The sequence below is a fragment of the Theobroma cacao genome, chromosome 3 (assembly GCF_000208745.1).
Source record: "Theobroma cacao cultivar B97-61/B2 chromosome 3, Criollo_cocoa_genome_V2, whole genome shotgun sequence".
Taxonomy (NCBI): domain Eukaryota; kingdom Viridiplantae; phylum Streptophyta; class Magnoliopsida; order Malvales; family Malvaceae; genus Theobroma; species Theobroma cacao.
The window spans coordinates 1,722,395-1,865,084 of record NC_030852.1 but is presented as its reverse complement, the minus strand read 5'-3'; the positions used below and the strand labels follow the sequence as shown (position 1 = coordinate 1,865,084).

The 142,690-nt window shown below is 32.3% G+C and overlaps 13 protein-coding genes, 1 long non-coding RNA gene and 1 other non-coding gene across 22 annotated transcripts in view; 10 read left to right on the top strand and 5 right to left on the bottom strand.

Annotated features, from left to right (window-relative positions):
* The window catches only part of LOC18604072 (carbon catabolite repressor protein 4 homolog 3), a 5,532-nt gene extending 226 nt beyond the window's left edge, over positions 1–5,306 (top strand). Inside the window, exons 1-13 of the mRNA XM_007036399.2 lie at positions 1–146; positions 381–544; positions 629–694; positions 791–843; positions 934–1,015; positions 1,856–1,942; positions 2,620–2,712; positions 2,811–2,843; positions 2,975–3,087; positions 3,800–3,911; positions 4,032–4,117; positions 4,214–4,298; positions 4,729–5,306. The exon at positions 1–146 is cut by the window's left edge and continues 226 nt beyond it. Coding sequence (XP_007036461.2) covers positions 1–146; positions 381–544; positions 629–694; positions 791–843; positions 934–1,015; positions 1,856–1,942; positions 2,620–2,712; positions 2,811–2,843; positions 2,975–3,087; positions 3,800–3,911; positions 4,032–4,117; positions 4,214–4,298; positions 4,729–4,866 — 1,258 coding nt within the window. The 3' untranslated portion in view covers positions 4,867–5,306. The remainder of the gene's footprint in view (positions 147–380; positions 545–628; positions 695–790; positions 844–933; positions 1,016–1,855; positions 1,943–2,619; positions 2,713–2,810; positions 2,844–2,974; positions 3,088–3,799; positions 3,912–4,031; positions 4,118–4,213; positions 4,299–4,728) is intronic.
* On the top strand, positions 11,539–18,131 carry LOC18604068 (lipase 1). Its single transcript, XM_007036393.2, has 9 exons — positions 11,539–11,829; positions 12,838–13,011; positions 13,891–14,287; positions 14,396–14,679; positions 14,776–14,844; positions 14,926–14,982; positions 16,315–16,367; positions 16,455–16,530; positions 16,860–18,131. The coding sequence occupies exons 1-9, from the start codon at positions 11,789–11,791 to the stop codon at positions 17,794–17,796; spliced, it is 2,088 nt and encodes a 695-aa protein (XP_007036455.2). The 5' UTR covers positions 11,539–11,788; the 3' UTR covers positions 17,797–18,131.
* Positions 19,186–21,291, top strand: LOC18604067. Of its 2 annotated transcripts, XR_001927200.1 has the most exons (4): positions 19,186–19,443; positions 19,541–19,635; positions 20,373–20,457; positions 20,918–21,291. XR_001927200.1 is itself a non-coding variant. In XM_018117970.1 (3 exons), exons 1-2 carry the CDS (start codon positions 19,336–19,338, stop codon positions 19,622–19,624), a joined length of 192 nt encoding a protein of 63 aa, XP_017973459.1. In that variant the 5' UTR covers positions 19,186–19,335; the 3' UTR covers positions 19,625–19,635; positions 20,918–21,291. The 2 variants fall into 2 exon arrangements, 1 of the variants encoding a protein (XP_017973459.1); XM_018117970.1 differs by lacking the exon at positions 20,373–20,457.
* Positions 22,045–29,273, top strand: LOC18604066. Its single transcript, XM_018118534.1, has 12 exons — positions 22,045–22,361; positions 22,496–22,593; positions 22,843–22,929; positions 23,043–23,208; positions 23,562–24,089; positions 25,604–25,746; positions 25,831–26,028; positions 26,135–26,225; positions 26,314–26,512; positions 27,973–28,092; positions 28,176–28,272; positions 28,983–29,273. The coding sequence occupies exons 1-12, from the start codon at positions 22,155–22,157 to the stop codon at positions 28,996–28,998; spliced, it is 1,950 nt and encodes a 649-aa protein (XP_017974023.1). The 5' UTR covers positions 22,045–22,154; the 3' UTR covers positions 28,999–29,273.
* On the top strand, positions 31,082–32,628 carry LOC18604064. Its single transcript, XM_007036385.2, has 4 exons — positions 31,082–31,145; positions 31,231–31,393; positions 31,500–31,593; positions 32,385–32,628. The coding sequence occupies exons 1-4, from the start codon at positions 31,086–31,088 to the stop codon at positions 32,626–32,628; spliced, it is 561 nt and encodes a 186-aa protein (XP_007036447.2). The 5' UTR covers positions 31,082–31,085.
* LOC18604062 (uncharacterized protein At5g43822) lies at positions 44,460–47,705 on the bottom strand. 3 transcript variants are annotated; one of them, XM_018116921.1, is made up of 6 exons: positions 47,396–47,705; positions 47,179–47,297; positions 46,773–46,952; positions 46,483–46,539; positions 45,891–45,955; positions 44,460–44,931 (listed from the first exon to the last, which is right to left on the bottom strand). In XM_018116921.1, the coding sequence occupies exons 1-6, from the start codon at positions 47,525–47,527 to the stop codon at positions 44,888–44,890; spliced, it is 597 nt and encodes a 198-aa protein (XP_017972410.1). In that variant the 5' UTR covers positions 47,528–47,705; the 3' UTR covers positions 44,460–44,887. The 3 variants fall into 3 exon arrangements, with proteins under 3 accessions (XP_017972410.1, XP_007036444.2, XP_007036445.2); XM_007036382.2 differs by having other exon boundaries at positions 44,461–44,866; XM_007036383.2 differs by lacking the exon at positions 45,891–45,955 and having other exon boundaries at positions 44,461–44,931.
* LOC18604061 (histone deacetylase 15) lies at positions 48,710–58,557 on the top strand. Of its 2 annotated transcripts, none has more exons than XM_007036377.2 (18): positions 48,710–48,783; positions 49,744–50,014; positions 50,131–50,310; positions 50,443–50,557; positions 52,009–52,085; positions 52,526–52,601; positions 52,749–52,813; positions 52,939–52,994; positions 53,729–53,852; positions 53,971–54,096; positions 54,191–54,241; positions 54,586–54,654; positions 55,800–55,908; positions 56,811–56,890; positions 57,283–57,365; positions 57,455–57,500; positions 57,878–58,049; positions 58,254–58,557. In XM_007036377.2, exons 2-18 carry the CDS (start codon positions 49,808–49,810, stop codon positions 58,358–58,360), a joined length of 1,743 nt encoding a protein of 580 aa, XP_007036439.1. In that variant the 5' UTR covers positions 48,710–48,783; positions 49,744–49,807; the 3' UTR covers positions 58,361–58,557. The 2 variants fall into 2 exon arrangements, with proteins under 2 accessions (XP_007036439.1, XP_017973644.1); XM_018118155.1 differs by having other exon boundaries at positions 50,443–50,584.
* Positions 58,919–60,369, bottom strand: LOC18604060 (transcription factor DIVARICATA). The gene is made up of 2 exons (XM_007036376.2): positions 59,741–60,369; positions 58,919–59,561 (listed from the first exon to the last, which is right to left on the bottom strand). The coding sequence occupies exons 1-2, from the start codon at positions 60,163–60,165 to the stop codon at positions 59,096–59,098; spliced, it is 891 nt and encodes a 296-aa protein (XP_007036438.2). The 5' UTR covers positions 60,166–60,369; the 3' UTR covers positions 58,919–59,095.
* On the bottom strand, positions 62,737–68,962 carry LOC18604058 (protein DENND6A). Of its 2 annotated transcripts, XR_001927255.1 has the most exons (5): positions 68,681–68,904; positions 66,670–68,427; positions 66,374–66,566; positions 63,300–63,680; positions 62,737–63,204 (listed from the first exon to the last, which is right to left on the bottom strand). XR_001927255.1 is itself a non-coding variant. In XM_018118312.1 (4 exons), exons 2-4 carry the CDS (start codon positions 68,274–68,276, stop codon positions 63,453–63,455), a joined length of 2,028 nt encoding a protein of 675 aa, XP_017973801.1. In that variant the 5' UTR covers positions 68,277–68,427; positions 68,681–68,962; the 3' UTR covers positions 63,222–63,452. The 2 variants fall into 2 exon arrangements, 1 of the variants encoding a protein (XP_017973801.1); XM_018118312.1 differs by lacking the exon at positions 62,737–63,204 and having other exon boundaries at positions 63,222–63,680; positions 68,681–68,962.
* On the top strand, positions 70,599–70,671 carry TRNAK-UUU. Its single transcript has one exon. It is a non-coding gene; the product is annotated as a tRNA-Lys (tRNA).
* On the top strand, positions 76,724–86,161 carry LOC108661070. Its single transcript, XR_001926880.1, has 3 exons — positions 76,724–77,894; positions 83,120–83,180; positions 84,948–86,161. It is a non-coding gene; the product is annotated as an uncharacterized LOC108661070 (long non-coding RNA).
* LOC18604056 (leucoanthocyanidin reductase) lies at positions 88,405–92,992 on the top strand. Its single transcript, XM_018118284.1, has 5 exons — positions 88,405–88,874; positions 89,092–89,232; positions 89,516–89,753; positions 92,093–92,296; positions 92,465–92,992. Exons 1-5 carry the CDS (start codon positions 88,656–88,658, stop codon positions 92,740–92,742), a joined length of 1,080 nt encoding a protein of 359 aa, XP_017973773.1. The 5' UTR covers positions 88,405–88,655; the 3' UTR covers positions 92,743–92,992.
* Positions 95,363–106,404, bottom strand: LOC18604055. Of its 2 annotated transcripts, XM_018118120.1 has the most exons (15): positions 106,015–106,404; positions 104,169–104,725; positions 103,571–103,661; positions 103,327–103,411; positions 103,032–103,116; positions 101,376–101,445; positions 100,702–100,771; positions 99,171–99,216; positions 98,777–99,026; positions 98,495–98,700; positions 98,322–98,396; positions 96,808–96,877; positions 96,505–96,585; positions 95,881–95,960; positions 95,363–95,760 (listed from the first exon to the last, which is right to left on the bottom strand). In XM_018118120.1, the coding sequence occupies exons 3-15, from the start codon at positions 103,637–103,639 to the stop codon at positions 95,682–95,684; spliced, it is 1,266 nt and encodes a 421-aa protein (XP_017973609.1). In that variant the 5' UTR covers positions 103,640–103,661; positions 104,169–104,725; positions 106,015–106,404; the 3' UTR covers positions 95,363–95,681. The 2 variants fall into 2 exon arrangements, with proteins under 2 accessions (XP_017973609.1, XP_007036429.2); XM_007036367.2 differs by lacking the exon at positions 104,169–104,725 and having other exon boundaries at positions 106,015–106,403.
* Positions 112,070–120,075, bottom strand: LOC18604054 (DNA mismatch repair protein MSH2). Its single transcript, XM_018118396.1, has 13 exons — positions 119,858–120,075; positions 119,692–119,741; positions 119,435–119,467; positions 117,684–118,757; positions 116,827–117,381; positions 116,643–116,753; positions 116,459–116,548; positions 116,300–116,371; positions 116,043–116,153; positions 115,314–115,440; positions 114,069–114,271; positions 113,533–113,685; positions 112,070–112,635 (listed from the first exon to the last, which is right to left on the bottom strand). The coding sequence occupies exons 1-13, from the start codon at positions 119,904–119,906 to the stop codon at positions 112,435–112,437; spliced, it is 2,829 nt and encodes a 942-aa protein (XP_017973885.1). The 5' UTR covers positions 119,907–120,075; the 3' UTR covers positions 112,070–112,434.
* LOC18604053 (transcription factor DICHOTOMA) lies at positions 126,836–128,862 on the top strand. Of its 2 annotated transcripts, XM_007036363.2 has the most exons (3): positions 126,836–126,969; positions 127,191–128,423; positions 128,573–128,862. In XM_007036363.2, the coding sequence occupies exons 2-3, from the start codon at positions 127,344–127,346 to the stop codon at positions 128,636–128,638; spliced, it is 1,146 nt and encodes a 381-aa protein (XP_007036425.2). In that variant the 5' UTR covers positions 126,836–126,969; positions 127,191–127,343; the 3' UTR covers positions 128,639–128,862. The 2 variants fall into 2 exon arrangements, with proteins under 2 accessions (XP_007036425.2, XP_017972376.1); XM_018116887.1 differs by having other exon boundaries at positions 126,842–128,423.

Below are 142,690 nucleotides of genomic sequence, written 5' to 3'. Positions count from 1 at the left end.
AAATTCTTCTTCTTCGTCGTCGTCAACTGGATCCTACAGCCGTCGATGGTACAATCCAAGCCGTCGACAACCACCGTCGTCATATGATACTTCCTCCGAGATCCTTCGCCATTGGGTCGAAGTTCAACAACCTCTAGTTTCCCAAGGTAAGCAATTCATCATTTCAGGTGAACCTGACAAAATCAACATAGCAACTTCAAACGCAACAATTTAATATTTTTCATGGAATTTCTCTCAGGTTCAATTGACTTTAGTTCCCCTTGATCATTCAAGATGATTGATTAATTAGTCAATAATTTGATTAGAAATTTTGATATTTTTAGTAAATGAACGCATGATTTGGGTCTAGTTAGCTTAAACGCTTCATCTGTTTTTGCCAGATAGATTTACTGTGGCATCATATAACATATTGGGCGACAGAAATGCTTCAAAACACAAAGATTTGTACATAAATGTCCCTTCAGATTACTTACGATGGGGCTATCGGAAAAGGGTCTTATGTGAAGAATTAATGGGATGGAACCCAGATATAATCTGTATGCAAGTAAGCTTGTTTTTCCTTTTATTGAGTATTTCTTATAATTTAGTGCAACTTTGAACTTAAAGGGTGCTAGTGTAATTGCTTCAGGAGGTGGACAAGTATTTTGATCTAAGGAACACAATGAAGAAAGCAGGATATGTTGGTTCTTATAAGGTTAATCTTCAGTTCCAGGTTTATTTTGTCTATGCATTTCATGATACGGTACATATCCAGAAAACTAAGAAATATGACACGAAATTGTAATGGCAGCGGCGCACTGGAGGTAATGTTGATGGGTGTGCTACATTCTGGAAACCTGACAAGTGAGGAAGCTATAGTATCTTTGATTTATTTTTTCTGAAAAGTTGACTTGTGGGTTTCTTATTTAAGATATCTTACTTTCCTTTGGTCAGGTTCCGATTGTTGGAGAGAGAAAGCATCGAATTTAAGGGATTTGGTCTTCGTGATAATGTTGCTCAACTTTCTGTTTTTGAGGTACCAATGAATTACAATATCTACTGATGTCTTTCTGTAACATTGTAGTAAGTGTTCTTGCAATGTTAATCTGTCGATTTGAAAGCTTTCTTTTCAATTCCTACAATCTCATAGATGTTTCAAACAAATTTGATCCAGTTCTCAAGGAAGATGCCAACAAAGATATTTTGAAAACTTCCTCAAAACATTTGCACAAATCTTGATCCTTCTGCCAGCAAAGATATTCTGAATTGAGCATTTAAATTTCAAGTTAATTCTACAATGATCAAAACTCATTGAGCATTTTTGTTCTCCTTCAAGTTCATTTCTTGTTTTGAGCAGAGGGTCACTATATGATTAATAATTCACCATAGGATAAACATACTCCTTCTTTCCTAGTTTTCTTGAGCTTGGTTGACTTACACAGACTTGAAGAAAATCATATTAAAAGCATTTGATTCTCAATGTTCTACTGCAGTACCCTTAATGAATATCGTTATTGTTTAGTCTTTTGGATTTTAGCTGTAATTTGTATGACAAGGGGATATAAAGAGAAATTAACAATAAATGTTTATTTATTGAGGTATACATATCACACCATGAAAAATTATTGAAAATTATGTTTTCATCACAAAGATTCTGCTTGAACTTTATACCCTAGGGGTTCTGTTGCTTGGATATTACTAATTTGGCTAACTCAGTATTCAGCTGAAAATGTAGACTGTTATTTCTATTTCTACAAATAATGTGCATCTGATTGAAGTTAACTACCCTTCCTCTTTCTTGACATGTTCATTATGCATTATGCTGTTTCTTAGAAGACTTGTCCATTCTATATGTGACTCCACTACATCCAGGCAGATATGCAGAGTTGAATCGAGAAGACTAGTGATTGGTAACATTCATGTGCTTTATAACCCAAGCCGAGGAGAGGTGAAGCTAGGTCAAGTAAGTCGCTTCACAATTTACATTATTTATGTGAAATAAATATATTACTAACCATCTTGTGAACCACAATCAGGTATAGTAACTCAAATATTCTTCTTGGAGTGTACTCCTGTAGTATCTTAGGAAGCATGCCATTTGCAAACAATACACAGCAGACAATAAAAATCTAAAATTATACATACATACATACATTTGTATAATGTATACCTATACAAAACAAAATAAACATGCTTATTCAAGAAGCTAGCATTTTTAGTGCATTGTATTTCCTTCATAGATAGGGCATGCTTTGTTTTTGGTCCTTTGCTTTTTCTTTTTTTTTTGGACATACCTCTTTACAATATAGTTTATTCCACATTTGTTCCCTCGTTTTGGGAGATTTCTAGGTATATGACATTTTTTCATTAATTTGTAGTTTAATCTTGTAGATGCCTAGTATAGAAAGCTTGATTCCCCTGCCTCATTTAACTTATTTAATTAATTATTTCCTTTGGGTTTTATGGGTATGTGTTGGGGGGTGGGAATAGAAACTGGGCAGAAGGGAACTTAGACTGTAGTTTACAGATTTTTTTCTTTTTTGGTTTTCACCATTGTTTTTGTTTAATTAAAATTCTAATGGCTTCAGTTTTCTTTGGTAATTTTGCTCTTGTTTTTAATTTGATCATCTTGTTTTCTAGATTCGTTTTCTCTCCACAAGGGCACAGATGCTCTCCAATAGATGGGGAAATGTCCCGGTTGTGCTTGGGGGTGATTTTAATAGCACTCCTCAGGTGTGGCATCTAAACTTTATTTCATTTATATATGGTATTTATATCATTGTCCAATTATTCTTCTCGGTAAATGCCAATTATTTCCATGTTGTGGGCAGAGTGCAATATACAAGTTCTTGTCCACATCAGAGGTAAGATTCTGTTGAACTTTTCATCTATGAATATTATTCTTCCAGTTCCATGGAATTCCCTTCTTCACAGCACGACATTGATGAATTTAATCATATATTAAACATATGATATGTTCTTTTTTTTTTTGCAGCTAGATATCAAGTTGTATAACAGAGAAGAGTTGTCTGGTCAGAGAAGTTGCCATCCCTCTCAAGTTTTGGGTGTTAATAGGGAATCAAGAAGTCCGTTTACTATCTTGGATGGGTACTTTCCCCTTTCTACACTCTTACCTTTTTCTTTCAAATTGTGTATGTTGGGGTATGTGTACATGAGAGAGATGATATCAGGCACATATTATTTTCCCATCAAATTCTTCTCTCATACTCCCATCACCTAGTTGTGGTGTAAGAAAATTTTTTATTGTAAACTTCAACTATATATATGCATATTACATCTCTTAAAGAAAAATTGGACTAAACCCAACAGTTTCTTATCAGAAGATGGACTCTCATTGCTTAGAGTTCTCTGATGATCATATCTCTAAATTAAATTTACTTTCACTAATGAGGTGTTCATTGCTCATCTATATACTTGATGTGTATAAAAGGACAAAAAAAATAATAAATTTATTAACCAACTAAGAAAAATTTTATAAGATTGTCATCTTATGTTTAATTAGTTTCATGTTCATCAGATTCTGGTATTCCTGCACTTAATTATTAGAATCTTTTTCTCTCCCCTTTAGATATGGGTTCTATGCCATTGCAATTTTGTGTTACTATCCTGTAATAGGTTAAATATCTAGTTATTATTATGCCATTGTATGAGCTCATGACCAATTAAGGCCTTTAGTGTGTCGCTATCATTCACACAAACACATCCCCATGTTTTCAGGTGTTTTTCTTAGAATTCTTCTTCTCAAACATATTTCTTATTCTAATTGTCATTTAATAGAATTCAGTACCTTTCATTTCAGATTTTTGAATGATTGCTGGACAGATGAGGAGGTTAGAGTTGCAACTGGAAGTGCTGACAGCCATTTAGTTGTGCATCCATTGAAGCTTAGTAGCTCCTATGCTACAGTAAAGGTATACATGCATGCATTTAGATATGTATATATATGCACACATAATTAGACCTATCTGTATCAGCGTCTTTCTGCTCTGGTTATTTGGGAATTTGTGACAGTTGTTTTATTATTTTCTCAGGGTTCTACAAATACAAGGGACTTCAGTGGTGAACCTTTAGCCACTTCCTATCACTCTAAGTTTCTTGGAACTGTTGACTATTTATGGTACGAGGCTTTCTGAAAATCTGTACCTGCAATCACAATGGGGGCTTGGATTGTAAAGATAAAGACAGAAATTTAAGATTTCTTGACTTGGTACAGGTACTCAGAGGGTATTCTACCTACTAGAGTTTTGGATACTCTTCCAATTGACATTCTCAGAAGGACTGGTGGCCTTCCAAGCAAGGTAAGAACAATTGAAAAACTAATCAAATCTTCATCCAAGTCTCCCCAAACCTCGCAATGCGGAAGTCTCATGTGCTGGACTGCCCTTTTCTTAACAGTTTTTGCTTTTAAAGTGTTTACTTCTATATATTTAACTGTAGCTTTGTTGTCCTTGGAGATTTGTTGATTAATGCCCTCTCACGAGACATTTTCTAGACTATTACATTTATGTTAAAAAAAAGAAGCAACTTCTGTTAAAATCTTATAAAAATGGGAATTTTAATGATTTGAATTTAGAGCTTCATATTCTGAATTCCTATTTTGTCTTACTAGATATTGCAAATGTCTTGGTCCATTAGAATAGTTTCTTTTATCTGATGAAGTGTCATTTTTTATGCATAATGTTCTTTGTATTAGTTTCCTGTCTGACCCTGGTTTCTATCATCGTACAGAAACTGGGAAGTGATCATTTGGCCTTGGTTACTGAGTTTGCCTTCTCTAAAAGTGCCAAAGATACTATCCTGACTATGTCTGCAGTCTCTGATGGAGCCATCTCAGCATACAGGGAAGATGTTGGTGTTCCAACATGATATATCTGCAATCTGGTATGATGGCTTTGAGTGGTCGACCTTAAATACATCTGTGAAGAAATGTTGTACATGAAGCTTCCTTTTGAAATGCATAAGAAAAGCCGATTTCCTGCTTGAAACTAGTAGATTATAAGAGTAGTTTCTGTAGCCTAGCAAGTAGCAAGAAAGAGGGTGACAAATTTTTTGGATTGTACCCATCCCCAGGTTCACGTGCTCTCCTTTTCTCCTCACATTTTGTCTTTACAGAACAACTGGATAATAATGTAAAGTTCATTTTTCTGGGTCAGGATTGATGATATGGGGTTTGCCTGGTATCATTTTTTTGTATGTTTTTGCTTATGGAAAAACTTGGCAGTTTAAGCTTATTTGAGATTCCCATATACCACTGGAGAAGCTTCTGTATCGATCTCAATAGTTACATCAAACTTTTGCTTCTGATATTTCATGTGTGAATGCTAAGGTGCTAGGCTCTACTTTGACAACCATTTCAACAGAAATCCCCTCGTCTACATGATAAACTTATTCATCATCTTCCAAATTGGTGACAACCCTGCTAAAGTTCCTTGTCCTCGGATATGCACCTCCATTACTGAATATGGCAACAAAAGATGGGTAGTCTAGGTCAGTTTTCTCTTGGCTACGATTCTATCGGCATTGTTTTAGAACAGTTCTCATCTGGGTATAATTGTAGCCAAGACCACAAAGGAAGTCAATATAGTCTTGCAAATTCAAGTCATGTACGAGTCACAGTGTCTGTAGCCTTATTTGGATTAACGTGACCTGAGACCCACCATGTAGAGGTGTAGCACCAAGTCCGGTAGATTGATCCATGATATTGGTTCCATTATTGTCGATTCTATATGCTGTGGTCACCTTCATCATCAAAGCAGATCGAATGGCTGCTGGACGGATCCACTCGGGATGGACAGCTTTCAGCAATGCTGCCACTCCAGCAGCATGAGGTGCTGCCATTGACGTGCCCAAGTAGAGTGCCTAATCTGTTGACAAACTCATAGTTTCCTATTTCAATATATAAATGGCATTGGTGGAACTGCAGCCAGTACATCAAACCCTGTGGCAAGAACATCTGGTTTCAGAACAGCAAGGTTGATAAGGTCTGGTCTGATAAAAAAGCATTTGTGGTGCTCACTTTGTGTTCAAGAATCTCAGTTTTCAGTTCTGCTTTACTTACTGTTGCGTACTCTCTTACCAGAGCTCCTGAAGAAGTTAATTGAACCATGATGGGAGCAGAGTTTTCAGCTGGTTCTGAAAACGCTGAATTTGCCATGAGTATACAAGCAAAAGCTACCTATCCGGTCAAGTTCAGCCATTTGTTCATATGGTTCAATCACTCTGGTGTTGTCAAAGCTGACTACCTTCCCTGCAATCTCCTTCTCTCTTCAATGTTTCTAACTTACGTATTCTTTTGTTTTCATCCATCTATGCTATAGTACAAAGGTGCATCTGTAATGAAAACGCTGATAGGAAACACTGATACTCCCTCAAAGGTTTGCCCATTTCCTCGAGTCAATGTTGCAGTGAAACGGCGATCAAGCGTGCCAGTCCGTACTGTTGTGATCCATGGTCTTGCTCCGTGGTGTGTCGATTTGCTCAAGCCATCATTCCCAGCAGAAACAGACCACGAACACCCCTCGTTTAATCGCTGAAAGAGAAGCAAAGGCTATGGCATCATTGAAATAATAATATTAATGCCATCTGCACCCGCTTGGTCTATTCCACCAGGCACACCGCTATCTACTACCCGAATTACTAGCCAGCCTGCCTGATAAGTCGGGTTAATCTGAAATCTTGTGGTGTGACATCTCCATCGCGCCTCTTGCTTAGTGACTTGTGTCACTCAGTCTGAACTTAAAAGCTCAATTTCGTGAATTAAGTAAGTTTATAAATCATATGTCCATATTTCCAACACAAAGACATACTTAATAAGTATTAGATAATCAATTTTAGGAGTGAGCAAAACCAATTCAAATCAATTACTCACTCAAATTAAAAGCCTGTTTGACCTGATCTTTTTTTAACTTAAAAGCTATTATGAAGCTCTTATGAAAAATAATAGTTTTTAAAATTAAGTTAAAGTTGTTTGGTAAATTTTTTTTAATAAATTCTTTTTATAAGTTATAATTTTGGTTAAAATTATCGCAAATAGTATTTTTTTTTTGAGAGGATAATATTGTAATTATTTTAACAGATGAGGATATTTTTTAAACAAAAATAAAAATTCTCTTGCATTTTTAAAAGAGGAGAAGAAAAAGCTCCTCATATGAGCTTTTCTTGAAACTCTTTTTTTCAAAATTTTATTCTTTAAAAAAAAGTTACTTTTTTTTAAGAGCTTTTCAAAATTTTATGTTTAGCCTGACTTTTACTTTTAAGAGGTAGATAAGCTGAAAAAAAGTCAAGCCAAACAAGCACTAAATGTGATTTGGATAAAACGGTTCGATCTAATTGATTTGTTGAATCAATTAATTCAAAATGTTTGGTTTAATTGGTTTTCAGTTTTAAAATTTTTGGATCAATCCACCCAAAAAACTAAACTAATTTTTTATATAATTATATATATTAATATATATAATTTTTTTATATATTAAGAAGAATTGATAGTAAACTTAATTAATAATATATTTAAAATATATTAGAGTATTATACATACATATACAAATCATAATCATAGTAATTTAATATTAGTTATATATATTTATTTATTTATAAATCTGTATTTATATGAAATTACAAGTTATATATTTTAAATTATATAAGTTATATGTTAATATTATAATATATGATAGTAAATATCTTACATATTAATATGTTATAATTATTACACTTTAGTAATGTTTCGTAATATAAAATGTTGTGAATATATATATAATTGTATAAATATATTATATATACATATAATTAATTTATACATAAATATTACTATAATTTATAATAAACTTTATTTATAAGATTATACTTAATAACTTTATTAGTTATCACCTTTGATTTATAACATATTATTTATACAAACTTTGATATAAAATATTATAACATATAAATTATGTGATTAATTTCATATATAAATACATATGCATAATAAAGTCATATATTATGTATACATATATTTAATTTATAATTAAGCATTACTATAACTTATAATAGACTTTATTTATATGATTATATAAAACATTTTAACATATAATTTGTATCATTAATTATATATATATATAATGAAGTAATATATTATATATATTTAATTTATACATAAGCATTACTATAACTTATAATAAGCTTTATTCATATGATTGCACTTAATAAGTTTATTAGCTATCATCTTAGATTTTATAATACATTGTTTATAATTAATTATTATTTATATAAACTTTGATATAAAACATTGTAACATATAAGTTATATAATTAATTTCATATATATATAATTATAGATGAAGTTTATAAGTTTTAATATTATAATATATAAAAAATAAAATAAAATTTTGATCAATTGGTTCAAAATTGGACCAACCAAACTAATTTTATGTTTGGTCAGTTTGATCTTTTTTTATATTTGGTAGGTTTTTTAAAAATGATTGGTCCATTTGATCTTTAAATATGGTGAACCAAACCACCCAATCCACCTATTTGCTCACCCCTAACCAATCTCATATCTTATTAATGTGAAATTCATGATATTTTATCTTATCTTGTCATAATAAATGAGTTCTAAAACTTAACCATTTGACATAAAAAGAGTTGTCATTAATTTTTTTTGTTTAGGTATGATTGGCCACCTAATTGAATTTATTTTTCTAATGAGGTTTTAGGTTTGACTTAAGTTCATTAAAAAAATAGATTTCGATCTACGAAATTAATTAAGTTTAGAAGTACAATTATGTATAAGGAAGGGATTAGCACTCTCACGATGCTCGTTCGAAATGGTACCTAATTAATTATGTGTTTTCTTTTTAGCCTTAATAAATTAATTTATTTCCTTCAATTATTTCTCCAAGTCATTTTTATAAATAAAATATCTTTTAATATTGAAAATTCTTTCCAAATTCTCCAACCTTTTTGGTAAAATTTAAAAAGATTTTCTCATCTAAAAATTTAAAAAAGATTACCTCTTATAACGTTCTCAAAATTTCATCATCGAAGGACTTTCATTTATTTTATATTAAATATTTATTATAAAATTATATTTATAAAATCTAAAATATTTATTTATTTATATTCTTATTAATTATTTGTAAATAAACATTTTTAGTAAAAATATATGGAATTACCCCCCAACCCTTATAGTAAGGTCCCATAATTATTTTTACCTTGAAAATTTTAAGAAAAAGCCTTTTACAACTTTCTTTAAAAATTCCATTTAAAAGATTATTTTTAAATAATTATAAGTCTTTATTATTTTTATAATTTTATTCTACCAATAATGGTGATAAAAATTTCATTTTAACCAAATTATGGTCTAAAACAAAATTTTATTTTATTTATTTTTATTAATACCAAAAAAATGAACATAAATAAAGTAAGATGAAAGCTTCAGCCATACCTAGTAGATGGAACAAAAATTAAATAGAATTGGGCCTTGTCCAATGCAATCCACAATCAAGTAATTTAAAAACTCAAATATAACGAACTTGGATAATAAACTAACCAACCTAACAACCTAAGCAAGCCTAAATAAGTTAGCCCACAGCCAAGACCAACGCCTAAATATTTGAGTTTCCTTCCTCCCTCTCGGTTTTTTTTTCACCAAGTCATCATCGGCGGCCGCACTCTCGACCTCTGGCCGCCGTTTCTCAATGCCGGAATCTCATCGAAATTCACCCCCAAAACCCTTTCAAGCCAATCTATCATTTAATCGGACTCGTTTCTCTAAAACTTCTCTGAAATTCCTAGATCTAAATATAAAAAAATTCAAAACCGAAAAAAAATCAAAGAACACTTTTTTTGCTCACTTTTCTTTTGTATTTTTTTTTCTCTTTTTTTCTGTCTGTTTGTTGCTGTGTTTTATTGGGATTTTTATAAGTGTTTTCTTGGAATCTTGATTTAATTGTGAATATTTGATTTTATTTTTTTTCGTGAAAGGATTTTTTAATATAAAATCTGTCGATATGTGAGAGGATTTTAAGGATTCCATTGGTTTTTTTCCTTTTTTAATTAATTTTTTTTCTTTTAATTTTCTTGGCCTTTTTTTGTTGTTTTTTTGTCAAATTTTTTAATTTTGATTTGCTTTTCTTTTTTTTATTTTGGTTGATCTTTATTTATGTGTTTTTACCTTACTTTTATTATTTGTGGGCTCACCAACTCAATACCATTTCTTTATTGAATTTTGATCCATTTAGTTTATGAACTCATTTAAATTATAAAACCATCATTCTTAAGGCACAAAAATCAATCAAAATAAAATTAAAAAATATACTAAAAATAAAATAAATTAAGTCCCGAACAAATATAGTGTCTACATATCTAATTGTGCAACGTTTCATTACATTAATTTTTTTATTTATAAAAAAGATAGACTCTTACCCTAATGTAGATCTATTTTGATTTTTGTATCTTTTATGAATTTTATATTAATAAAACTTAAAGTTTATTATGATATTTTAAATTTTAAAAATAAAAATAAAAATTAAATAAATCTATAAATCACAAATACATATTTTTAATTTAAAAATATATCTAATAAATAATAAAAAATTTATATTTATATGTTTAAATTTTATTTATTTTTTAGTGACGTGAGATTAATTAAAGTTACACGTAACAAGTATGATGAAAATTTTTATTCGTTGTTTATTCTTGTTTTATAATTTTATGTACATTAGTCGACGGAGTTGACGTGTACACTTTTTTATAATAAACACATTTTGTGGCTCTTCCACGTCGAGACACCGCATTTTTTTCGTGTCCAAAGGCATGCCATCCTAAAACTGGTCCCCTGCCATGGTTGTCCCCGTGCAGCACCAAAAGTAATTAGTGGGACCAAACATTATCCATTATCCAATAAAAAATCCCCTATCGCATCTCGGGCTGCCCACCTTAAATTCATCAACGGTCCCGATTCACTTCACCCACATCGTTGGCATCGGACGCACATGCACCGACCTTGTAAAATCCGCGTTTTGATCATATAAACTCGGTTTTATGGAAATTATTACAGAATTTTCTATGTTACTTAATTATAACACAAAATCATAATTAATGTTATAAAAATATTAATAAATTATAATTTTTTTATTAATTCAAATAAATTTTTTTTATTTTTAATCAAACAGATTTATAATTAAATGTTATTAATAAAAACATTACATGATCAAGTATTATTTTTTACTTTAATGTCAATATTACATGTCAAAAAAAGACAAAGTAACGGATCAACTAATGTCAATTAATAAAAATTTATTTAATTTAAAATAAAGATATATAAAAAATTTATTAAAAGTAATAAAAAAGATTTTTTTTAAAATTTTAAAAGTGTCAATATTTTATTAATTTTTTAAAATAAAATTTTATAATCATAATTAACTCGTGTCAAATTGTTTGTAATCATTCTCGCGAAACTGAGTTGGTGCGATCACACCCCACCAAACCAGCGACGCTAATTCGACCACCCAATCATATTTCTCCACGTGGAATCTTCCCTCCAACAATTTAAAAAATTGGAAAACAACTGAATAAAAAAACATGGCGTAATTGATATAACCGGCTTCCTTTGTACGGCAAGAATCGCCGTTGCAAAAACACTCCCCGATTTGTCGGATTCCTTTCCCCCTTTTAGATTTCCCTCAATCTCTCTCAGTTTCGCCGCTGTTTCAGAATTCTTCGCATTCTATTTTGATTTTCTTGTGGCTTTTTTTTTTATCGTTGCGGAAATCGAGAGATCGAAATTTACGTAAATTTGGAAAAACTAAAAATCGATGCAGCGACTCGTTGACAACGCCCTCGCTGTTACCAAAGAGTGAGTCATCTCTCTCTCTTTCTCTCTACGTATATTTATACGTATTCGTGTATGCATGTGTCGGATTGGTTTCCTGCATCAGCTTGTTGTTTTTACAATCATTTCTCTTTGCCTATGGATTTTTGGATTTTGAGGAGATTCGGGGAATTTTTGAGGGATTGTTCTTAAGATATTACTGGCTTTGTTTTTGGGAAAAGTTGGTGGGAGCTGTTTATTGGCTGAATCAAGTTAAAAAAAAAGGGAAGAAATAATTTATTTAGAATTTTTTTGGTATTATTTATATGAGAATTTTATCAAATTGAACCATTCAAGATTTTCCTTTCTTGGGGTTTTCCGTGCTGAATTTTTTACAGGGAAAAAATTTAAAAAAATTACCTTTTTTTTGGCCTGGTTGCCTCTAATTACCATATTGTGAAATGATTTATTTTTGTTTTAGAAGACAAAAAGAATTTGCTGAAATTGTTTAATTTCTTAATTTGTTTTAGAAGACAAAGAAACAGAACTCAGTTTAGAACTCTGAATGATTGACCATAGGAGAGGTTTCTTACTATTAAGAATATTTCATATTTTGTTAAGGAATTAGGGAAAGTTTGTCAAAAAATAGAGCTTTTTGGACATTAATCAATGGCGGAAAGTTAGCAGTCATTTTTATTTATTTATATAATCATTGCATTCGAGGCTTCCTTTTTGCAGCTTGGTTTCACTTAACATTTTGAACTGTATTAGGAGCAATTTTGTTCTGTTCTTCCCAATTTCAAATTGATTATTGCGTCTAAATATAATTAAATGACTTTAGCTTTCGTTAGAGTGTTATTGCATGCATTGTACAGCTACCTTTGAAAGTTGTGGTAATTTATCTGCTTTGCTTGTGCTGAATTCTTCATTCCCTTAAACTGCACTCAGATTTTTTTCCCCCTTTGGTAAGAGCTAGTAAGCAGTAATTAGTTTCCTAACTTTTGTCATAAGCTTACCAAACAAATAACCAATTTGCTTTTGCTTTTAGTGCAGGTCAGTGAAGACTTTCACGTATGAGTCTTTGAACAATATTGCAAGGCTGATAAATGGAGTGTCAGCACTTTTATTGACCATTCTTCCGGGAAAGGCAAATATTCTCGAAGGTGTTCAGGGATGGGAGCTTAGGCCAACATTTCGTGGACCTCGCTTTCCTCGCTGGATGGGAAAGTATGTTTTTTAATTTAGATGTGAGGAAAAATAAGTCTTTAAGAATCATGGACTAGGATTTTGTTTTGTATTTTCCACTTGTATGCTTAACAAATCTTTTGCAAGAGTGATTTGAATTATTAATGTTAACATTGAAGTTCATAGTTTGCTTCCTAGGTTTGACCTTGTCTTGCTTTCCCTCAATTACGGAGTGGACGACTAAAAGATTAAGCAGGAGAGATAAACCAGAGTTCTGATCATTTTTCTTGTCAAGATGTCCTGATGGAGAAGTTTAATGATGCTTGTTGACACTAGTGTGTTTTTGTATCATAGGTCCAATATACTTCCATAGAGCCTCTTCTAATTGGCTTCTTAAATGCCAAATAGGACCTTTTCTGGATATTAATTTTTAATCATTTTTTAAGAATATGATTATATTAAATGTTCTTGCTTATCAAAATTGCCTGCAACACATTTGATTGTATTGGCTGGTCATGAAGACAGATTTGTTACATAACTATGGAAGCTAAGTAGGAAGTGGTGTCAGCAGAAATTGCTTAGATTCCTTCTCTCTCACTTGAGATGCTCATCTGAAGAACGATGGGAGGGGAATTTTTGCCCTGCTTTCTTTCTTGAGTGGCCACTAAATAGTTTTCATTCACGTTTTTTTGTCTTTCTAAGTAATTTGTTGCTACTTTACAGTCCTATGTTCTCTTATGGACTGAATCTGGAATTGCTCCTTGCTTTTCTCAGTCCCACCTGTGGCCATACCCAAAAAAAAAAAAAAAACAAAAGAAGATGGATTTTCTTGAAATTATCATTCTTTAACAGCTTCTTTACTGTATTAAGTACTTGTAATACAATTAGTTGTTGACATTCCACTTTTCTTGTTGACTATAGTGGTGTTTCCTCATTCAACCAGTTCATCCATGAGCTTTCTGTGGATTCGGATACTTCAAGTATAGACTATTCTTCCGGAGAAGATGATCTTGATGGAGTATACCCTGCATCACCGTCATCTTATGGGTCAAGAATCTCCAGAACCAGCACTCGTATCAAGAATGATTGGCATTGGACAGACTGGATGGCATTCATATTTTCATGGATTTTATTACCTGCTAGGTTTCTGCTGGGGATACCATTTCTTCTTTTCCGTTTGTTAAATATATGGGGACCGAGGGCTTCTTCAGATCCAGGAAGCCCCCGTCCTAGGCATTTTCATTCCTTCAGGAAAGTGCACACCCCCAAGGACCATGTTGTCCACCGCACCACTGACAAGAGACGTGGAGTCATTGAGGTTTCTACAAGGACTTGCATCTGACTGCTTCTTGAAGTTTTCTGTTTTCATTGCCTTATTATTTTCCATTATTTTATTCCTTACTCAAAGTGATGCTATGTCAATCAGGATCTTCATCTAGCAATTGAGATTTTCATAGAAGCTATATTTGATATGTTTCACAAAGCTGCGCACTGTGTTCTCTCCCCATTTGAAGCTTTCAGCATATTTGTAAAATGGTTGTCATGTCCCAGTGTTGGTGTTAAAGATTTCAAAGATAATGTTATTAATGCTTCTGTTCCCACGGCTACTCTTGGTGATAATGATCCAGCTCCTAGAGAAAGGAATCTTACTCTTCACCATTCTCTTAACACTGATGCTCGGACATGTAAGGATGTCATAACAGAGCTTGGGTAAGTGCATTGCTATTCTCAAATTTTTCTTGCCCTTTTTACCCCTGAAAGTCTGCATATCTTCTGTTGGTTTCTTACCCCCTCTTCCTGTTTTAGGTACCCATATGAAGCTATTCATGTTATCACTGCTGATGGATATGTTCTTCTTTTAGAAAGAATACCAAGGTATAATTGTTAGTTTTCTTTTCAGATTGTAACTTTTTCTTGAATGTTATGGTTCTTGATACCTCTAGTCTGATATTGCAGACGTGATGCACGGAAGGCTGTCTATCTACAACATGGTATTTTGGATTCATCTATGGGGTGAGTAACAATCTGCAGTCTGCCTACCGTGCTGCTGTGATTTCTTTTATGGTTGCTCACGTTGTTGGTTACGTATTACATTGAGCTGCATGCCTGACCTTTTGTAAGGCAATTTTTGTATGGGTTTTGATATTTCAGTTATCATATGCCTATAACTTGTATTATATTGATAATGATATTTTTCCAACGAGCAAACTTCCAACAGTAGTTAATTAACAACTCTGAACTATAATGCTTAGTGTCAGTTAGCGTAATTAGACTGCTTTAGTGTGTGCTTTTGATGCAAACATTATCTTTATTTTGAAAATCTGGTTTTTGCACACATTATTATATTTAAAATTGTATGAACATGTTTGTTTTGGTTGTTTAATTAAATGGCCAACACATTGTTTAACAATATCAAGCCTTAGCGCCTAGTAAATGTGATTGGCTATGTGAACTTTTGCTTCATTCTCCTCTATCAAGAATGATATGAGTAGAGGACAAATTATTAATTCTGAAGATTTTTGGATAAGCTTATAGTGTGGCAGGCATAGTGAGCTCAATGAGCATAAAATTACCTTTTCCTTGAGGAAGACAAAATGCCACTCGATGATGCTGGTGAAAAACTTGCTTGAATCTGTAGGATAGTTGAAGCATGGCGAAGAGAATGACCATGATTCTCGTTGCAAAGTAAATTGCAATATGACTTACAGGCTTACAGCCATTGCTCATGCCTTAAGTTTGAAAATGAGGAAGATGCTCCATGAATTATGACTTTTGCTTTTCACATGTGAAATTTAAAAGGATAATGCAAGCATCAGTTCACAATAAGAAATATTATATTATTTTGTTAGAGATTAATTATATGCTATTGTTTCTTACATTTACTTTTTGGTCTAATGGTTTCTTTTTAGATAAAGATGTCCATAATTATTATACTATTTATGCATTGAAGGAATCATTTCAGTCAGCATACTGTGGATACCATCTAATAGATATTACCTATTGAGCTTTGGGGCATGTGATTTTGTCATCTTAGACTTAAATGAGATAGGAAGAAGATCCATGTACCTGTCTTAACTATTTTTAAATTAAAAAAATATAGATTTTGGGTTGGTGTTTGTCTGGAAGTATCACATCTATCAAAGACTTAAATATATGCATGTGACGCCTATGAACATGGATCCCTCTCCTTATGTTGTGTTAAGCACTCTTCTTCTTCTTGTTCTTCTTCTTGTATTATAGAAACCATATTATTTATTATTCCAACTAATTACCATATATTCCCTTTTCCCTTTTACTGAAACAGTTGACCTTGTTGTGTTCTTATGAGTTGATTCCTTTGTGCAGTTGGGTTTCTAATGGCATTGTTGGTTCTCCAGCTTTTGCAGCCTTTGATCAAGGTTTGTCTTATACTTTAGAGTATTTACATCATTCATAGCACATCATTGTGAAATTGCAGTGTAATGATGGTATTGCTTTAATTGCAGGCTATGATGTTTACCTGGGGAACTTTCGTGGTTTAGTCTCTAGAGAGCATGTGGACAAAAATATCTCGTCACGACAGTAAGTAAATATATGATTTCTCTGTCAATATCTTTGATTCATTGTTTCTCAAACACTGAATTTGGAAATTGAAGAATGAAGCATTTCAACATGATTTCTCCTCTTTTCTGCGTTTAATGTGGTCACTGGGTAGGAGCAGATATATTCTTTTAACAATTTTTTATCTATCTTTTACTGGTCACACTTGCCAACCACAAAAACTTGGAAGTCCTTTGCAAGAGACTAGAATCACTTCATCTTGTTGGTTTTCAAAATCTTTCTAGTTTGAAACACCACCCTTTCCCCTTCTTCAAGGAAAAAAAAAACTTAAAAGCACCATTTTGATTCAGATATTGGCGATACTCCATAAATGAGCATGGGACAGAGGATATTCCGGCTATGATAGAGAAGATTCATGAAGTCAAAACTGCTGAATTGAAAATTAGCCAACCTGATGAAGAAACAAATGATGAGCAGCCTTACAAACTTTGTGCAATCTCTCATAGCATGGGGGGAGCTGGTATGCTGATGTATGTTATAACACGCCGGATCGAAGAGAAGCCTCACAGGCTCTCAAGATTAGTTTTACTTTCACCTGCAGGCTTCCATGATGATTCTACTTTTGTGTTTACAATGATGGAGTATCTATTTCTTTTTTTGGCTCCTATTCTGCCACTTCTTGTGCCTGCCTTTTATATACCAACCAGATTCTTTCGTATGCTGTTGAACAAGTTGGCTAGGGACTTCCATAACTACCCTGCTGTTGGAGGACTGGTTCAAACCCTAATGAGTTATTTTGTCGGAGGAGATAGCTCAAATTGGATTGGGGTGTTGGGGTTACCTCATTATAACATGAATGACATGCCGGGGGTCTCATTTCGTGTGGCGCACCACCTTGCACAGATAAAACATACAGGAAAATTTAGAATGTACGATTATGGGAGTACATCAGCCAATATGGAGGTGTATGGATCTCCAGAGCCATTAGACTTGGGTGAGTATTATGGTCTTATTGATATTCCCGTTGATTTGGTGGCTGGTCGGAAGGACCAGGTAATCCGACCAAGAATGGTTAGAAAGCACTACAAGCTGATGAAGGGTTCTGGTGTAGATGTATCATACAGTGAATTTGAGTATGCTCACTTAGACTTCACATTTTCCCACCATGAAGAACTCTTAGCATATGTGATGTCACGCCTGCTGCTTGTGGAGCCTGCTCCAAAGCGCCAGTCTGGTCAGAAGGCTTTGAGGTTGAAAAGAAAGGACTGGCGAACTCTTAATTGCTGATGGGTACGAAACCATGCACTTCCATGTTTTCTTCTTTTGGATTTGGCATGTGTTGCTGTATTGATAGGTGCATGCTTGTTGTTGTATGTGAGTGAATAGATCAGTAATATTGTTTACATCATTGTAATTAATGATAGAGCCATTGTATACATGTCTTAGTAAGCTTCCCTTGCAAATTTTCTGAGGCAAGTCTATTGAAAATGAACTCAGAGAAAGTGGTGCTTAGTAGGAATCAATACGTTTGGCAAATAATGTTTGTTTGTAACATTTTACAGTAGATGATATCTTCAGGAAAAAGAATTTCCATAATCTTATACTACTTTTTCAGTTTTCTAGTCCTGTCAATTGTTCGATAATTTCCGGAATGCTATAGAAACTGGTTCTCTGCCATGCAATAGAGAAAGGTCTTGTATAAGATCCCTGGCTTGGCTCAAATGGTAACTGGCTCTTGATTTCAACGAAGGATGAAGATGACTTGAAGGTATCCCATTTCTTGATATGGAATGCTTTTATCTATGAGATATATATTGGTCATACAACATTTTATATTGTCTCCCTACATTCTTGTGAACCTGATCCTTGTTAGCTGAAATCATAAATGTCCACTTTCCCAAGCATGTATCCTATGTCAACTTGTTTGACTCTTTCCTTCTTAAAAAAAAAAAAGAAAGCCTCCTTAGCTATGGATAATTTTAATTCAGGGTAAATTACACTTGACTTTTGATACGTAGATTTATTAGTTTTGGAAATAAGTATTTCGTTTTAAAAGAATATTTTCATTAGACATATAAATTTTATTATTAGTTAATCGTTAATATTTTTGTTAATTTGATAATGCGAGAATATTTTTAAGATAATTTTACGTTTTATTAATTTTAAAAATTATGATTATATAAATTATAATTTTTTATTCTAATTTTAAAAAAAAAATGTATCGGCCACTAGCATTGACTAGTGCTTCTCATGCGAACTTAGGGAGACCGGTGTAAGGAAGCATAGTTGGTCTATCTAAGAGAAAGGATAAAAGTGGAAAATGGAAGAAAAACATTTAGATAAATTAATAAATTAAGGTATAATTATGACAAAAAATTAAGAGAATTAATGTATTTTACTGTTTAATTTATGTGGTATATCTTCATACTTGTATCACATGAACAGAAAATATTAATTGATATTAAATTTTGACAACTTATTACGGTTTAAGGATTTGTGTAGCTAAATTAAAAGAATAAAAACTATTTGGAAACAAATTAAAAGTTGAGAAATTTTGTGAATACAAAATTAATTATATTATTGGGACTTACTTGCATAAATTTGCATAGTTTAATCACTTTTTGGTTATTTAAGCCAAAAAGTTCTGAATTGTTACGATGGTTTTATGAGCTCAAGCGGTTGCGTAAAGCTAAAATCCACCAAAACGGTGTCGTTAGTGCATCGGAGAAAATCCAAAACCTTTTAAAACAAACGGGGTGCTGCTGCTGCTGCTGCATCCGGTTCCTCGATCGTAAAAACTGGAAAATTAAGAAGAGTGAGAGGAAAATGGCGATGAATTCGGTGAAATGGGGATATGTCCGTATCATCACCGGCACCATTCTCGGCGGCGTCCTCGGCTTCTACGTTATGCACCGCGTCGAAGTCAGCTACAAGGTCTATTTCTTTTTCGTTTGTTATTTTATTTATTTATTTGATTATAAAGGTAGTAAACTTTTGATATTTTTTTGTACTTTAAGTTCATTTTGAACAGGAAAAAATGAAGGAGAGATTGAGGCAATATGAAACTGAATTGAAGAAGAAAGAGAAGTTAAATGAGCTTGAAGATTCCATCTAGCTCTTTATACAGTTGAGCAAAACCTACTTCTTTCAATCTATTTTTCCTTTTTTATTTTTGAATAAAAAGTATATTTTTAGAACATAAGCAGGAGATACTTGGAGTCATGATCTTTGATTGATGGTAAAGTGACTGATTTTTTTTTAATTTAGTGTTGAATTAAATTGAAAATGGATTCTAATAGTATAAAATGATGCAACATTCCCACCATTTATCAGCTTTTTCATGGTTTCTTTTTTGTGTAATAATTTATCGGACTTTTTTTTTTAAATTGTTTATCAAATTTCTTGATTTTATGATAATTATTAAGTTGAGCTGAGATGAAAGAGCCAAAATGTTTTATTTAAGTTGTAGTAATAATAGTGTTCACAGTGCAAGCTTCATAATTGATTTCACAGAGCAAAAAAATGAATTAGGTAAGGATGATTAGGGATTAAGGTGTCCTGCTAAATCACGGGTGGTAGAAGATTTTTGTTAGTTGTGAGAATGTAATTGATAAGGAACAAAGTATAAAAATTAGATTAAGATTTGTTAAGGATGATTAGGGTTTAAGAAGAAATTTTCTCTACCCTTTTTGAGCATGCAAAATTGGTGGAAAAAGGTGAGAGAATTTGGGCATTATTCTGCTTGAACAGGACCGAAGAGGGAAAGAAAAGGATAAAAAGGAAACTGCATTTAGATTTCAGGGGAATAGAGAAGGATGAACATTTTTATTGTCACAAATTTGAAGTTCTGACCTTTTGTATAGTGAAGCAACAGGTGAGCAGTAATGCATGGAATTGGGTTAAGGCATTGGACATGAGCTGTTCTGGCGATAAGCAAACAAGAATTAGGCACGATTTTGCTGTTTACTCTTTTCCTTGGTCTGGCTTATTTTGAAACATATTCCCGTATTACGATGCAAAATCATGCTAGAAAGTTTGCTAATGTATAACACTGTGGGGGAAAGGAAATGATTGAAGATTCATTGACATTCTTGACCAATAGTTTTGACATCTGCATTCTTTTTAGCTTAGTTAAAACTTTCAGTACTATTTATTTTTTTCTTAAAGCTATGCTAATTATATTCTAGCAGGCATTTAGGACCATACCTGCTTTGACATGCTTTTACCTTGTGAATCGGACAGCTGCCAATTTTGCTTGCATATCTATATGTTCCAAATTGATTAAAAATGTGGTTGAACAATTGATTTATGTTGTAGAGCAAGTTACTTGTGTTGTGTTTCTTCTCCTTTTGTTCTTCAGTAGGCAGTTAGATTCATTAACTTTCTTGTCAATGTGGCTTGTTTGCAGGGACATGTCCATTGGTGGTTAATCCAGACAAAACTAATTTGTCGGAATGCTCTATCAATCTACCGTGCGAATTTTAACATGAAGATGAAAACTAGCATAACACTTTGATCTATTAAAGATGGTGGGATTGCAGAACTGATTTTCTTACATAAATGCTATGAAGTAGGGCTTTCTTTTTTGAATCAGAAAAGACGGGGTTTTAGGGTTTAGCGTTTAGAGTTTAGGATTAACTCAGTTGTTCATTTTGAATTTGAATACCTCTGCCAATCCCCTGCTGCTTGTGTCTTACTTCAATGATCATGCTCAACTGGATGTGGTTTGACATCTCAGCTCATCCTTATGGTTTGATATATCATCGGTATACGGATTTTATACATCTTGTAATCTTATTAAAAATATTTATTTTCAAAAACTTTTATATATTTACAAAATGATACTCTTTCAGTAAATGATAATTATATAAATATTATATATTTATCGATGTATCAATACAAACCTAATCAACAAATTATTTATGACATAATATTTAAAAAATTCTTGAATTGTTTTTAAAAATTTAAATAAATTTTGATTTTATTATCGTTTTCAATTAAGTTATAAATTTTGAATTCATATAATATTTAAATGATTAACAATTGATTAATAGTGGTTAGTAAAATAAGTAATTTATTAATTTATATTATATTATGTTGTCGTGATATGATGATATATTGTAATGAATGATAAAATATCATATTTATGTGGTATAATAATATAATCATTTAATATTTTTTGTTTCTCCTGTTAATGTTATGTTATTATTACATCAATATTATGTTTTGTGTAAATACAATTAATTATTAATTATCTAAATTTATTTGGTTTTAAATTAAAATATATGAATTTGATTAAATATAATAAAAAATAAATATTTATTTAAATTATAATAAATAAATTACATAAGTATTATATTTTATAAATTAAAAAAACAAGACAAGCAAAAAATTTGGCCTTTCCGAAAACAGGCCCGCTCGGCCTGTTCCCTCCACTTTTTTCTCCCTCTTCCCGCCAGAGCCGAAAGAATGATTACATTTCCATTTTCTTTTTCTCTAATCACTAAAAACCAAAAAAATATTGTAATTAAAACAAAAAGAATCAATTAAAAATAATTAAAAGAATCTCAACAATCTACAGTATTTTGATTTGTACTGCTTAAGGATCAAAGGCGATCTCTAATTTGGGTTGAAAAGTTTAAGCAATGGCTGTATCTCCTTCTTCATCCAAGAAGAAGAAGAAGCAGCAGAGCAGCAACAGCAAACCCAGAACCAAGACAGCTCGGACCACTGACTCAGGGTCCTCAACGCACCCACAACACAGTCCAAAGCGTCGCCGCAACAAATCTCCTGGAGTTCGACTCGTCCATGGCCGAATCTACGATTCTGAGAATGGCAAGACTTGTCACCAGGTACTTCTTTTTTTTAGCTTCAATGGGTTTCTCAATTTTCTTTTGGATTCGAAGTTTGTTGCTTTTCTTGGGAAAATTATGTGTATTCTTGTTTGAGGTTTGTTGTTGAAAATGTTGGAGCAAAATGATGGCAGTGTAGACAAAAAACAATGGATTTTGCAGCATCATGCAAGAGGAAGATTGAAGCCAAGCAATGTACCATCCATTTTTGTCACAAATGCCTCTTGAACAGGTCTTTTCTTCCCTTTCCCATTCTTCTTTTGTTTTTACTTTTTTTAACATTCCAAGACTTGCTGGATTTTAGTCTACATGAAAACCCATTGTCAAGATTCAAACCCAAAACCTTGAAAACTAGAATTTAAGTTCTAATCATCAGGGTGTTCCTTTAAGGACTTTTCATTCTATGGTTTCATTTTTCATTATCTTTTCCTTATCTTTGAAATCTGATTTGCTGATTCGTTTTTTTTCAAGTGACAATCAGATATGGAGAGAGGGCTGAGGAGGTGGCATTGTTAAATGATTGGACTTGTCCAAGATGTAGAGGAATTTGCAACTGTAGTTTCTGCATGTAAGTCTTTTGTTTCGGCAAATTGATGAATACCCAATTGAAAATGTTTTTGTTGTTTCAGCTGTATCATTGTTTTGTTTCTTGATCAAAATGGGGAATACTGAATCATGTAGGAAGAAGCGAGGTCACCAGCCTACTGGCAATCTTGTACATGCGGCAAAGGCAAATGGGTTTGCCTCGGTGTCAGATATGTTGCATCTTAAGAACTCTGAAAGTTCAGGTTCTCAAGAGACTACTGATGCTGCTGTCTCTTCCAAAAAGCGAAAAGCTGGAGATAAGGTTTGATTGGGAGTTTTCATCTATTTTATCGGTTCGAAGGCCTGCCATTAAAATCCTCGGGTATGCTTAGAGACTATTTGTTTTCTGAGAGAATGATCAACAATGAGGAATGTGAATTCTGTTGCAATCCTTGTTATATTTTTACAAGATAAGACAGTTGAACTTATTCTGGTGGTTCATAATGTCTGGCTGGGTGGAAGGTCCTGTTTTGTTGAGTCTTAAATGATGATAATAAGATAGAAAAAGTTTTACCTTTTTTGTTTACCTACATTTCCATGACAACTCCATAGAAATGGGTTGCTTTACTGGTTACAAACTTTATAAACTGAATGTTTATTGAACTTTTCTAACAGGAATCTGGAGTAAAAAAACCTTCCAAGAGCCAAAAGGGAAGCAGTTTTAAAGGGCCAAATGGTTCGACACAAGCCAATGATGAAAGGACTGCAACCAGAAATACCAAGTTGACAAGGTCAAGGAACAAGAATAGTAGTAAGGAAATTTCATCCGAAGGCAATTATGGTGATTTCTCAACCCAAAAGATTAATCCTAAAAAATATCAAATCTCCCAAGATTCGTACAAAGGAGAAGTGATTTGCAAAGGGAATGATGCTATCCAGCTAATTGACATGATGCTTCATAAAAAGTGTGACCATGGAGAAGATGAAGTGCTAAACAATGCAGATCCTGTAGCAAAGAACAAGCAAACTAGTAAGTCTCCAAATCGTAAGAAGAAAAATGTAAAAGTCAAAAGCAAAACTTCTGATGCTGAAATCCTACTGCCTCAAGGCATATCATTAAACTCTATAGCTGCTATTGACTTACCTGTTGAGGATATTGGCCATGCCTTGCAATTTCTAGAATTTTGCGAAGCTTTTGGAAAGGTAAACTTATTATCTGTTTGATGTAGTATAAATCCTAACAGAGTAAAAAATGATCTTTTTTAGTTCTATATGCTCACTTGATTATTTGTTTGAGTTATCGCTGGAATTCAGAAATTGACCCTTTTCTTATTTTTGCACAAAGTTGTTAAATCGAGAAACGCATCGTGTATTTGAAATTTTATTTTCTAGTATCGAGTCTTATCGCAAGATATGATAGAAAATTTTAAAATTAATTATAAATAATATTTATACATATAAAATGAAGAAAAATTGAAAAATATTATATTTTTTAACAGAATTGAAGATTATAGGACGTAAATTAAAAAGATTATTTTTTTTAAATTAAAAAGATTATTGTTTTAATTTAAACTTTCAACATTTTCCTTAATAATATAGATTTTTAAACAAAATATACATTTTTTCATATTAATTTATTAATTAAAAATTAAAAAACATTTATCATGTTAAAATTAAAAGGGAATTCGATTTTATTAGTATTTTTTTGGTTTAAAATCTAAAGATTGAAACTCATAAAATATAAATTTTCATGCTTCAACTCAAAAAAAATAAAAAATTAAAATTTTTAATAATTAATTAGAATTAAGCTTATAAAAAGTGTATCAATTGTATTGATACACCTCTGTATCATAAGATACATATCGTGTATCGTACAATACACTTTCAACACTTGATCAAATGCGATGTAGTTATAGACACGTAACGTTTTCTATTAGTATCATATGATATGTATTGCGTATTGATCAAATGCTATACAGTTATAGACATGTAACGTTTTCTATTAGTATCGTATGATATGTATCGCGTATTGTATGATAATGATAATTACGGTTCTGCATACTCACAATTTATTTAAATGCACCCAAGTGTTTTCTTGTGTGCTTGAGTTAACTTTTCTAAACCTTATAAAGAACTCAAATGCTTCTTACAAGGTGCTGTTTGATAACTTCGGAAATTTTCAATGATTTATTTTCTTCAGTGCGTTTGTTTAATGCATTTAGTTGAGATTGTTTTTGAATTTTTTTATCAGCGTTGAGTGCATTACCTCTATATATTAATTAAAAAGTCTTCAAAGTTATATATACCATGTCTATAAAACAATGTCTCTTTTGTAAAAATCTACTCAAAATCTATTTAGTATTTAGTTTTTGACTGCATATTAAACAATTAAACAATTTTAGTTTATTAAACGATACCTATAATGTCTTAAAAATTCTGTGCAGTTAATTTTTAGTTTATCAAACAATACCTAAAATGTCTTACATATTTTGTTCTGTTAATTTTTATTCTATTTTTGACTAAATTATGGAAAAAAAATAACAATGAGGCAATTGTTCATTGTTATTGATTTCTAACTATTAAAGTATGTAAAAGACCTAATGCACATGTGTGCTATGTCTTTTGTTTCATCTATGCAAACCAGAGATCTTACTTGTAGATAAAATTTATGTCGGCTTATTTCTGAGGGTTTTATTTATTTATTGGTTGATGTTTAGGTACTCAATATGAGGAAAGGACAGTCTCAACTGTTGCTTAGAGAGTTAGTTACTGGAAAAAGTAAACGTAGACATTCCCATTCTTCAATTGTGCAGTTTCATATCCAACTGCTTTCCGTGATGCTAAAGGATTCAGTAAAAGAGTATGCATGTTTAACTAGATTCTTCTAAAAGTACAGTTCCTTCTTTCAGCTGGTATTGATCATCTGAACTTAATCTTTGTGCAGGTATCCTTTGCTAAATCAGAATTTAAGTGAAAATTCATGGTTGCAAGTTCTTAGAGAATACGTCAGTGATTCTCGATATTCCTTAAAGCAGCAACTGTTGGATTGTTTAGATTTGTGTGGTGATGGATATGAGCGATTAGATTCCTCTAAAAAACTTAGACTCTTAAACTTTCTCTGTGATGAAGCTCTTGGCACCACGTAAGTGACAAAGTGCTGCAATTAATTCTGCTCATGTTCATGTTTCTCTTTCTTATCAGATTCTTATGGAAATGTATGAATAAAATATCATACTTCTTCCCTTCAGAGATTTTAGGAGCTGGATTGACGAAGAATACTCAAAATTTGTTGAAAAGGAAAAGAAAGCTAAAGAAGAACTTCTTGCTCGAAGAGAGAAGGTAATATCATCAATTTGGCAACTGCCATCCAACAAAGGTTAGTGTAAATGTTATGTCTCAGCTAATTTGATCATAATTCTTTGCATAGGAGAGAAATCTGGAAAAAGAGATGAAGCGGAAGCTGCAGGATGAGATAGCCAAAGCTATTCTCATGAAAAATGGTGCTCCTCTGACAATTTCGGAGAATGAGGACCTTGTTTCAAAAATAAAGTTAGAAGTGGCTCAAACTCTTGAAGTAGCCCATACTCTTGCAAGTGCATTGGAAATGTCGGAAATGGTGCTTGAGGGTATGTTCTGTGTACTTGTTGCAATTTTCATAAGCACTCTAGACTTTTGTATTTGCTTGTCAAAACAGTTTTCCTTGAAGACATGAAAAGAACTAATTATCCAGAAAGAGCAGACTCATTTCCTCTCTGTCCAGTCTCAGCCTGTAAGAATTCTACAGCATAGTAGGCAGAAGCTTGTTGTGTTCTTAATGCTTAAGGATCAGAGAAATTTCCAAAGGAAATTCTTGCATTCCAGTCTTTCCCAAAACATGCAACATCAAAACGAACAGTGGTCAACAGCATCCTTTTGGATTTGAGGGCTGGATGACTGAAATGCCCATTCAAAAAAGAGAAATCCAGGAAACCTAGCCACTCTAAACCTGGGCCACATAACATGATAACACCCATTGTATTGTAGATGAAGAGATAACATGCTTGGGATCTCCATATAGTAAACAGCATAACTGACTATTCAAAAGTGTACGCTCTACAACTTACTAATCTAGCATATCAGCATAGTCCTAGAAAAGGTAAATATTAAAAATAAAAGCCCATGTTGGTGACATATGGAACTGCTTGGCAAAGGTTGCAGGAGCAAGCAAGATCCCATTGATCATGGACGGACTGATTGTACATCAAAGAATATTTTCTCACTTGTAGATTACTAGAAGTGGCTTTCATGTTTGGAAGAGGCCCATAAATTACACTCCACTGGTGAATTTAAAACTGAGCCATATAAGGCATACTCTAGTCATTTGGGCACCATGACTTTCATATGTATGTTAGATTATTTCTTTTGAAATATACCATATTTTTTTGCACCTTCTTTACCATAAATATGGTTTCTTGATAGCAGTTCTAGGGTTGCTATTCTCTATTTGAATATTATGAGGATGCTTAGCCGTTTGCAGTACCCTATGCTCATAAAAATTGCTATGGATCATGATGCCTTTGAAACCAATAGAAGCCTGAAAGAGTGTCTATTTATCCTCTTTAAAATAATAGTTCAGTTTTTTGCTTAAGCATGTAAAGAATCCCTTCATTTCCTACTATAATGTTGCAAAGTTCTATGCTTTACAGGTGTTTGTCAAGCCATACTTGTCTTAGCATGCGTTTAGTCTGTGCTCACTTGCTCTCAACTCAAATGTCCCAATTGACATTAACTTGAACTTCTCACTAATGCTATTTTCAATTCTTTGGGATCTCAGAAAGGAAACTTCTAAGATAAATGTGTGGAATGAGAATATTAGTTTGGCCTATTGATGATACTGTTCTCACACTACCTTTGGAGAAATTTGGTTAAAGGGGCAAATCGTATTTCAACACCATTAAAATTGATCATAACACCAATAATTATCTTTACCATACAATTTCAGCATTACCTCCATGCTTCTTGTTACATTGCCTTTAATAGTTGCACAAATGAATCCCAATGGACTTAATTCAGCTGATGTATTTTACTTTGCAATTAATGCTGAAAGATGACTGGCGATCAGATGCTGTTAGATCTGAGCCAATATTTTGGGATGGCCGTGGTCATAAATTTCAAAAGTTCTGGAGATTGAGAGGCTACTCTGGTGAAACAGATATTCTGCTTCAAGGTTTGTCTTTTAATTATCCAAAATTTGAGTTTCTTCAGCTTATCAACCGAACTGCCATTTCATTTGTTTCCCTAATTGTGCAGATATTGAGGGGAGAGATTTAGTTACAGCTAAAGAAAAATGGTACACCTACAGCACTGAACAGAAAGCTATAGTTGATAAATATATTTCATCTTTCAGGTATCAAAAAGGAAGATTTTATTTTCCCCCCTCTTTTGGCAAATTTGTCTTTTAGACTTGATCATGGAAAGTTGGCGGATTAAGTGGTAGTTGGAACTGGCAGTTAGTAGGCTATATATGGAGTGTGCAGAAGATCATTTATAACTAAATAAATCAGCAGCCAGATTGATTTCCATTTATCCTTATTTTATTTTTTTGCCTCTAGCTGCTGCAGTTATAGGGAGACAAAACATGTATTTAGCTTATGATAAAACTGCTGTGCATATTTCATGGGGAGAATCGCATCTTATGCCATTGTTAGGATATGTTATGGTAACTAGAACGGACTAGAACCCCAGCCCTGCAGGAAGTCCACCCCCTAAGGCTGGGTGGGCTAACCACCTGTCCAAGCCCCAGGTTCAGTGTTAACAGTTTTCTAGCTGATGGTAAATAGTGTTATTTAGATTTCACTTGAAAGTTAAGTTGGCAGAGAGGGAGATTTGAACCAAGTATCTCCTTAACTAAGCAGCTATAAATGGGGATATTTTATATCTTGGTTAGTAACAATTTTCCTATTCTCCTTGATGTTCTTTCATCAACCCATGTTCTTGGACATGAAGCTATTCTTGATTGGTTAAGAAGATGCTTCTCTTTGTTGATTGCTGCATAAGGGATTTCAATTTTCAAGCATTCTGTCAAACTATAATCTACTCTTTGTTCTTTGTTTGCAGGATGCAAAGGAAATGAGCAAGCAATATGCCTCGTATAATTTCAAGACATATTATAGTTAGTGCATAGTATCAATCTATAACTCCAAACTCTTTAGGAGGGCAAATCTTTTTGTACACCAATGTTGAGGAGGTAATTATGCCTTCTTTCTTTTTCTTTTTTATTTTGTGGGCAAGCTTTAGGCTCTTGTCCACTTACATGGTGTCCTCTGATGACCATGTCTGTATGAAACTTATTTCTTCAGTGTATGCCACTCAAAATACTTAAAATAGATTGTTATGGTCTCCCAATTATTTTCCTTGTTTGGATGTCCAAGGAAATTGATTAGTTACCGACTGAGCTGTAGCTACTCGCTAGGCAGTCCTCTGGAGGGCTTGAAACACCTCTTATCTGCAAATGGATAAGAGAAGGAAAGGGATAAATGCATACATAACAGTCTCTAGGTGACCACAAACGAAGGAAAATCTTAAAATGGAGGTATGGGTATGCTGATGACTTACCCAAAATTGCTTGTAAACAAAGAATGCAGGTAAAAAGGGGAAGCAATGAGATTGAATAGATGGTCCGGACCATGAATTTGACCCACAAAGGAAATGGGATGGTAATGGCTATGGAAAATATGCTGTGGCGGCAAAGACGATGCCGATTCGCTCAAGAACTTTTCCAACCAGAAGTGAAGAGAAGGCAAGTAGGATGGCAATGGAAAACAAGTAAAATGCAGGAAGAATGGAGCCGATGCCAAACAAAAGCCAACCATTAATATTTTTATTAACCGATCATTGGCTCGAATAATCAAGCGATTGAGCAGTGCTCCGATGACCTGACACCTTAAACGGGTTATTATCCGGCCTGATTTTGATAAATTATACCAATATTTCTATTCTTTATAAAAATCGATTTTTCATATAATTATGAATCGATTTTATTATATATTGAATTATATCGAATTGAATTTTCAAAATTTTGATATTTTTATGAAAGCTTGTATTATAAGTCGATTGTGGTTGATTTTTTTTAAAAATATGAATATGTTCTATTTTTGTTTTAAATATATATATATATAATTCAAGGTCTCGTTTGGTAATGTTGGTGTTTGTTTTTTTTTTTTTTGTTTTTATTTGCAGCATTATGAAAACACTAACAAAAAATGTGTTTGATAATCTTGTTTTTATTTTTTCTTTTTTTAAAATGTTTTTGAAATTGATGGAAAAAATTTCAAAACAAAAAAAAATGTTGAATCACTTAGCACTCCTTTTTTTCTCTTTTTTAATGACCACATTTTAAATCTTTTTTTATTTTTTTTATCTCATTCGTTTGTTTTTCCACTTCAAGTGAGTTTCTTCATATTTGATCCATTTCAGACGAATTTTTATTTTATTTTATTTTATTTTTTGAATTTGATTTATTGTTTTTGGAGACTCTGGGCATTTGGATAGAACAATACTTTTTTTTTTCTTGTTATTTTTTCCGTGAGTTATGATAACTATGTTCACATTATTGAGTTATAATAGTTATGTTCACATTTGCTAGGTTTAAGTATTTAAGACAAAAGCGAAATTAGAAATTTTACATAACGAAAGTATTAGTTACAGAGGAGTTTAGTAAAAATGTTTTTGAGATTTGAGAGAGATCAAAGTATTGTTAATAGTTTCAGTGTCGGTCATATGATCAAATCAAACCAATAAACAATAGTTTATGTCATCTTTATTGTTAACAATTTTTTTATAAGAATATTATCAAACGTGTTTTATTTTAATTTTAAAAAAACAAAAATAATGCTTTATGTCATTTTTATTGTTAACAATTTATTGTATAAGAATATTGTCAAATGTGTTTTATTTTTATTTAAAAAAACAGAAATAATGTTTTATGTTATTTTTATTGTTAACAATATTTTATATAAAAATATTATCAAACATGTTTTACTTTTGTTTAAAAAAACAGAAATAATGTTTTATTATGGAAGGCCACCTAAATTTTAAAATCGTACCTTAGACACTCTTGGCGCTCCCGCCCTTTCCAGAGCCGAACGGGAAAGAGTAGAAAAAGAGATTAAAATCAAGGTAGAAATTAATTGACGAATAGTTTGGATAGAGAGAATTAAGATGGAGGATTCTGGAGCTATTCTCTATCAAATTTCATGTCTCAAGGACATGCTCGATCAGGTTTTTTTTTTTTTATATACAATTTATTGGAATTTTGTAGTAAAGAATATTCCAACAAATTTGTTATTTGATGAATTTTCGACAGGTGAATGAGGAAATCGAAGCAAACATTCAAATAACGCGAGAGCTAGAATCAGAGATCGTCAAGTTAACGGAGATCGAAGCTGCTCTTGCCATCAGAGAATCGCAGCTTGTCAAGTCGCTTTACATTTCTCACTTCGAAGTCGATGGCTTGCTCTCCGTCACCGGTATTAATTTCTTTTTTTTCTAATAATTTCACATTTATTATTATTTACTGATTTCTTTGCTTGAATTCAAATCTTCTGATTTTTTTCTCTTTTTTTTTTTCTATAGCTGATTCAAGGAATTCGCTTAAACTATTGGAGGAGGAGTTAACTTGTCTAAGAGCAAAACGAGATGAGATGGTAAAAAGGATGCAAAATAAACGGTATTTATTTATTCTATCATTAATTTCACACAATTATGCCTTTGGATTACACATTCAGCTATTTTGGAACCTTACTTTCAAGTCTTGTAACCAGAATTAAATGAGCATATAGTTATTAATGTAGCATATATAGTAAGAAGTAAAATCATAGTATATATTATATTTTATTATTCAAAATTTTTAATTAATTTTTTGTAATATTATTATTTTATCGAAATTCAACTTTTTACTTTTTTGCTTCCAAAAATAAAAAAACTAGTTGCAAAAGTAATAGTAACTGAAAGAGGCTTCATTTAATAGATTTTTTGAGTTTATCTTTAATAGTGAAAAGAAAATTGAGAAAAGTAATGGAGGATTATGAACTTTTACCTAAATTATTTAGTGAGAGGATTAATAACTTTTATGATTATTTTATAAGATTAACCCAAAAAATCTATAAAATTAAGGCCATAGTCTTGTAAATTTTCTTCAAAAAAAAAAGTTATAATGGAATAAGTAATGCGGAAATTATGAACTGTTACTATAAAATATTAATGTTATTGTACTCCTAAGTGCTAACTTGCTGATGGAAACCTGCATACCATCCAGCTGAAGTTCTACAAGATTATGCAGTGATTGTCTGAGTAATCATACGTTATCTTCCCATATGTTTCTTTAAGTTTTGAAGAATCATAATCCAATTAATATCTCTCATTATGCAATGGTTGGCTGCATTAGTTATTCAATATCTATGTTTTCTTTAACAAATGTTTAATGCAGATACCGATTGCTTCTTGTTTGTTTGGTTACAGAGAAGGGTTTATAAAACTGTGCTTAGAATTTCAGAGAGAGATTGGCAATGGGGAAAATAATGAAGTGGTGACTTTTCTATTGGAAAAGGAGCTCCTCGAGAATGAAATCCATCTATTGGATAAAAAAAATAATGCTTTGAGAAATTCAATGTCAGCATTTGAGGAAGAAATTCTTGAAGAACTTGATACTTCAAATGCTGGTAAAGCTATATTATTCTTTTCAGTATTAGTTTCCAACTCTTGAGGCATGCAGAAGCTTCTTCTAAATATGAGCATGTTTTTGCCTTTTATCTGTTGTTTGGATTACATGCTTTGTTAATAAGATCAACTAAGTCTTAAACCATTATCCCTTGCCAAGACTAGGTCATCTTTTAAGCTCAGCTTGTACGCTGGTACATTATCAATTTTTCTTTAGCAGCCTATCAACATGTTACCCAGGAATCTATGAAGGTACCACCAGCACCAGCCTGGCTATTGGGTTGCCCAAGGAGGCATTATCCGAGTTTAACCACTCTGGCCTTCTGGAGCCAGTGGTTTCCAGTTTATGTTTAGAACAGATCTAGACTTAGAAACTGGAAGGGGGAAGAACTGGATGAAAAAATTCCAATGAATACTGGATCATATAGTAAGAAGGAATTTACTATAATCGAGGATGCCTTCAAAGATACATTTCTTCTTGATTGTTTTATTTCGACTAGCACAATGGCCCTACATGTGTATTTGCATCTATAGTTCTATTGGCTGATTTATTCCCTATTTCCCATTGCTTTAACCTCCCATTCCCGTGGATTGAGATCTCTTCCATTACTTTCCAATATATCCATCATCATCATTCACATTTGCGAGATCTAACCATAAATTGTAGTCCCAGATATGTGAATGATGATTAAAGGTGCATTGGAAAGTAGTAAAAGTTATGGAAGTGCCAGAACCCCATTCCCACCAGCCCAGAGAGTCAAGGAAAAGAAAAAAAAAATTAAAAAAGTTCTCTCTCATGTGTACTGTGTGCTTGTATATGCACAGGCACATGCCCCCACATGCACACCTTGATGCATTTTGCTAGGTCATGAGAAAGGCTAACAAGAGAATAATGGTTTTGAATACAAGGACATAAAAGGAATGTTGCAACTTGGAGGTATGCTTGATCAAGATTGTAAACATACGTTACTCGGATTCAGAAGTGAGTGTTGGGTATAAGGATCATTATATCTGGAGAGTCGGACCTCCATACCCATTTTCATCATATACGTGTCAAACAAGGGTACTTCAAGGAAAATGAAGTCGAAGCAACATATTGTTGAACAGCTAACAAGGATCGAGTAAGTTGAGGAAAAACAGGGATAATGTGATAACAAACATTTTCATCATTTTAAGTTCTTTGTAGGGAGAGGGAAGATGTTTACTGTATTTGGAATATGGTAGATCAATGAAAATGTTCCGGCTGGGATGTTTATGAGATGCTTGGATATCAATTAAAAGAACTGTTACTTATTTTAAAAGATACATGCTAGTGTGAAATTTATTGTCTGAATAATTGTGATAGGTGTTTGACCGTTTGATAGACGAGACAGAAAAGAAAGGACTAGTAAAGTTAGGATGATTTGGGCTTCAAATTCCCTGCACGGGTCCATTAGATATCGAATTATAGGAATGTGTTTAGATCAGACAAACAGCCATTCACTCCAAGTTGGTGGCTTTCGCAAGATTTCTCCGACAACATATCTGACCTGTCACATTTGTTTGCTCAATGCAGCTTTGCATGTTGAGATACAGAATGGGAATCAGGAGAACGAGAAACTAATGAAGGACATTGAAGACTTGAAAAGAGCAGTTCTTTCAACTATTGTTAATTGATGATTATATATCTTCCGTAAGTTTTTAGTATTCATTTTGAATATTGCATTCCCACTATTAGCCTCATCGCGTTTGATTCCGTGTATAATCTATGTATTGTTAAGAATGTGATATTATATGTTCAAAGTTAAATCATGTGATGTCTTCCTTGTACATTTCATCGCGCGCATAAGGAATTAAGGATATGGAGAGGGAGAGCTGAGCAGACACTTACAATCTTGACTAGCAATTTAGTTTCTTTTACATATATTTTTGTGGGAAAACAAATTAGAAGAAAATTTCTATATTTTTTAATTGAATTTGAACAGTTTCAAATTCAAACTTTATTTATGCTTATAATACTGTTTCAGTCTGCAGGGCACGTTAAACCTTATAGGCTCCAACCATTTTCTAAAGTCAACAGTTTAAGACATGTGGAAGAATTTGTCAGAATGTAATCAGAAGCATTTGAGCTCATTTTCTTATACCACAATTGGTTTTCTAATGTGTAGGTATCTCAAAACTTCTAAATAGAACATTGCCATTAGTTAGTTAGTTCATTCGCATTGATTTCTTCAACATTTGTGTAAAACCTTGGTTTTCCCTCTCCGTTTAAGGAGTATACTTTCCTGGTCAATTCTTGGTAGCAACTAGTTCTTGGCTTTGAGGCTTCCCAGTGACATCGAGGAAGGAGAGAGGGGTTGAACAGGTGCCAAGTGTGAGATTAAAAGTTCATATTATGACACGATGGTTAGAAAAGTTCCAGTGGGCCTCAATTTAGCATTAGGTATGGTGCATATGCTATGTTTCTTCTAGGCACCACCTAAATAAATTGATTGCAGATGCATGCATATATTGTTCAGATTCTTACTAGTTTTGATCTGATCTCATTGGATGCTTTACTTTGTTGAACTTTCCTTGCATCATGTGATTTCCTGAACCTCCTTACAACCAGTACTGACTATTTTGACTCATAGTTGATCTTGCAATTTGAGCAGCAGTAGCTCACATGATTTATAGACATTTTGTCATTAAATTCTTATGAAGCTATCCATTGACTGTACTGAAAGCTTGAGACTAGTGTACTGTGCTTGATTTAAGCAAGACACCTTCAAAATTTTACCTGTTATTTGAAACCCATAGAAGAAGAGAAGCTATCAACGTAAACTTTTGCAGTGATACAGAATTCCTTACTGATAAAGGTTGCCATTTGGTTATTTGGTCACATGTGTAGGTAGAGAGACTAGCTAGTCAAAGTTTGACTTCCAGGGTCGTAGCATTATATAACCACAGACTAGAAAGCTGTACACAGAAAAGGAGAGTTCCCTGATCTCTCTTCCAGGTTATGTGCTGTAAAAGTTTTCATATATGTTCAGTTCTGGCAGTCCCCAGTAGGAGGAGGTGGGCGGGCTCCGATCCATTCTGAAAATTTTTGTACGTCATCATCCACTGTATCTTGGTTTTGTCGCTTTTCCTTAGGGAACCGGCTTGATGCTTTAAATTCAAAGATAAACTTCATCTGCATCTGTATTTTTGGTGATTGTAATTTTTTTCACGTGGATAACTTCTATTTATACACGGATTGTGAGGATAGAATTTATTTATAGAATATTAATTGAAAAAAATTTAAGATCATAAAAAATATAAATATAGTTTCAATTAGCACTTTCTAGCCATAGAGCTTTTTGTGGATGGGTAGGGACAGGGAAACACAGTGAAAGGTCAATTTGTAAACTCTGCTTAAACTTAGATGACTTGAGGTTGTGCATGCTCAAAAAGTAGAAAGTTTTTCTCCTTATCATCATCACCACCACTTTATCTGAACAACAATTATTGCATATCGACTGTAGAAACTTTGACCCAGTGGCTATGTTTTTTGTTTAAGATTTGTGGGAGATCTGGGGGTTTGAACCACCCTCTCTCCTCCTAATCTTGCACATTATTGCCTCCCATGTACTTTAAAAAAAAGCCTCTTTATGTATTAGGTGATTTGATGGTATTTAATTTGGTTATTCAAGTGGAATTGTACTTGTTTGTTTTCTTGGCTGATGTCATTTCATTGCATAGAAGCTACTGCTATAATAATTTGAAATGATTGATCTTTTAGTTACATAGGACTAAAAAGGCAACTGTAACTTGAATCAGTACTTTTCAAGTGTTTAATTCTCTTCCAGGACAGTGCACGTCTCCTTGGCACCCAAAAGAGATGCAATCAATGAAGCAAAAGTGGTGGGAAAAGGCAGTGGAAACTGCTTCGCCCCCCCTTCCCTTATCTATCAAAGAATGGAAAATGATAGGAAGCTCCATCATTCAAAAGAAAGAAGCAAAGCTCCCCAACAGAAATAGAGGTGATGGTTAAACAAAAGAGAGAATGTGGTTCAAAACCATGTCGTAAGCTTAGGCTGTCGTCCATGTCACACACAACAGCTATGCCTGTCTCGTGAACTTCACGTGTACCCGGGCGACCCTCCCCGGACCATACAGCTGCGTCTTTTCCATTTATATATATGCATTGGATTGAACAAAAGCTCACTCTGGGTCCTCTTTTAAGATCAGAAATATTAACAAAAATTATAATTATTAAATAAAAAATAAAGCTCTTGCTTCTAGCTAAGCCTCTGGGGTCTTAATAGAACAGATTAATTAATCCTTGCTCCAAAGGTCTTTGTTTTTCATTAAGGTTTGTCTATCTTCACTTTGTGGGTGTTTGTGTATGAATAAACATTCTTGATTTATTAATTTTTAGAATCAAAGCTCAATCTGATTTCAATTTTTCTATCAATGAACTTGTAACAGGCTGCTTCAGGTGGTGCAAGGAATGAAAGGAGAAAAGGAGAAACAAGAAGTTAAGGTTGCAGAGTGATTTGCACACAATGTAAGGTTAGAAATTAGAAACTCTCTCTTGTGGGTCTTGACCCTTTGAAAAGTTGTCTACTTGTGCCAAATAACCCTTGATGATGACATCTCGGCACTGCCAGCCAAACTTTTTGTTTTTAATTCCCTTTTTTCGCCACCTTGAGATATAAAGTTGTTCCTTTTTTTTCTTTTTCATGGCAAAGAAAAAAGAAATGAAAAAAAACAAGATCTTAAAAATTTTTAAATATTCATGATAATGTAAATAAATTTTTATATTTTTATTTCATCTAATTAAGTTCTTATGTCGAAATCAAATAAATTTTTATGATTAATTATTAACTTAGTTTAAATATAATTTATTATTTTATGTTACGTGATTTTGATGTAATATGTTCATATGTTATAATTGATAATAATATAATATATTAATATATTATAATTAATGATGACGTGATATGTTAATATAGTAAAATAACATAATTATATAACATTTTTTATCTTCTACATCAGTATCATGTTGATATCATATTGATATGAAATGACAAATAGTATTTTAATTAATAATAATTTGATAACCATTAATTGTAAAAGTTTATTTAATTTAAAATAAAAATATATGAACTTGATTGTATTTAATGTAAAAATAAAAATTTATTTAAATTTTTTAAAATAATTCATTAATTTTTTTGTATTATATATATATATATATATATAAAACACGTGTAAGTGCATAAGAAATTGGACCAAGAAAATGTCCCTAGGCTTGCTTACAGATGTCAGAGAGATGAAGCATAAGTGAGAAAGCAGGGATGGGGAGTTTTTTGTTTGGTTTCTGAACATATTTCCAGATAATAGGGTTGGGGTCCAAAGTGCAGTGCCCGGTGAAAAGAGAGACATAAAACACAAACATATCCCTTTGTTCAACCACATTCGGTTTCCTTTATTTGGGCCCAGGTGGAGCCTCGACCATACCTTCTCCTCCCTATAAGAACACTCCCTTTTCTTTCCTGCTCTTCTAGTTCATGCAAACCTCTCAAAAAAAGAGAAGAGTCAATCATTACTGAAAGCTAAGCCCCTCATTCAAACTCCAAGAATGATCCATCCATCCAGCAGAGAGAACTGAGAGCAAAAAAGGTTCACTGAATTCTTGAAGCCAACCAATTAGAATTTAAAAGAAAAGGCAAATAAATTCCATTATTGACAAAGAAGAGATGAAGATGAAAAACTCTACAATTGGAGGGTCTAAGAGGAGGTGTCCATGCAAGGGAATTGGAGGGTTCCTTAGGGAAGAAAGAGGTAGGCTTTACATAATAAGAAGATGTATTATCATGCTTCTCTGCTGGCAAGACTGAAAATATATGGGGGGAGAAATTTGAAGTATCTCTACATGTGTTGCTGCTTGGAAGCTACCTGCTACTAGCTTTAGATTTTCTTTCCTTTTTTTTTTTTTTTGTTATATGTGTATATCAAATATAATGATCATCTTTTCTTAATTTTCTTTCACTATATATGCTCCTTTCCTTGGCTTCTCCTCCTCCCTTACCATAACAAGTTTTTCTCTTTGAAATTATATGGTGTGAATTTTGTGCTTGAAAACTTGATTCAGTGAAAGAATCTGAATCTTAAGTTTTATCTTTCCATCCCAGACCTACAGTTTGATCCTTTTCTTTTACTTGCTTGCATACTTAAGGATAGTGTTAATTACTTATTTCATTTCAACTTCTTATACTAGTCTTAGAGTTTTGCTTCTTAGCATAATTTCTCAACTTCTTATCAGCTTACTCATGTTTTGTCCAATTAATTACAAAAAAAAAATCATCTTATTTTCGGTTCTCTCTTTCCCCATTTACTTTTTTTTTTATTTCTAATTTTGACCCTTTTTTTTTTTTTGGGCTTGGTGATTCCTTAAAATTTCAGTCTTTCTGCACTGATGGGACTCCAGATCAGATCATGCCAGTGTGGTAATTCTTGAACATTCACTTTATGCAATGCATAAACTGTTAAATTTCAGTCTTGAAATGGGGTTTCCATCTTTGATTTGAAGGAAGCAAAATCTAATAAAAACCCTAAACCCAAAAGAAGAAAACTGATCACCCCGATTTATATCCAAGGGAAAGATAAAAAAATAATAATAATAAATACTAATTCTTGGATGTCCCTTTGGATGATGGAGAATAAAGACTGATGAAAGAGGAAAGTGGGATTGTATAATCAAAGTGTAATGATTAGTTTTAGATAATAACAGATTTCATCAAAGCATTAATTAATCCTTACCCGTGCTCCTACACAGATTCTGATAAAGTAGATTTTATTGACGGCATATCTATGCATGTGAGAGAATATTGTTTGTTTGGGATTTTTTTATATTAATTAATTATGTTGTAAATAGGTGTTATTTTTTGTTATTTATCTATCTTAAATTAATTATGATATTATTTTATGTTTCTTTGTTTTTGACTATAACGATTTTTCAAGTAAAAAGAATAAAATTATCCATCAAACAGAATTTAAATATTTTAAATATGATTAAAAATATATATATTAATGATACTCCCTCGAGAGGTGTCACACGACATGTGTTGAATGAAAAATTAATTCATCTTTACCTCGTATTGTCGCATGGGATACTCCGTACCAGCATAGAAGTTCCACATGGCATATCAAGTATACATTTCATCAAGTTTGTTTCTAACACCTTTGATTAATAGAGAAATGAAATAGACAATGAAATTATGTTAGGAGTATAATTTAACCGGGTTAACTAATTAATAGCACATTATAGTTTACCAAATTGATTAATATTAGGTAAATTGTAGTTGTTACATGAAGAAAAGAAAATAATAATTAGAGAAAAAGATGAGAAAAGAAAAATAAAAGAGAGGAAGAAAAGTTGTTTCTCCTTCATTTTCTTCGACAAAAAGGATCGCAAATAAAGAGAAAAAAAAATTAAAACATTTTATTATAATTAAGTGCATATGTATCTTATTCAAAGAGTTGGATTAAATATCGATTTTTTGATAATAAAAAAAATCCCATCTCCAATCTTTTAAAAGTTTTGAATTTGGTTTGAATTAATTTTATGAATTTGAATAAAGGAATAAACTGAATAATTTTTTTTTTGAAATGTCAAAGTGAATAAAATAACAATCGCATAATGTTTGAAAAAACTCATAAACTATTCAAGAAAATTTTAAATAAATTTTTATTATTCTATTACATTCAATTAAGTTCTTGTTTTTTTATTTTTGAACAAATATGCTTTTATAATTACGGGTTGACTAATTATCATTAGTTTAAATATCATATATCATTTTATATCTATATGACGATAACTTGTTAAGTGAAAAATATCATATTGCTATAACATTTTGTTAAATTAGTATGTCATGTTATTATCATATGACATACCAACATGTTATACATTAACGTCAAGCAACATAGAATGACAAGAAATATTTTAATTAATAATAGTTAGTCAATCATTAATTATAAAAACTTATTTGATTAAAAAATATATAAGCGTTTAATTGAAAGCAATAAAAGGATAATACTTATTTGAATTTTTTTAAAATAATTCAAAATTTTTTTAAATATTATGCAATAATAAAAGAGCATTTTGAAAGAAATAAGGTTAAAATAAATTAAAATGAGAAACACAATTAAAGAGTGAAATGTTTGAAAGGGAAACAATTTGGTGAGATATTTGTTTCACATCAAATAGAAAATCAACTAACCTGTGACGTTCACATGTATGTATGTTATATGTGTTCACTCGAATCTTATCATGACATAATTGATGTGTGATTGAAAAAACATCAAAGTCAAAGTGCTAAACTCAATTAAGGTTGGTCCAAATTATTTCAAAGAGAAATACATCATACGTTCATGTTTGTTACAATGTCATTATCATATCATTTATAAAATAAATTTTAAAATTATTTATTTTTATATATTTTAAATTTCTAATTTTATAAATTTACGAGATATTTTATGATTAAATGATAGTATATAATTATTATTTGTATATTTATAAAGGAAATGAACTAGCACGTGACATGCACATGTATGCCATTGCTTGTATTCACTTTGACATATAATTGATGTGTATTTATTATTTGGAAGAAGACAACATGGGATGTGATCAAATAATGTATCATGCCAAAAATGAGATCAAGTGACACGTGATATCCATATGGATACCATATGCATTTGCTCAAATGCTTTATAACAAATGTGACATGTGATTGACATTATATGGATGATCTGGAGCTAATTGTAATCACATATATGGAAAAAATCATCTTAATTAAGTCATACATTTTTTCTAATAAAAATTTATTTTGTCGAAAGATGTAATTCACAGGAACTTAATAATTTAGTCTCCGAAAAACATTTCGATGTAACAAAAATATGATATTTGGCATAATACTTAAAAAAAGTCTATGAACTATTTAAAAAAATTTAAATAATTGTTTATTCTTTTATTATATTCAATCAAGTTTTTGTATTTTTATTTTGAACTAGATAAATCCTTAAAATCAATTATTGATTAATTATTCTTAATCAAAATATCATTTGTCATTTTATATCACATGATGTTAACATGTCGTAATAGATGATGATGTAGTATACTAATGTGATATGATGATATAATCATGAGATATTTTTTTTCCTAATGTCAGCGTCATGTTAGTGTCAAATGGGTATAAAAATGACTAGTGATATTTTCATTAATAATAATTAGTCAACCGACAAATATAAGTGTCTATTTGATTTAAAATAAAAATATAAAAATTTGATTAACTATAATAAAAGAATAATAACTTATTTAAACTTTTTCATTTGAAAATCTTGAGTTCAAATTATAAAGAGAGAGAGAGAGCATAATTTATAGAATAACATACTTATCTCTTTTTATATAGCTTAAGATTACATACGACCAAAAAAATCATTTAATGATATATTTTTAATTTTTTTCATAACTAGTTTAATTTTAATTAATTTTTTGATAATATTTATATTACAGAGAATAATAATATTAATAATTATTTTCCAAAAATTAATATCTAGGATAATTATTTAAAATGCGCAATATTAGAATTTTTATTTCTTTATGCCACTAAAAAGTAAAAGGTGCTAAAAAGAAGATGAAAAATGGGTAAAGAAAAAGCGGAGAATGTGGGATCCAAATCACACGTCGGGCAAAAAATAACTAAGAGAACTCAACGTACGAATAAAAGCGCGTGTAGAACAACGACCAATAAACGAGCCACAGAACAGCAAACGCGTGATGCAAAATATTGAGAGCTGATTTGTTTTGCTGTCGAGGATTGTACTCTGTTGGAGGAGAAGTAGTTGATGGAAACGACATGACAGCAGAGAATAACAACCCCACGTGGAAATCTAATCCTCGGCCCCACAAAAATTGTCTTTGAATCCAAACATGGGTCCCACTTCCCTTGTCCCATTTCATAATCATAATTGAGACCCCCCCTCCCCTAATCAAATATGCTTTGAGTGGCTAATCATAGTCATTTTCATGAGCAAAGACCATCTGTTATTTTTCTCTAATTTTAAAAAATAGTTTTCTCCAATTAATCATATATTCATCTATCGATTTCACGATAATATTATATAAAAGTAACTGATACAAAAACTTTTAAATAATTACTTCGTACAAAAGTCAAATCAATGTAAAATTATTAATAAAATCTAAATCTAATTCGATGTAAAAACATTCAATTTGATTACGATATAACATGATTAATAAAAAAGATGATTGATTTTTATGCAAAAGTAAAGATATTTGTTTTAAAATCGATGTAATTATGCATACAGACATGATATCTAAATTGAATTTTCATATTGAATTTTAAACTCTAATCAATTTATATAGATGTCTCTTTTCAAATCATATTATATGTTGGAATTATCATTCTTAATCAACATTCATAGAAGATGGGAATGAACTCCCTCTAATCCTTTTTTGAAGGGAAGAGATTTGCCAGCTGACTTGAATCTTGGATCCCCAGCTTTAATGGCTAAGCTACCTACCAGCCACAACAAAATAAAAAAAAAAAGGATTGGTACAGGAGAAATATTGTAATAGCTGAAGGTCTGGATTAGTTTAAATATGATACGATAATTATGTTATCCAATTGAATGAGATAAAATGTTACGTATCTTATATCAATAAAAAATAAAATAAATCCTGTTTTTATAAGTAAAGAACTTTCACTTAAAAAAAATAACGAATACATGTCATATATTTTTATTATTCTTTCTTCTTATTACAAGATTTTTCTTTTAAAGTTGATATAAATGTGAAAAATGGCACTCTAATTAACACATTTGTTGGATATAGTACTTTAAGAATACTACTATTGTTTAATGTAGGAAGAAACAAACTACTTGAATCATTTGAAATTAGGGTTTCGAAAAGAGCTAATAAATCCAGAATTTAGATATAGAAATGGATGGTATAGAAAGTGATTTTCCTAATTTACAAGAGGCAATCCTTCCCCCTACCAACTTATTTTCTAATCTTCTTCTTCCTTTTCCTATATCTCATCTTGGGGAGGGGTTAAGTAGCTGGCTTGGTTGAGTTTGTGCATACCTATAACAGATCATAGCACACCCCCACCAAAAAAATTTTAAAAAAAAAAAGAGAGAATCTTAGCTTTAGATCAGTATAATGACAGTAGGCTCACTATGGCTATGAGAATCAACAAATTGACAACTCAGAAAAAAGAATAGAAGCAAAAGTTAAAAGAGTCAATGTCAACTCAATCAAAGCTTGATTGACCTGTTTTCTCATTAGAAATCATTGTTTGTAAATACTAGGAAATGACATTTGTGTAGTCATACCATACCATAACCTTTACCCTGATAAATTCTATATTAGAGTTAAACAGTTCAATGTATGAGTATCAGTAAGACCATGCCTGGCACAGAGAAAATTGGAACCATGGAAGATGGTCTGCAAAAAAGGAGTAAGCTTGGCAAGAGATTAAAGATGAGACAAATTCTGAAAATTTGCAAATTTTTCTTTTCCTGTTTTTCCTGAAGTTACCTTCTACATGGCTTCATGTAGCCTATGAGGAAGAGGATGATACAGTTAATTAATATACTACTAGTGTTCATTACTTTCTCATTTTTCTACCCTACTTAGCAAAGGGGTACTCTTGTTTTACACTACATCAATTTTTCTTCCCTTACATATATCTATATTTTCTACTAGTATTTTGTTACACCTCTTTTTTACTCTTCCAATCATGTAAAGTATAAATGCTAAAAATGAAAACTATAGTCAAGGGGAATAAAGTGTGAAAGTAAAGTCTAAATGCTCAAAAAGGGAAACCACAGTCAAAGGAAAGAGTGTAATGGGTGAATGTACAACTGTGATTGACAAATTATAAGCAAAACTCAAGGATCGAACATAAATACACTGCTCCATCAGAAAATGATGACATTTGGAAGCAATTTCATTCCAAAAGCTATCATTTTGCAAGCTTATATACAATCAGAAGTGAAGGCATTGCTTGAACTAATGCATTAAACATTTTAGAGTGCAAAAAATCTAGTCAGGATTATTCATTATCAAATGACTAGGATAAAATTAATGCCTTCACCTAAGGGAAACTTCCAATTAGCATACCACACTTGAAAATGAATGGAATGTAGGGGTGTTGATGCAGTCTAATACTTTCAGCAGCAAGAAACAAGCATGTTGACAAAACCAAGAGGTTTCAGTCTTCCCAGCACTTCAACAAAATCAGGGAATCCAAGGTTGTCTACAACAGATATAATTTAAATCAACATATCTCTTCTGCAAATATGATGTCAAGGATGTATTGTACTGCAAAGGGAGTTTATAATGAGCAGAAGTTAGAACCAATATGCCCAAACACAATATAATCAAACTGCAAAAGACCAGCGAAGAATACATCGGTAAACCACTGTTCTTTTGACGGACAAAAAACAGGAAGAAGACTGCTAGAAGATAAATAGATAGATTAAGACTCCTAACATTAACCATTGCTAGTATAGGAATCATTGCTAGAATAAGCGAATAATCGCAAATATTGCTAATATAATTTGACACATTCAAGCTACTTTCATATCATTCTGTATGTGCTTCCAGAAAAGACTAAACAGAAATTTTTTTCAATTCAATAACATGAATGTATTAAACTATCTTTTAATCTGAGTATAACTAATATTAATATCCATTAAACTAAATATCTATGAAAGGACTAATGGCTGCTAATCAATGAACAATGGCTTCACCAGGATCAAGGATTACTTTGAGAATCAGGCTCTGCTTCCGAATGCAAAGGAGAAATTGGAATTCTATTGGAGCATGCCAAACAGAAGATGTGCCTCCTACCATTCTTTCTAAAATCAGTTAAGATGCTTTGAAAACCCTGTTTTCTTTTTCGTTTATGTTTTTTGTAGCATCTTGACAACAAAATACACTTTGATCCAATTCTTGATTCAGTTGTCCATTATCTTGTGTTGTTTACTGGTCTTGGTCACATCAAAGGTGGAATGTGGATTTGCTTTACATGACAGGTTTTAGATGCCTTATCATGCTTTTATGGGAAGTTAACTCAATAACCCAGGAAATCCCAAAGGCAAGACAGAGCAATCTCCACCTATCAGCATCAATATCTCTTAAAAAAATATGATTTTAAGAAAATTGATTATTATTATAATGAAAAAATCAAATCATTTAATTAATATTCATTAGCAAATCAAGGTAACAAATGCTATGCACATACAAAATAAATCTAGCAAGCTTTATCCACAATGTACCTTCCTCTTTTACTATATTGGGTTGATCAACCAAAAGTTGCTGAAGTGCATGTAGATCACTGGAACTACAACGTCAAGAGAACAAATTATGATCAAAAAGCCTTGGATTGTAGAATGTATTAAAAGCAATTCCATTTTGTTAATAAGTTTTATATACTTATTTTAAGAAACCAAGAAGCAATTCTATATGTTTGTGCCAGAAAATGATGAATAAACACAGATTATTACATATCAAAATATAGACAAGCTAAAATAGGCTTATCAGACAAACTAAAATCTCATAAATATAATTGTAGAGATCTATTCCGAAGCACAAAGAAGAAATAAGTTGAAAAGTAGGGGATTTAAAGGTCACAAGGCAGATTCCTAGTTTTAAAATCCACCTCTCCCTAAGACACATTTGAAAAGACACCAAAGCAAGCACATGATCAAAATAAAATTTCTGATAGAATCATAGCCATATAATAACATTCATTGAGGCAATTTCAACAACATATTTTGTGTTTCACACAACTCGACACCTAAGCAGGATAAAGGACACAAGGTGAAATTTATTGAGTTTCTAAATTGCAAGATAAGGAGTTTTTCTTACTTTGGTCTCAAGGCAAGTACTGAAAGTGCGGAAACCAGTGATGATTTAAACAGGTACCTGGCAAACACAAAAAGGGAAATTAGTCATTTAGAATACATATTTTATCTTAACCAAAGTGTTTATCAACACAGCGCTTGAAACTTCATAAAGTAGAAAGTACAACCCTAATAAATCCACCGAAACATAAACAATCCCCAAAATATTACTTCTATCATACCATCAAAATAAAACAGAAAGCAGTAGATAAAAGCATTTTGTAAAAACTTTTGAAAGATGAAAATGTTCATTACTCAGCAAGGTGCATTTCATGGAGAAGCATAAGCCCATCCATGCAATTTGTAAGAGACGGTTTTACTCCAATTCTCTGCTGCAACAGTTTCCTGTTCATCTGATTAGAACCACCTTGTGCAAGCTGTTTACCGTCACGTTGAAGCTTGTCGAGGGAAAGAACAACAGCACGAAATTCTTCCCTGAAAATCATTTCAGAAACAAAGTTAAAACATAAAGACAATCTCTAGTTCTCAATGTTCATAAGGTTCTAGCTTTGATTGCAATTAAAACTTTGCTTGGTTTTAGCTTTTTCTATTTGTTTTTTTACTTCCCCAAAATTATATTTGATTAAAAGTGAGCAAATGATTGAAATGATTAAAACCCACAACCAAACAGAAACTTAACTGATTAGAGCTAAACACTTACATGGTATTCTTCATTAAGAGTAGAATAGTTTGCAAAGAATCCATCTGCTTTTGCAACACTGCAACTTCAATCCCTTGAACAGAATTTAAACTTGCATAGTTTTTTGAATTTTGAATAACCTAGTCACATAAAAGAATAAAACAAAACATTTTTAACTTTTATTTAAGAAATAAATAAAAGGGAGAGAAATTGAGCGATAGGTGAAGTTAAGTTAGACCTGTAATCTGTCAATGATGGAAGAAGCATTTCTAAACTGAGAAATCAATCGAGATTGAAGCTCATCCCATTTACTCAAATCATCTTTAGCTTTTCTGAATTTCTGCTGATATTTCTTTATCATTGCCTCCATGGTGGCAGCCGCTGGCGGCGGAGGCTAGGATCGAGGGAGGGCGGCAGCACTCAGCGAGGGGGTGGCTGGATTTTCGAAGGAGGGTTGTACGAAAGACCGGAACTTGGAAGGGATCAAACAGCAAAATGAAGAAAAAAGAAGGGAGAATATGAAATTAAAAAGAAATTCAATGTTATGTGAGAAAAAAAATTCTAATTGATAAAAAGAGTTAACAACGTTAGTGCCACGTGAGACATTAAATAATATTTAAGGTTTTAATTGATTATAATAATAAGATAAAGGCTCAGAACGACAAATTTAATTAAATTTAGGGATTAATTTAAATCTTTAAAAAATAAATCATTTAGGTTAGGCACAAAGATCATTTCTTTTTTCGGCTCACAAAATTATAGGTAAACATATCAACTAATTGAAGATTAAGTGGGGAAAAACCCACAAATTATAGGCAAAAGATACCAGTTAATTGGAGATTAAGAGAAAAAAATACAAAGAATTAAGGGTTCATTGGCAAATCCATGCAAAAGAGAATGAATTTAAATAATAAATGTTATTGACAAAAAAACAAAGAAAAATTTGTCATTATTTTATATTATCATGTCATATTAATATCATGAGATATTAAAATAATTAGTAATTTTTAAATATAATTTATTATAAATATTTATTTAGTTTAAAATAAAAATATAAAAATTTAATTAAACATAATAAGAAAAAAAGAATTTATTTAAAAAATTTTAAATAGTTCAAATTTTTTAAGTATTATGCAATATATAGTTGTTGTATTTTTATTTTGATTTATATACTTTTTATGAAATATTAGTAAACTAAAATAAATTAAAAATAATGTATTAGATCAAAAAGTTTATAATTTTGAAAATTAAAAAAAAATACACCATTCATTGAATATCACAAAAAATAAATATAATCTCAATATATTGAATATTATATATAAATATTTTTTTAGATTTTAAATACATAATATTTCGCGTCTTTCAAATGATACGTGTGATTTCAATTTCCCAAGGGGCAAACTGGAAAAACCTTTTGAACAACCGTGGCCAAAAATAAAATTACAACAAAAGAAGGGCAATAACTTAAATCGAGTAAATTATCAAGGACTTAAATGAAAGAGAAATTCCTCGAAAATCACCAATTGAAAAATATATAAAAAATATGTGTTTTAGTTGTCACCTTCTCTCCTCCCTCAAAAATTCCGAATTTACCTCGCGAGACCCTTCGCGGCTTGCCCTAGCCAGGTAAAAAATGAAAAGAATAAAAGAGTAAATCTTTATTTTATTTTAATTTTCATTCTCTTAATTTGTTTTTGCTTTAATTCATATCTTAGTCTTTGTTTTTCTTTCTATTTAACTTTTTTTTTTTAAAAAATAAGCTGCATACATTTATATATTTATGCATGTTAGGGTTTTCTTCGAGTAATCTCGCCTAGACCCAGACTTCTAGCTTTTATAAAGCATTGGAATTCCCATTTTACGTTTTATTTATTTATTTATTTATTTATTTTTTAAAATTTTGCTTATGAATTACTATGTGGGTTTTGACTTTTTAAGTACATATTTGTTCAAAAAAATTTCTGGGTAGTTTTCGTTTGCTTCACATTTTAATTTTCTCTATTATTTTAATGGGTATGTGTAGATGAAATTATTGTTATGTAGTGTCAGTTTCTTATTTTCTAATTGCAGAGTGATAATATCAATTTTGACTTAAATTTTTTTTTTGGCTTTTGCTTTGCATATTTCTTTCAAAAATAAAATGCTTTTTATTTTTTAGTTTATATTTATATATCTATTTAGCTTATGACTTAAATGTAGTTCTTTTTTTCTTTTTTTTTTCATAGTTTTAGCTTGCTCACAGTTTTCATTTTGCTCTTTATGTTAATGGGTATTTGTAGGTTTGATGTGATTTGCAGCCGTCCCTTACTTATGCCAGTTTTTATGTTCTTTAAAAAAATGTAAAATCTTGATTTAATTGTTGCTTTTTCTCTGCATGATATCTTTGAAAAGTAATGTTTTCATTTCTTTTCTCTATTGTTCATTTGTCCAAATATGGAAAACTATTATTTTGTTAATTTTTAGAAATAATTATCCTATTTTGATTCGTGTTTTGAGGTTTCATGTTTTTGTGCTCTTTTGCTGTCTGATTTATTATGTATTAATTAAGGTTGTGTTGGTTTTTTTTTTTTTAAATATTACTGGCAGATGATTCGGGTTTAAATGAAGGAATGATTCTGGCCGGAAGTCTCCATCTAACTCTGAAAACAATATGGTTTCTGAAACAGTTCAAGTGAGTTGTGTGACAAATGGGGGGGCTAAGAACAATCAAGGATTTAAAAGAAAACATTTGGGATCTGATGAGAACACCACAGCTTGTTGTCATGATGAAGTGTCTGATGACAAAGGGGATATAGGAACATCTGGCCGAGATACGAGTACCAATATAAATGATGACACACAGCCTGATGGTGTATCTGTAAGCAGAGCACATGAGGAATTCCTTTAATTTCAAGGAATGTAGTTGTTATATAACACTGTTTCTGTGCCATGTTGCTTCTAAAGTGTTGCATTTGCTCTGTGGTTTGTCTGCAGAAAAGGAAGAGGCTCCCAAAAGAATTGACTTTTCAGGATATGTACAACAATCAAGATGCATTTGATGATGACGATGAGGATGACAGTGACTGGGAGCCTGTACAAAAGCACTTAGAGATTTTGAAGTGGTTTTGTACCAACTGCACGATGGTCAACCTTGACGATGTTGTCCACTGTGATGTATGTCTGTATATCTTTTTTCTTGATACTATTAATAATCACCACACATGATTCTGGAATCTTTAATTCTCTTTACAATTGTTTAAGACATTTTTACTGGCTGTATATGACTTAGCAATTTCATCCATGCAGATATGTGGGGAACATAAGGAATCTGGTATCCTAAAACATGGATTTTACGCTTCTCCTTGTTCACCGGAGTTAGACCTTATTCAGGTTGAATCAGAAGCCAGAGAAAGAGACAAAGGTAACTGCACCAGAGAAAGAGACAAAGGTAACTGCACCTGACTTCCTTCTAGGTTTATTCAACATATTTTCATATGTCCCCCTTTGGTTTCTTCTGGCCAAAAGGTTATTGAAGTGCCCATCATACCGATGCCTTCTCTTTTTACCGCCTTTTGGTTTTCTTTCATCAAACTACTAACATAATTTCACTTCTGAATTGATAAACAATTCCCAATCCAGTGCTTAAGCGCTGAGTTCTTGAATCTAGTGTTATTTTGGTGTTTGTTGGCTTTATGATTTCATGATGGTTGTACATGGTGCATTGACATGCATTAATGGCCATTTAATTGTGGTCATATGTCATTACTCAATCATAACTGCTTTGTCCTTGAATGTAACTGCAATATTTTGACCATATTAGTAATAATGCCTCTTGTTATTTCCTTATATGCGATGTAGGTTAACAAAATCATTCTGTTACTTTCTTATGCTGTTAGAGTTCCTAGTATGCATATAATGCAGTATCGTGATGGTCAGAATCAAGGTTATCAAGGACAAAAACAGGATGAAATGGTCATAAAGTGTGGAGCAAGTTTTATTGGCTTTCTTTTTTTCCATAAAAAAATGGATTTAAGATTTCATACTGTAATGTCAAGTTTCTGGAGAATTTAAGGATTGTCTTAAATTTCAATTATAATTAGCTGTATTTAATTTTTAAAATTGTTTCATTTCTAACCTTAATAATTAAGTTATGATGTCATCTGAATCTCTCTTGTCAATTGTGTTGATAGGGTTCTTTTCTATTTTGTTATTTGCTTAGTTATTAACGTATAAAAGTATTTACTTTGTATGAAAGTGTTTTTTTGCCAATGTTGTGCTAGTGCTACTTGCCACCTGTTATAACACTATTAACTGGTAGATAGATTGGGCTAGAAATGTTCTGAGTTACATTTAGTTTAGGTATTTATGTTGAATTTAATTCTGTTTTGTGTTTACCCTAGCAAAAACCAGTCTGGTCAAAATTTTTGCTTGGGTGAAGCCCATTGCTAATGAGATCCTAGCATTGGAAACCTCTTTCTGACGTAAATCATATTAAGTAATCTTTGCAGCAATCCAGTTAGTCCTATACAATTTTTATATGGGTAATATGATTCCAGCATCAGAAACATGCTTGTGAAATTTAAATCATGTTGAGTATTCTTTATAGTTGCTCACTAGATTCTTTTTTCCTCTTTTGGATAAATGTTGCTTGCCAGATGTTAGGCGGATGTGTTCTGATGAAAATTGTGAATTGTTAATATTTATGAGATTTCCAGTTTTGTATATCCTTTTTTATTTTTTATCAGATTTTGAGCACTATACGTTACACTCTTCTACACTATCAAACTCATAGTATTTCCCTTTGTATGATTGGGAGAGACATAATAGATATAAAATTTTGTGATCCAAATCTATTTGTGATTGTTGATGCAGATTTGCGCTTCGAGGCTTCAGCATCAAACTGTTCTACAGCAGTTGGTTTTGATGAGAGAATGTTGCTGCACTCAGAGGTAGGACACTGCTATTCTATATGCTTCCCTTGAATTCCCAACTTGGTTGAGGTTTTTATGGCAGCTTGACACCCTTCCAAACTAATAGTAATGTGTAGAAATCGAATATAAATACCAGTTGTGTGGAAGTTTTTGTATTATCCATCTCTTTGTGTGCTTGCTACTTTTTGTTGGACTGCTTCTGATTTCTCTCTTAAAGCGGAATAATGTTTTGACCAGGAGTTTTAACTCGCGTTTTTTCAATCTGGGTATCCTTACAACCTTTTTTCTTCCTTTCTTCTTTTATATATATATACCTGGGCTTGGGAAATTCAGTTGTATTATTCTGCAAATTAACTGAATGGTAAGTCTGTGATTGCTGCTCATGTTTTATTACTCTTGTGGGTTTTGTATCTAACTCTTTTTGTACTCTCATATTTGGTGCGTGCTTGGTAGCGTAGGTTGAAATGAAGTCGCATCCGCATCCGGAAAGACCAGATCGTCTCCGAGCTATTGCTGCAAGCCTAGCTGTTGCTGGTATTTCAGTCTTCTTTTTCTTTTTCTTTTGGGTATTAAATTAATATTCAGGGTTTTTATTTGTCTCTTTTATAATTGAATTGTCACTATTTGCTAAGCTTAAATTAACCAAGTTGACAAGCAAATGACAACTTTTAACCTGTGAAGGTATATTTCCTGGCAAGTGCTACCCAATTCCTGCGAGAGAAATCACTCAGGAGGAACTTCGAAGGGTAAAGGCCATTCATTATCTTGGAGGCATATCCTTTGCCTGTTTAAATTTTTTTCTGAAAGTGTTGTTTCTTAGGTTATGATCCAATCTCTGAAGCTTTGTTATTTTATGTATTGGAATCCTTAGGTCCATTCCTTGGAACATATTGAAACTGTTGAACTTACGAGCCAAATTCTTTCCAGGTATATCATTTGTCTTTTCTACTCCGAGTGTATGCATGTGTAGAGTTTTAAAGAGCACTTCTTGGCTTGGCTAAACAAAAGAGATCTTTTCATTCTTCAATTATCTATCCTTTATGAGGTGGCTTGAGAGCACGTGCTTGAGTGGGAATTGGGGAGTAGTTAGGGGTGTCAATGTATTTGTTTTTTGTTAGAAAGGTCTTCTGTCCTTCCTTCTTTCTCCTTTGGGGGTGGGAGATGAGTCCTCACTACCGTAACTAGTGGAAGCATGAAAATTTTCAAGTCCGGAATGTCTCTTTCGATGATATTGTGGTTAGATTTGGAGGGGAGGGGACAAGGAAATTTTTCGTGATGGGTGTTACTATTTTGGTAGCAAAGAGGATCATGTCATTACTGTATTCATGGTTTCAATTCATTCTTATTAGTTGTATTGCAGATTATGATGTTGTGAAGTCCATTTTTTATTATTAAACGTATACACATTTTGTTCCATATTGTAGATAAATATGATCCATATTTAGTAAAAGATACGATTAACAACAAAAATTACAAGATTATCAGTGACCAGTAGAATTATAAAAATTGGTGTCACTTTATTTTTGGGTCTGTTGCAATACACAAACATCACCGTTTTGACCTTTATTGCCTTGATTCTTTTCCAAATGGTCTGTTTGTCTGTAATTATAGACTTTATGATGAAATAGAATCTGCATTGATGGATTATTTTTTACTGGCAGTTATTTTACTCCTGACACATATGCTAATGAGCATTCAGCATATGCTGCTAGACTTGCAGCTGGTTTGTGTGCTAATCTTGCTTCAGCAATATTTTCTGGACGTGTGAGAAATGGTTTTGCTTTGGTATGCATGAGTTTGTTATTCTGTTAACATTTTTAAAGTTTATGACCGATGTGATACTGAACTCACAATGCTTATTGATTGCTTATCTGTTGTTATCTATATATTACTTCTGAGTCAGGTTCGACCTCCCGGCCATCATGCTGGTGTCACACAAGCAATGGGATTCTGCCTCCACAACAATGCAGCAGTTGCTGCATTAGCGGCTCAGGCTGCAGGGGCAAAGAAGGTGCTCATTGTTGATTGGGTAATTTCTTAGACACTTATCTTGCTTAATTTGCTTCTTTTTGTGGGAGATTTCGATGATTTTGAAGTTAGTGGTTCTCTATTGATTAATGCAGGATGTTCATCACGGAAACGGAACCCAAGAGATTTTTGAACAGAATAAATCGGTGAGCTTCCTTGATGATAAAAATTAATTGCAACACATGCATCAACTTTTTAATGCACTACTGATTTCTGTTGAAATAATTTGCTGGAGGAGGTGGGATGGTATTGGCTATCTCACTTTTGTAATTGGTATTGAGGAAGTTAAAACTGCTTAACATTGTGCTGGCAAAATTCAAATGAAATTTATTTACCTGACCTTGAGGTATATGTTAAGAAGCATATATGCGCAAGAACTAACCAATCAAATCCTTCCTCTTCTGTTGCATGAAGTTCTGAAATAAAATGGTTCCTGCAGTTTTTATTTTGGATTTAATTTAACATGCAAGTATCTTGTACCTCTTTATAGGTGTTGTACATATCCTTACATAGACATGAAGGAGGAAAATTCTATCCTGGTACTGGGGCAGCTTTTGAGGTACTTGATTAGTAATTTATTTAAATTTTTTTCTTAATTGATCTCAGGTAACTTGTGCGGCTAAGTTTTTCGTTGCTGCACATTGATTTGGAATTTGCCATCTCGCCTTGTAATAGAACAAAGAAGAAAGGGCGATATAACAGTAATAAAGATGGGTTTTTGTTGTAATATTGACAGCTTATTATCTCTCTGGGACAATTGGTGGCTGCCTGATGTGATTTTGGCATTAATATTTGTAATTTATCTGGTCAGATTATTGATCCTTATGTAAATGAAATTCTTCAATTTATCTAATTGGTATTTGTGAATATCAGAAATTTATCCAGATTAAGATAAGCCACGCCTTGTTGGTGCTGTAGTATTCTTATCCGCATCAGGTGCTTAGGAGCACAATTGGATGGATGTTATGTTAAAGTCATGATGCTAGCAAATAGATGTTAAATATGGATTAGAATTGAGTTATGAAAATTTTTATTGATGTTCATATGAAGAATCCTTCTGCTATCATAAATTCTCACCTTTTTAGTAAGCTGGCAATGTGGGATGAAACAAAATAGTCTGTTGCTTAGCTCTTTCAGGTGTTAGGAGAGGTCTCTAAGGTGCCTAAGCGAGTGCATTGACACTAAGAAGGTGGCATCTTTTTGTTTTTTATCATCCTCCTTCTGGAGTCAAATCAAAATGATGTATACTTGCAGCTGTAGATGTAGATTATACGGACTCTTAAAAAAAAGAATATTCCATGAGGTCTGACTACTGTGCTTGGTTCACACTTCATTCGATTGATAACCTTGCTGCTTCTAGTTGTTTGTTCTGCTGTCATGATGCATACACCTTGCAGCATTACCCCAGCCAGATGCATCTTAGACACTCATTTTCATAAAAGTTTGGCTGCCTAACTCAATTCTTTATCTTTGGGTATTTGACTCAATGTATTGGCAGGCATTGCTTCCATCAATATTTATTTTCACCTTCTGTGTCTTTCAAGTCGCTTGTCCTGCATCTGGTTATACATACATACATATATATATTGTCAAATCTGTTTGTATTTTGAAGGCTGCAGTTTTATATGGTTTATTCATCTATTATGTATCTTGGGCTATAATTAATGCTCCTTTTTTATTTCCTTTTTCAATTTAATTCTCTAGGTTGGTTCCAAGGGTGCAGAAGGATATTGTGTGAATATTCCATGGAGTCGTGGAGGAGTTGGAGATAATGATTATATTTTTGCATTTCAACATGTTGTGCTTCCAATAGGTTGTTATTTCTCATTGTTGAGTAAATCTTTGCATTTCAACTGTAATTTGGAAGATGAATATGGGATAGCATAATAAAATTTAAGTGCATTAACTAACTAGTATACACAATAGTGAGTCACTCTGTGCTCCAATGCTGGGTCAATGGTGGCCAACAACTTATATAGCTGACCAAGGAACCTTTTTGGTTTACGGTGTCATAATATATAATGTAGTATTGTTGTTGCTGTTTAGAAATATGATGGCCTGTGCTGAAGTGTCTTAACATATATCCATCTTTACCAGATTCAAATGTTTAATTAGAACAAAAGGTCTTGAATTTTTTCCAAGCATGATTTGGGCTACATTAATCTTGTTGTATCATTTTGTATTTATTTATGCCAATGTATAGTATTTGGATTATGTTGATGGAATTTTAAAGTGTGGAGCTAATGTGCTAGAGCTGCTAATGGTGGTGTATTTCAAAGCCTGGATATTTAAGAATGAGAGCAATTATATGCTTTGTGAACGTGTTAGCAATGTGTTGTGTTGGGAAAGAATCCTTAAAAGTTATAGAGAAACAAACTGTTAAGATGAAATGAATAATTGGCAATGTTATGCTTTATCAGTTGTAAATGGTTTCTACAAGTTGCTTGCTACAGCTTATTGATTTACTTTATTTAAGTGAGAAATTAGGACTTCTATCTCAATGGCGCATTTCTTATTGCTTGAACCAATCAACAGAAGTGTTTGTATTGTTGCATGTTTTTATAATGCAGCTGAGGATTTGTTATGTTTCTTGAGTTTGTGTCTTTAATCTCATTTATAGATATTGATTCTAGGATCCTATTCTATATCTGTATCTGCATTCTTGGCCATCATTTCTTAATCTTACAACCTGCATTTGTTAACACCTAATTGCAGCTTCCAAGTTTTCTCCTGATTTTACCATCATATCAGCAGGATTTGATGCTGCTCGTGGTGATCCTTTAGGATGCTGTGATGTAAGTTTATTTCCACATTGTATAACATATGTATACATTTTGTGATTTAATCAAGAAAATCTTCCTGACCAAAAAAAAAAAAAAAGAAAAGAAAATCAAGAGAACTTTTGAGAGAGCTATATTATTACGTCTAGGGTATGTTTTTATGAAAACATATGATTGGCTGCATTTGGAGGATATGTCTGCCCTTGCTGTCGGGTTTCCATTCAGTTGTCTTATGCCCTTGTAACTGATTATTTGAAATTCAATGCCTAAATGTTATTAACTCATCAAATGGAGTAAATAAATATTTTGGTTCATTTCGTTAGTATTTCAAAAATTTTAATTTTGTAACATGTTTTCTTCCCTTCTTTTTCTTGCATTGCATAATGACAGTAGTTTTGTCATTGTAGGTGACTCCTGCTGGTTATGCGCAAATGACACACATGTTGAGTGCCCTCTCTGGGGGAAGGTTGCTAGTTATACTTGAGGGCGGGTTTGTGGTTTACTCTCTGCTGTTTGGTACCATCAAGATTATCATTTAATTTGGCTTTTCATTCAATTTTTTTTTTTTCATTTTGGCAGCTACAACCTCCGTTCAATATCATCTTCTGCTACTGCAGTGATTAAGGTAAATGCACATAGGAGTAGAGATCCAAGTTATATTGGTGCAGTTGGTTTTGTAAGAATGAACTACATAAAAGTTACAAAGCCATATAGTACTTGCTATTGTGTAACTTGATCCTATTCTATTTGTATATACTAGTATTAGTTTTGTATACTCGATGTATGTATACATAGTCAGACAAGACAAATGCACATGCATATGCATTAATTTTGATATGTTAACCACTGCACTTTATTTCAATTCATAATGCTATGTTATTTTTTGTGGGGTACAAGAGGGAGCATTGTGGCTCAAATCTATGGTCTCTACCCAAATTCGACCTACCCTTGGTGTAATGCAATATGTTCTGACATGGCTTTTTTTTTTTCCAATAAAAAAAGGTACTGTTGGGTGAAAGTTCTGGGTATGAACCGGAGAATATTGTTCCTTCTAAATCTGGTCTGCATACAGTGTTGGAAGTCCTGAAGATTCAGATGAAGTACTGGCCTCCACTAAGTTCAAGCTATGAAAAATTGCAGTCACAGTGGGGGATGTATTCTATGGAGAACAAAAGTAAGAAAACTCCTTCCCAACTTTCTTTTACCGTCTAGGTGTTAATATAGTTGATTCATTTTCTATCGACCCGACGTTTCAATCTAAAAACATGCATGCTCGGGTGCAGCGGTGCAAAGAGGTTTCATCTGTGTGTGTTCGAATTATTGTTAGCATGGGAGTTTCAAACTTCTCATGTGGTTTCTTTTGGGGTTTGTTTTGCAGAAAAACAAGTTAAGAAGAGAAGGCTATTTGAGCCACCCCTGTGGTGGAGGTGGGGAAGAAAACAGTTATTGTACCATATCCTTACAGGGCATTTCCATCTAAAATGAAAGAGTGGGTGTTGGAAAATTTTGGGATTTCATCATCCTCATCCCCTTCTTTATGGTGTAATTTTTGTTCATCCCAGTCAGGACACAAGATACATTCCGGATAGGTTTTACCCATGTCTGAATTGTTTTAATGTGATTGATGATGATGTGCGCCTCTTTTGACCTGCAGTTTCCTTCAAATATGATCTTTTGACGAAGTAGCTGTTTGCTGAATCTGTAGGAAGAACAGAAATAAGAACACTCAAGTCTTCCCTCAAAGGATTCAAATTTTATAAATATTTGATTAAATTTTTGAATTCGAATATTTTAGATATTATCAATTAATATTTAATTTAAAAAGTTTTAATTAATTTATATGTATATTATTTATACAAATTTTAGGGATAAAATAAAATTAGTTCATAAAAAATAAATTAAAAATTATTTAATGTAATTAATAAATTGTAGTAAGTATTAATTTTATATTAAAAATAATTATTTATAATTAAATACAGATATTTTAAAACGGTTAATAATTTTCTTATTCGGAAATTAGTGACGGAAACGAATCCGCGACGGTTAGTAATTGTACAGAGTACATATGAATTTATAATGGCCGAAACCCAAAAAGAGAAGAGTTCTTCTGCACTGATCTATCTGCTTGATGGATAAAAATGGCGTAAGGAATGATGCATCGGCATATTCCTAGTTCAAAGCAAGGCAGAATTCAGTTTTTGTTGCCGTTCATGGTTGAATTTATTGATGCATCGGTGGCGGTGCCATCGGGTAAGCAACAGGGACGATATAGGGAGGAGGGTGGTGGTGATGACCGGGAGGAAGCATAACGGGAGTTCCCACAGCGGACGCCATATGCCCTGGAGCAGCCACCGGACGCCCGACAGGTGCTCCGTACATGCCTAAACCAGGCATATGCGGCTGAGCCCTGTGCTTCACCGACGGCCCCATGGCTGCTGCTGCAGCTGGTGAGTTTGTGTTAGCCTGTTGGCCGGTGATAGGGGCCTGATGAGACGTATCCCCATTGTTAACGCTGGTGATGTCATGGATGCTGGATCTCCGCCGGTCTCTGTTCATGGAATTCAAGCGGATGAAGTACTTCTGTGCATGGCTAGCCACCTGTGTCGGAGTTCTTGATATCACGAAGTTTCTTGAAATGCTTCTCCAATCTCCTTTGCCAAACTTGTCTAAACCCAGTAGAAATAACCTGGATAACCAAGGTAAAGTTGGTTACATTCCTTTTCCCAGCATCAAACTTGACAAATCTCAGTTTCCTACTTCCAAATTTTCAGTTAATAAACTACCCATGCTCCTTGTTGGTCAACTCTGCAGTTCGGAAAGTAGTAAGAAATGAACAGACAGAAGGGTTGTAGAGAGATAACATACCTATGCTCTTCTTCTGTCCATGGAATACCTTTCCTCCTTTCTTGGTCCGACCTCGAACTTCCTTTCCCACCATGTCCACAGGAATCATGGCTTAACCCCGAAAATCCATTCCCATAACCAGAACTCGATCTCTTATCCGGAGCAGCAGCAGCAGCAGCTCCGGCAGATCCATGAAAATCCTTTGCTGCAGAAGATGTAGCTTCGTCTCCTGTATAACTAGGAAGTGGAACCTGACCAGCCTCTATTGCACTAACATCCTCCACCAGCAGTTGATAGTGTTGCTTCAATTCCTCAAGACTTTTACTAGGAACCATTGAAGCAATCTTCTCCCATTGCTCTTCAGACCCCTCCTCTGTCCAATGCATAGCTATCGCGTTTTCGAAAGCCTTCTCTACTTCCCTGCTCCAAGTACCAGTCCCTGCCATGGTAAGATTGCCTAGCAATGTTCAAACTGACCCTGATAGATTCCCAAGCTTATGCTGAATAGCCTGTTTGCATTATTGGAAGAAGAAGAAACACCAGAGAGATGAGTGTAGGATAAGGAGTGGGGGAAGGAATCAAAGCAATGAAATGAAATTGATGAGGACCACTTTTCATATATAACTTGTCATGTTCATATAAAAAATAATACATAAACAAAATTATGGAAGAGTACATTTTTTGCTAAGGATTTTGTAATGTAGGTTTTCTTTTTTGCCTCCAATCATGGAGGAAGCAAAATCAAGCGTGACGTGGTCCAGAGAATCTTTTTTAAAACTTGCTCCTCCAATACTACTTCTACGCGCCAAGAGCGCATTGCCCGAAATATCTTAAACATATAAATGTAACACAGCATTATTTATAATAATTGATATTGAATTAAATGTCTGCTTATATTTAAGTATTTAAGATATTTTTAATTTAATTGATTTAAGATTTTTTTATCTTTATTTTTATGGTTCTCCTCAAGTGTAGTATAATAAACTTGTTATGTAATATGAATTTTACATGTCAAGATAGTGGATTTATAAATAATAAACTTATCACGAACGAGAACATAATGTATTTTGATACTATGTTAATTTTAAATATGCATTCAATTAGTTTTATACTGAATGTTTGTCTAAAATATAAACCAACCACCTAAGTTTATTTTTTATGTAATTTTTTTTACTTAATATATATAAATATTTAATTTAATGATTAGTATATGATCTTTTATTAAAAAAACACGATCCGAATCTTTTTTCTTAAAGAAAAAAATAAAACAAAATAGGTGTGTTGGGACTTTCAATATAAAGCCAAATGGTGAAAGAAGCTACTCTTTCTATCCTAAATTAAATTTTCAACTTTTAAATGATTTAAAAATTTTAAAATCGAGTATTTTTTATACTTTATAGAATAAAAAACTCACTTAAAATTAATATTTTTTGTAAAAAGGTATCATTAAAAAATATTCTATTATTGAAAAATTGATATTATTTCGAGACAATGGAACTAAAAAGAAATCAAATACTCAATTTGAGACGAAAAGAATATAATAAGGTCAGATAATTGGGCGAGGGTGCTTAGCACGCGCTTGAGAAGGGCGTGGGACCAGAGAGAAATGTTCCAAGTTCCAATACTCTTCATTCTCTTTCTAAAACGTGGCCGCTTCTACATTTCTTGTTGCAGCTAAAATGCACCTCACAAATTCCTACCGTTGCTTTCTTTGTTTCCTTTGTTTTCACGTATTTTTTTATTTTTTTACTATTTTTTTATTGATTTTTTTTAATTTTTTATATAAAATACGTCTAATAAAAAATTTTATCTTTCTTTTCCTAAAAATCAGTTAAAGATAAAAAAGTACGGCATGTTTTATTTTTATAACTGAATTTTTATTATTATATTAAACTTTTTATACCATTTATCAAAATATTAATTATTATTTTTTTACCGCATCAACATGAAAAATGAAAAACATTACTTAATTATATTATCGTATTGTATGAAAATCAACTATAAAATATTAATATATTATGTCAATCTCACATAATATAAATTATAGAGTGATATTTGATTAATAATAATTAATTAAAATTTAATTTAATTTAAAATAAAAATATAATAATTTAATTGACCGCAATGAATATTCATTTTGACGAAGATAATTAATATCCATTTCCAAAAAGTAAAACATTATTTTAAAATATTTTAAATAATAAGATAATCCTGTAATTTGGAAAGAAAAAGAACATATAAATCACACCACTATAACTTTTATAGTATTTAAGGTAATCAATCAAGGAATTAGGGCTGAGGCACTTAAAACCTTGTCTAGGGGCTTGTGTTCTTGGCTTGAACTATCTCCCCTTCTGGTTCAGAACAATTTACATACTTCAACAGGCTTATAATGTAAAGTATTGACAGACTCTTCACACATTTCTGAAGGGTATATATGAGAATGGATGTCATCCCAAGATCAACAGTCCAGTTTTCTACTTGATATTGAGATTTATGGAGTCAATACCATGAAAATTCGAGGAGCCCACAAAAGTTGAACACATCATAATCCAAGATGTCGTAAGATTGAAAACTGGACATTACAAAACTTTAGTGAGAGTTACCTTTCAACCATCAATTCTTCTTAGCATTCTGACAATTTATGGTGGGGAAAGAACTGCTAAAATGGTTGTGGTCCACTCCACAACTTGCCTGTCAATAGACATTGAAATTATATCCTACTGACAGTAACTCACCACAAAATCAGTAGGCAATCTGCTAGGATTTTGCATTTTTCATTATGTCAAGCACAAGTTTCTCAGTAACTCGGTTCCATCACAGACATAACAATCAAGTAGAAGAGTAGATCTTGATTTGTGCATAAATTTCACACTCTACTTTCAAATATCTTTTGACACTGCCAATTATGAGCAAAAACTAATGATTATGTGCAGAGGAAAAGTTTACTGTCACTGTCAGTCTCGGTAAGGAACCCTAATAGCAACTGAACAGGTTTGACACTGCAAAGTACATAATAAATAAGAAACCCATTGATGGGATCATATATAACAGAATAAAACACAGGGTCACACAATTCTTCCAGGAATTTTGCCACAAATGTATCAGTAGCTTTTTGAAACTCTATATGTTCTGATCATATTGAATAGAGGTCTTTCAAATCAATGATCATAAACAGAAGAAATAAAGAAACTGAAGAAAGCTCATACCTCTTGACCAAAAACAAGAAAGTGCAACCATAAAGATTGAAAAAAGAAATGCTGAGATGGGAGTTCAAGTCTTAGTGACCTGCCGACGGATACAGTAGCTTACGCATGGTTCCTTATGAATGAAAGCAACATGAATCTTCAACTTCCCATTAGAAAGACAACATAGCAATATCCATAAATTTTTTTTTTCTAATTTGTTTCTAGATTGTGCAAATAAATTATCTCAGATTGCTGAAGAACTGGGTGGATTCAAGACAGGTTCTGATTCTCACACATCTGGATAAAAGGCAAAGTTAAAATAAAGAAATTCTATCAAATTGCAAGACACGTGATTGTACAGAAAACAGAGTTGTGAGAGGATTTAGTCTCACCTATATGAACAATTATGCCAAATGTTGGGGGATTCTCCATCCCACCAAGCAGAGGAAGCTACAAGAAAATCAAAGGTCATGCCTTTCTCTAGAAGCAAGTTAATACCCTCAATACTCATTACCAGAGCCAACCCGATTCCGCCATGCTTTGTGTTATCTTGGTGAATTGGAGGATATAACCCCAACTTGTATTGAAGGGCGGCCAGGAAGTTTTGTCAATTCTGGACTTGAATTTCCCTGTAGAAGAGCTGCCCTCTGTGGGTTCAAAAGCAGAAGCTGCTGCATATCCTTTGGAAGTAAATTGAACACAGTCTGTAGATCACCCTTCAGTTTCTGGCACATTGCTGCAGAGTCTGCTACAGCCCTTCCAGATTGCTGTAACTGAAGAATACATTTAAGGAATAGGTTAAAATAGTGTCATAGTAGTCATATAAGGAATAGATTACATAACTGAAGATTACATTAAGATATAGCCCAGAGTAGTCATATGTATAACATCAACCAGCAAAGCATTAAATATGTACTTTGAGCAAAACAATGTGCCATACAGAACATATATGATGCTAGATCAAATCATGTATCATCATCTTTTAGGCTCTCGCATTTTGGGGACTGAAATGAGACTATCTAATCATCATGTTATTAGATGACTAAAGAATTTTAAAAAAGGAAAGAGATTTTCAAATTTAAAAGTAATATACAAATATCAAATGTAACTAGTGACTAACTTACTTTGGATTTATAAAAAAAGCTTTGGATGCAAAGCCTAATAGGCAGTATAAGGTTGCTATCTCATATAATATTGCAACAAAATGTATATGATAGGCACTGAGAAGCTTCCAATAGCATATCTTATGATCCTATTTAAACTACAACAGAATTTAAAATACACTAAGATTTTACACAACAAATTTGTTCCAGAACTTGTAGAATACCAATCAAACAAAAATATTATGCTAACTGTGGAGAAATCAGAATAGAATTATTGCAACGGTTCATTTTCCCAATTTCCAACGTCTACTAGAAATCTCTGCTTTTTAAACAAATACTCGTACAAAAAATATCAAAAGAAAAAAAAAAGAATACTCATAGTACAAGAGCAATAAGGCAGTAAGAATGAAATTTAGTACTTTCACATAGGCAACTCATCTGCGTCTCTTGCAGGTGCTTTTCTATATGTACACAAGTGATGTGCATGGGTGGTAGGTTGCTCATTAATTGCTGATGGAAGACCATACTAACATGGTGTCTCGTATTACAAGATAGACAACTACTTTATAAATGGTTGGCAAATATCTAAGCGTAGAATTTGTCATTAACTTCCCCCAGATAGATGACAAATTCTTTGGTATTCCTTTTATTGGCATACTTTTAAAAAATGGATTAAGTTGGCACAATTTTAAATCGTTTTCTTAATTGAAGAAAGGTCGGTTGAAAGAAATCCTTCTGCAAACATTCTAATGAAGCAAGACAGAAAGTGAGCATAATACATATAGTATATAGCCAAAAGGATGAATGACAACATCTTATAGCTGATTAGGGAGGAAGAAATGAGGGATGGGAAACACGTTGTTTGAATAAGTGATGCTAAGTATATTAGAGCTGGTGCACAGCATATTGACACTTTTAGAGCAAGATTGAAAGGGTGAAATAAACCATTCAAGAACCAAGTGGTGCTATCTTATAGATGATTAGTGAGGAACAAAGGACAAAAACATGTTTGTTTGCAAGATTGATGGTCAGTAAATTAGAGCTGGTGGGCAGCAGACACATTTAGGGTAAGAGAGAGTGAAATGATTCATTCAAGACCCAAGTGGAACAGGAAAATTTCATAAAAACATAAAGCATAAGTTTCAGAAATCAAGACATAGAGTGCTAACAATTTAGGATTTGTTTGGTTGTTTCCCAAGTGGAACAGGAAAATTTCATAAGAACATAGAGCATAAGTTTCGGAAACCAAGACATAGAGTGCTAACAATTTAGGATTTGTTTGGTTGTTACTTTGTTTACTTGCGCTTTTTTTTTTCTGCTTTTTTGCTTCCAAAAGCAAAATGCACTGAAATTTAATTTCACAAACAACCATATATATGAATCAGTGGCATTTTTTAAAACCATTTGATCATTTTGAGCCATTATTTTTTGTTTTTTACTTGCTTTTGCTTTATAGCAGATAGGAAGTAAAAACAAATAACAAACAACACCAAACTACACCTAATTTGTTTTCATTTCTCTCAAATGAAAAGGGGTGAAATAGCAGCAAAATTCAGACTGATCAGGCTAAAATATCTAAAAAGATTGGTCATTCTATTCACAATCACGTTGTTTAACCCATTTAGGCTCTAGAACAAATACGGGGCATGAACAATTGCTAGCATGGTTTATATGATTATCTAACTGTAACTCCCTTTTAATAAGTGTCATACTATGTAATCCAACACCATTTAATTATACACTCCCAATTATTAATTAACATGTTTGCATGTTTCCCTCTTTCCATCATGCATACAAATGGAATCAAAGGGGCTTCATTTAAGCAACTTCAAAAACTTGCGGCATAAAGAAACAAATGGAAATTATCTTCAAAATAACCAGATTCCATACATCCTCAACATAGTTTTATGAGAAGACAATATCTCCAACCTAATTCCACTTACCAATTTATAATAAAGGATGCCAGATAAAACATGTATAATGTACAGGATCAAAATATAAAGCCATTTTGCAGCAAATCACAGGTCGTCATTCCTCCCTAATAATAACATTCGAGGTAACTTGAGCATCAATAGATACCATATAAATCATTGATCGAACACCATTTGTTCCATTATGTTTAATACAGAATCATCTGAAACCTGGTCATGTTACCTTAACCCCTCCCTGGAAGGGGTGTTTTCTAAACTCGGCAAACTTAGAGCTTAGTATTGTTTAGCCATAAAAGCAAGCCCTTGAAAGCAGGAAAATTCCCTAAAAGCAAGAAACATGCTTAATTGACATTTACAGACATGATGAGCACTTAAAAGAAAAGCACAGTAGTCAGAAACATTTATATAATCTTGCAAAAAAGGCAAAATTACCTGTATTTCTCCAAGAAGATGTCTCTCAATAGCATTGAAGCAGTCAACAACTTCCAATTCAGGCATTTTAGATATCAGGTGATGTATGTCAGTCTTCATTCTTGCCTGCCTCCATAATCTATGTTGTTCATTTTCAGCAACAGCATGTCGTCTTTGAAACCATGGCAGAAAGTTAGGCCCTTTAAGAAAACGCCTGCATGCAAAGAGAAGTTATCTCTAGCTCAAATGAACAATTGATAGATTGCAAAAGAAACCAACCAATGAAGCTGAAAACTGCAAGTAAACATTCATATTACCTATACAGATCCAGCCAGTTAGATCTCATACGCTTCGAAAGAAACTTGCCCACACCCCTTGCTGACAAGCTCATAAGGAATTCATCAGCATTAAATGGAGGTAGAGGAGGGGGATCAGCAAAAGGTGAAGATCCTTCAGGAGGAGTGGTAGCCCTAAAATATGGTCCAAAAGGAGCCAAGAAGTTGGTAGTGAGCTCCAAGAAATGTCGACGTAAGATCTCATTATTAACAACAGACATAGATTCCTCAACCCTTGGTGACATCCCAGCATCAATAAGCCTATTCAAGATAGAAGTGTCTGGCTTTGTAGTTGCAGCATAAGTGCTCCAAATAGCCTCCTTATGTTCTGTCATGAGACAAAGAGGACCATCTCTCCTCAGCTTCACAGCATTCAACAAATTAGAAGGAGAGAACTTCTTCAAGGAAAGCTGTTGAAGACCAAATCCTTCTGGTTTACCAGGAATTCTGCCACTGGACCTACTTGCAAGGGCAACCCGACTTGAATTAGGTGCAGGGCTTCCAACTGATACTATGTGGGGGATATTACGAAGAGCTTTGAGGAAAAAAAGATTTGTGACACCCAAAACCATAGGCGGATATTTGTCCCCTTCTTGAAGAGAGTTCAGCTGAGCAAATTCAGGATCATGGATAGTAAAATACGGCCTAAAGTCAACACTGTAAAGTAAAGGTGCAACTAAGCTGACGAGACTGGCCACAGCCTCACAGCACTGTGGTGGTGTTGGTGCTATGACAAGAATCGGCTCACCAATAAGTAACAACTCCCACAATAACCAAAGTTGTAACAAAAGCCCTTTGAATGTTCCGAAAAGATCGGAATCGTGAAATAGACCTTGTGGGACTGATTGATTATTAGGAAGAAAAGGAGCCATAGATGAAGCAGACTCTTCATATGCTATTCCACTTTCCAAAGGCAAGCTGTGGGCAGGTGGCAAGTTAACTTTGAGCATTGCATTCCCAATTGGAAGCTCCATTAGCTTACCAGGTACAGGAGTAGGCCACAAGGAAACATAACCAGCAATATGCTCAATAGCTTTTTTTCCTATATCAAAGTAAAGAGGACCCATGATTTGTAACAAAGGTCTAAACACGCTAGAGTAAGGTCCATGAGACAATATTACTACAGATTTTTGTTCCCCACCTCGTTTTAGCCTCTCATCATGCCTTTGTCTATTAAACACATAACCATACAAGTGTCTTGAACCTTTACCACTACTTCTCAACCTCCTAATCACTTTCTCCTCTTTAGGTGTTGATGTTGTATCTTTATCATCAATTTCTGTTATTTCCGACGAAGTCACATTACCCTGCTTTGTATTTTTATGCCTCCGAAACCGGAAAAAGAAGATGCAATCATGAATGCTGGAGCGGTTCTGGTGCTGAGAAACAGAATCCGGAAAGGAACTAAAAGCAACCTCAAGTTCCTCTTCTTGAGTGAGACAACCAGGTGGATAACACTCTTCTATTAGCTGACCTTGTTCGAGATCAAATCTAATGATGCAAAAGGCAACAACCCATCGTTGCAAAGAATCCGGGTCAGGTTTCACACTAAGCTCCGGCTTCACAGAAAACGAAGGAGATCGACTCATTTCCTAGTGTTTTCTCAACGACCTCCCTCATCTATCAAAAAGGCCAATTCTCATCATCTTCAGCCACCATTTCCATTATAAATTCCACGAAAGCTAACTCATTGCCAAAAAGACAAATTACTCAAATTGAAAGCACTCTTCTTTAAAACTCCTGGTAAGCAGAAAAAAGAAGCAAAATCAAAGAACTAAGAAAAAAGCAACTAAATCAAGAACTACAGTTTACATTAATTCGGTTCCTGAAAATTGCAAAATTTGGGTTAGTTTCTATCACTAATTTCGTTCTTTCTTTTTCTCTACTTTCCTCAGAATCTAAACAAATGATCGAACCAAAAACAAAATAATGAAACAGGTCTCAACAAGAAAAGGTTCAAAAGATCTAAAAACAATGGGCAAATAAAACTTACCAAAACCGAAGACCCCTGAACCAGTGGTTGGAGAAAGTAATCTGGATCGGGCGAGAAATGAGTACCCAATTGGCCAAAAACAAATGGGTAGTTGTTAAATTTTCGAAAACTCAAAGAAAAATGCGGGCTTTTTGTGGGATTTAGTGATTTTTCTCTTGGTTTTTCTTTTGAAAACCGAACCAAAATTACCCACTTTGGGATATAATTATATTAATTAACTTCGTAACTTTTTTTTTTTGAAAAGCAATTAACTTCGTAACTTAATGGTATAACATTGCATTGGTGGTTTAATTATGTGAAATTTAGGCAAAAAAATTTTTTGGCTCTTTCTTGAATACCGAATTGTTGCTGTCTCCCACATTGGGAAAGGAAATTTTTTTATCTGGTTATGATATTAATATTTTTAGGTTAAATTGTACTTTCACTCCTATAAGTTTTCCGTTCTTGTAAAAGCATCTAAAATTCATTCTTTTATCTTTTTGGGGGGTAAAAATTAGAAAATGAAATTATAATACATTAATATTTTAAGTTTTTTAACCTATTGTAGTACTTTATTTACTCATTAAACTAATTTAGAATGTAAAAAATACTAAATTGAGTTGGTAATTTTTGTTTTAGTTTTAATCAGAAAGCTAGGGTTTTGTTGGATAATTAGTGTTTTAATAAAATGGTATAGATAATCCTAAATGTGTAGAGAATGTACCCAAAAATAAATAAAATTTGTATAATTTTGTTTGGGATTGCTTGACACCATGAGAAATTTAAAGCTCAATACACATATCTCATAAATAGAGACTTTTTTTTTTTAATTGGGAGATAAAGGATTTGAACCCTATTCCTTTGACAGAGAAATTATCCACCAATCAATGATTTAAATATTCGGATGCACAAATAGAGGCTTTTGATAACCATTGTTACAAAGTTATTCCCTTATTCAAAGGTAAGGCATCATAGGTTGAGAATTTGAGATAATAATAATAATATAGTAGGTAATTAGAAAATATTGTTAAAAAGAATAGAAGGAGAAACTAGATAATTAGGTAATTAGATAAGTGTATTAGATCATCTATCGATAATATATTACAATAAAAAAGTACAAAATGTTGGAAAAGTTTTTAATTGGTGAAAATGAACATTTTTATTCATTAAATTTCTATTTTTTATTTTAAATAATTATTAATTGTTAATTATATAAATAACATTTTCAATTGTATGTGATAATATCAAATAAAGATTGAAATTCAAATTAAGAGGTATGCACGGTTGTTAAATGGAATAAAGTCCATTCTTTCACACTGGACCTTAAAAAACTTGATTTCACTTAAATACAAGGAATAAGGTGGCAACATTTATCTTTATATATAAATTATTTAAAAATAAAAATAAATAAATATGCATGTATAATGTAACGATAAATATTAGTATTATTAAAAAAAATAATAGAGGGAAAAAGATAACATTTCCATTATAATGAGTTAAAAAAAGGACCATAATCCTTCCTTAAAAAAGGGACCGCAATACCTTTATGAATAAAGTCATTAACCTATAATGATAAGGCATTCCAACAAAGAGCTGAATTTACCATGAGTTATACGAAGGTTTAGCAATATTAATATTATTATATTGAATCATTTGATTCGATGATTAATATATGTCAAATTTTAAAAAAATTTATTATTATTTTTGACCAAGTAAATGGAGAATATTTTATTTTTATCTAATCAAGAAATTTTCATTAAAAAACAAGAAAGAGTCCGTACAAAGAGAAGCAAAAAAAAAATAAGAGACTTAAACATCAAAGGCCATTATATAAAAAAAGGAAACAAAAGCTAAGAAAGTAGAAAAATGAAAGGCTAAAATATCTAGGCCTCGGGAACCAATCTTTAAATATAATATATTTTACGCCACATATTGGTAGGCCGTCTTAGCTCAGCTGGTAGAGCGCATGGCTTTTAACCATGTGGTCGTGGGTTCGATTCCCACAGACGGCGAGATTTATTTTTCTTATAAACATTTACTTGAGATTTATTAACAATTGCATGCATTTCATTAAATAAAAATCGATTAAAAGTTTTTTCGTTAAAATCAATTAAATAAAAATTAAATTTTTTTTGTTTTATAAACATTTATTTGAGATTTATTATTTTTACATTAAATTTTGTAAATTTTTTTTAAATCGATTAAATATAAAATTAAATTTATTTTGTTTTATAAACATTTATTTGAGATTTATTAACAATTGCATGCATTGAATTAAATAAAAATCAATTAAAAGTTTTTTCATTAAAATTGATTAAATAAAAATTAAATTTGTTTTGTCTTATAAACATTTATTTGAGATTTATTAACAATTTCATGCATTTAATTAAATAAAAATTGATTAAATCATTAAGGTTTTTTACATTAAATTTTTTAAAGTTTATTCTTTAAAATCGATTAAATAAAAATTAAATTTAAAATTTAAAATTGATATAACATTTTAACTTTAAGTTGGAGAAATTAAAAAAAAAAATGAAAGAGAGTTTGAAAGTTTTTTTGCAAGTAGGCATTGAGGAGGAGCAGCGGCTAGAGTTCGTAAGAGGTATGGGTTTTAGGGTGTAAGAATTCGTATTCATTTTGAATTGGTACAGTGGAGAAAATCTCTATTTACAGTTTTTGTGGATAATCTAGGAAAAGAAACCTTATGGTCGGATATTAAAAAGGCTTTCGATCAGTTTGGAATTATGGTTGATGTGTTTACCTCATGGAGTGTTGTACAGAAGAAGGTTGTTTATGCATTTGTTAGATATAAAGAAGAAGGAAAGCAAAGGGTAACTATTCCAGGTGGTGATGGAATGCTTATTCCTGGTAGAAGGGTGATGGTAAGGAATGCCAATAGTTTTGAGAAGAAAGTGGGCAGATTGGTTACTACTTAGTCAATGTTTCAATAGACACATTCACGATTGGATAAGAATGTTGTAATGGGGGAAACAGATGAATAGGGAGTGAAAACATCTTGTACAGAATACTGTCGAGAATGAAAAAGAACCTTTTCATACTCAGATGAGTATGTTGGTCATAATGGAGTGCTAAAGGGAGATGAATAGCACTTTTAAAATTTTTGAATGAAACTTTTAAGGTTGGAAAATTTTTGAAGGTTTTTGAAAATAAGAGTTTAAAACTTGTAAAGGCAAAAAATTACCAAGTAACGAGAGAGTAAAGAGAAGTGAACAAAACACAAGTATTTATAGTGATTCGGTCCTTGGACTTACATCCACTACCTTGATCTTTCAATCAAGAATTTTTAAACCAGCTTCACTAAACCAATGGAATTGACAACTTCCACCAAGCTTTTACAAGATAAACTTCTAACCTAAATTTAAAACCCTTAAAAGATTCCCTAAACTTTCTTAAGCTTAGTCTACCCCTTAGAGTGCCTCTCACACTCTAAGTAAACAAGAAATAAAAATGAAAAATGAAGTACAATTGATCACTTAGCTGATTTAGGATGTACAAAGTTAAGCTCAAACACTTTTTCAAAGGATGAGCATGAAATACAACTGTAAAGCAAAGGTTTTTAGTCTTTTAAGCTCAAAATCATTTTGGATGACTTCTTTTTATAATTTTTGACTATTAAAGAGGTTTTAAATACTTGAAATAATGATTATAGCCATTATTTTCCTCTTTTAGTAATTAAATTCAAATGCGCAAACAGAGTTCCGCTAATTAGTTATAAGCAGATTCTAACTAATTACAGCTTCTCTGTCTTGCACTATCTGGCAAATTTGTTCACTGTGTTAACCGAAGAGAAAAAACTCTAACTAGTTAAAATTTTCTGTTTTCAATTTTCTCCAAACAATAATCTTCCTTTAATTGATCGGTTCTTCCTTTAACAAATTGAGGCTTTACTTTTTTCAACCTTAACCAATTAAATCCACTTTAATCAATTAGAGAATCTTTGAATTTGAATTTCTCCATTTTGGCTCCCTCAACGATAAATCTCATTTCACACTTGGATTTTGGCGCTTAAGTCTTATGCTCTAACCAATTAACCTAACTCCTTAACTGATTAGCATGTCTCTGTTTCTAGCTATCAACACCTTCTTAATCAATTAAGCCCGGTGCTAACCAATTAAGACTTTTCTGTCTTGGTTTTACCCAACGCTCAGTTGTGCCTTAACTGGTTAAGGCTCCATGTTAATCGGTTAACAACATTCTGTTTTCACTAAGCCTTTTTTTCTTTGCTTCTTTAATTGATTAACTCATCTTTTAAGTGAGTAAGCTTCTTGACTTGCTTTCAAACAACAAATGAGTTAAAAAATTTAAGCTTTCTCCTACACACTTAAATGATATAATTAGACATTAATTATCATAAAAAACGTATGAAGTCAACATTTTCTCTCTCTTATTTTTAATGATGACAAAACACCTTTTAGATTAAGAGTGCAATGTTTATGTTCAATATAAATGCTTCAAGTCTCAATGCACAATGAGGATTGCTTCCCTTTGATTCATGCATCTAGTTTTTTTTAAAGATTTACAATAAAATATTTATAATATTCACTATAACTAAACAAGATATACAATATCTACAGTAGCTAAGCAAGATATATTGAATATCTATAATAAGTAGCATATAATATTCAACAAAATCATAACTAAGCATCACGCACATAAATTAAACTTAAACACCTATCAAACTTTATTTAACTTAGTCTTCATTTTTCCTTTTTTTGTCATCATTAAAAAAGATATTCAAAATTTTTCCTTAATAAATACATCTAGATTTTTCTTTAATCTTTAAATTAAATTTTAATGAATGAAAATCATAAGCACTCATACAATGCGCGAGAAGGGCAGAGGTGGATATGATCACATACAAATGGGGCTAAGATGACACAAATGATGATCAAGGTGGTAATATAGATTTGTTTGAGGTGGAAAAAGAAAATTAGGGGAAAAATAAAGTAGACATTATGCAACTTACGTTATGTACTACGGATGAGTACAATGGAGATACAAATGCTAGTGGTTGTACTGAGGTAGCGAATGTAGCTAAAAAGGCTTCAAGGATGACCATGTGGTAAAAAGGGAAGCTTTAAAAATAAAATTGGGGCTTATAAAGGGGGATAAGAGTTGAGAAGTAGCAAATGGAAGAAGGACTTGAACGAAGAGTTGAATTTTGAGTTGGAGCAGAATTTTACTTTGGTTAACAACTTGGTTGAGGCTAAAATAACATGGGACATTGGGAATGCAATGGGATTGGTATTCAAGAACTCTAAGGAGGAATTCACAAGTATGATGGTGGCCTTAGAGGAAGAAGAGAGAGGTACCTAGGTCTAAGGGAATAAAGCCTATGTGTAGTGTTATATCGTTAAACGATAGTTTGTACATGAAATGTTTGTGTTTCATGTAAAAGGTGAGAAAAGGAGAGCTGTTCGAACGGTTTGTGAGGGGGTATTATTACTATGTGGAAGGATGATTTTGTCATTGAAGAAGAACACCTACCTACTAAACAGAAATTTTATACTAGTGGTCGGAAAAGTCTATGGTCTAAATAAGCAATGTGGTTTTATCATTGTATATGCACCAAATGATGAAGGACGAAAAGCAGCTTTATGGGAACTATTTTTGAATGACATGGACAAAAAGGACGTTTAGTGGTATGTGGGAGGTGATTTTAATTCAATAAAATCAATGGAAGAAAGGACTGGGAAGACTGCGAATATTAACTCAATTTCCTTATTTGCCAACTGCAACAAGGTATGGCATTGGTGGATTTGCCTATGGTGGGGGTCGGTTTACTTAAGGCAGTAGGCATGAAGAGGCAACTTTTTCAAGATTGGATAAATTTTGATTGCTAATGACTAGTTAAATTGTTATTCGGATATGTTTAATAATGGAGCTGAGCTTAATGCATTCCAAGTGATGTCTGAATTTTTTTTTTTTTTTTAAGGCGAGACATATCTTATGTGGATAGCTTAAGCAGATCATTTTGTTTGGATATATATTCATGTTCCAAATAGTTTGATCAAGCTTTCTAGAAGCTTGAATATCCTTACATTCAAGTTCTATGTACTTAGGGGTTATTTTCCTTTTTTTTACTAGTTACTCTATTTCCTATGTAACAGTAAAGTCCAAGCAATCTCTTTAATAATTAATAATAAAATTACATACCTTTCCAAAAAAACAAAACTTTGAGTTTGAGAATCTTGAATATATGTATTGCTACAAAGTCTAACCATACAACTAAAGTTTAATTTATAATAATGCATCAAAATTTGAAATATCAAGATTACTACAAAAAGTACATCCAATTGTCAATTAAATCAATCCAATAAAGCAGATTTGATACTCTTGTTTCCCATGCTTGATGTCCATTTTTTCCTCTTCATTCTCATTAAATTGTGTCACAAATTCAAGCTCCATCATCATTGTCATGACTTCAGCTAAAAAAAATAGGCTACTTATTTTCAAAAGAAAGTGTACCATGATGTAAATGTTGTCTCCAACAAATTTTCTTGTCTTCTAGGTTATGCTACTTGGCCCTTGAATTTGCTTTATATTAGGTTATATTATTTTTTTAATAAAATTACATGTATCATAATCATATGACCTTTGACATATATATCATGTATTAAAAACCAATAAATGAATCAAATAAACAAACCAAAAGATCAACAAAAAATTGAAAAAACCTAGTACGATAGAATTTAAATAAAACGCCTAATAATTTCAAGATCATAGAAGCTAATACAAAACTTTAACTAGAGCCAAAGGTCTAGTCAAAATAAACCATACAAATAAGAACCCAATAAAGTTTCATTGACATAAATACACCTAAAAACTAGATTTACATCATAAACCATATTATCACATAATGAACTTGCAAATCAAGACGGATCGAAGGTGATGACGAGAGTGATAGCCATCACCTTTCAATTTTAGTTTTTATTTTGAATTGAATCATTGTCTCGATCATGATTTTATATGATTACCCTTTAATCATTCTCATACAAAATTCTAAACCCGTCACTATTGCAAACAACTCAACATGTACACATTAACAATATTATTGGGATGAAAGCCCTTTACGGACTAAAATCTCTTTGCCAGAATGTGAAGCACACACTAGGCCTAGACACCACACCTCCACATACTAAGAAACAAACCACCTTTATCACGAGGTTATCTTTCTTACCATTGAGATCGGATCTCATCCATTTTTCTTTTTCACACAATAATTATTGTCATGCACCTTTTATAAAGATTATAGCTAGTTGCATGTGCTCTGATTTTTTTCAAAATAAATATATATAGGGACATGTAGGCTCTTGTCTTGTGGTTCTCATTGCAGTTGTCGAGCATGAATGGAGTACTAAATTATTGAATCGCACATGCTCATGTTTCTCATCCATCAATTCAGCAAAGTGCAAAGCCTATACATTCATAGCAACAAATAACATGAAAATATTATTTGTACCAAAAAAAATTATTATGGAAATACTTCAGAAAGAAATTCCAGGTTTATTTATTTATTTAAATAATTTAAGGTAAAAAAAATTGCAATTGGTTTGGGCTTTAACAATGCAAGAAAAAAAAAAAGAATTTCAATATCCAACAATTTACAATGAGGTGTGTTAACCGACTTGTAATTTTTGAAATACTTTATTCCGAAACTTATTATTTGATAAGGTATTAAAATTTTATAAATATCTGATTCAATTTTAAAATTGTTATTTAAATATCTTAAATAATATCCATTAAATTTTAAATTGTTACTTGAATATACTAAACAGTACTCATCAAATACTCGAACTCATTAAATGTCAAAATAAATTTAAAATTAATATATATGTATATTATTAATAAAAACTAAATTAATATATTATAATTAATTCATAAAAAATTATTTAAAATATATTTAGAACAATTAATGAATTTTTAAAAATATTATATAATTATAAACCAAATTATAAATTTAATATTAAAAATCATTATTTATAATAAAATTCAAATAACACATACTTTAAAATCACTATCCAAAGTTTACTTGAACCCGTAATAAATAATAATTTTATTATTCAAATTCGATTATAAAATACCATGATCAATAATAAATAATTCGATCGACCATGAAAGACAAAAGATATAAGATGGAAAAAAGCAAACAGTTGAAAATAAAAAGAATCCAAGTAGAAAAGAGTGGTGGGCTGGTGGCCTGAATCACGATGCCAGCTACTTCATTTTCTTCCCTACTCCCAATTTTTCTTTCAAGTTTTAACCTCTGCAGCTGCAGGCCTGTAGTCTGCAACGAGTATGGGGATTCCACCGGCACCTACAAATTGGAATTCCCCCTTCCCCTCCTCCCTCCCCAGCCCCCCAGAAAATCTGGGATTTGGCCTCACATTGCTCTATCAATTGAGCAAATTGCACTGGAAAAATGAAGAACACCGACATTCTTTCGCAAATATTCAAATACAAAGCAATCCCCCCCCTCCCCCCAAAAAAAAACCAAATTACACACATTCTTTCTGCTTTAAGCTCAAACATTACAATCCTGAAAACCCATCACTGCAGCACACACCCCATGCCGAAAATCCAACGAAAAAAAAAAAAAATTCCAGCAGCAACAGAGCACCAAAATATCGACTAAATTTCAGCAAAAAAAAAAAGGCCATTTTCAATCCCAAAAGCCGACCCAGAAAAATCTATAAATTCTAAAAGAATAGAATGGTGCGATAGAGAAAATTTGGGTTAGGGGTAAGTGGAGAGTTTGGTAAATTGGGGGATTTTCGAGGTGCCGCCAGCGACGACGGGAAGAGAAGAGACTGAGAAAGAGAGAGCTCGGTGAAAGAGAAGAGAGAAAGAAAGGAAATCAAAGAAGACGCCGGTGGGCGGTGGCAGCTGGCGACTAACTCCCGCTGGGGTGGAAGGTGGCAGAGGGAAGAAAAAGTCGAAAAAGGGAGAGAAGAAGAGGAAGCCGGCGGCGACGGCCCGGTGGAGGAAAGGAGAGAAAAGGATGAGAGGTGAGGCCGAAGGACCTGTACAGAATAGACAAAGAGAACAAACTAAAAGGGCCAAAAATTTATTTGGTCGAAACGACGCCGTTTCGTTTACAAGGTGAGTAAAAGGCAAAAGATGAAGTGGGCCTGTGGTTTCATTTGGCCCAATCCACCAAGCCCAACATAAAAGGAAGGAAAAGAAAAAAACACAGAAAAAGGAGTCCATTGAGGTATAATTCCTTCTTTACTTTATATTCTTAATAATTATATTTTATGTTATTATTTTCATAGCATAAAATAAAGAATGAATAAATAAGTGATGATAAAAATATCATTTATTATTCAAAAACATATCATTTATTAAAATTTTCCCTTTATGGAATTTCTTAGCGACATGTTTTCGATAAAATATTTTGAAGTGAGGAATAAAAGGCTTCGTCAAAATATCGAGAGAGTTTCCGAAATTATTTTTACATAAGTGGATCCACTTTTAAATAATTATAAAAAAAGAGATTTTAGGATAAATAAAAATAAATTAGAAGGGATAATAATCAAAAAATTCGATTAAGTCTAGAACAATATTTCAAAACTTAGTATTATTAATTTATTATTATTTACATCACATGCGTTTTAATTATACAAGTAAGAGACAATTTGACCATCGAATGGATTTTCAAGAAAATTGCAACGATAAATTGCTTGAAAAAATTCTTAAATATTTTTAAAATTTCACCAAAAGTGTTAGTAAAATTTTAAAATTTTCTAATATAAAGGTCTTCATTTGTTATTAAATAAATTTTGCAAGTTCTTAATACAATAAAGAAGAAGATAATTAAAAAAGGAATAAAATAAAACAATGATGGAAAACACAATTATAAGAAACAAGGTAGCAATAAAAATAGAATTTTTAAAAAAAATAAAGGGAAATTAAAGATAAAATAATCAAATAAATTGAAAATCAACTCAAAACTATTTCGTAAAATAACAAATTTATTCAACCACAAAATCTTTTTAAAAAATTGTGTTTTTTTTTAATATTTTCGAGGTTAAAGTCTCATAAAATTGTTGGGAAGGCTTTCTAAAAAGCTTTCATTTTTTAAATAATAAAATAGAATAAAGGGTCAAAGAGGAAAAAATAAAAGAAACAAACTTAAGGAACTATTTCATAAAACATCAAAATTAATCTAGAGTCTTTTTAAAAAATAAGTGATTTTCTTCAATACTTTTAAATGAGAAAAAGAATTTTCCTACATCCTACCAAAGTGTCGAACAGGTTTTTACAAACAAACAAACAAAGTAAGTAAAGAAAATAAAATTAAAAATTACTGGATCAAAGTTAAAAGGGTAATACATGATTAAATTAGTATAAAATGTTTCATCAATAATAAAAAAAAATTAGAATAATTTTTTTAAACAGACGTCACGTAAGTGTTAATGTTTTTCTCGTGCGTAACCAAACTCTTAAAACTTAATTCTCGATTTTGTAGACCGAAGTTTATCTTTCAATTAAATTGATGATTCTTCAAAATGATAGAAATAAGACATGTGTCATGTTTTGATTAATCCTACAAGCACTCAACCATATAACCTAAATTTTAATCAAAAGTCTTGGATGGGGATCGAATTAGAGTTAACTTTAGTCAGAGATCAGGTTGGATTTTGTTTAATTAAGATCAATTTCTACCACCGATCTAAATTTTGGTATTGATATATGTGAAAGTCTATTATAATTTGAGTTCTATTTTCATCCCACATGTGCACACGTGCAAATTAGACTTCTTTCAATATTTTTTTAATGGTTTTAAACTTTTTTTTTATTTTTTATTTTTAAAATTTTAAATTCAAAACATACTCCTAAAAATAATATATATACGTAAAATTTTAAATTTATCCAAAAAGATAATTGTTTCTCATGGTATATTTCAGAGTTTTAATATAAATGATAATTATATTATTATGGAACCACCCACATAAATTTTAGTGAAAGAACGGACGAGTGAAATTAAATAATTTGTCTTTTCTTTTTTCAATTTTATAAACTAATAATTTGAAATCTATTGATCTATATGCAAAATTCAATCAATAGTTATTGAAAGGTAAACAATTTTTTATGTAAATATTAAATAAAATATTAAAACTTGTTCTAATTATTTAAAATTTTGTATATTAGTCTACACAAATTTTATTAATTTATCAGTTTATTTTCTATCTATATAATCGTTTTTAACGGTGGGAACTTTACGAAATCTGCCTAAGTCTTGCTCTTAAGTTATAGAGTATATACATTATTACATTCTTTATTATATATGTATGTATACAATGTTTGTAAGGGTAGAGCTAATCAACTTTTGTTGGAAGATCAAAGACAGAGGAATGAGAGCTAAAAATTTTAAAAACTAATATATTAAATTTAACCAATAATCAAAATATTCATAATAAATAGTAATTTTATATAATATATAAATTAAGAAAAATATACTTACAATAATCTTTTAACTAAATTGTACTTGACAATATTTTTTAGATTCAAATTTATCAATTATTGACTGTATACTAAAAAACATCTATTTTTTCAGGATTGAGTTTAGATTCATATAGCTCTTGTTCATGTGTTGAGATTTGATGGCTTAGATGTAAGAAAATAATTTGGACAAGTTGTCTATCGTTTTCAATTTACTCATACTTTAATTAAACCTAAAAAAAATTAATATAGTCATCATCTAATATTTTTATTTTATTTTTATTTAAACTTATACTGCTAAATATAAATCTATAATGTATAAAATATAAATAGTTAAATACGATATATAAAATTAATAATTTTCCTCTTAGATAATCAAGATTGTTTAAAGATTAATACTCAAAATAATTTCTTCTTATATACTCAAGATAATTTCCTTTTAACTAAATATAAAAGGTAAAACAAATGAAAAAAATACTCAAAATAATTTCCTCTTATATAATCAAAATTAATAAAAAAAATGATGCATTGATGAAATTTTAAATAACAATGTAACATTACAACTTATATTTGAGAATTATATAATAATTTTTTAATTTTTAAAGACTAAATTTATAAAAAATAAAATCTACATAACAGTAAAAAATAAAAATATAGCAAATATAAGATAGAACCCACATATGACATAACTAAAAAGAAAGAAGAACATGGCTGATTGTTCATATTTGGAAAAGAAAATCTATATAAATTTAGAACATATGATTAAATAGAATAAAAATAAAAAAATAATAATAATAATAAATTGAAAAAAGAAGACAAGAAAACTTTACCTCTTTTTAATTTCACAAAATGGTGATAAGTGGTCCCATCCTTCCTTGTCCAAACTGGCAAGCTTATAAATCCCTCTTGAAGAATGAAGTGTGTTTCAGTGATGAATTATTGAGAAAGAGTAAAATAAAATGAAAATGATAAAAAAGAATAAGAAATAGAGAGAAAGAGATGTGGAGAAACTTAAGAGTGAAGAGGGTAAAGTTGAGTGAGGCATGAGGAATTATTTTGTTGTTGTTTATTTGTATTAATTATTAAGTGCTTGTTTGGCCTGACTTATTTTTAGCTTATTTATTGCTTAAAAGCAAAAACTAGGTCAAATAAGATTTCGTGAAAAGCTCTTAAAAATATAGCTTTTTTTAAAGAATAAAGTCTAAAAAAAAAAACTCCAATTAAGAGCTTTCTCTTCTCTTTTTTTTTTAAAAAAAAACATGCCAGCTTATTAATTGAGCTATTTTTTCACAAAAAGATCTCTCTCAAAAAATACTCCCTCTCTCTCTCCCTATCGATCTCTCTCTCCTCTCTCCCTTTTTGCAAATCATCATTTTAGGGTTTGTTTCGTTTTTACAAAAATTAAGAAAAATGAAGATCTAAATTCAAAACTGCATTCAAGTATTATTTCTTTTTTTTCTTTCTATTTTTTTTTTGGATTTTGAAAACTCTCTTTATTAGTTGATATTTCTCAGTTTATTGTTTGATATGACAATTATATAATGTTTATTTATTCTTAACTTCTTTATGATGTATACAATATTTGATTATTATGATTAAAATAATTAATCAAATAGATCAATGGCTATTGAGATAAATTAGATGAAAATTGAGATAATATTTGTTGATTATGGTTGTTGAGATAATATTGTTCATGGAGGTGAACTTTGTTGGTAAGGATACCAATAGCTATATTTGATTTTCCTAAATTATTATTACCACCCTAAACTTTTCTTCTTCTTTTTTGGGTTTTCCTCCATTGTTAGGGTTAAGGGTTCTAGTAATCGACTCACTGCTTTCTTTCATCTCTTTTTTTATGATTTATTTTTAATTATAAACTTTATGTTATATAAAAATCCTTTTTATATTTTTAAAATTTTATTTTAAATAGATAAAAAAATAAAGTTAATATTTTATATTTTGAACAAAGAAATTCGTGATTAATAAAAAGTTATTTATTAAATACACTTTATGGTAATTTTAACTAAAATTAGAATTTATATAAATTATTTTGTCAAACAGCTTATTTATAAAAAAGAGCTTATAAAAAGTAAATTTACTAAAAAATTTTAGCTTAATTTTAAAAGCTATTATTTTTCATAAAAGTTTTATAATAGCTTTTAAGTTAAAAAAAAAAAAGATCAACCCAAACATGCTCTAAATAAAAAATTATTTTGAGAGGACCATTAAGAGAATGTATAAAAGATTTTAAAAATTTTACATAATATATAAAAAATTTTAAAAAGTTTAAAAGGCCACAGTCTCCATAACTACAAAAGGATCCACCCCTGAATGTATGTGATAATAAAATGTATTAAAAGGCTACTTGTTTTGAGATGTTAAATAAAATAATAATAATAATAATAATAAAGTGTGGGATATGAGATATGAGATGCACCTGAGCATTCGGCTCATTAGTTGATGCATTATCTCTCTGCCTAAAGAGTAAGGTTCGAATACTTCCTCCCCCATTTATAAAAAAAAAAAAAAAAAAAGTGTGGGATATGAGATAGCAAAGATGTAAATTCTTCATGTGAGGTTGGGGAGGGGTGGGTGAGGTGACAAAATAATGGCAATCCTTTCATTAGAAGAGTAGGTGTTTGGTTTTATTAATAAGTACTGTAAGTTTTATAGAGAGTGATCCAAGCCATTTATTAGTAAACCAAACACCAATTAAACAAAGAATTAACAGATGAAACACATTAAAGAAGAGAAGCTACTTTTAATTTTGATAGGCTGTCAATAATTGTCAAAATAATCAAGTTGCCTGGCATATAGGTATGACATGGGATTGTTAAATGCATTACAAAAAAAATTTTCTTTTTTCCAACAGAATAAAATTCGTTAGAATTTTCATCAGATTACTAATGGAAAATTTATCGATTGAAAAAATTGTAGTTGGAAAAATTGTTAGAAATTTAATCAAATGATTAAATAACACTTTTTTTTTTGCAGTGAACGGATATGAAGTTTTGGCTATTGAAGGTACCCTAATTGGTATCTCTCAAGAACTTTGGTAAGCACATGATCCAATCCTAAGTTGCAATATTTTTTTAATTTAATATTATTGACATAAAAAGATAATAGCTAAATGATATAAGTGAATAAGGAAAATCTTATAATATAAGCTTAGTTTGTTCACTAATTATGTTTTTTTTTTTTTACAAACTTTTGCATATGCTCTAGTCTCTATATCATTTTTAACTGAGAAGCATTTCTCATTCAAATTTTGATAATTTTTTAAATACATATTGAGATTTAAAGAGAAACGAAGATTTAAAAATTATACGAAAGAGAATAATAAAATTTTATCTTTGTACCAATATAAGTGGAGATAAAACCTATAATAAAATTATATATATACTCGCGCACACGAAAACAAAACAATAAATAGATTTTAATTTATTTTTGTTTTATTGTAAAAAAGAAAGGATGTCAATGAATTTCGTTTTCCAACTTGATGAATCATACTGAAATAGACCCAAACCTACCAAAAAATTTCTCGTACATCACATCAAAAAAAATAATTCACCCTTGGCCAATAATCATAAGTGTATATGTATCCTCACAAAAATAAATAAATAAATGAACACGTGAAAGAAACACCCTCTACATTCGAGTATTTCACTCGATAGTACTCGCATATATCTCTTTATTCAAAGAAGAAGTAAATACCCTTTGGATGAGTGATCTTGTAACTAATACCGATCAATAATTTCTAATGCCAAATTAACCAAAAAAAAAAGGTTAAATCTTAAAAAATAAAAAGAAAATGTAGCTTGGAGACTTCTCAACATGAATAAAAAAAATTAATAGGTGTAAAAAAAACTTAATATAGATAGCTTAATAAATTTTATTTTAATTTTAGAAATTAAATTATGAAAAAAAAAATAATTACGTAGATGTGTCTCAGTGAAGATGTCAGTGATTGGATCGAACAATGTGTTGTTTCTACAACCATAGAAGAGATTCATATCTCCCAACTAAAAGTCAAAAGAGATGAAAAAGAATAATCAGGGGTTGAAGTACGAAGAAATCCTCTTGATTTCAATTATGACGTGATGAAAAAGAAAGCATTATTGCGTTATTTTGAAAAATCTCAAGCACCAAAAACCGGTCGCCATAATTGATGAGAAAAAAATTAAATCAAGTTCTTCGAATAAGAAGCTACGTACATTTATTATTCAATCAAATCAAACTTTTATAAAATGAATATGATTGTATCTATTTTTTGACAAAAAGAACGGTATTTAATTATATATCAGAAAATTGATATAAAATCAAGTTTATGCTGAAACTAAGCAGACCAAAAGCAAGTTTACCAGCATCCCAGTAAGAGACTGTTTGAACACCTTATAAAACAAAACAAAATAATAAAAAAAAAATCAGATTAAAACCACACTCAAAATAGAGTATAAAAAGTCATCAGGATCAGGGTATTAACTTGTTTATCATATGCTACAATATTTTAGAATGCAATTAATAAGTCAATTTATTTGCCAATTGTTTGGATATATATTGTTAGCTGTACTCAACTAGACAAGCTTGTGGGATTAATCTAATAATACATAGTTAAATTCATTGCTTTTGGACTTTATGCAATTGCAACTTGCTTGGACGTGTAGCTACCTTCAATTCAATTCATTGATATATACAAATTAAAAGAGTTTTAATGTTTTAATTACAGTATCAAGTGGTCCATATTTTAATAAGGCTAAATAAAAATTACATGCCCCAAACATTCTACATATATAAATATGTTTAATTTTATGCATATGAATAGGTACAATTGCCAAGGCTGATGAAGGCTCCATGTTCTTTGGAATACCTCACGTAAATGAAAAGCTAACTCAAAAAACTCTTTAAATATGCTTTGCCAGTAATTGATATCTTGCTGTCTAACCTATAATCTACACCTCTCTCTCCTGCCAACATGTCATTAAAGTGGAAATCTTAGACCCTAACCTATTAATCTTATCTTTTAGGTTAAATAATTCGTAATATTTAGCCTTTTAGTCTCAATTAATTAAAATATGATAAAGTTAGGTGAACAGTTGTTCTAAAAGCTTGAACTTATAAGAAATGATTCCACTATTATGTTTAAATTCTAAGACATTCACTTACGTGCAAATCGAGTGAATGATTAATAGGGTTACATGTCATTAAAGAGGAAACATTAGATTCTAACCTAGGGATTTTATATTTTAGGTTAAATACTCCATAATTTTCAACCCTAGCCCCGACTTAAAATGATAAAATTAGGTAAACAATGGTCTTAAAAGCTTGAATTTGTAAGAAATTATTCAATTATTATGTTTAAACTCTAACACGTCTACTCACGTGTGCAAGTCGGATGAATGATTAATAAGTTTGCATGTGGATCTAACTGTACAAAAGAAGGTACACCAGAACATTTGGCTCATTGATTGGTATATTATCCTTCTGTCTAAAGAGTAGGATTCGAATCTCCTCTCCTCTAATTATAAATAAAAAAAAATTGTATAAAAAAAGGTACAAGCTAAAAAAAGATTAAAGAAATATGCATGGCACAACCCAATGGACAAGCGACGCTTGAAAAAAAAAACTCTAAAAGGGAGAAGCGCGCTTTCTAAAATTGAAATTTGAAAACTCTAATACCATGATAAATTAGGAGATTAATTATCTTAAAATCTTAATTATTATATTTAAATTTTAACACAAAGTCAAGGTACAATAGTACAAGGTATCATTTACTCTCCGAATCATGCATGACTGTAAATCCTTTATTATTTTGTATATCTCAATTATTAAAGCTTATCTGATTCATATCTTGAAAGAAAGGACATAAGATTCTAATATCAAACCCAATAGAGACGTATCATAAAATAATTGCTCATATATGTACCAAAAAAAAAAGTGTTCATGTGTTAAATTATTTTGTTTTATGTCAACTTCTAACATGATCCCTACTATCATATACATAAACAAGAACGAAAGTTATGAAAATTTATAAATTTATTATTAAATTAAATACTCATATACGATCTCTATAATCTTTCATCATAGCCCAATGTCGATGATATAACATATATATCATGATTTTTTTTCCAGGTATTAATATGTCATGAAAATTTTTGAACCTAATGACTCTTGGATATAGGCACTTACCTCTTATCTCAAGATTGGAACTCATAATTTTTCAGGAAATTAAATTTCTCCTATTCCATATTTTTTTCATGAATTTTTCATGGTAAACTCAAGTTATGAACACATGGTAAATGGGTAATCAACAAAGAGAAATATGAGATTAAGGGAAGTAATAGATTACTTCAATACTTAAATTAAAAAAAGTTTAGGACTAATAAAAAAATTCATTCAAAAAATTTGGTAAAATAACAAAAAATTTACCATATGACTTGAAGACGAAAAAAATTTGTTTTCAAAAATCAAACTCCATGTGACCCAAGAATCATAATAAAATCCCTATTAATAATGATTCTCACTTTTAATTTAAAAAAAAAAACCAACACTCTATATGTAAGATAGATGATAAAATTTGATTAATTCAATCTCACATGTTGGGACTAGTAAATTCCATAAGATAATATGATTCCTTTCTGACAACCAATCAGGAAGAATTTCAATCAATTTTTGCTTAATAAAAAAAGATTATCCTGTCTGCCATTGTTGTCAGAGGGTTTTTTTTTTTCACAGTTTAAGATCTATGTTTTATATAATTAATGAGGCCATTCTTCTATATATATATATATATATGGAGTACTTGCACTAATGTAATCTCATTTAAATTTTAATTTACTAAAAAAGTATATATTAATTTTGGTTCATGCCTGCACAACAAAAAATATTATTTCTAAATTATATCAATAATTACAATTTACAAAGCTAAAATAAAATAAAATAAAAATTAAATTAAAAGCCTATTTGGTTTGATTTTTTTAAAACTTAAAAATTAATATAAAATTCTTATGAAAATAATAGTTTTCAAAATTAAGTTAAATCTGTTTGGTAAATTTACTTTTATAAGCTTTATTTTATAGATAAGTTGTTTTGCAAAACAATTTATATAAGTTTTAATTTTGGTTAAAATTACAATCAAGGGTGTGTGTAATAAATAACTTTTTATTAATCATAATTTTTTTTTTAGAACAATAAAAAAAGTTAATTTTATTTTCTTGTTTATTTGAAATAAATGTTTAAAAATATAAAATTTATAATTAATAATAAATCATAAAAATAGAAAAACAGATAATATTAAAATTATTTTTAATAGATAAGAACATTTTGAAACAAAAAGAAAAGTTTTTCCGGAAAAAATATATGTTTTTAAAAATAGAGAAGAGAAATCTCTTCTCCAAAGGTTATTTTAAAACTCTTTTTTTTTTGTTTTGAAATTTTGTTCGTTAAAAGAAATTATTTTTTAAATAATTTCTTAAAATATCTATTTGACTTGACTTTTATTTTTAAGAGACAGATAAGTTGAAAAAAAAATCAAATTAAATCGGCACTAAATGTTGAAAAAATTTAAAATTAATTACTAGAAGAAAAATTTATGGGGGAAGAAATTTTAATTTCAGAAGAAAAATAGAAAAAATTATATGTTTGAGTAGCTAGGCACCTAGCTGTTTTTAGTAGAGTTGACTTGGGCCACAATGGGAATGTGCTGTCTGACAGTCAAGGACGTGGCTATCCAACCACACTGTCAATCAAAAACCCACCAATCAGTCTTCCTCCTCCCCCTCCCCAGCCTCTTTTACAAAGTACATACGTATATTTTCTTTTCTGTATTTTTGTTAGTTATAGTACAAATCAAATCGGGTTTTAAGGGAATTTTTAATCTACAAACTATTTCTATACACAAAATTAGCCATACTAAGGAAGAAAAAAAAATTAATAATATCGAACAATGAGCACATTAGTAATATAAATTAATTACTCGATACAGTGATAAAATTGCTTCAGTTTTACATCAAAACTTGATTAAAAAAATTATAGATTGATTTTTCTTTTTAATCTTTAAATTTAATAATTTTTTTCCTTAAATTTAACACGATAAGAATGTTCGAATGAGAGTCGGATGCTAGCTGAAGTTACTAATTAAGAAAAAAGTATACAACTTTTTAGCAAAAATGAATAATAGGATATTTGGTTTTATTATCCTATTATTCACTATTTTGATAAAAAGTTGTATAATTTTTATAAAAAAAAAGGGGGGGAAAAAGAGGAAAAAAAAATACTCAATGCTACCTAATAAAATGGCTACATACGGGTAGACAACAACTCATGCTACGAAAATTGCAATTCCATGTTCCCCTGTTGCTAATTTGCGCCATTGCTTTTGCTTACCTGCCCTTAATTGCTAACCTCTATATAAGCACAAGTCCATATTGCTTTTTGGTCACCGCCACATTCCTCACTCTCTCGTCACTCTTTTATTTTTTTTTTCTGGTTTCCTTTGTGCGCCAAAACTTAAGCTTAAGTAAAAGCAAACAATATGAAATCAACAAACATGAATGGTTCCTCTCCTAATGTCTCGGAAGAAACTGGTCGGACCTTAGTCGTTGGTTCGGGTGGGTTTATAGGCCGGTTCGTCACCGAAGCCAGCCTAGACTCCGGCCGTCCTACGTATATTTTGGCTCGGTCTAGTTCGAACTCTCCTTCCAAAGCCTCCACCATCAAGTTTCTTCAAGACAGAGGAGCCACTGTTATTTACGTATGTACAATTCTCCCTCGACACCTCTTCCATTTTCTGGTTACATTTCCACACGTATACAAATACATATACATTTCTAATGTGTAATTATTTGTGTATATTTATATATATGTAATGTATAATGTGTAATTATTTATATATGTATATATATATGTGTATGTATGTATGCATGTATGTATGTACGGATGTTATACAATCTTCGGAATTGTTGTAACAGGGCTCTATCACAGACAAAGAATTCATGGAGAAGGTTCTGAAAGAACATAAGATAGAAGTTGTAATATCTGCAGTGGGAGGGGGAAGCATCTTAGACCAGTTCAATCTGATAGAGGCTATCAGGAATGTTGACACTGTCAAGGTATATGCTCAAAACAACAACTAACATTCATAGGGGAAGAAACTTAGATCTTGTATATGGTCAATGTAGTGACTTGTTTGGTATGTTTGAGCTTCTAGTTAGAATAAAACACTTATTGCATGCCTAGCTAAAAGTTAAGAACTTCTTTTGAAAACTAGTTTAGCTAGAGCTAAGCTATTCTAAGCAAGAAGACATTAAATAGTACCTAAAGCTATGTTTTTCTATTTAATTCAACAAGCATTGCACAAAATGGGTTAATGAGTCAAAGGTGAATCTGTTGCAGAGGTTCTTACCGTCTGAATTCGGGCACGACACAGACAGGGCTGACCCGGTGGAGCCAGGGCTGACCATGTATGAACAAAAGAGGCAGATTAGGAGGCAGATAGAGAAATCTGGGATTCCTTACACTTACATATGTTGCAATTCCATCGCAGCTTGGCCCTACCACGACAACACTCACCCTGCAGATGTTCTGCCACCCCTAGATAGGTTCAAAATCTACGGTGATGGCACTGTCAAAGGTACCTCATCTTTCTTTTTTCCTTCATTGGTTTTGTTTTTGTGTATCTTGACTTTAGTGTGGTTGGTAGATGGAAAACGATAGCATAGAAATTTGGGAAGAGAAGGATGGATGACAGATTTTGGTTTTCCAAGAAAATCAATGTCCCAGGATCTCTCATTAAATAACCACCTCCCACATGATATTTCATCTTATCATATCACAGTAAACAGATTACTAGTATTTGTTTGCTTGAGTTTTAAATGTCTTCTATTAGAAGCTAACATTGGGAAATTAATTAGAGTTCAGAACATAGGAAAAATTTTTAATGGTTGAGGTAAATGTTGCCTGCAATTTAATTCTGACATTGGTTGAGTTTGGTGAAACAAGAAAAATTTGAGTTAATTAATGGTTTGTCTCTGTTGTTTACAAAGATAGATAATACTGGATCTCTTAGTTTGGCTGGTAAATATTCAGCAGTCTTACAGTTTTAAGAACAAATGCTGCCTACCTACTGCCATCCCATTTTCTAGTAGAAGAAGGAAGAGACAAGGGACTGAATCTTTTGAAATGAAAAAACCAAAACACATGTAAATGATTGGATAAGAAAAAATATTAGGGAAAAAAAAAAATAGCAGTCATAGTCAAAGTGCTGATCAGGTGTCTAGATATATACAGGTATAGCATGTTATATTCTAGACGAAGGCACAGTATGGCAGCAGGTATAGGCTTCAAATAAACTTTTATCTTATATGGCCTGCTGCTTTCACGAAATTGAAAATTTATCATCGACTAGGCCAGTTATCGTTTAATTCAAAATAGCTTTCAAACTAACCTAAATGGCCATTTCTTCAAAGCCCCGAGTAAACCTTTTTTTCCCATCTTTTTGGTAGTCGATAGTATCCACTTCATTTGCTTAATGCAATTATTTCATTCTAAACATTTCTGCTTCAATAATGACTTCCTCCAAATCTGGATAGCCAGAAGGGATATTTTCTACCAAATTGGAAGCTTTGAACTCACAGGCGAAAAGGGGTAATTTTTTTTCTACCATGCCGTAACCAGCATAATATCATCACAAATCCATGATCATATTTTTACTAAATAGATCTCATATTTCATAGTATTTCTTACAGCTCTAAACCTACTCATTCAGCATTGTAAAATTGAGCAGCCAAGAGAGCTAGTCCAGCTTGTCCTTTTGATAGAGGACAAAGGAGAAAGAGTCTTAGTCAAAGTACAATGCACCCTGCTTCCTCTTTTTCTTTAGTAAAATAGTAGAAGCGACACCAGTTCTAAATAGGTTTTGCATCTTGGCTAGTTCCAAGAAATTTGCTAGTCATTAAGGCAATGCCCCATTAGGAAGGAAAAGTCGTAAGAATCGGTGGACCTCCCTTAGATTCCCAACGGATTAGAATGATGTTTTGCTTCTTTCTTGTTGTTGTTGAGCAGCACTGAGAGGCACGTGACTGCTATGATGGGTTAGGTAGCAGATTATCACGTGACCCCATCCTCTCCTAACACTTTCCCAACCCTTTCCTTCTTTTCACCCCCAACAAACACACAAAAAGGGTTATTTATTAGCTACCGGGAACATTACATTAAAGCATCAAGTTAATAATAGTTTGGGAATTGAATTTTTAAACCTTTGACTCTGTCAATTTAGATCTTTCATTTTCAAATTGAGTTATTAATAAATTATTACAAAATAATTGACATAATATAGGACAACCCAATTTACTTGGGTAATCACTAATTTTAAAGGCTATGTTGTTAGGCAGCCTATTCTAGGAGGAGTCAATGTCGACAACTGGACATTTTGGATAAAAAGAAGTCCAAGATTTGATCATTCATAGGCTGTCCTAAGCTAATCGAAAAGGACGAAGTCCCAACTAATTAACTGTTTCGGTAAACAAGTTTATTCTCAAGAGAGGACCACCGAATTCATGTCAGAGATCTGCTTATTAATTCAAAGATTTGGACTTTTGGATGTTGCCCCGTGAGTTTCTGACTTTGGCTCAGAGCAAGTCTTTGATCTTCTTGTCAAAGAAACTGCTCTACCCTTCTAATAACGAGTAAACCAGTCGCAGAAAGCAACCCCCAGGTCCAACCTACTCTTCAACAGTTTGCTAGTTTAAAAAAAGAAAAAGAAAAATTGGGGTTTGCATGTACCTAAGTTACCATCTCTGCATTAAATTTAAGTTGTAGCAGTAGTTGTAAAATAAAGTCTAGAACCAAAAGCTTTCAATGAAAGACAACTTAGGTCCATAACTCACCATCATTATGAGAATTTTGAATATCAATCACCTTACTGTATATTATTTATGATGTTGACTCTATGATTTTGTGGTGAATGCCCAGCATACTTTGTGGCGGGTACCGATATTGGGAAGTTCACTATAATGTCGATAGAAGATGATCGAACACTGAACAAAACTGTCCATTTTCAACCTCCAAGCAACCTACTAAACATAAACGAGATGGCCTCACTATGGGAGGAGAAGATTGGACGTACACTTCCTAGGGTCACCATCACAGAAGAAGATCTGCTGCAGATGGCCAAAGGTTTGTCCTAATTATTTTCAGTTTTCTTTAAGGTTTTGGTTCAAGCAACTTAACCTTTCTCCAAGGAACTATATGCCACTCGGTTGGCTCCATTAAGCATTAATCCATGAAGCAGTAAGTTCTTGCCTAACAAAATGGATGCTAACCCAACTTCTGATATAAATGCAGAGATGCGGATCCCACAGAGTGTGGTTGCAGCATTAACTCATGATATTTTCATAAATGGCTGCCAAATAAACTTTAGCTTGGACAAGCCAACTGATGTTGAAGTCTGCTCCCTCTACCCAGACACTCCTTTTCGAACCATCAACGAGTGCTTCGAGGACTTTGCCAAGAAGATAATTGATAATGCCAAAGCAGTGAGCAAGCCAGCGGCAAGCAACAATGCAATATTTGTGCCAACTGCTAAGCCAGGAGCATTGCCTATCACTGCGATATGCACATGAGAAATATCTCACTCTATCCATTTCCACATCAATAATTCTTTTACAAGTTCTTTTAATCGTACAATGGTAAGAGACTTATCTGTTGCCAGTGTTTCCGGCAAAAACTAATCAGATGTATCTCTTGAATAAATATCTACAATGTGAAGGGTGAGAATTAGTAGTTAGAACTACCAGTTAAGTTATGTATTTTGGTAATTTAGAATCATTTTACTATTGGGAAATAAAGGAACTTCGTGTCTTTACGAAATGGGAAACTGCCCTGTCATTCATAGCTCCGCAAACATCCAAATTAACTCAGAAAAAAAGAATCTTTAATATCTTGCTCTTAATTCTCAAGTAATCCAATCTCAGCAAAAATTGTTAGGTGTTTTGTTCATGTTCATCCAATCATTGGATCCCCTTAACTCCGAAAAGATATTAACTAATTGTGACCGCTCTTTCAAATGCCTATGCTCACTAAAACATGTAAATGAACTTTTTTTTGGATCTTTGAGCTAAACTTCTGGTGCAAAGCAGAGTCACTACTATTGTAATTGTAACCAACAAATATTTGTCTGATATAAACAGTTGAATGACAACATATGGCAATTGAAAAATGTTACAAGTATCCACCAACTCATCATTATTTTGAAATTTCTCCAAGGACATTGACCTACTTGGTCTAGGAGGAAAATCAAATTAAAGAAAAAGATTGACAATACACAATTTTAAGGGGCTTGTCCATGCAATGCAAGAAAATGGCTGCCACGGCCTGAGTATATAGTCCACAATCTATAATTAAAGTACGAAATTCTGGATGACAGGATGAGGTAGGACACAGTTGCCATTTCAAAACTTTTGGCGAATAAAACTATTTTTGAACTCTCACCTCACCTAACAGCTTAAGGTTGTAAGTCACATTGATTCTTCAAATCGAATTAGAGTCTTTCTAACCATGTGATCAAAAGTTTGAATCTCAACAATCTATATTTCACCTAAGATTAGATTTCAGAACAAGCTTTGAGTCTTCAACCCAATGGCCAGCCCAGAAGGGCTCATGTTAATGAGTAGAAGTATTCTTGATTTCTAACCTAATAACTTAAGCTTTTAGGATGAGTGGCTCTTGACAAAACCAACTTGTTGAAGACAAATGCATGAGAAGGAAATCTTATTAGATGTTGTATGACTGGAATATTGATTAAGGAGGTTCTAAGCAAAGTTGGTTTTATTTAAACAGGATTTGGAAGGAAGGAAAGAAATTGCAGAAGTATCAAGAGAAGAACTATTGTTGGTGTTATGTTGCGTGAGTAGATTATTAAGGAATTTTGTGTGTGAGGCTAATATAAATTTTAGAATTGTCGATTCTAATGAAGTTAAATATTTAGCAATTGTGCATGGATTTTCTGCAACATTAGAAAATCCTTGCAGAGTGGAAAAGAACCAATTAAAGCAAGCCAAATGTCATCAGCTGTAGGGCAAAGCCTCTAGTGTCAACTAACTGCATTGAGCTTTAGGAGAATAGAGACATCCCACCTGAACTGACTCCAACAAAATTAAATAAAATATTTAAAAGAATGAAGCCTATATCCAATATCACTTTCACATTTTAACTAATTAAACTTTTCACTTGCATTAATTTGTGATGCTATTCACTTTGAAAAGCAACTATGTCAATATCTGGCAATCATCATTTCCTTTTTCATGATAAATCTGACAATCATCATTTTGTTATGGGTATAAAGTCCAACATCTGATTTTAGCACCAATACTCCTACTTGACATCTTAAAGAAGCCTTCTGTTTTTCTATTTGTGGTGGCATTTACTATCCCTATTGACAACACTGTCAAGAACCATGTCACCATTTCCTTGTTCTTGGCCTTTTCTGCCACCACTCAACAACCCTCAAACTCTCTTGGTTCTTCACTTAAATAATCCTAAAAGTTTTTTATCAGTTGACTACTATTTTTTTGAAATACCTTTCAAAGATTATACATTGAATGGTATTCAATTTACAGTAATAAAAAATATTTAACTTGACACTAGTTTAGTAAGGTCATTTTTGGTATATTCTCTGTGATTGAATTACTTTCCATCATGTTTAAATTAATTTCTATGTTTGCAACTGTTTATCCATTGAGTTATTTGCTTCTAAAATTAAATTGATACTACCATATGAAACTGCAATAAATGAAAGGGTTTTCTTTAGGAAGAAACTAATTATAAATACCCAATCGCATAACAGAATGGTTAATAAATAGTAAAATTGTTGTCTGGTTACATTCATTAAGCAATTAAGCTATTAGGTGATATTTTCATATTGTAAGTTGTTAAGGATTATTGTGAACAATATTTTTCAATCATCATAATAATATTTTGTTGAAGTAATGAGATAGTATGCTTGGGATTTTTTCTTTTAAATTTGTATCTTAAATTTTCTTGAATATTAAATATTTTGAATTTTATGTTAAACTTTTCTTAAAATATTTGTATTTTTAATGGTGCTTATTTACTATAAAAGCCCAAGAAAACAAATTTTCTAACCCATTGTTTAACTGCTTGCAAAAAGCCACTAGCACAAGAACCAACAAAAGGAATAAAATGAATATACCAGGGAGTAGAACTAACAGTGCAGTTTTAAAGTAAAAGAAAAAAAGGATTGAAACATGTCATTCTGTACTGTCAATGCCAGCTAACAAGCAAGCAAAATGTTACAAACCCATGTCACAAGATCATATCTATGATGAAATTATATTTACATTTTCTAAAGTTAAAAAAATAAGAGGAAAAATCTTGTTGCAATTATAGCATGTGCATTCCTATATTTCTATACTAGCTTATGTCAATTCAAACAGGTAACACTCTCCATTGTGAAAACTTTATAAAAACATCTGACCTGTCTAAAGTTATTTGATCTTCACCTCACACTCCCATTTAAACAGAAAAGTTGCCAAGTTAGAAGTTAAACATCATATACAGGTAAACGTTCCTCGATGCAGACACGACAGATTGGGCATTTCCTACACTTCTCGCAGCAGGTACTGATAAGCACAACATCAAACGATAAAAGAAAATGTAAAAATTAAGGTGCAAAAAGGATAAAACTCCATTTGGATACATGCTGAAAACACAATGGCATCAAAAGAATGGCCATATTATACCTGCAAAGAATACGATGCCTACAGGGGAGCAAAACCACACTAATTTCTCTCTCAAAGCAAACCCTACATAAGACTTTCTCCTGTACAACACATCAAGAACATACACAAATCAGCAGTGCAGAAAAGAACATATCTCAGTCCGGTTTCATTAGGCTTACAATGCAGAATTTGACAATTAACACAAGCATCATCATCCACAATATTGACAATGTTAGAACCTCCCTAACATTACCAACCTAACCAAGCAAAGTTAAGAAATATTATAGCGTGTTCTTATAATCAAATGACAGAAAAATCGCTGGCATCTTTAACACACACACACACACACACACACACACACACACACACATATATATATATATATAGAAGAGAGAGAGAGAGAGAANCACACACACACACACACACACACACACACACACACATATATATATATATATAGAAAGAGAGAGAGAGAGAGAGAGAAACAAGCCTGGAAGAACAAGGAGATTTCAAGCATTTGTACTTTCAAATACCAATGGACATCTCTATAATGAAATATGACTAAATATAGCCACTGAAAACACAGAACTTACTGAATTAACTATTTCACACTACAAAGCCACATAGGTAAAGTTGAATTATTACATTTTGAAGTCTTTCATACTCCTGCTGGCTGAATTTTGTTATTTCTGTTTGCTCACCCAGAGCTGCCTGAAGCCTCCATACCTGAGATGAAATAAACTATATTAAAATATGCACCGGCAGAAGCAGAAACTCTAAAATTGATGGACATTCTGGTATATCACACTACAACAATTTCAAAAGTATAACTCTAACATCACATGAAAGAGAAGAGAAACATGTCACGAAATATGGTACAAAGTACAAGCACAGAGATACAGAAACCCAGTTAAAAACAGAAAGGAGTTGTATGCGAACTATAATCACCTCCTCAGCTAAATCCTTTTTAGGCATTTTCTTAACTATCTCAGGTGGATAACCAGAGAAGGTATTATACCTGCATGGAGCAGTCAAATGAAGAGGTTAGAGAAAAACATAGTGAGAATGCCTAACGAGTAATCAGATTCTATGATTAGTTAAAAGTGGGATAAAACATTAACATCATTGAAAACCACTAATATGAATTTTGCCATGCCATGAATTTCCGTCATCAGCACCATTCTCTTACACTCTTTTCTTAAGTTTTTCGTTTCTTTAAATCATAACCATGTTTTACAACTTCCACCACCCCCCCAAAAAATAACAAAATCAAATAAAACCCAAATGAACAACCTATGCAGTTCCTTCCTTTGCGTCATCTTTCAGTCCTCAATAAAGGTGCAAAATTCACTCATATAGTAACACCCCCCCCCCCCCTCAAAAAAAAAATTGTTGAATCAAACCGAGATGTTTGAAGCAATTTGGTTTGGTTTGGTTTTTATTCAATTGGGTTCAGCAATGTCAAAAAGACCAGAGACTTTGAATCAACTTCAGACATTGCTATTGAAACACGAATTTGTTCAACAACTGAATTGAAAATAGCAATAATTAAATGCTTATTCTATTTTGTTAAGATTTAAAATTGCTTCTTAAGTCCAGATAGGTAATCAGATAAAAAATCTTTAACCATTTTAAAAGCTCGAAAAACAAATAATTATACCTAGTATCGGTTCTATTCGATTTTATTTGATTTTGACTTTTGTTAATAAAAACCCAAATTAATCCAATCAAAGAGAATTGAAGTTATTACTAACTTAAACGCATTCTCCATCTTTAATAAGATTCAAAAATGCATTTTTAAACCCCATAGGCAAAAATAAAGTCTTCACAAAGTCAAAGGCCTTTCAAAAACCCAAAATCTGATTAAGATAGCCGGGAAAATTCAATTTAGTCTACTACGTGTTTGAGATGGTTTTCAATTTCTAAATCTGAGCTGAACACTTCAATCTTATTCAACTTTATCAAAACCAAACTCAAATATACTCCTAAGTCCTACCCATACCAGCACCTATTTGACCATGTTAAAATGGTTTGATAAATGGATAACCACTTTAAGGGAGCATAAAGAGTTTGGATACGAGTTGATAAAAGTCTTAACCAAAAAAAAGTCCTTTTACATATAGCCATGCATTACCTTGCAATCCTGGCTTTGAAAATCTTGAGTAATGACATTCTTAACTCATATGGAGTAAAATAAAATATTGATAAGTGATATGGTAACTATTCACCTAAGCAGTTACTCTACATCTATCAAATTTCAGCTGTCCATCTTTCTTTAAAGAGATATCTCAAAAGTTTTATCCTCTTTCCTTTTTTAAACACCAAAAATCTCACATTTTCTGTGCTCCATTTTTATTGTTTACGATAGTTTTAGTATTTTTCAGCATTAAAGAAATTAACATCAATATAATCAAACTTTTTATTATCTGTTAAAGATGGAAAGAAAATAAAACTATACTAACCCAGAAACCCCATCATGGTAAAGTCGGGCCTGTTCCTCTCTACTTCCTTCATCAATTGACCACCAACCCAATAACCTGATTTTAGACAGACAGAATTAGCTGTGTCAATTCATGAACTGCACAATCTAGCCCAATAAAAATTTCTGCCAATTTGAAAACCAAATAGTCAGTACCTAGAGCCATGGTGCAAGAATCCCAAGCAATCATGAGCTCTTGATGAAAATCTGAAGTATAATCCTGTGCCAGCCCCACTCCGTAGTAAAAGTACAATTTTCTCTATTAACCTTGATGCAGAAAATAGTACAGCAGCACCGTGCAATAGGAAAAGAGGAGAGAACAAAATTGGAAGTGGTATATGTCTAGCACCAGCAGGTGTTCCCTGAAATTGGTAACAACCAAAGATTTGTCAATAAACATATCCCAACCATAGCCAAGACCACCAATAATGCACATACCTCTAAACGCATGCAGAGGAGGACTTGAAAACCAATTATTGGAATTTTCATAATGTGGCCACCAATGTCTTGCACGCCACAGATTGTATCCTGCTGCTGATCTTCCTCTGGAGTAACTACTAATCCACCGTTCCAGTCAAGATATCTGATAGTTGTGTTAGATGGACCAGCTTCTCTTGCAGGGGAGTTTCTATGAATTAGTGGATTAGACCACTTTGTACAGACCAGAAAAGCAAAGCTCTCAGCAATACTGCATGAAAAAATGTGTTAGCATTCACCACCTTTTTCTATATCACCCAAGTTCAAGCAGACTATCACGGTGCTATTTCCAGGAACCACTGGTAAATAATACTCAAAAAACAAATCAATGAAATTAAAAGCAGTGAAGCTGTACCCAAAATTTATAAACAAGTCCCACCAGCCAAGAGCACCTACATCACCTGCAATATTCGTAGAGGAATAGCTCAAACAGTAATCACTGAAAAGAAATTTTAACCGAAAAAAAATAAGTTAGATCAATCAATTTATGGCGTCAAAACATGCTGCAAACTTTAAGTCTAGTAACAAATTTTTTAATGGTCATTAAAAAAATATTAGAGGAAAAAAAAGGGAATCAAAACACCTATGTACTTAGATTAATCCAATTATGGGGCTTAAGAAGTGATGCAGACTCCGGAACACAATTCCAGTACCTAACTTTCCAGATTTTCTGTGTGCGTGGTCACAAGTGCAAGCACAAAGCAGCATGCACATGAGCACATGCATGTGTGTGATAAGAGAGATAAGATGTACAAAAGTAGATTTTTCAACATAAATCTGAAATAAGCCAACCACGAACATACTAAAATATGCAGATTGCCCAAGAAAACAGGATGCACTATATGAATCCCTTTGTGTTTGACCACATAATTTAAAGCAAAATACATACTATTTCTATTTTCCTCGTAGGACCTTCCTACCTCCCCCCACACCCTCCCTCATTCTTTCACTCTCTCATGAAGGCCAAATCTTCATAGCTTTTTTGAAAATTAAAGAAAGGCAGCAGTTCTGGCTAGAGAAACATCTCAATAAAAATAATAATTGCAAATCAAGGATCAGTACACAGGGAAGAACACCATTCTATATGGATGGTATGCTTTATCATTTTATTGATATGATACAGAGCCAACTACCCCGTGCCAACGCTGCCTTAATAGGATATTTAGGGATGGTGATTTGATAAAGACGCCACTCTAAATACTTGACCTATTACAGTTAATACTGACAACCAAAGACCTTTATCATTGCACCACGTGATTATTCATTTGCTTATGCACCAATAAACAAATACAATAATTTTAAATGCTAGGGAATCACCAGTCACACTAACCCTAGTGACAGAGACATCAAAAACTTCAAAAGATAATAACAATAATAATGGACTAAATGACTCCTGTGACAACACCACATACAAGCTTTACATGAAAATATCAAGATTAACAGCTTCTGGATCTGCAAAACACAAAAATGATCTCATGTAACAATTGCCTTACAGCACTTAGAACTTCGTTTGGTCTCAAGCAAGAATACACTGTCCAACCTATGAAGAGTACAGACATTCAAGCTTCTGAAATCTCCAGGACTAAAATGCTGTTAATTTTTGTTCTCTATTATATAAAATTACAAACTACACAGTTCACTCCAGTTTATCAAGTAGCATTCGTAAGCCACATGCTTTACCAATCCATATACCTTTAAAGTATCAGAAAATGGAACTTCGTAATTTATCACTATGCCTGTACAAGAGTGATATGTTTCACTGGAATGATATAGATAACAGGATCAAGAAACTAGAACATAAAGCTTATGTAGACAACAATATTATGCCTCAGTTTGTGTGCTACTCCTCATAATTGTAGCAAAGTTAAGGGGAGTTAAGAAATTACCACATAACTTCAGAAGAGTGAAGACTGTAGCAGCAACAAAGAAGACCATAGAAATTGCAACCCAGAAGTGCTACAAATCATCAAGAGGGAGCTTATTATAGTCAATTTTATATTATTTGACAGGCTTACATCCCAAATAACAGAAAATATTTTATCTAAAACCAAGTTTCTCAATAACGCTCAACATGTTTACCATGACACCTAACTCAAAATAGTTGCCATACATCAAAACAATCATATGCTTATTCTAACTCTTGGTTTCTTGGAGACATGAAGAATAAAAACAATACAAAGCACTAAAGGGCTATATCTAGTCTTATCCATAAATTCATACACTCAATTCATTTATAACCATTTTAGCATTCCGCATAATAGCCTTTTATAGTTTTTCTTGATTGTCTGCATGATATATTAATGAAAACAAGGAGAAAATAACTAAAAAATGATGAAGTAGAATAACAGTGCTATTTGATTCATTTTCCTCAATGACAAAGCTTAGATCTGAATCCTATGAGTAAGTAGAAAGTTCTTAAGGTTAAAACCCACAAGATCAAATATTTGAATAGAATCTTCATATTTTGAATCTGCATTATCGTAGAGTACTTAATATGTAATTCGGTAAAAAATATGATATAAACTGGATTGCCAAATTTGCTAAGTTCAATTAAACTTACAGGTAGTGTCTCCCATATTGCTTCATCACTAATGCTTTCATCATCTCCTGGCATCAGAGCCCTGCACATTCTGAGGAAGAAAATGACATCCATCACTACGATGAAAGCATAAGGGCTAATTAGGTTCAGAGAAAACTGAATTACCAGGAACAAGGGAAGAAAAGATGTGCTTAAAATTTTAATCATTTAATACTGAAGCTAATTATCCTAATCCAAATTTCTAGTACGCAGCTCTATGCTAAGAAGCATAACTAAGAGAAGGAGAAAATAGCATATCTAATATCAACCAAAATATTTCCACAGCACATACCTAAAACATTACCTGCTCCATTTGCACTCCCTTGTTACCAAAAAGGCAAAAAGATTATAATTTCCATAAAATATGAAGTACTTAGCTATTGTTCGTTTAAAACAGAAATCATGAAGCCACCAGAAACCCATAGTTGTTTAGCTTTTAATTGTTTTCTAAAAAATAATGCTCTCAGTCTAGCAGGGACTGCCACAAACAACTCAGTTCAGCTGGCTTCATCCCCTATCGATCGTTTTATACTAACTTTTTTTTCCTTAGTTAAAAGTAAAACCAGGTAACGACAAAGAATGATGAAAGCTGAGATGCCTAATATAAACAGTCAAATGGTTAATCTTCTTTCTTATATAACTCTCAGGAAAATTATCAACCATTCATTGCTATTACTAGCTAGTTTCTAGCTTGGCTATCATACTCCTAGGCAAACTAACAAGATAAAGTCTGTCAGATGTTATGAATGAAGCAAATTCTTTTTCTCTAATATGAATCTATATACTTTTATACATAGTTTATTTTCTTCAAAAAGTTTACATAAGAAGTCTCCATCTTGCCTAAGGCTTTTTCCCTTTCAAAGCTGCAGACTAATTGAGCTAATGCAATAGTTCATTTTCTTTACTTTGAAAAGTTTATAGTAGAAGTCGCCATCTTGCATGCCCAAGGCCTTTTGCCTAAGCTACTGACTAAATGAGCTAATGCAATAAAGAGGAGGGCCACATGACACAGCATTTTAGCAGCCCACTTAATGCCATGATTTTTATACATAATAAGGTAAAAAAGTGAATGCAGAATGCAGATATTTGCCTATGTCGTATGATATGATAATGCTATCCTTCTCAGCCTTTGACATTTGTCATCAATCCCTGAATAAAACCAAATAGTTATACAATAAAGACTTGTAATCCAAGTCTTCCCTTCTTAACATACAATCGAGTTTTGACATAAACAAGTCTAAAAACACTGAGAATGCCATTAAATATTGTTTTTCCATGAGTGAGTGAAGCCACATATTGGTTAAATCCTAAATGCCCAAATCAACCCTTGATGAGGACAGACCACATTCCACAATCACAGATTGGTACCAATCTACTACAAGTTCAGCAATAGAGAACACTTGGAATTAGCATACAAAGATGCTGAGGTCAACTGATTCCCTACATCAATTTATCAGAGCCTTATATAGTTCCATAATAATGATAAGAAAATGCATGAGAAAGAGTTAACGAGCAATAATCTTCAGTTAAGTGAGTAAAGGCATGAACTAGAATTGAGATCTCTCTGATGATGGGACTAGTGCATGATTTTAACAGACTAAGAATGAAAAGTTCAATAAATCTTTTAAATTAAAGTACCTGAAATTGTCAATTAAAATAATTATTTCAAACGCCAACAACGGAAGAAAGATAATCTTCAAGTTTACAGCAGGAAAACCGTGAACTGTAACAAAAGAATCAATGATGTTGGTGAACAAACCCCATCAAAGAAGAATGGAAACACTGTAATAATTTAAAGTTTTACTTCACCTATGACAACAGAACTCAAATTTGACATATTGATCATAGAAATAAATTAACCTTACTAAGAGAGATAATAAACATTCAAACCCCAGTAACATGAAAAAAAGAAAAGAAAGTGTTGGCTCCATACCATATACACTCTCAAGATATATACAAAGAAGCAGCTCAAATGCTATAAGTAGTGGTGTCGCAACAATGGTATGACATGGTGCCCACTATCCAAGCCAAAAAAAAAAAGAAAAACCAATAGTTATGATCATAAAACTTGATTACGAATTTGAAACTTTCACATCCAGAAGAACCCAATAGAGAATTTATGGTTAATCAAAGTTTTATTCAAGTAACATGAAGGTCATAGTAATGGACTGACATACCTGACGATTATGGGGGACTGAAGGAGCAGGTAATGAAAATCTTCCACGCACAACAACTCCATGAAACATCCAAAGTGGAAAAAATATTATCCTGCAATCCAAAGCCATTACATAAAGCAACTAAAACCTAAAATCAATAAAGAAGTCGATACAAAAAGACATAAAAACCATATGCCTAAGATCACTGGGATGTCATATTTCTCAGCATTTAAATCAAAACAACAGCAAATCAATCTACATATTCAAACAACTTATGTTTCCCTCCCTTCAAACGAAAAAACACAACTTGAAGAAAATGGATCTATTTTACTCATGAAAATTTTAGCTCTTTACTCTTCAAGAGAAAAAAGGTAATGCAGAATAGATCCAAAACATTAAAAAGTGGAAAGAAAAGAAAGATTGAAGAAAAAAAAGCTTTGAGAAAACTTAAAACATTCTGCTGAACAGACAAGATTTTTAGCAGAATATGACAACCCTCAGCATTTCAGATTTTATTTGAGGAGGTGGCCACCATGTGATTCTATTACTCTTTCAACAGCAATAAAATCCAATACCACATAAAACCTACAGCTTTATATTCAAACAGCAAGAATCTCACTTCTTCAAGCTCTTCTTTGAATGGAAAAAAACCACCTAGCATCTCCAACACCCCCAGCCTTGAAGTCCTCATCATCTACATGCACAGTGATGGTCAAGTCCAACTAGCTCTCACAACTGGACCGTCCTTCTATCTGATATCCACTCCATCAGAGCACAAACTCACTAATCCATCTCACCACCACCCACATCATATCCCTGGCACCCCCATATTCCTAGATTTCTTTCTCTATTGTCCAATCACAACAAAGATGCCCTCTTGAGCCATGAATTCCCAAATATGTTAATAAGTTTGAAGAAAACCCAATAATACTGAATGTCAAATCATTTTTCAACAGTTAAAATTAAAAAGCTTGAATAAACAACTTATGAAGTTTACATGATTGAATTTGGATGGAATGGATACAATATTGAATTTCTTATAATCTAGTTCTCTACATAGAAAATATGAGAGGAAGAACAGCTGCTTTTCTCCTTTGCTTGGATGATTAGTTGTTTGACATTCCTGAATTTTGTAAACTTCACTCTCCTTTCTGATTTTGGAAGCAGTTTGAGCAACTGACATTCAAAACCGGGCCATATGAAATAAATTAGTCATTTAACTTTGAGATTTCAACAAGATCCTAACATGAACTTCAAACCATATTTGAGGAATAAAGAAAAGCCCTCCTGTCACACCTGAAGAGTGAGGATTTTTCTATTTAAAATATTGCTATTTGGAAGCTAATGGGTCCAACAAAAAAATGCAAGCAGGTGCATGTCAGCCATTTTCTTCATTTATAGTATGATAAAGTATCTGGTCATGCTATCCAATAAGTACTAAAAGACCAGCTGGTGTAAAAACTGGAAATGTTTTCCTGCTATCTAACTTATTACATCGCACAGCTGAATGTCACCAAGAAAGTTCATAACAATATTCCTATTTTCCAATAATATGAAATTTCACTTCTCAGTCTTGTCCCATAGTTTGTTTTCACCACTTTTTTATTTCCAAAAGAACTTCTTCACTCATTCTTCATTCTCACACAAAAACATTTAGAGGGTGGAGGAAATCCGTACTTCCTTCATCCTTGTGGTCCACAGGCTTTTCCTTTTCTCAAAGCGTCAAAGAACATCCATAGTACAAGTCCCTTTCTGCTAAACAAATAGTGATAGATAAAATGAGCTTCAGGCAACTGTAAGTTTCCTTTGAAAATGAACCGTAACTGTGTCCAGCAACTCCACTGAAAAACGATCCCAAAACTGTTCTAAGTTAATTTTCTAGCACTTGTTTCCAAGTTTTATTGCTTTGGTTTTCAACGTGAAGCTTTAATTCCTTTGCTCCTTTGCTGTATGCTAAAGGTTTGCCATTAATTTCAGCTCTAATAACATAACAATATCAATCCAATGCACCCAAATACATATTGTAAAAGAAAACTTCATATTCTTCAAAAATAATATTGATTGCAAAAACATTCATTTATCAAAACTATAGCACAAATCCATCAATTTTTAGTCACCAAAAAATCATTTCCGGTGACAATATTTTCCCTGTCTACTGAACTTGTAGAAGGAATAAACTTTGCAAGCAAAAACATATTCTCTCCTCAAAAATATTAAAATTTAAAAAAAAATAAAGCTTTATCCTCAGCAACATCAAGCGCTTCCTAAATAATCACCAAAACTTCCATTAATCCACACAGAACCCCAAAAAAAAAAGTAAATACGACCTTTAATTTTAAAAAGAAAAACGTTCAATTTCAGCAGCGAATTCAAGCAAAATCAAATAGAAACCCAAACATGAAAAAACGAATAAAACAAATTTACATATGAGCAAGAGAGAGAGAGAGAGAGAGAAATGAACCGACCACCAAGAGTAAGAAACGACATGATCCAGCTTAAGCAGGAGCAAAAGCGTGAAACAGAAAAGAAGGCTATGCGCTACCAAAGCCTGCACCGACTTCAACACTCTTCTCCAACTCATCTTCTTCTTCTTCAAATTTCCAAAACAACAAACTCGGATTAACTCATACACAGAAGAAAGCAGAGCCCTAAATTTTCACTGAAACAGCCTTCCCTTCCCCTCCTCCTCCTCCTCCTCCTTTTCTTCCTGTAGATTCTCTTTGAGTTTTAACTAATTGGAATCTTTAGTTGTGAGGGAAAAGGAAAAGATTTTCTCTTCGGAGATTTCAGTGGGCGCCAATAACCCATTCACTACCTCCCCTTTCCTTCCTTTTCTTTTCCTCTCTCTCTCTCTCTTTTTCTCTCTCTCTCTCTCTCTTACGTTTTGGATTTTTCTTTTTTTATTTCCGATTAATGAATAAAAAACAAAACGCATTTACTCCCAATCCTTCTGTTCTCTTCTTCTCATCTTCGCTTTGACGCCAGAGCTACGCACCAATATCAGACTGTTAATTTTTTAATTACCAAAATACCCTTAAACACGTACAAATACATTAATTTTAAATCGATAATATTTTGATAATTTTATTGAATAAAATTAACAACTTAACTCTCTCAAGAATAATAATTATTCATAAAATGTTAATTAAAAATAAAAGAAAATCATAAGATGTTATGTAAAAAATATTTGAAATGGATGAAATTTACTCTGAATTACCGAACTTTATTAACAAGAATAAAATGAACAATTTCCTTTTGGTTTATCATTATTGAAACTTATAATATTACCTAAAATGTTTTACTTCACAAATTCAATAATCTAAATCATTATAAAAATAAAATGTCTTTTTTTTGTATTATTTTATTAGTGACCTTCCTTGTTAGTAACAAAGTTCTTATTTAATACTAAAGAAAAACTTTAATAATTAAATTTTTTTTTTTAATATATTTTTTGTGCTTCCTCTGGTCTACTACCTTTCTTTTGTCTTCATATTAACCTTTTTCTTCCTAAGAATGTCACCTATTCTGTTTTTAATCCCTTTGTGAAAAGTACAAGATTAACTTTGACTAAATTTATTTAAAATAATGATTAATTGATAAAGAATGTGCGGTCCAACATGTCTCAATCAATTCATACCGACAAGCATTATCAAATATTCGTGGATAGCTTAGCAAATTACAATTAAAAATTAAGTATAAAAATAGATAGCATCAACATCGTATTCCTAAAAATATCATACTTTAATACTTTATAATATACGAAAAATTTTAAGAGAAAATAGGACAATCATATCTTAGATCCTTTTTTTCTTAAAAGAGATAATCATCTAGGTCATAATTAAATTATTTATAACAAAGTTTTATTTTATTTGAAAAAAAGACATAATATTTTAAATATTTTTTATATTGTTAAAAAATAAATATTTTTTATTATTTTATTATATTCAATTAATTTTTTATATTTTTATTTTGAATCATATGGACTTTTATAATTAACGTTTAACTCATTGACAATAGTCAAAATATTATTAATCATTTTTATATCACGTGATGTTATTATAAAGAATAAAAATGTCACATGGTCATATGAATATGTTATATCATCATTCATTATGATATATTAATATATCGCATTAATATCACGTGACATTACATAATAAAATATATTATGACCAATAATAGTATGTCAATTATTAATTTTAAAGTCTTAGTTAATTGAAAATAAAAATATAAAAATTTAATTAAATATAATATAAAAATAAAATTTTATTTAAATTTTTTTTCCTTCTCAAAATCAAACTTTTTTGTAAGAGAAAATTGTGATAAATGACCTTTCTTGATAAAGACATTTTAAAAGTAACTATCAAAATAAATTTAATTATTTTTAGCTATATTTAGTCATGACTTGACGAAAATACACTTTAAACTATTTCAAATAAATTAAACCATTCATCACAATTTCTCCTCATTTATTATCATTTGTGCTTCGGATTTCTCTCTCACCATCCCAGTATCTCAAATTTTATCGATTTATCTGTTTGGCATTTATCTGCTATGCTTTCGATTTCTCTCTATTATTTTCAAATTTCTCTTTCTTACGCTTTCAACACACCAAGCAATAGTTTTGACGTGCTTTGGTGGGTGGCTGTTTGGAAAATTTAATTTTTAAGTATTTTAGATAAAACTAAAACGGTAGAAATAATCACAAATGTATGAAATAGCTTTTAATTGAACCAATTTAGGACCTACATACTAATAAACTCAAAATTTTGAAATTTATAAATTTAGGTTTTCAAATATTTTTTTTTATTTTTAGTCAAAGTAGGTGTTTTAGATAAAAAAAATATTTTGTATTTTAATTTATGAAAACATATTAGAAACACTTTAATCTGTACCAAATTATCAAAAAAATAAAAAAAAAGTTTAGAGGATTTAAAGTTTTGGTTCGTAAGTAACAATAACATTTTTGGCATTAAAGTGTAACAAAATGTTTTTTAATATGTCGTGTAACAATAATATTTTTTCAATATGGGGTGTAACAATAATATATTTTTTTCAACATGAGGTGTAACAACCTTTTTTAACCATGACGTGTAATATATTTTTGTACATGCCGTGAAACAATAATATTTTTTTCAACATGGCGTGTAACAACCTAACCATAACTTGTAATAGGTTTTTGTATATGACGTATAACAAGCTAATTATAACTTGTCACAGGTTTTTATACATGACTTGTCACATATTTTTGTACATGGTGTGTAACAAGCTAACCATGACTTGTCACATATTTTTGTGCATAACGTATAACACGTTAACCATGGCTTGTCACAGGTTTTTGTACATGACGTGTAACATCATAGAGTGTAACTTCATTAAAGGTTATTTTGTCTAATTTGACTAAAAATAATTAAAATTATAAAAAATATTATTTTTAAAAATATTTTATCTTTAAGAACTATTTTTTAAAATATCATTTCTTATAATTTTAAAAAATTATCAAACAGTCAAGGACGGTCCAAAAGAAAGGAAAAGTAGTACTACTTTCACAAACCTGTAGAAAAATAGATTCGGAAGCCACGGTTATCAAAAGCTAAAGTGTCTTAATCACCGTTGATCAATCCTTTCTTAATTAATTAACAAGATTAATTTACACGCGTACAAACGACACGTATTTACGAAAATACCCCATCGAAACGAAAATCCCGGAAACGACACGTTGGAAAAGTGACGTGTCGTTGTTTGTTTCGGTTATTATAGTTGCGTTTTGGTGACAAAACAAAAAAGCATCCGCTGACAGGTCGAGTCAAGGTGGTGTTTTAGGAAGGTGCAATGGGGTTGCAGCAGCTGTCTTTCCTGGATCATGTGGCGTGATGGGAGTGGTTATTTATAGTTAAAAATGGCAGGTGTGTCAGGAGAGTTAGATTCTTGTCGGGTGTCGTAAAATCCAAAGCCCGACAGAGGGATTTTTATCAGTAGGTAAAGCAATTACTTTACATTTTTCTTTCCTTTTTTGGTGGAATAGCTTTTCTTTTTTTTTCCTCAATAAACATTTTACACCAACATTTTTTTGTACAAAAAATATATTTAATTTATATAAATAAAACATAAATAATATGTATAATTAACAAAAAATAGCATATAAATAGTAAAAAAATTAATAAAACATAATCTCTGTTTTTGGTCAATGAGCGAATCATAACTTTATCTCATATAAATTAATATATATTTAATAAAAATTTTAAAATGATGAGTTTTATGTCATTTTATAATGTGTAAAATATATAGTAAATATAAATTTGAAGAAAATAATATTTTATTTTTGGATGTAAAAGAGGGCATTTGAGACAACTTAGGTTCTATTTGATAAAATAATATATTTATAAAATTGTTTGATATGCTACTTAAAAACAAGTACTAAATAAGCTTTTCGTTGAATGTCTTATTAAATAAATATATGAATTTATTAGGATTTACATTAAAAAAATAAAAAAAAAAGAGAGAAAAGAGTGCAAAATTAATGTAATTAAATACTTAAAATTTTCAATAGTTTTTAATTAAAAATGTTATAATAAGTAATTTTTCCCGCCAAAAAAACACAATCACTCCATTTGGCAATCAAGGATTGGCTATCAAAAGCCATTGGGACCCAATACTTATTATTATCAACATATTATCTGATTTGATTTTTAATCTTCCGAATCATTGCATCAGCTGTATTTGTCCTGTTTAACAAAAATATCATGATCACTAATTTCAGTTTGTAGTATCTGATTTGATTTTTAATCTTCTGAATCATTGCATCAGCTGTATTTGTCCTGTTTAACAAAAATATCATCATCACTAATTTCAGTTTGTAGTTATCATTTGACGTAAGGTATTTTCATGCTCTTTTCATGATTTTGGCATTTTCTGCATTTCTCTCCTGATTTTCTTCTTATATTACTATTTTTTAATAATTGTTTTAATGGGTATGCATATCAATATGCAATGAATTTGTATATTTTCAATTAAAAAAATACTACTAAGTTCAAAAAAAAAAATTCAATCGAAATAATTGACGGGCGAGGATTATATTTTTATCTTTTTACATAAAATATCGTTGATGGTTGTATATCGAAATTTTTTTAAATATAATTAAAAAAAATTAATAATAAACTGTCTAGATAATATATTTAATTAAATAAAAACTTAAAAATAAATTGTAAAAGTTTAAAAAGGAATAATTTGTAAACATTATATATTATCTATGGAGGAATCATATGTTCTGATTATTTTTTTCTTTTTTGTTTCATAAGCTTCCAAGAAGATATTAAGCATTGGCTAATGGACAAAAATAATAAAGAAGAAGAACAATTGCCTATATTCCAAACACTTTTTGTCTAGATATTCAAAAATGTCTGTGCATTTGGAGTTTTTTTTTTTTAATGAAATGTACACAGAAGATTGGGATGTTGAGAAAAAGATTAATGGACGGATTTACTAATTTTAATTTTATTTAAAAATAATAAGAAGAAATTTAGAAAAATGAAATAGGCTGAACTTTTCTCATTAAATTGAACTGACTTAACCTATTTCATTAATTAAATTTTATTAATTAAGCAATTTTAACCAATTTTTGCATTACTACTAAAAGTTTATTTTAGATAAGAAAACAATAATAAGAAATTTAAAAAGTGAAATACATCGAACCTTTCTTGTTAAGTTGAATCGATTTAACCAATCTCTTTAATTAAATTAATTAAATTTTATTAATTAAGTCAATTTTTTTTCTTAAACTTGAAAGAAAAAAGATTCAAATCATGCTTTTTAAAAAGAGAAATTATATACCAATTAATAAGTTAATTATCCAAATACATTAAGTCAGTTTTAATTAAAGACAAAAAAAAAAAATTCTTTCTCAATGGCAAACTAAAGAATAGATGCAAGGCCCCACACCTGAGAACATGAGACATGTTAGTTTACTTTAAAAGTTATGTTTTGAGAGTCTTCTTCTCTCAAAACTATACCTTAGATCATTTATAAAAGGATCTTATGACGAGTGGACCGCATGTCCGGACGAGGGGTAGGGACCGGACCGGGTTGGTTCTATCCTCTACGTACCACGCAGATAATATGTTCAGACAGCCCGTTGAATTGCTAGTTCATTTGGTCCAACACATTGTTGTTGAACTTGAACCCTGTTTGGTCAAAAATGGATCCAAACTCGACAATTTGGCAGTTAAATCGAGTAAGACTTGATCGAAGTCATTCCAAAGTTTTTTTTTTATTTTATAACTCATTCAAATTTCATATAATTAATGAGATTTAAACTTCTTTTAATCAAAAAATATAAATACATCAAAAATAAACTTTATTTATATTTCTCGTGATTTCAATTTTTTTATCATATCATTAGTGATTTTTTCCCTTATATTTCAATTAACATCAAGTCGATCGGGTATGCAAAATTGATATTTATAATTAAGCACCATGTTTGGTTTTTTGATACTAATCTTAATTCAAAGGGAAGCCAAAGAGAAGGGAATATATGATCCACTAAAATTCAATGCAAGCCAGGGATTCTACATCTCTTAATTCCCCAATTTAAACCTAGGTAAGAAACTACTATTTACATCAAGAGGCACCCCATCACCTCTACAAAAAAGGAAGGGAAGAGAGATAAATAACAGAAACCCCGGTACTCAGGCTAAGGTCAGATATGCCACCCCGGAAAGAAGACAGCAGGGCTTCTGCTGCTGCTTCCGGTGCCAGTGTTAAAGTTTCTGTTTGTACAAAAATGGGAAAGGAGTGCTTGACACAAAGCCATTTCACAATAAACCATTAGAAACATTAACTTCACTTGTGGTTTTGCGGGCGAAGAGGGTACCTTGAGTTGGGGGTAACTAAAGGAATTGCCGGAGCCAGTTACAGTTTACTGCATCCTTTTCTAAGTCACCCCTTAGCTTGTTTACTTGTTGCAGAGCCTGCTTCAGGTCCATAGACTCTAATGGCAAATCAGCAAAGTCCTTCAAGAACTTGTGAGCCTTTGCAGCACCTCTAGACATGTCAATAGGATCACACTCTCGCTTCCTTTTAGAACCTTCCTGTAAATCGTAATTATTAGAATCCAATAACATATTCCAAGCAACTAGTCTTCCAGATGAAAGATGGCATTCATTTGCACCAAAGTTCCTCTTCAAAAGTATATGCAAAGCAGATGAGAGGAAACTATTTCTAGAATGAATGCTAAACTTTACAAAACAGTAAAAGAAGACAGCTATACAACTCATGAAAACTGTGATGTTATAGTGAGTGAAAAATTTTTGGTTCAATCACACGTTATCATTCGGGACTTTGTGTCAACTGTCAACTTGCACTCTGGATTGTTAATTTGAAGTGTTTAAGCAATGAGAAAAGTGGCAACAGGCACCTACTCTCCTAGGTAAATGATAATTTCCTTATCTTCTAAATTACCCTGTAGTTTGCCAACACATTGTATCTATCAGCAAAATATTGGCATGATTTGCAGTCGATTGTTATCTTCTTGAGCTATAACATGTGATACAAACAGCAGTGAATATCATTTCTAAGATCACTTCAATATCAGACAACTCTTATATGACAGTATACGCACATCACATTTGGAGTGAAAGGATGGTGCACTTGAGCGCGCATGCACTATCATGGAAACAGTTTCAGCAACTCAAGTGGCATAACATTAGTCCTGACAATTCTAGTAATGTAACTATTATCAATGCTATTAATTAATTAAAGGGAGGCATCTAAGACAAGAAAGCTAAAGTTGATCGATCAAAAGAAAAAAGAGAATTATATAAAAAAAAAAGGGAAGCTGGAGTTGAAGCAGCTAACTAGCTTAGACCACAGTTGAAGCAGGAAAATCAGCTAAACGAAGGGTTTGCATGATCAGAACCAGATTGAAGGCAGATTATAGCCCTGTGACAAGTATTATAACAAAATAAATAAATACATAATGGCCGAACCTCTTGTCTAGCATCACTGGAAATGATTGAAGTTGGCGAGAAATCTTCCAATTCAGCAGCCTTTTCTCTTGCAAGGGATATAACACTTTCAGGAAAGTTGGCAAATTCTGCTACATGGATACCAAAACTTTGATCACAGGCACCTGGCTCAACCTGGTCATGTGTAGGAGTATAAGTGATTGTCTTCTGCTAAATGAAAATACACACCACAAAAGGCACCAATAATAGAACAAGCTTTAGTAGATTAATTTTGGAAATGATTATGTTATTTGCCTCCAAATAATGAATTTGGCTAATCCTGCATTGCTAAAATGATAAATTGACCCCAAGCTAATTATTATGTGCTTGCCCTAAATACAAGCATTAGCCTGCTCAGCACTCTGGCCATGCCTAACGTCAAGAGATTTATGGGGCAGGAAGTATAGGACCCTGGAAAGGACTTGACCAGAATCAAAAGAAGCAACATTTACCCAACCATTTCTGGTGGGTTTCATGATCCCATGGAAGGCCTCATAACTATCAATCTGTTAACCCACCTTGTACAGCATTGTCAATTTGCGACTTGATGAGTCAATGTGAGCACTAACATGATAGTTTGCCACACCAACAATCTGTTTTGCCTGTGGCTCATCATTGACATTTTCATGAGCTAATGCAGTCAGTTCATGGAAGTGGGTAGCGAACAAAGTAGGTGCTTTGATCACTTCAACAATATGCTCGCATATGGCCCATGCTAAACCTGTGAATTAGGAATGAAGTCACAAAAAACAGATGACCATGGTGACAATAATATACAATCTGCAACTAAAACTGACAACACAATATACAGAAACTTGTGATATGCATGTGATGCATGCACACATGTCAAATGTGCAAAGGGGAAAAGGAATGGAAACTTTAAGGAAGTGGTATATTCACAGGAGATATTGTTTGGACAATGCTTTAATTACGTCTTCATCCGACATTCTAACTATACAATTGTTTTTCTCCTTAACCATATCAATTGTGAATGTACCACTTTCAAGTAACTAATTGAATCTTTGCAGCTAACAACGAGAATCGAATATAAGAATGCAGACACATTTTATTCAGAAAATGATGATTGCATCAAAATACACACGTTAGTCATGCAAAAGTTTGACAGATTTTATGGGAACCCAGGTCTTAGTTGAAGAAAGACCAGAAAGGCATTACCCAGTTCAATGTGTTCCAATCAGGCTAAATAGATTAGGCATGCTTCCTAAGCTTAGGTGAACATTGGTGTGAGTAAGAATGAATTGGCTAAAGTCATCATTTGATGGAAAACCCTCTGCAGTCCAGTAGCATAACCATGGTACCACATAGACAATGGTGGGAATCAAGGATCCAGTTCACATCACCATGAGGGTTGCCAAAAAAGATAAACAAATTAGGGTGGGGTGGGGGGTCCAGTGGAAAAAGAGCTTGAATGGCAGTTATTGATGTGTTTCTACTGGGTAAAGGACTCAGACCTGCATCTCTTATAACTAACACAGAATGACTTTCACATTCATCAACTATATTTTGAGACGTCTACTATCAAAATGTTACATGGGCCAACTAAAATCCTCACCCATAACTACATTCATTTATCCAACATACAAGGCAACATAACACAGTTCCGCACGAAGGTTAAGCAGAAGAAGGCTACCCCATCTTATTGTCAGCTCTACATGCAAAATTTGGGGTCAAAGACAGGAAAGAATACAAGATGGACAGACGGAGCAGAAATTGTTAGAATAATGTTCAAGAAGGAAACTAACCAAATCCATCATAGGTTGATGTTCCTCGCCCCAACTCATCAATGATTATCAATGACTTGTCAGTAGCTCCTTTCAATATTGATGCAGTTTCAAGCATTTCTTGCATAAAGGTAGAAACTCCACGTAGCTACACAAGAAGAAAAATATTGTTTAACCACATCCTATATCCTTCTCCTCATGGATCTCAAGAAATATATTCTGCTGACAGAAAAAATGAATTTGCCTTATTGATTGATTGCAATATGTAATCAAGATACAATACCCTATTGAATTAAAATTTCTTTTTTGAAATAATTGCATCAACATTTGAGAACATTTAAAAGAAAGCAGAAAATGAAAACATATATAATTGTCCAAACTCAACTACAACTTGCATACACAATGCTCAAAGATTTGGCTGGAATGACTAGAAACAATCAATAACTTGAGAGATTAGGTGTATGTTGTGTATGAGCAGGGGGGGCATGCTTATGAGCAAAAGTGAGCTATTCCCAACACTTAAAGCTTCCAATCTTTGCAACTGTTTCAGCAGGAAAACTTTACAATGGATGAAATAATAATTCTTAAAGAAGGGAACAGGGAGTATAAAATGCAGAGGGTTTACATGAAAAAGAAAACACAATACTGATGAAGAAAGCATTTACCAAGCAAGTCATAGCAGACTCAGTTGGTTATGCCAAGTTTATCCAAAAACGTTTAAACTTTAAAATTATGTGCCATGTAACTTACTTGGCAGTCACCAGCACCAACACGGGCAAAAATGCAGTCTCGGACAGAAATGCTAGCTTTTTCACAAGGAACAAAAGAACCTACTTGTGCCATCAGAATGTTGACACCAACCTGTTCAACCAAAATAGATACAATGCAATGAAATTTTTTATAAACAGATCCAATGGTGACATCTGGCATATGGAGCAGAAAGTCACTGCTTATTTAATTAGATAAATTTGAATGAGAACTATGTAACTGTATCATTAAATTAGCACCTGCCGGATGAATGTTGATTTTCCACCCATATTAGGCCCAGTGATGATCTGGAACCAGCTCTTTCCTCTTACCTGTATCATATGAAAAACAAAGAGCAATGAGTCACTTCAATTTGAAGAAGCCAGAAGCTTCTGGTCCTGGATCACAAGAATACTCACAAGTCTACAATCATTTGGTATAAAATTCACCCAGTCTTGCGCCTCCACACAGGGATGTCTACTTCCTTCTAATACAATATCTCCTACATCCTGTTATATCATGAAAATAACCATAACGTAAAGCAGTGGACCTTATTAAACAAGAAATACAAAATATCAATGCAAGAAAGTAGTGAATATATACCGCTGGAGTAATTTCAGGTCTTGTGTATGGGGTAGGGCAACTAGAAGCTAAATCAGCAAAACTAAGCAAGACATCCAATTCGGAGAGCAACCCAGCTAAGGGCTCAAACACCTGCAGCATGAAACATCTCAATAAAAGTTCTAAAAGGCGAAAGAAGCAACAAGGTACAAGAAAGCACAAATACCTCAGAGAAAGTTGCTGTAGTTTGAACCACTCGGTTGACTAGTTCTTTTTGACAGTTCTTATACTCCTCAAGTATCTTTTGGTACTGGTCCCCCAACTTTTTAAGCTTTGTGCTAGTGAATTTTACTCCATCCTTTCGAGTTTCAAGAATAATAAATTGGGTGGAGAGCTTTTTTCTTACTTTTGGCTCTTCTTTCTTTGTAATTCTGAAAACATGTCCAAACTGTGTGCCCTTATCTAACTTTAATGCCTTGTCTACTGGCAGATCAAGATCAATAGCAGTTTGTTTATGTAAGTTGTGTATTTGGAGCTCTAGTGACTCCTGCTCATTTTTTAGTGCAGCTAGGGCATCATCATAACTAGGTGAAATCATGTATTCCCCATTTTCAAGTTGATCTAGGTCGACAGAAGTTTCAACAAGAGAAATGAACTTGTTCAAATGATCGTCGTCAGTGAAGAGCTCAAAAGGATCCAAATATCTTTCCTTGATCAAGGATGAAAACTGTCCATCATATTTTTCCAGGGCACTTTTAATGTAGGGAATTCTTATACTTGACTGCATCCAGAAACATGAAACAAGGTTAAAATGGATGAAGGTGCAAATAAAAGATAAAAAGATACACCTACAGACTGGTGTAACTCTAGTTTATGACTCTGCACACAAACAAGTAAGAATAAAGAAAATGATGTAAGCTCTCCTCTAAAGTACTGCAAGACAAAATTCTAAAATTAGTGCCAAAAATGCACATAAGAAGTTAAGTTACAGCTCATAACCCTTTACCAAATCATAAGGTGTGGAGAACACTAAAAATTATTTCACAAAACATAAATCAGCAAGATCTTAGGATTTTAATGCACCTGATAAAGTTTTACAACATGCTGCAAACCAGCTCTTGTCTTTTCAATATTGCGCATAAGTCGCTCAATATCTGAAATTCTTTTCAGATGCTGCCTCAAAGCTTGGCGAAGCTCGGTATCCTCCACAAAAGCTTGTACCAAATCTAGCCTTGAGTTTATCTCACTTACATCTAACAAAGGCTGTTTTAGCCACATATGAAGCAACCGCTTACCCATCCCAGCGGTACAGGTTCTATTCATAAGACCAAACAAACTAAAATTTTTGTTTGCATCAGTTCTGCTTTCTAGGACATTCAATGCCCTCATAGCAGCAGAATCTAATCTCATGTAGCTGCCAAGATTGTATCTCCGGATGCTATAATTTCCATAATTGCCTTCATCTGCCAGTAGTTCTGCATAAGATAGTAAGGCTCCTAAAGCAGCAGGTGCAAATTCAAATCCAGAAACCAAGTCTCGAACTGGTTCAATGGAACCTTTGATTAGTCTGCCAAGATCCTGAACCAGATCCCTTGCTTTAAACTCAGTTTTCTTTCTCTCAGTTACCATAACACCACATCTGGTCAAAGCATCATTGAGAGTTCTACATTCACTGGCTTTTCCACTCTCTATGGGCAAAAGGCATTCCTTGCAACCGAGAGCAACCAAAGCCGACTCTGTATTTGTAAAGTGACTATCATCAAGAAATTCAGCCAATCCAAGTACCCTCTTCGTTAAATCAACATAACTGAACCCAATAGTGCACCCATTTTCACGGAAGTTAGGAAGCAATGCAACAACAACAGGTGTGTCCTGCATCTCATTGTTGGCAAACAGAACATCTTCAAAACTGCCCAGATTCCCAGGACTGCCACTTTTCATTAACCTCCAATGGGAGCCACTGCCTTCATAGAGCTCCAGAGTGTGGTCTGTTCTCTCCAGGAGAAGATCACGAGCAATTGTTTCAAACATGTTTTTACTAACAGTTACACTTGAAAGGCCATCAGAGCCGCTACCCAGTTGCCGGAGAGCAGTAGTAGTGCGGTAATATGTCTTTGCAATAAAGGTTGCATTTTCACCATGAGCAGTATAATAATCCTGTATATTTACCAAAAGATTGTTTGGGAAAATGGTGCATGAAAGGAAAAAAAGTTTAAATGTAGCATTCCGAACAGAATGATTTTATAAAAGTTTCATAAGCGTACATATATAAGAATGCCTGAATGTCTAGTTTGCTTGTATATTTTCACAGGCACGATCGCACATTTTCACATTCTGACTGACATGAAAGTTGAAAATGATAGACGAGCAGAATGGAAAGGTACATATAAAATCCAAGAAACAAGTATGTTCAGGAATAGAGCATTGGAAATAGCAACTTTAGCATAACATAAATGACTTTGAAAAATATTTCCCAGCAACCAATCCTGCTAGGTTCAACTCTCAAAAATGTTATCTTCTTTTTTCCAAATTTCGGATAATATATATATCATATAAAAGAAGAAGAAAAAACTTACATAAAGTAATAGTTATACGCACACCATATTTTTAGGAGTTACGTTCTATTCCTTCTATAAACAAAAAAAAAAAAAAATAGAAAGTTTTGATTTCAAAGACAACCCAACTGACATTTCTTAATGATGGGGGCAAAACAAGCACCCATTATAGAAAAAAAGCCTTTAAAAGTTATAATCATAATTGAAGTGAAGACAGCATAACAATTTACAATCAATAAAGATAATAACAATAAATAGAATCCAAAAGCCTGAACTAACCCGGCGATCAAAAAACCGAACTGCCCTTGCATCCTGTAAAGAAAGAGGTCAAAATAATTTTTTTTTTAAAAAAAGTAAAGATCAACTTTAATTTTACAAACTATTTTAATGTAGCATTCCCCCCCTTCCTTCTTTTTTTTTTTTTTTTTGTTTCATTACATAATTAACCAATAAACACTACCCAAAAAAAAACCCAAAATTTCTACCTTAAATTCCAAAAAGAAAAACGAGAGAGAAATACAGAAAAGAGGGCTTACATTGGGTAGGGTTTTGAAGAAAGAGAGAAACCCTTGAGCCTGCTTAGCATCTTTTAACAATTACCCAAACAAAAACAAAGGTAAACAAACAAATTTCATTATCAATCACCCAAAAAGAATCAAAGCATTTTCTCTAAAGAAAAATAAAAAGGAGTGATTGGGGTACCTAGTTTGAGCTCTGGAAGCTTGTTTCGTTCATCAAAATTTTCATCCATTTCTGAGACAACTCACAGAAAAAAGCCTTCTTTTCACCTTCTAAGCCAAAAAAGAAAACTAAAAGTGAAACCTTTTCGATTCTGTAGAAATAAAAAACCCAAAATCAAGCGCTTTTTCCCTCTTTTTTCTCTATGGCGGGAAAGGGTTTGGCGGGGTTTTAGGAAGGGGGCGCGTCTTCGCCACTCTCTTGGTAACTCCTCAACTTTCTTGGGTTCAATTCGGGTCAAGCTGACCCGACCTGATTTCCTTCTCTCTGGGCCCAAAGTCCTATCCTGGACTGATATTAAGAGGTATGCTGGGCCTCATATAACCCAAACAACCCTTTATTTGATTTGAAAAGCACAAAACTTTGAAGAATTAATTATTAAATTGCTTGTACCAATATGTTGTATAAATCCATTTATGGAATTAAAAATCTGTCAGGGTCAATTTATAGAATAATAATTTTTTTTATAAAAATACTAATTTAATATGTATTAATATTAAAAGTTAAATATAAATATAGAGATGTATCTTTTCTATGCAAAATACAATGATTCAATTCACAACAAAAACTAATTAAATATCAACATCATATTTTGTTTACATCGAGAACACCCACTTTGCAAACTTTTGTAAGTTCATCTACTAAATCATTCGCATGGAGGCTAAAGTACTTGTTAGAGAAATCATTGGTTATATTTGTATACGAGAGATGAAGACAAACTCCAAAGTTGAAGAAAATGAAAGGAAGAGAGCTGCTGCTGCTTCTTCTTCTTTCTTCTTTTTTCCGACAAGTGGAATATATTAATTAAGGTCCACTTAACCATGAAAGCAACACAATGTTTTGGCAGATCTGTTCCGAATCTGCAGCAAACTTCATCAAGACATTTTTCCATGTCTATTGGGAGATTTCTAGGTAAATGATTTTGTGCTGGTCTTTGTCATGTCCAAAGTTAATCTTATGCTGTGTGTTGTGTTTTTCCTGCTAAAGGTTGGGAATATTTGGTGGTGTACTTTCTTTTCATCCAAACATTCGATCTTCGATCTTGGTGGTATATATTTGAAAAGTATATTTGGATGTTGATTGCAGGAAAGATTACATAAATATTAAACCGAGTCTATCATAGTATTACAACTTTCACTCCTAAAAACAACATGAATCCATTTAAAGAAAAAAAAAATTCTAAAAACAACCTGTAGATTGTGTGTGTTGTCTAATCATGCTCACACAGCATAAGATTGAAGAAACTAATGTATAAATATCAAACTGAATCTAACGTTGTATTCCAAATCAAGACTCGCATAAGTGTTACAACCTTCACTTTCATAAAAATATGAATTTATCTAAGAAAAATCCTGAAAACAACTCGTAGATTAGGTATTTGTCTAATCCCACTCATATAGTATGAGATCCACCCAATGTACATGTACCTTCTTACTCAAGAGAAATGGATTTGAATCTCTCATCCTTATATGTCAATATAAAATAATAAAAGAATTAAATCGATTAATAAGAACAAAATTTTGTTTCAAAAAAAAAAGGAAGAGAAATTTGCATAAGTAAATACGACAAATAAGCATTGCTAATGATGCAAAAGATAAGAAAGTAGAGAATATAAAAGAATTGAAAAGGAAAGGAACAAAAGAAGAATATAGAAGAAAGGTTTGGGTTAATATATTCATATTCCCCATTATAAGCCACTCAATATTATAGATTTCGCACATGCATGTACAATTGATATATAGTTGGGAATATATTGTTAAATGATAAAATAAAAATTTAATTGCAAATTTATTAATGTACATTCATGTAAAGATAATCAAGCTAATTTCAATGGAAGTAAATCAATACTTGAAATTTGGAATTTGTTTTTCTTTTCATAATTATAATTATATATATATAGCATTTTCAGTGTTTCACTTTCCATCAAAATCCCCCAACCGTACGTCCTCCCTTTGAATGTCCTTTTAAGATTTTCTCTGAAAGATACTCTTATTCAGACACCAAATACATAATACGTCATTTAATGCATTTAGCATTATTTGTATTCTCAAAACCAAATAAAAAAAAATTAATTATTTTATATACGGATGATAAAATTTTCATAAATGGATTTATAAAGTTCCCGATAATTCGATAATATTAGCACATGTTAACAAACTCTAATCCACATTTATGTAATTATTATTTAATTTTTATATATAAATACATTTTTTAAAGAAATCAACAAAATAAATTCGTTCCTAAAGTTTTAAAATTTTATCATTAATATGTAAACTTTGCTTTTTTATGAAATTTCTTGTGAAATTTTTACGCACTTTTTTTTTTTTCCATTGGATGGAAATTGGAGATAATTAATTAATAGAATTGGAAACAAATATAAAATTGGGCTCATGATTTCGTAAGAACAGTACCTGGAACTGCAACCCAGAAATCAATAACCTTTCGTACTGAAAATTGTCTGAACCAACAAATCAAAAGTTCCTTTCGGTTTTTGAATTTAAAGAATCTATTGATGGAATCAGGACTTTGGCTTCACATTTTTCAGCATTAAATTGTTCTTATATTAACCTTTCATGATACCATATAGCCGTACCCTTCTGCAACTGCAGCATGGACTTTTATCTATTGGTTGTCCACAAGGGAATACCCCTGGATTGTTAATTTTCCTTTGTTGAGTTTTGTTTTGTTCAAATTAAAATTTAATTATGAAAAATATTTGTTTATCCACAGCAGGGGAATTCAAATTCGTCTCTTTAAACAGATAAATAAAAGTAATTAATTACAACTTAACGCTTGACTGTTAAATATCTCCTATTCTAGTTTAAGAGGAACGAGTCGAGAGATTTTTCATATGTATGAAATCATAAAAGTTTGATTTATGGATAAAATTTTATTTTAATTTACCCGACAACTAAATTTGGCATATAAATAATATTTTCAAATATGCACTGATTTTTTGGGTACAATTTAATTAGTTTTTATTTAAAATTTCACAATTAATTAAGAATCTCACAAATTTCACTTAATGAACTCCACTTAAGTCTTGGATAGAAAGAAAATTACAAGATCAAAAGCCAATGGTCCCCAAAAGAAAACATTTTTAGTCATTTTAATTGCTTTGAAATGCAAATGTCATCCAAAAACTAACATTTAATTTATTAATAAGTGCACGAATCTCTTTATTTAAATAGGTAAGCTCCACTCTATAATCAATTAGTTTTAAATTGAATATTCATAATATTAATAAAATGAATATCCATTTCTTAGCCTCGTCTATGATATAGTCATATCATAGAGTTGGATATAACAATTAATGGTGCCAATTTTAGTACAACATGACATGAGCTAAGAGTTTAAACAAAAGAGCTTAAGTCAGATGTCAAATTAATAAGAAAAATCTAACATATACTAATATATAAAACGACACCCTTTTGTTTATCTTGTCTATGGATCATATTATAAAGTTGGATATGACAATGCCATCAACTTTGGCACAAAGGGAGCTAATTGTATTTAGCTCAAAGAAAACTAACCATCATTAAAGGACAAGCTACATCATGCAGTCGAATATATATCATATTTTTAACACTACCGTCAATTTTGATGAACAACTTTTTTTTTTCATTTACGAATATTATTTTATTTTATTCTATTCTAGAATTTGTCCCGTTAATTTTTACGGTATCTCAACACGACATAAAACAACGTAGGAGAAGACAAGGAAAGGAAATGAAAAATTCCTCTTTCCTTTTGGCAAGACCATAAACGACCAAATGCTTAAAAATTGTGTTATCTATCTCAATTGGCAAAAAAAGAAAACCAATGTCGTTTTGGGGTGTTGCAATAGTTAAAACGACATCTCCATTGGTGCATGTGTGAGAATATTTTGGTAAGAATATCTATCTATCTATCTATCTACATATGATGAGTCCATGGCGGCATTGGCTTTGGACATCGTAGGAAGCATCGAATCATGCGTTGGGCCCTCTTAAAAGAAAATTAGCAGCAACAAAAACAGTTACAATGCCATGAAAACAACTTTATGGGCAATCTAATCAAATTGTGACAGAAAGATGTTATAATGCAGCTGATAAACCTATCTGATTCCTTTTCATTTTAGACAAAGGGAGACATGCACCTTTCTTGATATGGCCCAAGGTGGGCACAATTCACTTGTATCAGAACCACTCCAATAATGGAGATAACATGAAAGATAAAAAGAAAGAGAAAAAGAAACTCAACAGTTAGAATCAAACAGGTTTATATATGTTAGGTCATATTATCCTGTTCGCACAACTTAGGATTTGGCTCTCTTCTATTATTTTTCTGTCCATTACTTGTCGATGTTCGTATATGTAGAACTTAATAACGAATTATAAGATAATTATACGTATATTATAAAGTAATAGACAGAAAGAAGATTACACAGACCTGCATGGACAACCTAGACATAGTATGATATTGTCACAAAAAACATTAAATGGAGTACTATGTTTGTTTTGGTTGGTGTGGTCTCCCCCCTTTGTTTAATTAGATCAAGTTGATGGAAAAAGGGTAGGATGGTTTCTTCTTTTTTCCTCGGTTGGTTGGATGGGGCCGGTGACCTTTCTGGGTGGGGAACCCTAACCCTTTTCCGGTGTGGCTAGCTGACTCTGTAAAGTTATATATCATATGTGATTAGGTCCACAGCATTGCTGTTCCTTCAAACCATGCCCAGTTGGAAATCATAAACAAAGAAGATATTTTTGATGAACACCATAAAGACAAAAAGCGCAGTATATAAACTTTCTTTCCCATCACGGCAACATTGCATCACTAGCATTGCAATGGAAGGAAAAATTCTATTAATTAATGTTATTTTTTTTCCAATAAACTCTATTAATTATAATTTCCAAATAAACTCTATTGATTAATGTTGTTTTTTTTTTTCTAAAACATATATTAAAAAAGCTAATTGTTGCACTGATTTTTTTAGGAGTTGCGTGAGGTTTTTGTTTATGTTTTCGGATATGTTCGGGGTGTTGTGTATGATGTTACTGACTTTGCATTGTGATGTTGAATTTGTAGTGGTGAGCATATCTAATTTAGGTATTGGGATTAATTTCGATGTTTTAACCCTAGTACCAATCTTGGTAAAAATTTTCATGGCTTAGCAATAAAAAAACACATAAATAGAAGAAGTTGAAGGGAAGAATACATTAAAGGTCTTAATTCATTATCCTTTGCATAAGTTTGAAAAGGGCATTGTTTGATAATGAAAAGTTACCCTGTTCAGTTAGTGTGAACAAGTTATAGTCCTACAAGTTACCTAAATGTTTGGTCTGATATGGAAAATGGTTCATCCCCTAAAGGGAAGACTCAAATTCAGATGAACCTAGGGGGGGGAAGCCAAAGGCAAAGTCAAAATAGATCACATTAAAAAGAACAATCATAAATAAACCAAAATGGAGGGGGATTTTGTGGTATAAAATTCAACCAGAAATAACAACGTACAATACGCAAAGGAAGAAGGACTCAAAAAAGGAAATGAAAGTACTTAAAACTAACCACGACTTTTAGGGTTTTATGCTCTCATTATCATCCACTTCCCAAATGGTGCATCGATCTCATACATCAATCTTTCTTTCTTTCTTTTTATTTTTTTTTTATAAAGTTTTTCTTCATAGTTATCGCATCTTTGAAAGCAACCTAAGAACAGCCAAGTTCATCTCTCTCCCATATCATGTGGTCCTCCTAATCCTGCCAGCCTAAGTCAGTCAGCTAGAGAAAGAAAGAGAAACAAAGGAGAGAGTAAGGAAAGCAAGAAAGAAGGAGAGAGAAAGAGGGAAAGAGGGAGTACCAACGTGTTTATCTAAGTGGAAACAACGGCAGGCATAAATGGAAAGAAAAAAACTTGTGTCAAAGGGTGTGTGCCAAAAAATAGAGGTAAGCAGCTGAGCAGAGAGAGAGAGAAAGAGACGGGAAGGGGGGCTTCAACTTTCAATATCAACAAACAACAGTAGTGGACAGGACTATTAATAATCCAAAGGAAGAGACAGATTTTGTAGTTATGGCATTTTCTCATTGGCTAGGGTTTTTCCGGAGGGGGGGCGGGGGTGAGGGTACTCTTGTAGGCTGCAATGATAGTACAAAGCACAAGCAACTCTTTCTTGACTTAATGCATGTCCTTCCTTAATTTGAGTGAGAAAGAGAGTGGAAGAGACCCTTTTTTTTATTATATATATGACATTTCAAAGAAAAGCTAAACAGATAAGCACGCATGGGAGAGGGAGACCAACAACATTCTCGCCTAGACTTGATGGACTTGAGAGAAAGATAGAGAGAGAGAGAGAGTGAGATGGGGTCTTTCTCTTTTTGGGGAAAGCGACCCAGCTATGCTAGAGATGCCCAGTCAAAGGAGCATTGCCTTTCATGGCAGGCCTCGCAGTTTTTTGCCCATTTGGAGTGAAAAATAATTGTCCTGGGTTATACCAATAGAGCCACGTGTTTCATGTACATGTGTGTATATATATATATATATGTATTGTTTTTTATTTTCCTTAGTGTTACCGATCAAAGAACCGATCCTTAACAAAATTACAACTTCACACTATGTGAAGAAATTATTGATTAATGGAGAGAGTGCATGCAAATGCAAGTTCTAGGTTGATTCGAGAAGAGTAAAAAACAGAAAAGAAAAACCTAAAAAGTTGAAGATAAAATGAGTTCTCTGTCAATCTCCCACCTGCTACCACGTGAAGTGGCACAATACTAAGTGTTTCCTATCCACTCAATTCCCACGATATCGCTGCCCTTGGACTCTTTCTTTCATTTTCATGGGTCCAATAGCACTCCATCTATAAGAAATAATAATAATAACAATAATAATAATAAAAAGATGGAAAAAAAGATTAAGAAAAAGATGGCTCTTTTGTCTCCAATAAATTCCACCTCTTTGGGTTCTTTAGCTCCACACAATTTTTATTCAATTCCCTCTCTTTCTCTCTTCATACAAAGACAGTCACAACCCTTATAGACATAGAGTACATCAGCTCCTCTGCTGTCTTTCTCATGCTGTAGTCCTTTGCTTGACAGGGGTAAATAGACAAATTATCTCTCTCTCTCTCTCCCTCTCCCCTTTTCTAAGACAGAGTAAAAGATAGATACATGATGATGAACAGCTAAATTTGCTGCCTTTCCAAATGCTAGTTGGCTAGCTCTGGCTTCTGAGGGGGTGGAAAAAGAAGAAAAAAGAAAGAGAAAAAACACACATGGGGTGTTTTAATTTCTCACTAACACTGATTTTGTGCTTGCACAGGTGAAACTGATGCTGAGAAACATGGAAGTGGTGAAGCTGTTTTCAAAGGATACACCTTAGAGATAAATGGTGCATGTGTCATTCTCAAGTTCTTAGACCCACCATCAAGCTCTTGAGGCTAGGGTTGTCCGGTGCAATTTACTAAGCTCTAAGATGTTTCCTTCCAACATCAATCGCTACAATGACCCAATCGCTTATATCGACCATTCAATTCTCCACAGACATTTTCCCAATGACATTATTTCATTCTCCAAACCGGAAGACCTCCCTCTTTCCTTATTTCATTTCCCCTCTCCCTGTTATAATCACTGTGAGTTAGAACTAGAAGAAGACTATGATGTTTTCCTCCCGCAACACCATGATCTGTTACTTCACCAGCAAACCTTGACGACTGATAATTCAGTTTCGGATACAATCATCATCATGCCGGATCATTCCAGCAAGAACGAGGGGTCAACGATAAACTGCACCAGAAAGAGCCATAATGCCACCGATCAGCAGATGGAGAAAAAAAGAAGTTCCAAGAGAGATCGGCACAGCAAGATTAATACGGCTAAGGGACCGAGGGATCGGAGAATGAGACTGTCTCTTGAAGTTGCTCGAGAGTTTTTTGGTCTGCAAGACATGCTAGGCTATGATAAAGCTAGTAGAACTGTCGAGTGGTTACTCATACAGTCAAGGTCAGAAATCAAGAAACTAGCCAGAAGCAAGCTTTCCCAGATGAATAACAGCTGCAGCGTTGCAGCTGCAAAGAGTCCCTCTTCAACTTCTGAGGGTGAGGTCGTGTCTGGAATTGATAAGGCAGCTGTCGAAGGCAGCATCTCTAAGGGGAAACCTTCAACGAAAGAGAAAAAGGTTAGACAGCCACGTAAAATCACTTTCCGCCCTCTTGCAAGGGATTTAAGGGAAAAGGCCAGGGCAAGGGCGAAGGCTAGAACAAAAGAAAAGACCATGCGGGCTCAAAGGTTCGATGAATCAAAGCTATGTGACGACACCCGAAACGATGATCTGAATAAATTCAGTTATTGGAGCTCCGTTGAGACTGGTGAAGAATCTGGTTCTCAACATCACATTAGGAACCCTTCCTTCCAGGCCGCGGTAGCTGAGGTTAAAGAGCTTAGCTCCCGCAACCGTGAACACATAAGGATTCATGGAGACATGGGTGATGAATCCTTAGCAATTATGAATAATTTCACTTTCAATTGTCTACAAAACGCTGGAATTCACCAAGAGGTAAGTTCTATTAGCAAAAGTTTCTTGATTTTTAGCCAAAATGTTGCAATTGATGATACATAAAACACCCACATAACAGCAATATTAAGTCTCCAAGATGAACTACCTGAATCAACTTTCTTGACCAACCCATATTTTTGTTTTTGCAGCATCAGCTCACAAGCTTCCTATCCTTTGGCAAATCATGGGACTGCTACAATAATCAGAGTCTGTAACAACTTGGTTTATCTCTTACTTCTTCAGTTCTTTGATGTGCCATGTGGATAAATATTAGAGGCATGCTATGTTATTGCTTTCTTTCTGTTTGGAATTTTATGTAATATGGACATGTTTTTCTTTTTATTGTTAATCTATTTGGAATTTTCTTATGGACTCTTTTGTCAATGATTGTTGTGTGTAATTATCTTTAGAAAAAATAATGTCATGCTTTCCTTGTTTCTGTTCTAAGCATTTAAATATAGTATCTTGCTTTCATTGTAACCTTAATCAGAACAATAAAGTCAACAGCTTAAAGGGTTAATAACAATTATAAAATTATTTCTTTTGTGGGCTGCTATTCTGCTAATCAGGATCAATTTATTTATCTGCACTATCAGCTTAAAGCCGCCATGCCAATGAAAACAATTGCCTTGAGTTTCTATATCTGGATTCTACTGGACATGTTTTCATGCTGTTTTTTTTCTTTTCAACCAATTTATGTATAAAATTCCTCTCTTAAAACAGTTGTTTACTATATATGTGCCTCATGCTTGTTTTGCTCTCTCTTGTGGGCTGCTGAAGTAAGTTCAATAAGTGCATTCCAACGAAAGAATTCAGCTTAACTTTTAGGAAAATGATTGAATAGACGCATGGATGATCCACTATCCCCTTTCAACTAATGTTTTTCCACTTTCAAGTCATGTTTTCGAAGTCTATGCGTACCTAAGAGGAGATATTTCAACATGTCAATCATCTCATAGTATTGGATACTACTATATACCTTAAAGGTGCACAGCAAAGACATATATATGCAGTAGAAGTTATTGGGATTGTAAGTGAGCATATATAATAGGATAGTATAATAAACATATATTTCTTGTCTTGGAGTGGACATCATGAGTTAAGATGATTGGAGCCGCAACGAGGTTGTGCACGGTTTGGGGCTTTAGTTTGCTGATGAGTCGTTTAAAGGGGCGTTTTGTTATGAAGTTGCAGAGGGATACTTCTTTTTTGTGTAACTTAGTCTTTATCCCTTTGTTGAGTGTACTGTACATTTCTTCTATTAATGTTATTGTTGCCTTTCAAAAAAAAAAAAAAAAAAAAATTAAGTGGAGCCATTCAATATGGTCATAAAATTAAGCACAACATTTGCACATCAAATATGCTATGAAATAATAGAAACTGAACTGCTTTTGGAGAGTTCATCATTTAGAGTTTGAACTTCAGTGGACAATTTCTTTTTTCTGCAGTATCATTTGGATTCTACTAGCGTTAACCCTTCTAAGTTTCTTTACATATATATTACTAGGTGAACTTCCCTAGCTAGCAGTTGTAGGTAAGGTTCTTTGCAGAAACATTCAAGCATACTAAACTTTCTGAATTCCTTGCATCTAGTTCTCAAAGAGCATGCAAGACAAGCACTTTAAGTTGCATATATGTAGCATGTAAGTTCATATTTTCTTTGGAAAAGAAAAGATCAGCATTTACCTGTTTTGTGTAAAAGCCTCTAAGCATGGTTAATTGCTGCATCAGCTACCTCCTCGTATTCATAAATGCTGGCAAAATACCTGCTATGAGGATATCAATCATACTATATATGCAATGCATCCAGGTTTCTAAGTGAATAATGCAAAATATAATCAGCTAATGAAGCATTCCTTAATCAATATGCTGTTCAGTTTAGAAGATTGTATGTATCAGGTCTTTTAAACTGCATATTCACATTGGAAAATGTTATATCTAACCTGCAGTCTCCATAAATTGTAATATTAATATAAAATTAATTAAAACTCTTGAAAGAATTAATATATTTGACACCAACAGTCTTAACCAGCTTATGAGTTTAATATAGGTAACAGTTATATAGATATTAGGTAGCTAGAGACATCTCCTTCATTTCTGTTAATTACTCTTACGGCTTATGGCAAATCTGGCAGTTTAATTAATTAGCTACATCTTTATAGCAACATAGGTTAGAGTATTTCATTGAATCCTCTTTTTTTCCACCAGACGGCAAATCTGAAGTTTTCAGATAGGGATGCCATGTATTGAATCTAAATAGTGAAAGTTTAACTTACTGCTTGTAGCTAGAAGAAATTTGTCTCTGTCATAGCAAAGCCAAAACACAGATTGATCTGCCAGTGCCTCAATTTCTGGATTAATACATCAAAAGAATGCATTATGGAGAGCTATTCTAACATTCTTTGAGGAATATGACATCATATAAAGGCAAAACATTTGTAGGTCTCTACAGGTTATTTAGACTTTCTATTAATGTGATGAACCTAGAAACATATACTGAGGAATTGATCATTTTGAAGGCTATATAAACTTAATTTTATGATTTTATATTGTTTATAGTTTAAGTAAAAGTTAAAGGGGATGATCAGAAAATTGACTGAAGAAAAGAGAGTAGAAGACTTTCCAACATTATGAGAAAAACAACATTAAGCATTTCAAGGCTTAAATTTTATGGTTTTCTGTACTTTTCCCGTCTATATATACATATAAATTTCATCAAAAATGTCACAACAAATGCTGAAGAGAATGCATCCAAAGTTCTGAAGTTCTTTGGTTAAATAACTAAAGCTATCACTTAACAATTTTATGAGAAATTGTATCGCGTGAAAACTCTCTTTGTACTACATTCTAATATTTATCTCTAAAGGGGTTGACACTCGTCCATGTAACAAAGACGAACAGCAGCTTAATCTTTCATAAAATTCTTTGTTTTTCAAAAAAAAAAAAAAAATTCTACGCATCAGAAAAGCTTAATGTATAATTCCCAAAATAATTGCTAAACACAATCTTCTTCCATCCTTAGAAATCTATTAAAAAAGAAGAAAGTTGAAGAAAAGCATGATTGGCCTTATTTCTTTCATGCACTCAACCAGGAAGATTGTTCCACTCATTTAAAAGAGAAGGATGAAGGTGAAGAAAGGTAATCTTCCTGCTCAATAATTATATCAACTACATATAGGCATGCATCATATGGTATATTACAAAAATTCAATTAAATGTTATAAAAATTTCAATTAATTGTTCTACCTTCTCATATAAGCTCAATGTTTAATATTTCCGATTAATTAATGTATTTATATATTTCAACATATTTTTGAAAAGTTAATGAAGCTGACCTCTGATAGAGTATATATGTAAGATTCAGGTCATCCAGTCATGATGACAAACAAAAATCAAGCACAAGTTGAGCCCACCATCTTGTGCAATGTACCATGGAAAAATATTAAAGGAAATTAAAAAAAAAAAAGAAACCCCTTCGAATAGTTGGACTTGTGGCTTCCATGTCTAATGGAATTAGCTTTTCAAGGAAAAACAAATGTCTAATGGAATCAGATGAACAAGACCTGACTCTCTGGCTTAGGGATCATAGCTTTTTGGGTCCTTTTCTTCTTTTGTTCCAAGACATGGGGTCATTTTTTCAGTGTAACCCTGCCTAAATATCCTTTATAAATTTGAACTGCAGCAACTGTACTTTGGGGTCATAAATCCCACCAAGGCAGTATGATAAAAGTTGTATCCAGCAAAACAAGATATATTCCACTATGATTTTGCCATTCTTGCACTAAATCAATATCTCTGTTGAATTAATTTCTATGTTGCATCACCCTACCAAAAATTGTGTGTAACTCTATAGGAGAACATGATTTACATTTAGAACTTGAATTTTCAAGTTACAGAGATATTAAAAAAATGGGTTACGGTCAAAAAGAAAGAAAAAGACTATCTCCTTTCTGTTACCCAAACCTGTTTGAAAGAAGGGACACAAAGAAATCTATAAATTAAAGCTTAATTTATGAATTAAGGATATTAAGGTAATTAACTAGAAGACATAATCAGGAGAAACTCACCATTGATGCTACACAAAAAAGTTTCCTTTTCAATGGGTGGTAGGCCCAGGGACGAACTCAAGAATTTTTCTGAGTGATGCCATAATTAAATTTATTTTGACTTGAAGTCTTTGACTCTACTTTCTACAAAATTACAAAAAAAAATTAATAGATTCATTAGCATCATTAATTACATAAAACTCTAACATAAGCAGTATAATTAGTAAAGATTTTTGACACTTTAGTGGTGTCATCTGACACTACTTCACTTTATGTTGATCTACCTTTGGGTAGGCTTCCAGAGGAAGCAAAGTAAAATATGTGGAAGATAAAAGGAACCTGCAAACAAAAGAATTTTTATATTAATGCTGATTTGTTTGTGTTTGTCTAATTGTTTAAAGAATGTGATTTGATATGTAAAGGAGGGAGAGAAAAATAAGAACAAAAAAAAAAAGAAGAAAGATATAAAGAAGGAAAAGAAACCAATCTTCCATGAATGAAAAGACATCATACTCAACCTTACTTTTCTCTTAGTCATATTTTATAAGAGTTGTGATATTACATTAATTCATGTGCATGTCTTTCCTGGAAAAGAGAAAAGGGGGGTAGGGGGGACAAACTGGGTTTTATTTGTAAGTGCAGTTGCACATGCATTGGGTATTTTACGTTGGAACAAAAATCCCATGAATTTGCTTTGATTGACCCATCCTTTGTCAATTACAAAATAAGAAGAGAGAGCATTAAAAGGAATGAACTCAAATTACAAGCATAAAGCTTATTTCATCAAGGATGGAAAACAGAAGGATCAGAAAAAATAAATCAGCTTATTTCATTAATGTCAGGTTGTTTGTTGAGTTTGCAACTATAATGCCGTAATCTTGCAGCAGGTTAACACGATAGCAGACTTGAATCGACATCGATCGTTTTTTCCTTCAATATTATATATAAAATTTACTTTTTAAATAAAATAAAATGAACCGAGATTATAATATAATAGAGCTCATCTCTCGGTGTGACATAGGCAAAGTTATAGACAAGCTAAATACAAAATATGTAATAAAAAAAATAAGGCTTTCAGTAATTGTTTCGACTATTCAGAAAGATATATATATATATATATATATATATATATATATATATATATATATATATGTATATGCATAAATACCATGTAAAGATCTAGTAGCTAGCTATCCAACCCCTCATTCAAACATCTAACCAACAGAGAACCCGGCCTTAGCTTGAACTAAGCAGAGTATGTGATCCATGTTATAGCCAACAAAGGCATTTTTTAACTTTACAAATAGCTAATGGCTCCAAAGACTATGATCAATCTTAGCTTTCTATGACAGGGACAGCAAGAAATTAATTATATGTAATTCAGAAATAAATCAGAATCAGATCTAATTAATGTACATGGAAGGCTTTGTAGTGTCCAATTAAGTGTTTAGAGGTTAAAATATCATAAGCACATTTAACATAAAAAAAAAAAAAACAAGAAAGAGCAAGTCGAACCGATTTTTTTAAATAAGCCCTAATAAAACAAGTTTGGTTTATTATTCTTTGTGTTTGAATTATCAATAATTTGTGTTACCATCAACCTCTTACTACATGATGCTCGAATTCCTTCTCTGTCTCTTCAGATTTCCCCTAATATATAAAGAAAAAAAAAATTCTTTGTACTCTTATTATTATAAATAGTTAATTACGTTAAATCACAAAAAAAGAAAAAATGGTTTGATTTTTCTTATAAAAGAAAAATGTGGCCCAAAGTCTTTAAAAGGTTGTGAATTGATGGCAGAAGCTCGAGTTGGAATAATATTATTACAGAAGCATTTCCAAAATTGACTTTTGGGTTTGTACTAGCCCTTTTCATAATTCATTCTGTAACAACAAATGTACTTTGCATCTCTTTATTAAATTAAATTAAATTTTACTGTTTAAAAATTTAAAGAAAAATGCAAAGCAACAACGCCATGATTCTAGTGCATAGCCTATTGACTTCCACTACAAGAGAATTGTATATTTTTTTTACTTAATTATTCATGTTCGATGAAAGTACTTTCTACTTTTTTATCATCAATCTTTTTTATTTTTGCGGAAGTAGGTAGGTGTAGACGCTATATCTAGAACGAAAATGCATGATCCGAGCATTTTAGACATGACATTACAATTAAAAATAAGATGCCGTGTTCAATCAATCACATAAAATGAGACATTACAGTTGTCAGGCGAAAACAAAAAAAGTTATAAAGCAAAAGCAATCAAAATGCTCAATAATTTAAAATTTGACGATACCGATCTATCCTGAAACTTTCTTATGAAATTATTGATTGAAGTGATCTTTTAATATCATTGGATTTATCATCCATACAATTTAATCAAACTTTTTAGAAAGTCATGGTTGAAAACTTGAAATGCAAGTTTTAGATATGGTTGATGCTTTTGGGTCCCTATAACTGTGACTATAACTTACAAATTACTTTACCGACGTAAGTTACAGAGCTTACCAGTGGGAAATGTAACTCTAATTGGCCATTTGAGATGATTAAACAGCCCAATGGGAGGCAAATTTTTGCCCTGGGGATTCCCTGGAAACACAAAATTAAGCTACCTCATCAAAATTTGTACACGTGAATTCCTAGGAAAGCTGAAACTATGGACTGCATTCATAGCAGCAGGAAGCCTGAAATTATCCAATTTCTATCTTGGTCTCTCAGGTTCTACCATATTCCAGATCTGAATTTGGTTTCCTCTAGTCAGCATTTCAAGTTTGATTGTGATTGATTTGTATTAAGGTTCAGACCTACAAGACAGTGGCTAGAAAGATTCAAAGTGTGTGAAGCCCAAGAATCAAATTGTTCTGCTTAATTTAGCCATGCCCTAGCTAATTGCAGACAACTCCATTCCATTTGCTTCAGACTAGTGTAATATTTTGCTTTTCCTTTGTTCAATGAGCAAATAGAGGAACTGTGCAGGGGTTTTTGATAGGCCTGGATCTACCCCATGTGAAGAAGAGAAAAACAGAAAAAAAGAGTGGAGTTGGGAAGAGTACAAGACTCCAAAAGTTCTTGACTCTGAAGTCTTTCTTTGGTCCTTTTGATTCCATTTTCATCTCATTTAAGCAAAGCCAGTTACAACCCACCCCCCGCCCCTAGAAAAGCTTCTGGACTTGTCCTCCAATGCCTCATTTCCATTTGGACCATTCACATCTCCATCTCTCCCTCTCTCTCTCTACAATGGATCTATTATGCAAATGGAAACAAAATAGGCATGTGGGGATCTAGATACCTACAGATCTGCCACCTAAATTTCCTGGAATATGTCAAAAAAAAAATGTATGAAACTTAAGTTTCCTCAAATGTTGGAGGAGAGAGATTTCAGATATGGCTCACCCCAAGCCAAGAAACCCAGTAACAGAGAGAAGAAGAATCTAGGCCAAGAAAACCCTAAACTGCTATTTCCATAATCTCTAGATTGAAACACAGATCAGCCACCAAGGAGCAGAAAGATATATTTTTAGCAAGCTTCAATGAAAAAAAAGATAACCCTAAGATATGCTATTGTTTTGCCCTTCCTGCTAACGCCTAGGGGCAGAGAACTGATCTTGAAATGCCATTGTTTTTTTTTTTTTAACAAGTTATGCTTTTCCAGTTTTCTGATGCTCATTATGGAAAGCAAATGACATGAAAAGATCAAGCACAAATGATGCTGCCAAACCCAAAATCAACCTAAAAGAAACACAAAAATGGAATTTCCCACACCCTCCAAGTTTGGGTGTAAGAGAGGAGAGATAGATCCAAGAATCATCATCACCAGCAAACCCTAGTCAGAGAAAAACTAAAAACCTAGAACATGGGAGGTGAGAGAGAGAGAGAGAGAGAGAAAGAGATCTGATTCATCAGTCCACTGCCAGCAACATCCTAAGAGAGAGAAAAACAAGAAATAGTACTTGAAGTTGGGAGTGGGGTAGTAAAAAGCTTAAAATTCCATCATCGATGGAGGAAAAGATGTATGCTAGAAATCACATCTGGCAAAATGATGCTATGGATATGGAGGGGAATATTTGTCTTTGAGTGGTTGGAGCAATTGTAGTAGTGGAGAACAATGCCAAAGGACAAGAGAGTGACTTATCTGACCAATCAAAGGGCACTGGAATGCTCTAGTTTTTGTACCCTTTTTTTTATTCATTATGTTTTGCAGGAAGAAATACAAGATAGATAGGTAGAAACAAAGATAGAAAGAGAGAAATGACCCTCTTTTCTTTTCTTCAGGGTGGGTGTATGTAACCCATTATTAGTGCAAGCAAAATAATTGCACTTTGCAATTGTGAGAGTCTTTTTCTTCATCAACCTAATCCAAACCAGTCCTTTCCCTTAACCATGTCCATATACCCTTTCCCCCTTCTGCCACTTCTGAATTTTTCCTTTTGTGTCTCTTTAGTCTTTTGCTTACAAGCTTGACCTAGCTCCTCTACTTATAGGCAGGACCACAACTTGTATATGCAATGAACTTATTCAACAAACTGTCTTATCCCAAGCCTGTTTGCTTTGTTTCTCACTCTCTCTCTCTCTCTATATATATATATATATATATATATATATTGCCCTCATTAGAATTAAGTTCCAATTTCCTTCATCCAAACACAAAATTTTAAAAAATAAGTCTTGTCTAAGTTTTTTGAGGTTATCAACAATGATGGAACAAAAGGGTAATGACACTGCAAGCTCATCAGCTACCACAAACTAGAAAGCAGCATCTCTGATATTTTTCAGACAACACATTCTCATCCATCTCTTCTATTACTACTATACATATATACATATAAATGAATTTGAATGTTACAATTTAAAGTTGAAAGTACAATGATTCCTTTGGTAGCATCTGGAAACAACTAATCTTAGAGTATCAGTTTTATTGCATACATATAAATGAATTTGATGTTACAATTTAAAGTTGAAAGTACAATGATTCCTTTGGTAGCATCTAGAAACAACAAATCTTAGAGTATTAGTTTTATTAGCTTAGGTTAGTTAGCACAACTTTCAGCTCTGCCAAGGGTACTTAAGCTTCAAATAACATTTTCCATTTCCCTGGACAAGAAAATTTGAGGGGATAATAAACCTAGATTTTTTAACCTCAGAGACTTTCAGGAATCAGGGATTGCTTCTCCTGAAGGAAGGTGGCTGATCAGCCATCAATTAAAGCCCCAGGTTCCCAATCATCTTGCAATATATAAACTAAACAATATATATTGGTTAGACCCAGGATTCCAAAAAGGATTTGGTAATCTAAAGATCATAGATGTCATTTTCTGTGTTCCAGGTTAATCTCAGGTATTTCCCTAGGTGATAAAAGAAATGCTAAGACAAGCTATTGACCCATTGAAACAGCTATAACCTTATAGCATGTTCTTCTCTGCTGCCACTAGCAAATTATTCTCTCATACATATTCACTAGTACTGATGCTTCTGTTGTAAAATTGACAACAGGAAACAACGAAGCAAGTATAAGAAATATGAGTTTCTGGGGTGGTGATATATGAGAGAAATGTCACCATGAAGTACTTGATTGGCTAACTTGGACCTCAGAAAAAATGTGGTAATGAATGGAAATTTAGTGTCTGATATTGCTTCCCTTTTGGTGTCAAAGCAAATTAGGATGTAATTACGAGAATAATGCTAACATGTCTTCAGATCTAGCTTAATTATTTGGTAAATTATACTACTTTTTTAAAAAAAGGAAGCTGAATTTTTTTATAAATAAAATAGGATAGTGTGGATTTAAACAAAACAATTAAAACAAAGATCTACAAAATCACTTGAATAAAACTGACCTCAAAACAAATTAGTTGTCAACATCATATTTTGTTGTTTTTGAACCTCAACTTTAATAAAGTCGTTAATCAAGTCATTCACAGTCTAAGATAATTATATATATATAATTAGAAATGTAACACTAAAATGAGTGGCATGGTTGATACTTAAGTAAGGAGATGGGACAATTCTTTTCTATGGTCGTAGATGGGAAATGTGGTTTCATCAGTACGAAGCCGCCTTTTGCAAAGATCGACGGCAGGATTGCAAAGATGCTCATCCACTTGAACAATACCCACCTTACGAATTTACCAAAACATAGGTTAAAAAAAGACATAAAGTCACTCAAGTACATTGAAACATTGAGTGAACTCTTAAAATCAAATTCACACTCAGAAGGAGGACCAGACCCGAATGCAATTCTTTGGTTGTATTTGGCTATCAACTAGGCTGGGTTGCTTGCAGGCCGCAGTTTGCTAGGCTAGGGACTTGCACCAGCACTTTGTAGCTCTGCTTAAATGAATATACTCATCTTTGCTCTTCAAAAGACATAAAGAACTTGAACAATCAACCCAGATTCATCGTCCTAATAGTATATTATAAGATTTGGAAGTAATTAATGAACAAACAAAACAAAACAAAACAAAATCAACAATATAGCTCATAATTAGGCGAAATTCAACATAAAATTTAACCAAATTCACGTCTAGTAAGACTCAGACTGGAGTCGAACCATCCTTCCTACCATTGAGATGAAACCTAGTTGGCCTCAAATTATCTCTTGAATTGAAGTAGTGGTAGCCATGTGAAGTCTGACAGTGAGAGCTTTCTCAATGGTACGTGCCCAGCTTAAACATCAATATCACTTAGCTGTTGATGTCAAATTCAAAACAATTGGGCCTAAAGGATACTAGATGATTCTCCTGTTAAATTTTGAGGAAGGCATATAACATCAAGAATTACTTTTGAAAAAGAAATGTACTAGATGGGGAATTCTAATTAAAACACAATGGTTTAACATCTGCTTCCTTCTACAAGTATACCATTTGCCTCCTTCCAATTGCCTAGATAAAGCATGGAATGAAGAGGACTAAATTCTTTTGAGGAATTAATTAGTTTCTGTACAATCAGTAAGTTACACAGCCTGTTAGCTCCATGTATGCCTCGGAAGTAGTACTAGTACTTATCTTCAGAGGTCAACTACAGAGAAGGGAAGAAGACAAGAGGTGGTGCAAAAAGAAGATGATCCATGGGAGCAAATCAAACAGCAGACCATCCTGAATCCTACAAACCCAGCAAGTACCTAAAATTTGTTTTAAGTAACCTCAAGATTTTGGAGAGACCTGGTCCTTGCAGAGCCCTGCTGGTTCCCAACTGCACACATTTTACTTGCAAATATATATAGGTATTGTCTTGTCAACACCAAGCAGGCTGGGTCTTTGCATGTATGTGCCTATAAATTTTGGGACATTAGCCCAAAACCTCGTACGACCAGACCAATTTGTGGTCTAATCCAGACTGAACCAGAACCACAGGGGAGTTCCTCTCTGTGAATATCATCCACTCTACAATTTATTCAGAATTATTCCAATTATCCATATCTTTTGACCCAATATCAGATTAGCTTAGTTATAAGCAATTGAATCCATAAATATGCCCAGCATTCTTTTCATACACACCCGGATCCTTATTCTTCATTGTTCGATCAAACAGTTTCCCAGGCAGAGATTTCTACAAGCTAGGAGCAATTTGAGAAGAAAAACAAGTGCCTTGAAGAGAATCAATTGACTACCTCTTCAGACTACATTGCAGCAAAGGGTTGAAATAACATGGGGGCCTGTTTCCATGACCAAATTTATGATCAAGTTGGTGCAGCTGAAATTACTTTTTTTTTTTTTAAAGTCAATATTTCATTTCATTCAAAGGGAAGATGCAAAGGGTACAAGTTATAGCGTGAAGTGCCTGGCCAAAGAGAGGTCAGCCACTCCTAGCACATAAGACTGGCTGACAAAAATATGCCAGTGAACCTAACACTGTTCCTATATACATACACACAGTTGCATTGAAAATTGACAGTCATTGCATGCATCCGAACCCAGTAAAAGAAGAAAAGAACCTGCAGGCCTGTGTTTCCTTTTCTTGCCTAGCCTAGCGCATAGTCCTTGTACCCTATTAATCCTTGTCATCCATCCTATTCGGTGTACATGTCAGATGAAATTACTTGATCAATGATCAATGGACTATGGATTAGTTCCTAATTTGGCATCAACAGAACACGACTGATACTACTAAGTTTCTGTCAACTAGCCTTTATAAGCAACTTCTTAATGGCTTTCTTTCCCCAACAGATTGAATTGAATAATTCAATGCTGGAGCATCAGAACAGGCGAAAAACAGAGAAGTTGCAAAACAATGTTCTAACCCTTTGGGCCTTACACTACAGTATCCAGCACTACAGACACTGAAAAAAAGAAAGGAAATCCATGACCAGAAGTCAATTTGTTCAGTGCCCTGAAACTGATTTAAACGTATTGAAATCAAATGAGATCTCAGTTGATCAGAATTCATGAACAAAGGGTTCTGCAAGTTATGACCAGGAAGGGTTTGTCTAATGAGATAGATTGATGCAGTCCTAGCAAAATGCATTGAAGTATTGTATTTACAATTAATCTTTTCCTTTTTACAAACAGATTGTACAGCCCAAATTCATTAAGTAAAATATATAGGTGGTAATTAAATAAAATTTGTCATGTCAGACGACACAACTAGCAATTGATAGCTGGGAGGAGTTTATGTTAATTAGAATTTATCTGTCTTCTTCCTTTGCTTTTCCCTTGTTTGCTGACTGCAAGTAGGACTTTTGTTTATTTTTTTCCTTTAAAAAAATAAATTATATTTATAAGAAACAATTATAATTATAATCAAATAATTTTCAATATCATACTACCGCTGTATGAAATAAATGAATAATCAAGGCATTCAAATTAAATTTGATTAACTCCTGTTGAGTATTGAAATAAATGAATTTAAATTGACTCGTAACTCGAGTTCAAGTATTCGATGTGTCAAAATAGGTTAGATAGTTCAACGTAATTTGACTCATTTACATTTTTATTTTTTAAAATGTATTTAACTTTTTGAAGATAAAATTATAACAAAAAATTAATAAACCTAAAATTTTCAATTAAAACCTCTTAAAGTAATGTCTTTTTAAAAAAGAAAAAAAAAACCTAATTAAAACTTGCATGCAATAATTGCAGAGTTGAATTTTGGCACCAAAGTAACATCTAATGAAAATTTTGCTTAAGCTCTTTAATTGTTTTTCTTTCAATTTTTATTTTATTTTTTTGTAATTTACCATATTCCATATATTAGCTATCAAAAAATAGAAAATAAATCTGAAAAATAAACAAGCAAAACAATTTCAAGATATGATAAAGGGGAATACCCAAATTGACCCCAGCTTCTAAATAGAGTAATTAAAACAACAAAAAAGCCAAGAAATGAGCTACTAATTAAATCTGATTATAAATCAAGATTGCCATTTGATCACTTAATAAAATTAAGATAAAATTAGGCAAAAATAATAAAAAGAAGAAGAAAATACCTTGAAGCAAAAAGGCAATGGGGTCGATGAGCGGAGACAAAGCAGGCAGGTAGGCCTTGATATCACCAAAGTTGCTGCCGTGCGCCAAAATTCTAGCATTCAGATTAGTTTCTGTCAGAGAAGATTATGAAATGACATCTCTTTGGTCATGTTTTGTGTGTTAAAATTAAATTAAATTCTATTTCTGCCTTTTAATTTTCTGACCGAAAAACATCTGATAACATGTCTAATCACTACTTTCTTACCCACAACATGTCCAAACAGTAGTACTAAGTATTGTAATTAGGTTCTCACAATGATTTTCAAACCTCTAGCCCACATCAATAGCCTTGCAGAGCTATAACGACTTAATCCAAATCCTTTATTTGTAATTTTATTTTTCTTTATTTCTTTTAAGCTGTTCTAATAGTCTTCTACTTGCTTTCTGGCTACTTAATTTTAATATAATCTTGATTTTATATGAATTTTTTAATAAATAATTAAATAAATTCATTTGATTGAGGAAAGAAATTAATTATGACATATTTCAACAATTAATATGAAAAAAATTTATTATCAAAATCAGCATAAGATTTTACCAATAGCAAGAGTTATTACAAGATTAAATCTTGGTATCGAAAATTATTAACTCAAGAATAAAAAGAAAATTATTACAGAGCTGAGCTAGTAAAAGGAGCAGTCACTTCCGTAAAAGAAAAGCTATATATATATTAAGACTTATAGATGTTACTACATTATTTTAGTAATAATCAATTTTACCATTTTCATTGTTTTTTTCCTTTTTAAATCTTGAAGATT

Coding starts and splice junctions, on each gene's coding strand:
- LOC18604060 (XM_007036376.2), bottom strand. CDS start 60,165: ATGGCAGGGACTGGTACTTGGAGCAGGGAAGTAGAGAAGGCTTTCGAA. Junction 59,562..59,740: donor TGGACAGAAGAAGAGCATAG/GTATGTTATCTC, acceptor TTGGTTATCCAG/GTTATTTCTACTGGGTTTAG.
- LOC18604066 (XM_018118534.1), top strand. CDS start 22,155: ATGGCTGTATCTCCTTCTTCATCCAAGAAGAAGAAGAAGCAGCAGAGC. Junction 22,930..23,042: donor TGCAACTGTAGTTTCTGCAT/GTAAGTCTTTTG, acceptor TGAATCATGTAG/GAAGAAGCGAGGTCACCAGC. Junction 28,093..28,175: donor AACAGATATTCTGCTTCAAG/GTTTGTCTTTTA, acceptor CTAATTGTGCAG/ATATTGAGGGGAGAGATTTA.
- LOC18604062 (XM_007036382.2), bottom strand. CDS start 47,527: ATGGAGGCAATGATAAAGAAATATCAGCAGAAATTCAGAAAAGCTAAA. Junction 46,540..46,772: donor CATGAAATGCACCTTGCTGA/GTAATGAACATT, acceptor TGTGTTTGCCAG/GTACCTGTTTAAATCATCAC. Junction 45,956..46,482: donor GTACTTGCCTTGAGACCAAA/GTAAGAAAAACT, acceptor TTGACGTTGTAG/TTCCAGTGATCTACATGCAC.
- LOC18604058 (XM_018118312.1), bottom strand. CDS start 68,276: ATGAGTCGATCTCCTTCGTTTTCTGTGAAGCCGGAGCTTAGTGTGAAA. Junction 66,567..66,669: donor AACTGGCTGGATCTGTATAG/GTAATATGAATG, acceptor CTTTGCATGCAG/GCGTTTTCTTAAAGGGCCTA. Junction 63,681..66,373: donor ATCTTCTTGGAGAAATACAG/GTAATTTTGCCT, acceptor TGTATTCTTCAG/TTACAGCAATCTGGAAGGGC.
- LOC18604068 (XM_007036393.2), top strand. CDS start 11,789: ATGCAGCGACTCGTTGACAACGCCCTCGCTGTTACCAAAGA. Junction 11,830..12,837: donor GCCCTCGCTGTTACCAAAGA/GTGAGTCATCTC, acceptor CTTTTAGTGCAG/GTCAGTGAAGACTTTCACGT. Junction 16,531..16,859: donor AAAAATATCTCGTCACGACA/GTAAGTAAATAT, acceptor ATTTTGATTCAG/ATATTGGCGATACTCCATAA.
- LOC18604055 (XM_007036367.2), bottom strand. CDS start 106,130: ATGAGTTGGAGAAGAGTGTTGAAGTCGGTGCAGGCTTTGGTAGCGCAT. Junction 103,412..103,570: donor CAGTCCCCCATAATCGTCAG/GTATGTCAGTCC, acceptor TGGCTTGGATAG/TGGGCACCATGTCATACCAT. Junction 98,397..98,494: donor TTCTTGCACCATGGCTCTAG/GTACTGACTATT, acceptor GTCTAAAATCAG/GTTATTGGGTTGGTGGTCAA.
- LOC18604054 (XM_018118396.1), bottom strand. CDS start 119,906: ATGGATGAAAATTTTGATGAACGAAACAAGCTTCCAGAGCTCAAACTA. Junction 119,468..119,691: donor TCTTCAAAACCCTACCCAAT/GTAAGCCCTCTT, acceptor CTTTCTTTACAG/GATGCAAGGGCAGTTCGGTT. Junction 116,154..116,299: donor AATCAACATTCATCCGGCAG/GTGCTAATTTAA, acceptor TTGGTTGAACAG/GTTGGTGTCAACATTCTGAT.
- LOC18604056 (XM_018118284.1), top strand. CDS start 88,656: ATGAAATCAACAAACATGAATGGTTCCTCTCCTAATGTCTCGGAAGAA. Junction 88,875..89,091: donor GAGGAGCCACTGTTATTTAC/GTATGTACAATT, acceptor TTGTTGTAACAG/GGCTCTATCACAGACAAAGA. Junction 89,754..92,092: donor CGGTGATGGCACTGTCAAAG/GTACCTCATCTT, acceptor GTGAATGCCCAG/CATACTTTGTGGCGGGTACC.
- LOC18604053 (XM_007036363.2), top strand. CDS start 127,344: ATGTTTCCTTCCAACATCAATCGCTACAATGACCCAATCGCTTATATC. Junction 128,424..128,572: donor ACGCTGGAATTCACCAAGAG/GTAAGTTCTATT, acceptor TTGTTTTTGCAG/CATCAGCTCACAAGCTTCCT.
- LOC18604067 (XM_018117970.1), top strand. CDS start 19,336: ATGGCGATGAATTCGGTGAAATGGGGATATGTCCGTATCATCACCGGC. Junction 19,444..19,540: donor GCGTCGAAGTCAGCTACAAG/GTCTATTTCTTT, acceptor CATTTTGAACAG/GAAAAAATGAAGGAGAGATT.
- LOC18604061 (XM_018118155.1), top strand. CDS start 49,808: ATGGTTTCTGAAACAGTTCAAGTGAGTTGTGTGACAAATGGGGGGGCT. Junction 52,814..52,938: donor CTCAGGAGGAACTTCGAAGG/GTAAAGGCCATT, acceptor TGGAATCCTTAG/GTCCATTCCTTGGAACATAT. Junction 54,242..54,585: donor TTTTTGAACAGAATAAATCG/GTGAGCTTCCTT, acceptor ACCTCTTTATAG/GTGTTGTACATATCCTTACA.
- LOC18604064 (XM_007036385.2), top strand. CDS start 31,086: ATGGAGGATTCTGGAGCTATTCTCTATCAAATTTCATGTCTCAAGGAC. Junction 31,146..31,230: donor TCAAGGACATGCTCGATCAG/GTTTTTTTTTTT, acceptor AATTTTCGACAG/GTGAATGAGGAAATCGAAGC. Junction 31,394..31,499: donor TGGCTTGCTCTCCGTCACCG/GTATTAATTTCT, acceptor TTTTTTCTATAG/CTGATTCAAGGAATTCGCTT.